At 44.3% G+C, this 144,179-nt stretch overlaps 1 protein-coding gene and 1 long non-coding RNA gene across 3 annotated transcripts; both read right to left on the reverse strand.

Moving 5' to 3' along the window:
- Nucleotides 1-16,642: 16,642 nt before the first annotated feature.
- Nucleotides 16,643-24,303, reverse strand: BMP2 (bone morphogenetic protein 2). Its single transcript, XM_048842539.2, has 3 exons — nucleotides 23,249-24,303; nucleotides 21,996-22,336; nucleotides 16,643-18,669 (listed from the first exon to the last, which is right to left on the reverse strand). Exons 2-3 carry the CDS (start codon nucleotides 22,327-22,329, stop codon nucleotides 17,825-17,827), a joined length of 1,179 nt encoding a protein of 392 aa, XP_048698496.1. The 5' UTR covers nucleotides 22,330-22,336; nucleotides 23,249-24,303; the 3' UTR covers nucleotides 16,643-17,824.
- Nucleotides 24,304-28,870: 4,567 nt separating this feature from the next.
- LOC125633941 (uncharacterized) lies at nucleotides 28,871-114,348 on the reverse strand. 2 transcript variants are annotated; one of them, XR_007355735.2, is made up of 4 exons: nucleotides 114,038-114,348; nucleotides 35,147-35,239; nucleotides 30,972-31,069; nucleotides 28,871-30,106 (listed from the first exon to the last, which is right to left on the reverse strand). It is a non-coding gene; the product is annotated as an uncharacterized LOC125633941 (long non-coding RNA). The 2 variants fall into 2 exon arrangements; XR_012667500.1 differs by lacking the exon at nucleotides 114,038-114,348 and adding an exon at nucleotides 86,623-86,735.
- Nucleotides 114,349-144,179: the final 29,831 nt, after the last annotated feature.

Genomic DNA, 144,179 nt, shown 5'->3' on the forward strand with positions numbered 1-144,179 from the left:
CCCCAATAGAATTAGTCATAATATTTAGAGTTAAGCACACATGTAAGCCTTTGCAGGATCAGGGCCCCAGGCAAAAATTGTAATGTCATTTTGATGGTGCTTGTTTGTTTTTCCAGTGAAAGAAGAAATAAATAAAATCTTTTCTGGAAGATTAGGAGGCAAATATTTGTCTAGGGTCATTCTAACCCTCTTTTGTAAATAAGTGTTTAGACAGGATCCTTTCATATTGTATGTTTGCATAGATTTTTAAACCACATATTTACCAGGCACAGGCAAATGAGCAAATTTAGAGGTGTGAAAGTACATGAAAATACTTACATGGCCATTTAATAGAAATCCTTCTGAAATGTCTCTAGGAAAAATAGTTTTATGTACACATTACGGAATAACCATGTGTCAACGTTTAATATCTTGGCTTTTTTGGGAATAAAGTTTAACCAAAGTAATCAGAAAAATCTTATAAAATAAGTCACTGTCCCAATTTCATTTTAAAACACCAAGCGGTTTCAGTTTTCACAGATAATATTTGAGTCGAGTGGAATGCAGAGAGAGAGAGAAAGGCTCAGGGATTCGAACATGATGCTGTAAAACTTTAGAGGAAAAAGATAGTATCGATGAAGTTCAACATACCTTTCCAAATTCAGAATGTACAAGGGACATTGAAGAATCTGAGACACAAATCTTTGGTCCCTGGAAACAAATGTGTCAACAAATTAGGAATGGACTTAGTTCATGTAAAACCTAGAATGGCATCATAAAAGATTAATTTGGGGCCATATTTGATACCCTTGCTCATGTTAAAAGTTGCCATTCATCATCAGTAAAGGTGTCAGAATCTGGTCCTCTGGCCACAAAGTGGTCATGTGATAAACCGGTACATGCATTGGTGACAACAGGCCTGATTTTGTTTCCTCTGAAGTTAAAGACACCATGACTGCAATGGAAGCTCTTTAGCGCTGGGGCTATGTCCTAGATCCTCAGAGGTACTTAGGCTCCAAACTGCTTTTGATTTCAATAGAAGCTGGGACCCGAAATACTTTTGAGGATCTGAACCTATCCTCTTACTCTGTGTTTGTACAGTGAGGCCCCGTGTGGGCCTTCTAGGTATTATTGTCAAACAATAAGGGTGATATGCAGCATCAGACCCATCAATAGCAGGCAACTGAAATGATATTGCCACCAGCCTCATATCATCGATAGATCTCGGAGCACTGTACAAAATTGGTCAGTATCATTATCCCCATTGTACAAATGGGGAAACTGAGGCACCGAGCAGGAAAGTGACTTGCCTAAAGTCACCCCAGTCTCTTGAGTTCTAGTCCCGCGCTGTAGCCAATAGGTTACACTGCCTCCAAAACACTTTTCTGACCAAAGTCCTATCAAGAGTAGCAGCCCTGTGTTGAACATGTTCAATGTTGAACAGACCTCTGATGACCAGTTTTGGCAATAAGATTGGTGACATGTAAAAATTGGTTATTGATAACTGCTCCCCTTTCCTTCCCAGCTGATACATGACTGACGAGAGTAACAAAAATGTCAGTTCTGAAGGAGCCTTTAATCTCTGAAGTGAAATAGGAAAAAAAACAAACCACTTACAAACCACTTTAATGGAATGTTAAAATTGTGAATTAAGCTCACAAAAGTCAGGGAACTCAGGAATTAAGGGCTCCCTTGGTTCCTCTAACCCTTCCCTTTGCCCATGTGCATTATGGGGCTTTCATTGCATGATCACATAATGCTGGGCAACGGGACATACCATAAGTTATGTTGAACAGGGTGTATGGCTTGTTATGAAGTCAGGCTGAATAAATGGAAATGTTAATAAGTAGTCATTTTGTCTTGTAAAAGTTTAATGTTCACTGTAAAAAAAAAATGGCAGAACATTATGGAACTTAAATGAAATCTAAATGAGCTTTTCCCGCTAATAAATATTTTGTTGACAGTGTTTTTGCAATGGTGTTTGTTTCCCTGTGGGCCCAATTGTGTATTTTGAGTAACTATCCAGGCTTATGCCTATGTGTAAACAAAATCTCTCTTTAAGAAGTCCTGACCAAACTCTGTGGTGTATTGAGGACAGTGTTGAAAGTGCAAACTATCACTTTTAAGGGGTTTTCTGGCTCTGTTTGCAGGGCAGCGGGCTCCGTAGGGAAGCTTCTTGGAGTAGCAGCCAATCTACAGCCAGCCTAACTGTAAGGTGGGCTCAATTGTACCTCAGTTTTAGGGAGCAACCTGCTTCGTCTCTCTGTTTTGGGGTTCTTGTGCTCCACACTACAGTGAAGATAGTGGCTATATCAGCGTAACCCCATAGTGTAAACAAAGCCTACAGTAGAAAGGGATTTTCTATCGCGTTAGGCCCCACCACCTCCCCAAGCAACAGTACCTGGGCGAGACAAGCATTCTTCTATTGACCTAGCTGTGTCTACACTGGGGTTTATGCCAGCATATCTGTGGAGCTCAGAATATGAATTTTTCATGCCCTATAGTACCATAGCTATATCATAAGAACTGCCATATTGGGTCAGACCATGGTTCATTTTGCCCACTATCTGGTCTCTGACAGAGGCCCACGCCAGAGCTTCAGGAGGAATGCACAGAACAAAACAATTATGGAGTGATCCACCCCTATCTCCTGGTAGTCAGAGGTTTAGGGTCACCCCATGCATGGGGTTGCATCATAAGAACATAAGAATGGCCATACTGGGTCAGACTAAAGGTCCATCCAGCCCAGTATCCTGTCTACCAACAGTGACTAATGCCAGGTGCCCCAGAGGGAGTGAACCTAACAGGTAATGATCAAGTGATCTCTCTCCTGCCATCCATCTCCACTCTCTGACAAACAGAGGCTAGGGACATCATTCCTTATCCATCCTGGCTAGTAGCCATTAATGGACTTAACCTCCATGAATTTATCCAGTTCTCTTTTAAACCCTGTTATAGTCCTAGCTTTCACAACCTCCTCAGGCAAGGAGTTCCACAGGTTGACTGTGTGCTGTGTGAAGAACTGCCTTTTATTTGTTTTAAACCTGCTGACCATTAATTTCATTTGGTGGCCCCTAGTTCTTATATTAAGGGAACAAGTAAATAACTTTTCCTTATTCACTTTCTCCACACCACTCATGATTTTATAGACCTCTATCATATCCCCCCTTAGTCTCCTCTTTCCCAAGCTGAAAAGTCCTAGTCTCTTTAATCTCTCCTCATATGGGACCCATCCCAAACCCCTAATAATTTTAGTTGCCCTTTTCTGAACCTTTTCTAATGCCAGTATAACTTTTTTGAGATGAGGGGACCACATCTGTATGCAGTATTCAAGATGTGGGCATACCATGGATTTATATAAGGGCACTACGATATTCTTCCTGACCATCTGGCTAATAGCCGTTGATGGACCTATCCTCCAGGAATGTATCCAATTCTTTTTTGAACTCAGTTATCCTGTTGGCCTTCACAGCATACCATGGCAATGAGTTCCACAGGTTAGTTGCATGTTGTGTAAAAATACTACTTCCTCTTGTTTGTGTTAAACCTGGTGCCTATTAACTTCATTGGTTTTTGTATTATATGAAAGGGTAAATAACACTCCTCTATTCACTTTTTCCACCCCATTTATGATTTATAGACCTCTTTCATATCCCCCCTTAGTAGTCTCTTTTCTAAGCTAAACAGCCCTAATCTTTTTAGTCTCTCCTTGTACAGAAGCTATTCCATACCCTTGATTGTCTTTGTTGCCCTTCTCTTTTCAAGTTCATATCCTTTTTGAGATGGGACAACCAGCAATGGACACAGTATTCCAGGTGTGGCGCGCCATAGATTTATATAGTGGCATTATGATATGTTCTTGTCTTATTTTCTATCCCTTTCCTAATAGTTGCTAACACACTGTTAGCCTTTTTGACTGCTATTGTGCGCCAAGTGGAAGTTTTCAGAGAACAATCCACGGTGCCTCCAACATCTCTTTCTTGAGTGGTAACAGATAATTTAGACACGTCATTGTACATGTATAGCTGAGATTATTTTTTCCCAATATGTAGTACTTTGTACTTAACATTGAATTTCATCTGCCATTTTGTTGCCCAGTCACCAAGTTTTGTGAGATCCTTTTGTAACTCCTCACAGTCTGTTTGGGACTGAACTATCTTGAATTATTTTGTATCATCTGCAGACTTTGCCAATTCACTGTTCACAGGGCCGTCTTACCCATACGCAAAGTATGCAGCTGCGTAGGGCACCAGGAAATTTGGCACCAAATTCCCTGGTGCCCTGTGTAGCTGCGTGCTGCTCCAGCCCCTGCTCTGGCTCTTCCCCAGGGCCCCCACCCTGCTCTGCTCCCGCCCCCCCCCCCGCGGAGGCCTGGGGCCAGCCCCCCCGTTCCCCGCCGCCGAGGCCTGCTTCCCCCCCCCGTGAGGGGGGGCCGTGTAGGGCCCCAGAATTGCTAGGAACGGCCCTGACTGTTCACCCCCTTTTCCAGATCACTAATGAATATGTTAAACAGAACACTACCAGGGCAGATCCTTAGACCCAGCTGTTCATCTCCCTCCATTGTGAAAATTGACCACTTATTCCTACCCTTTGTCTCCTACCTTTCAAGCAGTTACTGATCAATGAGAGGGTCTTCCCTTTTATCCCATGGGATATCTTCCCTAAGACCCTTTGATGAAGGACCTCGTCAAAGACTTTCTGAAGATCCAAGTACACTCTATTGATTTATCCCCAGACTTGCTAACTCCCCCAAAGCATTCTCATAGATGGGAAGTCACACCTCACCATTTACAAAAGCCATGTTGAATCCTCCCCAACAAATCATGTTTACCTATGTGTTTGATAATTCTGTTCTTTGCTATAGTTTCTACCAATTTGGCCAATACTGATGTTAGGCTCACTGGCCTGTTATTGTCAGGATCTCCTCTGAAGCCCTTTGTAATAACTGGTGTTGTTTTAACTACCTTCCAGTCACTGGGTACAGAAGCTGATTTAATTGATAGATATGAAATTGTAGAACTAATAACTTTAGTATGTAATGTGATCTGAGTTCCTTCAGAAATCTTGGATGAATCCCATCTGGTCCTAGTGACTTATTACAGTTTAGTTTATCGGTTTGTTCTAAAACCTCTTCTATTGACACATCAATGTGGGACAGCACTTCAGATTTGTCACCACAAAAGAATAGCTCGGATGTGGGTATCTCCCACACATTCTCTGCAGTGAAGACCGATGCAGAGAATTCACCCTCTGTTTCTTTAACACCTTTGTTGTCTAGTAGCCCCACTGCCTAGCTGGAAGGCTTCCTGCTTCTGAAGTACTTTTATAAAAAAATTAGTTTTAGCATCTTTAGCATCCGATGAAGTGAGCTGTAACTCATGAAAGCTTATGCTCAAATAAATTGGTTAGTCTCTAAGGTGCCACAAGTACTCCTCATCTTTAGCAAGTTGCTTCTCACATTCTTCCTTGGCGTGCCTTATATTTTTACATTTTACTTGCCAGAATCTGTGCTCCTTCCTATTTTCCTCATTAGGATTTGATTTCCACATTTTAAAAGGATGGCTTTTTGCCTCTATCAGCCTCCATTACTCAGCTAGTTAGCCATGGTGGCATTCTGTTGGTCCTCCTACAGTCTTTTTTTATTTGGGGGAATACATTTAATCTGAGCCACTATTATGGCGTTTTCAAGTCGTCTCCATGCTGCTTGCAGGCATTTTACCTTTGTGACTGGCTCAAGTTAACCAGAATCTTCATTCTTGTATAGTTTCCCGTTTAAAAATTAAACCCTACAAGGATGCTAAATTTAATTACATTATGGTCACTATGGCAGAGTGATTCAGCTTGGACCAGATCCCGTGTCCATTTAGGACTAAATCAAGTTGCTCCCCCTTTGTGGGTTCCAGGACTAGCGGCTCCAGGAAGCGGTCATTTATGGTGTCCAGAAACTTTCTGCATCATGCTCTGAGGTGACATGTACCCAGTCAATATGAGGATAGTTGAAATCCCCCATTATGATGTTTTCTGGTTGTGTAGCCTCTCTAACTCCCCTTAGCATTTCACCATCACTGTCACCACCCTGGTCAGTAGTATATTCCTACTGCTATACTCTTGTTATTCAAGCACTGAATTTCTGTCCAGAGAGACTCTATGGTACAGTTTGATTCATGTTAGATTTTCACCTTATTTGACTCTATGCTTTTGTTTAACATATAGTGCCACTCCCCCACCAGTACGACCTACTCTATCATTCCATTATATTTTGTACCCTTGTATTACCATGTCCCACTGATTATCCCCATTCCACCAAGTTTTTGCAATGCCTATTGCAATGCCATATCCTCATTTAATGCCAGGAACTCTAGTGCATTCATTTTAGTATTTAGACTTCTAGCATTTGTACATAAGTACTCATAACTTTTGTCAATATTTAGTTGCTTGCCTTCATGTGTATTGTTTACGAGACTCTTACATTTGACTATTCCTCACTAGCTCCTACCTCTACTTCACTAATTTCTGTCCTATCCTCTATACTAAGATACAGAGTTCCCCCCTCTTCTAATAAATTCATCCCTCAGGGATGTCTCTGCCCAAAACGTGTGCTCCTCCACACCAGTCGGCTTTCCCCCAACCCTTATATTAAAAAATCCTCTACACCCTTTCTCATTTCATGTGCCAGCTGTCTGGTTCGACCTCAGTTTTAGGTGTAGACCAGGCCTCAGAAAGAAAGTAGCGTTATTGCAACTTTTCAGCAAGCGTATTTGTTTTTCTTTAACATTATATGCTGTGAACGTAATCTCTGTATCCCATGCCTAAAATGTGGCTAGATATATCTTTGGGGGCAAAGCCTACAAGGTGCTGATACAGTGTACTCTCATCACCCTGTGTGCAAGTCATTAGCACCTGTGTCTATGTATATCTAGCGAGATACTTCTTTGGCCCCTCACAATCATTAATGTATCCTCTTAATGTCCCTTTTGAGGTAGGGAAATATCCCCCCAGTTTTACAGACTGGGAACTGAGGCACAGGGAAACTAAAGCTGTAATTTTTCAAAGCTTCCCAGTTAATTAAAATGGCTGGGAACCAGGTGTCCAAATTGTTTTGACAGCTTTGAAATCTCAGCCTAATTATCTTGCCAAGGTCACACAGGGAGTCTATGGCTGACCCCACATTCCCAGGCCAGTGGCTTAATCACTGGAACCATCTTTCCTTTCCAACCTAATACTGACCAGACCTTATTCACATCTAAACTACTTACCAAAACTGTGAGTATTGCCGCCTTGCAGAGCCAAGCCCTTATGTATCTGGCTCTGGGAAGGCTTCCCCAGCAGGAGTAGAAGCATTTTGCACAGATCACCAGTCCCAGGCACTTCCTATCCTTATGTACAATTGGGTCACATTTCACAGTCACAATGAAGCTCTCTCTAAGCTGCATGGAGCTGAAGCAAATTGGCTAGTGCACAGTTCCCTAGAAATGCCTTGTGGGTATCCAGGGTAACTACAGCACCTCCTAGAAAGAGAAATCCATGGCCAAGAGTTTTGAGCACAATTAGCTATTTCAGGTGCATCAATTCTTGGGGACACAACTTGAGAGGCCTGATTTGCAGAAAGTGCTGAGCACCCACCCCCTGAATATCAGGCACTGTAAAGGCTCTTACTTTGGGCACTCGAGAAGTGAGGCACCCAAAATCACTAGTTGGTTCTGAAACTCTTGGCTGACTTGCCTATGGGATTCCTCCCACCTTATCTGGTAGTAGCAGGAACTGTGTAGCAATCGCCCTCTGGTGTCAGAGCATGGCACTGTGGGTGTCTTCACCTCAAACACCCTTATACAGCTCTTTGGTGCTGCAATGGCCTGTTTCTGTCCACAACTTAGCCCTCTAGCTAAGTCACATCTAGTCTGGATCCTTTCCAGGGTAAAACTAGAAGTCCAAACTTCCCAACAAGACATCCTTTCACCCCTCTCAGGCTCTCTCTCAACACATCTTCTGGGCTGTCCTCAGCAGCACCCGACTGGATAGTACTTGGGTTGGGCTTCTCTGCTCCTTCCTAGGGACTACTAGGGATACCCAGACCCACCCTCTGCTCTGGGTTCTGCTAGGGACCCTGCGTTAAGCAGCTAAGCCTTGCTCCTGCTTTCCTGGGCCACTTCCCACCTCCAAGTCCCTTGTGTGGTTTCCCAGTAACCTAGGATTAAGACATGCTCTTCTCTGGTTCACAGGCTTCTTTCTAGGGGTATGTCTACACTACGAAATTAGGTCGAATTTATAGAAGTCGGTTTTTTAGAAATCGCTTTTATATATTAGAGTGTGCGTGTCCCCACAGAAAATGCTCTAAGTGCATTAAGTGCATTAACTCGGCGGAGTGCTTCCACAGTACCGAGGCAAGCGTCGACTTCTGGAGTGTTGCACTGTGGGTAGCTATCCCACAGTTCCCGCAGTCTCCGGAAATGAGATTCAAAAGTTCGCGGTTCTTTTCGTGTCTACCTGGCCAGTGTATCTGAGTTGAGAGTGCTGTCCAGAGCGGTCACAATGGAGCACTCTGGGATAGCTCCTGGAGGCCAATACCGTTGAATTGTGTCGACAGTACCCCAAATTCGACCCGGCAAGGCCGATTTAAGCGCTAATCCACTTGTCAGGGGTGGAGTAAGGAAATCGATTTTAAGAGCCCTTTAAGTCGAAAAAAAGGGCTTCATCGTGTGGACGGGTGCAGGGTTAAATCAATTTAACGCTGCTAAATTCGACCTAAAGTCCTAGTGTAGACCAGGGCTTAGACCCCCACCTGCTTCTTATTCCTCCCCTAGAATGCTACCCCACAGGATTACCACGCTGGGCCTTGCCCCTTTTCCAGGGCCCACTCCAGGGACTAACTCCATCCCTATGGCCCTTTTCAAACTACCTTCTCCAGACCCTTTCTAGGGAGAGAGGCGCCTTACCTCCACTCTCCTGGATCTCCTTCGTGACTGAGTTCTCCTCTTTCATCCAAGATACCTCTTGGGTGGTCAGAGGCTAAAGCCTAGGAAGGAAGAGGCTTTAGGAAGGGCCTGGTTTATCTGCTTTATGTTGAACTCTTTCTGTTTAGAAAAATAAACCCATCTCTGAAGAAAGGGATAGAAATTCTAGTGCTTTGAGGAGCTTTATTAATGCACAGGCCAAAGTGTGGGCCCTGGCTTATGGAGGGACATTCAAGACATGTGTATTATGCTTCTGTAGAGTTTCCCCTAACAAGACAACTGTCTTACAGAAACAGATACAAAAGTTTGTCCAATCAACAGTCAGGAAAATAACCCATTGTCAAAGACAGAAGGCTCTATGGGCACAAACAGTTTCTCATCCCTTTGTGCCACTAGCCAAGTAACTATTGGGCGTGAGTCAATAATTTAACAGGTGCAGAAGTGATCTTTATAACACTCTGCCCTATTTTCAAAGCTGAAATTTTTCATTTCCGTCAGCCTTGAAAAATTGTTTGCTCCTAAACATTGAAACTTAGGAGTTAACACATTAACACTTGCAAGAAATATCCACAGAATAGCTGAGGAAAAATATATTCATCTTTTATCCTGTTTTTATATTTAAAGCACCTACCATATACCCGATTGCCAAATCTGAACATTCAAAAGTTGTGAGATGATTTTTAAGTCTAGGGAAGGTGGTGGTGTTCTTTTTAAGTTGTCAGTTTTTTCTTTATCATCTGCTTTCTGTGCCTATAGGGTGCACTTGGGTCACCTTTTCAAGCTTTCCTCTTCAATCAGGAGGGCTAAAAAGTTCCTTTGTAAAAAAAAACAAAAAAAAACTGAAAGCTGAGATTCTTATGTTATCATTTGACTCCAGGAGCTGGGGCTTTAAGATAATCACCAGTTATTGCAAGACTCATGATACTATTGTGAGAGTTGCCCATGCTTCATATTTTGAATATGGTATCAAAAAATCTACACAGGCATGATCTGTGTGATCATGTGTGAGCTGTGTGATGAACAAGACCAGGATCAATAAAGGTAGCTCCATTTTATCATAGAAGCCTTTGTGCCCTCTTATTCTTCATCTAAAGTTATTGGGCCTAATTATCATTAACTGTAAGATCCTTTTACCCTGCCAGCGCTGCAATAAGGGCTTCTGTATAAATTAGGGTCTGGCCCAATAGCAGCAGTTTGTGACATCAAACTAGCTTACTGTGGATATCATAATGTCAGATGGAGGATCAGAATTTGTCATGATGAAGAAAAGAGCAAGACGGGATGAGTTCTTAAAGGGAGATCCTGCTTTTAAGCAATGGGTCTTTTCATGCAACTGAAGGAAGAAGGGAAAAAAATAAGAGCAGGAAAATTATATCTGAATTGTCCTTAAATAGAATGGGTTGTTTTTAAATGTTTCCATCAGTGGGGCTGATGTTTATAAGAAATAGAATGTACCCTGTCTCACTTCCTAATTCCTAAAGAGTCCTTTGGTCTATTAAGTCTCGTATGAAATTATCAATAAGTCATGAGAAAAAATGCAAAAGTCAAGGTTATAATGAAATGAAGCATTGTTTCTGGCTGTAAAGAGCAGAAGCTTTTTGCTCAGCATGCATGCCGTAGTGAGATATTCTCCCCATCCCCCCTTGGTCTTGCAGTTAAGCTTCAATATGCCTGTATGTATATTATTGATGTGGAAACAGCATCTTACCACAGACATTCTATGCTTTTGAAGCCTGTGGTTGCACGGTCATTATATCCTAGAACACTTGCCCATCACTTGGATGTACAGAGTGCCATCAAAATGGTTTTGTGCAAGTTCCAAGCTCCTAGAGTTATGGCCATAGCTACTTTAAATACAGATGGTCTCTTGCTGGCTTCCAAAGCTTTGTTTTAATAGGATGGGCCAGATCTTAAACTGGTGATGTCAATGGAGCTGTACTGATTTCCCCCACCAACGATCCAGCCAAATATTTCAAAGTTCTGATTTACATGTTACTTCCAGAATAATAATTTTTAAAAATCCTGTACTTTTATTTCAATGCTGCTGACATTAAACCAGAAAGCATTCAATGAAAGACATTGAATGAAACAGTACCCTGCAGTTCAAGAAAGGCCTGTCAACCCTCTCCGGCCTTAGAATTACTATTCAAACTGCAGTACAATCTTCAGAGGTTTCTTGGTGATCTCCCACAAAGACCTTCTTAATTTAATCTCTAATGGGATTAACAGCCTCATTAAATGGTAAATCTGCCATCCTCCAGCTGTTGTGGGAAACTGAATTTTTGGAATCTTATCAGTTTACTGCTGTGATCTTTCTACCTGAAGTAGTTTAGCAGCTTTAAGCACTTCCAACTTCAGCTCTCTTCCTTGTTCCCTCCCAACCCCCACCCCCCCAAAAAAAGGAAAAAAAAAACAAAACCTCAGCATGCACCTGTTGAAAACTACAAACAGGGGGGCAAGATCCACCAACTTGGGACCTGACCCTGTACATCAGCACTACATACAAGAGAAAAGGAGACTCTAAGGTGCCACAAGTTCTAACAGATTTATTTGAGCATAAGCTTTCGTGAGCTACAGCTCACTTCATCAGATGCATCACGAAAGCTTATGCTCAAATAAATGTGTTAATCTCCAAGGTGCCACAAGTCCTCCTTTTCTTTTTGTGAATACAGACTAACACGGCTGTTACTCTGAAACATACAACAGTGTAGTAACTCTAGACTGCTAAGGATGTATTGGAGGGTTACCTAATATAGGATCTGTGGAGTCATAAAACATACAGCCCAGGGCCACCTCTCCATGCAGGTTGAGGACCAAGCTGATCCACTGCAGGTTTTCTGTCTCTGTACATTGTGGGGAGTTCTCTAATCTCTATTCACCAAGGGCAATACAAATCCAGACAAGTATCACAGTTGAGTGCATTCAGAACCGTATGTAAATATATATGCAAAAGAGCTTTGGCCCTCAGACTTCTAGCACAAAGATGGCCCTTGGTCTTACAAAGCCTGTATCCTTTGACACAGGATGTACAATGGGCCCATTCACAGTCCTTAATCAGGCAACATTCCTATTGAAGTGAGGGGCAAGTTGGCTACAGTAAAGACTGCAGAATATTCCTTGATATTCTGGGATCCAGGTGACCAGCGTAGAAGAGTCACAGACAGCATTACATGTTAGACTCAATTTCAGCATAGATGAAAACCCAGTGCTTGCTGTAGGTAAGGTCGAGGTACAGGTAGCGAAGGGTTAACACTGCAAGGGAAGCAAAGATCCAATCTACAATATTTCTCTCATCAACTTTGTCCCCAGATGCACTTGGGACACAGTCAAATGTGACATATGTGTGAGAACCATTAAATTCTATTAAACCTCTGGAATTTCTTAGAGAAACAGACGAGTGCTTTAAAGTATAGTCAAGTCAAATTAGGTTCTTAAAGTATGTTAAGCAAAGACCACGGTCTTTCTTTAAAAATAACAGTAGTTTTGTTTTTTTGTAAAAAAAACAGCCACAGTTCTGATCTACTGTGAAACTATGAAGGTCTTGCATCCTTCTTCATCTACCCCCTTTTTGCCCCCTGTGTAACTGAAAAACAAACAAAGTGGTTTGTGCCTGTAAGAACCATTTATTACTTCTTTAAAAATACATCTTTAATACTTTTTGGCTTTTATTGGTATTTCAAGCAGCTTAAGTCGATGGGGAACAAGACTTATGGTTCTCATGCACTCCTGTATTGTAAGAGCACAACAAATTTAGGTCTCATAGCAGCTGTCTGCCCTACCGCAAGGGAAAAAGTAGCCTTTATATTTAAAAAAAGGCATATTCCATATACATAATGAGATAAAGTAATACTTCGGGCAAGATACGGCATCTTTACAAATGCCTTTTCAGGCTTGAGTTTTTCCTCTGCTTGTTACTACAGAAACCATCTAGCAACCAAAATCTAAGACAGACTCCACCCAAAACAGAGAAAAACAATATAGACACAGAGTAGGCTTTTTTGTTGTTGTTGAGGGGTGGGTGGGTGCTAAGGAAAAGTATCTTACTGTGCAAAGGATAGAAGTATTTTGCATGTAGCTGAAACAGCAAAGCTCTGCTTACAGATGGCAGAAAGGAAAGCCGTGAATGAGTAATGAGCAACGAGAAATGCGTAATGCAGGATGAGAATATAATTTCCACACATCGGCTGAAGAAAGGTTTACACTCTTAAGCAATAAAAACAAACCATTAAGCCAGACCTGCACTGTCAGGAAGTATAAAACAGTTCTTGAAACTCTGCAGTTACTATACAAAAGCTTTTCATAAACTTTGTTTCCTGATCTTCATTAAACATTAACATCAAGCTGCCATATGGCAATTAGCTGCCTCCTGAAATCAAATAAAAAAAATCAACAATTTAGGAATACTTGTATGGTAAAATAGTTCAATAATTATTCACTCCTAGTGGTGTGGCAAAGTGGGTCTCATGTAAATCCAGTCCAGATGAGCTCCTACTTCAGAGTCAAGAATACAATAAGCAAGTAGCTTTCATATGCAGGCCTCATAAAAACTGATTGCATAAAAGTGAAAGTCCACTAGAAGCTTAAGAGGGGTGAAAGCAAATAGTACTAGGTGTAGGCATGAGCCTAACATACCAGCAATGAGGACCTCGCTGTATAAATAAGGTCATTTACATCAACTGAGGATCTCCCGTATATGTTTTTATATGTTGCTAACCTCAGAACCAGACTGAATTTTATGTAAAATGTTTAGGTTCACTGGGGCAGTGGTTCTCAACCAGAAGAATGTGTACCCCTGGGGGTACACAGAGGTCTTCCAGGGGGGTATATCAACTTATCTAGATATTTGCTAGTTTTCCAAACACGCTACATAAAAAGCACTAGCAAAGTCAGTACAAACTAAAATTTCATAAAGACAATGACTTGTTTATACTGCTCTATACAGTATACGCTGACATGTAAGTACGATATTTATTTTCAAATTGATTTATTTTATAATTGTATGGTAAACGTGAGACAGTCAGCAATTTTTCAGTAACAGATCTGAGACACTTTTTTGTCTTTTTATATCCGATTTTTGTAAGCAAGTAGTTTTTAAAGTGAGGTGAAACTTGGGGGTACTCAAGACAAATCAGACTCCTGGAAGTGGTACGGTAACCTGGAAAGGCTGAGAGCCACTAGGGTGTCATGTGAAAGGGTCAGGGATCCTAGGCAGAGATGCTGATCACTTCATAGTTGGAGAGATGCCGATTTGAAACTTACAAACAACAACAACAACATGCCTGTCTACCAGGTTCACCACGCATATAGATCAGAGGCACGTCAATGAGTAATATGCTTGCTAATGGAAATGTAAGATTGTGTGTCAAATACAGGCTGATTAGAAAGGGCAATGGTATAGCTTCTGTATCTTCCTCTTATGAGGAAAAAGACAACTTCTGTTTCTTCTTGTAGAGAAAGAATACTCTAAGGACTGTGGTAACAACACAGTTTTAGTACTGAGGAGGCTGATTTAGCAGTTGTCAGTGGACCCAAAACTCCAATAGGACTGTCAGAGACCATTTTCCAAAGTTTAGTAGTGGGTCCCAATTAACCTTCAAGACCAAATTCACTACAAATATCTATACTCTATGCTATTCTTTTAAAGTCCCCAACCACCCTCTTCAACTCAGCTCTGACATTTTCAGTCTCGAGAGATGGTTGGGGGAGGGGGTGTTACACTTTTCCCCAAAAATATTGTAAACCCAGCTCTGTAGACATGCCTAACTTGACGCACACGAGCAGCCTCTTTGAAATCAACAGAATGATTCACGTGCAAAGTTACACAGCTACAACAGCGTTCCCAGGATCTGGGCCCTATAAGGGCTTAAAGCTACTCAGGGGCCTCACCATGTATTTTACTAAGAGTGCAGTCCTTAGTCAAGCCAAGCCAATTGGTTTCCATGTGAGTTTTACCTTTATGAGGAATGCAGTGTCAGGCCCTGAGCCAGGTACAGCTCATGCATGGACAAGTGCTGTAGCATCAGTGTGTTCTCATGCCTTAGAGGAGGAGTGAAACAGTCGTTATTCTCTAAGTCTCTTAGACTAGTGTTCTGTACAACGAGTTAGGAGCTGTGAACTTTAGTCAGGAGACATAAGAATTTAGGATCTGATTCAGGGTCCAATTCAAAGCGTAAATAGAAGACAATGGATGTTTTCCTATTGATTTCAGGGGGGTTTAAATCAGACCCTTCAGGCTAATAGAAGTGGTATAATCCAAGGCATGACGCTTGAATTTCTGTGCCGTTCAGGAGTGGCTTCTGCAGCATGGGGTGGAGAAGGCTCTATTATTGCTAGGACTAGAAAGACTATGCATTGCAACTATTCACGGTTGAATGCCCAGAGAATCTGTTAACTGACACATGGGACTGACAGCGTTCCTGAGCCAGTGGCCATGAATGCGTTCAACAAGCCAGAGTGCAGACCAAAACACTGTGCATATTTTTTAAGGGGGCAAGGAACTGAAAGTTAAAATAGGCAATTGTTAAAATGGCCAAAGCAGATCTTCACAAAACCACAGAAGGTCAGGGTTGGAAAGGACCTCAGGAGGTCATCTAATCCAACCCCCTGCTCAAAGCAGGACCGATCCCCAATTTTTGGCCCAGATCCCTAAATGGCGCCCTCAAGGATTGAACTCACAACCCTGGGTTTAGCAGGCCAATGCTTTCAAACCACTGAGCTATGCCTCTCCCCAAATGCCACTAGAACTTTAGAAACCAAGAGGACTGACCATCCAGCAGAAGCCTAGGCCATGATCTTGAATCAGCATTACAAATAAACATTAGTTGTTCCAAAGTACACAAAACTAGAGAATGGGAAAAAAAATCTCTTTATAGATGTTTTTAAATGATATTGCTAGAATAAGTGTATATATTAAACTTATCCTGACACAGAAATTGACAGAGGAGCCTAATAAATATCTTCAGCTCAAAAAGAAAAATGGCATTATTAAGAAAGGAATTATTCTTTAACAGGCCTTAAAGATATAGTCTATTTAGAAGGCTTTTGACCCATGCGCCCAGTGAGTACATCCATTGTAGTATACTGGTTTTTATTAATAGTTAAAAAAACCCACAACCCAGCAACCACATGTTAAGCAAGTTAGTGACATTGCTTGCATCTGATACTATTTCAGAAGCTGGCCTAAAAGGTCCACGGATGGAGAATTGCCCTCTTGGCTTTGAAATGCCACCTTCTGGCAAAGGTTTTGGTTGATTAGATTTAAAAACAAAAAAGCAACTTTCAAAGTTCCTGGAGGATATAATCACAGAATCATTATTCTATGGCCAATTCTACAGCTTTTAAGAGTTAAGAGTTCTGAATGTAAGAACAAACTTACCACCCATAGGCTAATTTGACTTCATTCTGCACTTGGCTTCAGTCCAATTTACAGTACATCAGCAAGAAGCCAATCTCAGGTACTTTTTAGTCTAATATTTGGCAGGGCTTCCAATGCAACAAGGAACCCAGCCTCTGTATCCTCTTCCCATCTTCTACAAATTACTTGCAAACTACCACACCAACAGTCTTGTAAATGTTCAGTAAGTATGAACTGCGATTAACGCCTTGCTTGCCAACTGCAAATCATGTTTTTGCCCTTTTTAAAATATTTTTTATTTATATATATATATATATATATATATATATATAAAATGAAGACTTTAAGAAGCAAGAAAACCCAGAAAACACAGTTTATCTTTGTGAATGAACCATTTGCTCTTACAGATGGGACTTTGCAGAATGAAATGTCAGAGCTCTATTATTTATTATCTGAAATCGGTTTAACATTTGGCAGGAAAATTCTTTCCAAACACAAGACCCCGGAAAGAAAGACAAAACTACTCCAAGAGTCAGCAAAACCAGCAGCTGAAAGTAGATAGCGCCCACAGCTAACAATAGTTTTCTGTACTTAGGGTAAAGTTTGAAGATTCGTTCTCTAGAGCATTCCGCATAAAATGAGCTCTCATTTGAGGTAAGAAAAAAAAATAATTGTATTCCCAACTGTTAGAGACAAGGGCCAGTAGAAATAAAATTGTTCCTTTTTTAGCATATATCACCACACAAAAAAAAGAAAAGAAATCATCATATTTTATTATTTAATATTTGGCCAGGATAAGGATTTAAATGAGAGGAGAAGGATGACAAACATTCAACTTTTCTGTAGGTCCAAGATTTCTATTGGCCCTGCTTATATTCACTCTGCAAATTAGTTGGGAATAGCAGTATTTATACTAGATCAGTAATGTCTGGTTCTTATCCAAATGTTCCACCTAAGGAGGATGCCAGTTCTCATGGATTGGACAGCCCACCCTGCAGCATTCCTGAGAATTGTACAATAGAATAATCTTGAAAGTCAGCAGAGTGGATTATCCACTTTTTTCTGGACTTGAACTTGTGACCTTAACAGTAGCACAGCAGAAAGCAAATGTGCTACGCACTTTGCCATAGTAACCTTCCATGTATTCTTTTCAATTTAAATACACACAATTAAAACAGCTACAATTTTGGAAAATTATGTACAAACCCTATATTTTCTCCTTTTGATTACATATAAATACAAATTAGCTATTCTTCTAAAAAGTGGTTATAATAGTAAATAAATACAAAATAAGATTCTGACCATTATACTTCATGTGCTGGGATTAAACCCATATAAAATGTACAACTAAAATACATTTAAAATCTTTAAAAGGAATAATTCTCTGATTAAAATATTTGTTTTCCCAACTTTTTTTGTGGACATAAATATATTTTCAAAATAGTTGTATTTTTTTTTCCATTTCATTACATAAATAAAGTCTTCATTGGGAAATATTAAAGTGTCAGCTTTTTTTGTATTTCTAATATATTTTGCTGTGTTAGCGGCACCCACAACCCTCCACAACCATATCTTGATAGTTCTTTAATACAACTTTTTCGTTCTCGTCAAGGTAGAGCATGGAAATAGCACTCAGTTCTGTCGGAACACAGCAAGCCTTAGGGATTTTGGAATTCACGGAATTGACCAAAGTCTGAACAATGGCATGGTTTGTTGTGTTTAGATGATCTGCCAATGGAAAAGGGCATTCCCCATGGCAGTAAAAGGCACCATATCCTGGTGGGGCAACAATCCAGTCATTCCACCCCACATCATTGAAGTCCACGTACAAAGGATGTCTTTTGCAACTGGATTTGTGGCGTTTGCGCTGTTTGTGTTTTGCTTGGCGTTTCTCTCTTTTATGGAGAGGGTGTCCCTTGCCATCATGGCCGAAAGTTACTAACAACGGCCGGATTTGAGACCAGCTATCTTCATCCTGATGCAAAGACCTGCTAATCCTAACGTGCCTCTTGGAAACACTGCTCTCATTGTCCAAGTGAACCACCTCTACTATAAACCCATTATTAGGCTGTCTATGTGCAATCCACCTCATTACAGCTGGTGTTACATCAAAGCTTTCCCATTTACTTGCATTCTGATGCACCAACCTGGTGTCCAAAAGTCTCGCGGCAGGGTCCTTAGAAGTGGCTGTGGCTGGCTTTATAATTTCATAAATATTAATACGGTGATGGTAGCTGCTATTGTTCTCAAAGGTTTCCTGCACCTGCTCCCGAAAAATCTGAAGTTCAGCCGAGGTGAGAAACTCCTCGTTAGGGATGGAAGTTAAATTAAAGAAGAAACGCCGTGCTGTTTTCCCACTTGCTTCTGGCAGCTCTTCCCAAGCTTCTAAGTTCATCAAAGAGGGAAAACAAAAACACCATCAGTAACCGAACAAGCAGCAAAAACGTGAATTACTCTTCGGCTGGAAACTTTAAACAGTGTAACGCCACATGTGAGATTTGAAACTTTTACAAAAAAAATACTGCTTCCCTTGTCTCTGTTTATTTATGCAAGCATGTATAGCATGAAGTTAAGAATACTTCATTCATTGTCAAGCCTTTTGATCCAATTCTGGTAAACTCTGCATTCCAGGTGGTTATAATAACGGGTAAGAAATGTGAAGCATTACTTTGGAATTCAAGGACATTAGCAAGAAAACTTTAGCACTGTAGTTAGTGGAGGTCTAATCAGAATAATTAAAACTGATTGAGGATTTAAGGTAATTACTGCATTTCTGTTTTTTTCAAAAATATGGCTTTATGTCAATCCCTTAAACTCCATTCCAAAAATATTACTCCACTATTTAGATTTACAAATCTTAATATACAGATTTTGGGTCCTAATTGGAGACTAGGAACTCCACATCTGTGATGGTATTTTATGAAGCATACCCTACTATTTTACTCTGAATATCCATAAAAGGTGGCATTTGTATTGATTTTTTTTTTCTGCTGAAACTCAGGAGTGGTACTATGACAATGAAACGAGTTCATTCTAAACAATACAAATGAGAAATGGTTTCCTAAAGTTTATCCTGTTCTCTCCCCCACCCCCAAATACTAAACATTTTGGGATATTTGAGGGGGGAAATGCACGGGTTTGCATGTGGCTCAGACCATGTGTGTAGCCCTATAAATTATAAACAAGAGTATTAACAAATAAGCCTTTCCAAAAGTGTTTTTTAACTTTGGTGATAAATATGCTGGACAACAATTCATTCATCTTATTAGCTGAAATCATTACTCTGGTGAGTAATTCTTACTCAAGTGATTAATCCCATTGACTTTAATTTCAATTTCTTATATGAGTAAGCATTATTCATCAAAGTTTCTGGATCCAGCCCAAAATTTATAAATATATACAGCTGTATTGTAATTGTCTACCTCAAAACATGGACTCTTGTTTTTTTCATCAGTCAACAGGATTTCCAGGTAGCTAGATCTGACCAATGGTTTTAAGGCAAGTGCTTTGAGTTTGTTTTTTTTTTAATTTGTTGCATGATTACTTAAATTGCAGATTTAAGCTATAAAATGTGCTTTTGTAGAGTTCCAACTTTTGTAGACTCTTCCCCCCTCCCCCCCCACAATCATGTATAGTTTTACATTCAGAAATGTTTTAGCATGAATGAACCACGCACTGGATTTTCCCCCATTCATTATGAAGAATTTACTTTCACACACAAGCACAAACCACAGTGCAAGGTTAGATTTCACCATTAATCTTCTTCCTCATTATAAGGCTTCCCATCAGACAATATAACGACTGATCTTAGGCCACTTCCTTTGTATACCAACTTAATTAAATCCTAATAAAATTTCTTTCGTCACAGCTCCATGTTATAACATGTGGAGTCTGTATTTTCATTAAGTTTACAGTGAGACTACAGCATGCCACCACTGAAGACTAATAGCTAGAAGTTATTTACAAGTTCTGGAAACTTTTTTTTTTGCGAAGAGCAGATGGGCAACATACAAACCACTAACTGTACAAGTCTATCTGTGTCAGATTAGATACCCCAGTTCAGCTATGTTATGCAAGTTTATTTGTCCATCCATGGGCATACAACTGGTAAGCCAATTAACTACAAAATGGACAAATTTAAAAAGGAAGAAACTCATCCAGGAAGTCAAGATCATCATCTTTGTATGCATTTAGTAAGCATCAAAGATAGGAGTGTTAGCCGTATGTAACAGCTAAATGTAACTAGTTTTTGGAACTTCTACATATAGGACTCCAGTTATACAGGAGTGATCTAATTAATTGGATTCAAACTCTCAGAAGCTGGAAAGCTTTCAACAAATAGATTTATGTGCAAACGTTTAACAAAGCGGAGAGATGATGGGTACTAAAAGTTTGTTGAACAACTGAATAGCTTTACTTTACTATATTTACTTTAAGCCACAGACACTCCAGTTCTTGTAAGTACCCATTTTACCTACTTTTTAAAATGCATTCAGCATCTTAATTAAGAGATGACCACGTTACCTGAAGGCTCAGGTGCACATGAAGTCCAATGACCAGCTGTGGCAATGCTTTTATCAACCTGTTTTTTTTTTTTTGAAGGCTTACCTTAGATCTACACTAAATCTATCCTAGATTCAAACCCAAAACAAGAAAGTCATTGTGCAAACAATACAATTGATTGTTGCATTGATCTCTCCCAGGGATTAGAAACCTTCCAAAAACCTAACCCAGATCAACTGGGCGACTTTTCTGGTGTTTAGCTTTTATTTTTGAAGGCTATTTGTGGGAATTCTTAATTTGAACCCAAGCTGTAAAAATAAAATGAAAACTACACATGGGATGAAGGGGGCTCGGGGGAGACAAGCGGGAGGAAATTTTTGGAATAAATGCCTCAGAACATTAATTACATTGAAAGGACTGCTTTGATGAGGGTGTTTAAAACAACCACCACCAAACAAACAAAAAACGTGACTACACCGTTCTTGTGAGTTTAACAAAACTTATTAGCAGCCAAACATTCACTATTCGCAAAAGGAAAAGGAGGACTTGTGGCGTCTTAGAGACTAACCAATTTATTTGAGCATAAGCTTCCGTGAGCTACAGCTCACTTCATCGGATGCATAAAGTGAGCTGTAGCTCACGAAAGCTCATGCTCAAATAAATGGGTTAGTCTCTAAGGTGCCACAAGTCCTCCTTTTCCTTTTGCGAATACAGACTAACACGGCTGCTACTCTGAAACCTATTTGGAAAGATTTCCACACACATACACACACACCCCTCTCCCCACCCCCTTTTTTTGGGGGGGGTCCAATGCTGATGGCACACACACACACACACACACACACCCCAACCACACAAGACCTGCTCACACTCACTCATCTACACAATACTCCTGACAACTGAACACATGCTTAGGACCCATAGCTTAGGACCTACCAACCCCGCCCCAGTCCACACACACACACACTCTCCCCCAAACCATATCCTCCCACCTCTCCCCGCTCCTGTAGGAGAAGGGGCAGCAGAACCCGCACCCAGAGCTCCCAAGAACCGCTGGGGCGGGGAGGGCGATCCCCAGGGGGCAGCGCGGAGAGACCCCCCCTCCCCTCCCCACCCCACCCCAGCCCGGCAGAGAGACCCCCCCCTCCCCACCCCAGCCCAGCAGAGAGACCCCCCCCCTCCCCAGCCCAGCCCGCCCCGGCCCCTACCTTCGTGGTGGAAGCTCCTGACCGTGTTGGCGCGGCTGGCGGCTCTCTCCAGCTGGCGGCCCAGGGCGGGGTGGCCCAGCTGCTGGCCCGCCTGCAGGCGGTAGAGGTCCAGCATGTAGGGCGGGATCACGGCGCTCTTGCTGGGGCTCGGCCGCCGCTTCAGCCCCAGCATGTTGAGCAGGCGCAGCTCGAACTCGCTCAGCAGCTGCTGCGGGGCGGCGCGGCCCGAGTCGCTGAAGCGGCGCCGGCCCACCTCCGGGATGAGCCCGGCCGAGCCGCCCAGCAGCACCTGGTACAGCAGCAGCGCCAGCAGGGAGCGGACGGCGGCCACCATGGTCAACCTGCGCGGAGAGGGGCGGGATGGGGGGGGCAAGTCAGGGCGGCCGGCGAGGGGCGCCCACTCCCGTCCCACCACCCCGGCATGACCCACGCGGCTCCGGGGCCCGAGCCAGAGCTGGCTTCCCGGGGACACACACACACACACACCCCCGTGGGCCCGGTCCTGCACACCAGCTATTGCTCCCCCTGCAGAGGGAGGACGAGGGCACGGCTCGGGGCCGTGGAAACGGATCTGCCCTGTCCACACCGGGTCACACGTCCTGCTCTCGGTTACACCTGCAGCAGCTCCACCGCCTCCCGAAGGGACTCCCTGATCCCAGGCCGGATCCAAAGCCCCCCCCCCCCCCCCGCCCCCATGGGCCAGGCCCTTGCACAGCAGAACCTGGCCCACAGCAGAGCGGAGCCCCGTAGATGGAGAGAGACAGGGCACCTCTGCGCACAGCGACTGGCTGCGGACAGGAACCGCTCCGGCCACCTCCATGTCGAGGTGGGATCCCACTAGGGCCACGGCCAGCTGGTTCCAGAGAGGGGTGTTAGCTGGGTTAGGTTGGTGGTTGCGGGGTGCTATAGAAAGATGGGGGGGCATGCAAGACAAAGAAGATCGGGGGGCGGCTCAAGGGCTGGGCCAGCCTGGACCTGGATGGCCAGGCTAGTGTCACCCCTAGAAAAAGCCCTCCCCCCCCCGCACATCATCAGTGGGGTGTGAACAGCCACCCTAAAGTAGCTTCCATGAGGGCTGCACGGAGGCGGAGTGGGAAGGCTGCACGTGGGGACTGCAATGTGCCGATCCGCCGTGGGGAGAAGGGGGAGTAGCCGCGTCCGGTCGGAGCCCCGGCGGGACAGGTGTGCAAAAGCCCGAGGCTCGCGCGGGGCTCGCCCAGGTGCCCGGCCGCCGGCCCAGCCGCCTCGCTTACCTTTAGGAGCCCGCCGATCGCCTAAGCAGCGGCGGCAGCGCACCGGGGCCCGTCCATTGACACGGGCTCCACATAGAAAGCGTCTGGCCCGGGAAGAGCGAGGGGGGGCTCCCCGCCGGGTAGCGGGTTTGTATCCGTTGCAAGCACCTCCCCAGCGGCGTGCGGGGGTTGCGATGCGGCACCCCCGTGGGGAGGGAAGGGGGGGGGACGAGAGTTATTTTCTCCGGGCACGGTTCAGAAGCTCCGGGGAGTTTGGGGGGGGAAGCTCTCAGAAGCAAGAGGGAAATAGTCCCGCTACGTCCTTAGCCAAAGCCACCGGCGTCCCTGCCCTGGGAGACACTGGGCGGCTGCTGGGCTCGTCGCCCGCTTCCTTTCAGCGCTCTAACGCCCCCGCGGCAGCCCATCGCGCCTCCTGGGAGTCATCTCCGGGCAGCGGGCTCGGCGACGGCCCGGGCGCTACCTGCGAGCCGCAGCGGCGGGGAAGGGGGGTCGCGTCCGCGGCGGGGACTCCGGGGCGTTCCTGCAGCATCCCTGGCTGTCGCTCCCCTGACAGCGGCGGGGCAGGACGCAGAAGCGCCGTCCGCCTCGGACGGACAGCGGGAGGCGGCGGGTTGAGAAGGCGGCGGCGGGAGGCGAGTCTCAGCCAGGGGACTGGGGTGGGGTGGGGGGGGGGTGGGGAGACGGGGACGCGGAGGAGGGGGGGGGCTCTCCCTTTGCAAAGCAGCGATCCACAAGCGTGGTGGCTTCGTGTGCGCGCGCCGGGGGGGGGGGGGGGGAGATCGATATGCAAATCAGTTAGCCGCCGCCTCCTTGGAAAAAATACGCCCTTAGCATCAGCAGCGAGACGAGTCCAGCCGCCGCCGCCGCGGCCAGCTGAAGTTTTGACTTTTCCTTCCCTCCGCTCCCGTTTCCGCGAGGCGCCTGGCGGCAGCAGGAGCAGGAGGCGGCGGCGGCGCTAGGGGGACCCCCGCTCTCCTCGCACGCGCTGCTCCCGCGGCGCGCGGGGGGTGCCCAGGCCCTTCCCTTTCGCTGGCAAATTGGCCGAGGGGGCCGGCTGCCTGCTTGGCTTTTTGTGGCGCTGCTGATGTCACGACCCCGGGGGCTGGAGGCTCCCCGCCAATCACGAGGCCGGGGAGCGAGCGGTGGCCGCGCCGCGCTCGCGGCTTTTAAAGGGGACGCCGCCTCCTCGGGCCGGTCCCAGCTACTCTTTGCAACCACCCTAAAGGGGAGCGGGGTTGGGGCGCCTCGCTCCTTCTCTCTCTCTCTCTCACACACACACACACACACACCCCGCTGCTTTCCCAGCCTTTCCGGGTTGGGAAGGAGGAGAAGGCTGTGGGGGGAAGCGAGGACGAGGCGCGGCTGCCAGAGCCAAACCCAAACCCGCAGCACTAGGATTGTAAAACTTCTGGGAGGAAGGCGCAGGGGTAGTTTCAGGAGTCACGCGTCGCACCAGCCCGGGCCCATTAGCCTGCAGCATTACCTGCCTCCAGCTGGCTTAGTTCGGAGGCGGGTGAGTTTTATTTATTTTGTAAAAGATCCTCCAATAATCTGGTGGCTAAAGTTAAACCGAGATCAAGGATCCGGACATGTCATTTTCGGTAGGGGGGTTTACCTTTCCTGCGTTGCAAATCAAATCTTGAGCATTGTCTCTCCTTCCACCCACCCCTTTACCCACCACCACCACCACCACCCTGGTCGCGGTTTGATTTCTGCAGACATCAGGGCCTGTTCATGCAATAAATAAATAAATGCAGCGCCCGGTGCCCTGCCAGCCTGTATCGGAGCTAGTCATCCCGATGAGAGACAGCGAACGTGCAGCGTGATTTTTGCAAAATAAGGCGCCTCCGATGGGAAGCGGATAATTCTGCTCCAATAGGAGTTGGATCAGGCTGTCAGCCGGTAGCTGTTAGTTTAGCGTCAAGTTTAATAAGTCTAGTCCTAGGGATCTCCCGTGCCACAAGATCTAGCCCTGTAGGGAATAGTTTCTTCTCCCCTAGTCCTTGGGCAAACGAGAATCGGGATCAATCCATGCATTGGCTAAAACGTCCGGCAGAGCACAGCCTTGGAGTTAGGGAATGACAATCGCATTAGCTGGAGCCTGCGCGCCTACAAGTGGAAAAGCAGAGGAAAATCAGAGATGTGTATTGAACAATGATCCATTCATTATACGTTTCCTCTGCAAGAGAAGAGAGAAATAAGTCTCGGGCTCTGCTTATACAAATCGGATTAGTTTCGTGTCGTGGGATTTAGGTGTTTGCTGACTTCTAAGGTGTGAAGGTCAGCTAAGGTTTTGGGAGAATCGGAGTGTTTTAAAATAAACTAGGCCGATAGAAAAAGTAAAAATAATCCACACACTAGATTTTCAGTGGGTGAACATAAAGCATAATGACATAAACAACAGACCCCGGGTCCTCAGTTGGTGTAAATGGCCTCGCCCCATTGTTGTGGATGTGGTTCAAAGACTTCAAGGTCTTATAAACAGCATCCGAATGGTTACTCTAAAGGCACTTTTTTCAGAGTAGCAGCCATGTTAGTCTGTATTCGCAAAGAGAAAAGGAGGACTTGTGGCACCTTAGAGACTAACCCATTTATTTGAGCATAAGCTTTCCTGAGCTACAGCTCACTTCATCGGATGCACTGTGTCTAATGCATCTACATGTACTCTGTCTAATGTTAAAATGTCTAACACAATATAGCAGTCCCGGTCAAATCTAGAGCAAACCTCAGCCATCTTTTGAACCTTGCACAGATAACAGAAAGCTCATTTCTCACTTTTTAAAAACCTGTTTAGATTGCAGTGGATGTGTTTGGCTCTTGGAGAGGAAAACTAACTGCTGCTGTCATGCCAGCAAGGAAAAACTAGGTCGAGTTCCCATATGCACCCCTGAAATGAAGGGGGGTTCATATCTCCTGCTTGTAGAATCTCCCGGGTGTAAGACCTTTCATATTCAAAAGATTTCAGAGGGATGACTCCACAACCAAGAATATGTGGGGCTTTTTAAGTAGGTATCAAGCTCATTGTGCTGCTTTCTTGTCGTGGAGCACCTCCAGAAATGTTCCCCTGGACTCAGATCAGTTCCTTTTCCCAGAGGCACCTTGACTTCTTCATTCCTTCAAAGCACACTGCCTGAAATGTACCCATCTTACAGGCCAACCTTGGCCACGCCTATGACTCTGTGTCCCCAGGCTTGAGCAGAGATATGAGACTCAGAGTGACATAGCCCCCTCTTTGTTAAACTCTAGCATCTAGCTGGATCAGTAGTAACAGAAGGGGAGTGGAGCTTCCTGCTAAAACGTTTGCCACTCGCACCTTGCGTGTCACACAGATAAGTAGCCTGGGGAGCTGGAAATCATGTGCTGGCCCGACTGAAAGAAAAGCATCAGATTCCCGAGAAAGCTCCTTTTATCCTTTGGGAAGCACCATTTTATATGCATTTGACTTTCTAGGTTCAGCCCCTAGTTCTTGGGAATTCAGGGCTGCTTTGCTGACAGCCCTGAACGTTTTTAAGATATGCCTGCCCTCCAGTGGTGGACATGTGTCAGAACTCTCTGGATATGCAACTCCTCCTTAGAAAACCTTTTTGGATTGGCTTTACCACTGAGCCTCTCTCTGTGTCCTACTCAGCAGTTGCACGGTGCCGGTCTATAGGCTTCGCGGCCTGATTGCCCATTTCCACGACTAGTCCCCGTCCATCCTAGAGCTGGTGCTGGCGTGTGATGCTGCGAAACCCTTTGATGTGGCAGTTGATAATGTATGGCCACGGCTACTCCAGTTTGCTGAAGCTGTTTTCAGAGACGAGTTCAGAACATGACATGGAAGAAGGGGCTGGCTCTACTGTGCCTGATCTAGTTCATGTCAAGGTGAATAGATTCAGTAAGGGTGATATATCTTGGACTCACTGAGACTCAAGGGACCTGGCTTCAGGTCCCAGCTCTTCCACACACTCCTTGTGTGACAGTAGGTAAGTCTTCAGGCTCCTAACTTCTGGGCCTTAATCTCTTTGTGACGTGGCTCCCTGTAGAATAGGGATACTAACATTTCCTTTTCTCTACCCTTTGTCCTACTTGGATCATGAGCTCTTCCTAGCAGAGACTGTCCCTTATTATATGCATATACAGTGCCTAGCACACTGGGGCCCTGGTCAAAGTTGATGCCTGTAGGTACAAATGCAACAGAAATGACGATACAAAGGATCAACTGTCCAGGTCCTACCATAGGCTCTCACTTGAACTAGCCAGAATCCCTTGCCATGTTGTGCCTCTTCCTCGGAGCACCGCCCAGGAGGGGTGGGTGAGGGGCCTTGCAAAAGACTGATGGGATTTCACAGATCAAATCAATGTGTGGAGAATTTAAAGCCCCAGGAGACAGTTCCATGGTCATTTCCACATTCTGAGCGGCCCATTTTGCACAGTTTAGGGCTTGTCTATATAGGAAAGTTACACCCGTATGAGCTAAGGTGTGGATTTAAATGGCTCTAGTTACACTGGTATCATTCCCCATGGAGACACTCTTCCTCTGGTAAAACAGCAGCCTTCTTTGGTTTAGTTTTCGTTGCTTTGGAAAGGCTTTAAGCCAACCCCGAAAAAGCCACTCTTATTCCGGAGCAAGAGTGTCCAAATGCGGAGTTATGCCAGTATAACTATAGCACTTTAATTACACTGAGATAATGAGAAAAGGAGGACTTGTGGCACCTTAGAGACTAACCAATTAATTGGTTAGTCTCTAAGGTGCCACAAGTCCTCCTTTTCTTTTTGCGAATACAGACTAACACGGCTGCTACTCTGAAACCTGAGATAATGAGGTAACTGATAAAAGTTTCCTATGAAGACCACAAGTCCCGAGACTTGCCAAGCTCTGATTTCTACTTTGATTCCTCTTCATTGCATGGGCAGGAGTGGTGGCCCAGGCTGACATTCAAGCCCTAGAAAGGGTGACAGCTTAGGGACTTTTCCTTCAACACTCCATCCCAGATCATGTTTAATTTTATGACTTCCTGGAGCTCTTTAGCTTGAATTTAAGGTGCATGCAGTGTGACTTCAGGGCACTCCAATTATGTAAATCTGCACTAAAATAACAATAGCAATGTAGTTTACACATCACTGACATTAAATGAGCACTTCAACGTCTAATTGCCATTCCAGTTCAATCTGCAGTGGGCCACGCCAGGAAAAAGTCATTTCTTGCCTTAACACTTAGTCCCTGCGCCTGGAGCATGGGTTGTACTGAATGCCCAGCTTTACTTTATCTACATATGGTTGCTATATTAGGATAATGAGCCATAGTAGAGAGAAATGTGTCTACAGTTGTTCAAAAGGCCTGGATAAACTCTGACCTGATTTAACATGTCAAGAGGTTCCTATAGGTTTGTTGCCTATTTCTGATTTTAAATATAAATAGGTCCATGGATCCTTCTGATGTTAAGGCCATAAAAGCCTTGGACTTAATGGAGAGATGTTTCCCTTCCCATCCTTTGTCTCTTATCTGTTCAGAATGGAAAGCCCAGATCCTCAAAGCTATTGATTTCAATGGGCGTGAGGTACCTAAATACCTTTGGGTATCTGGGCCAAAGCTCTTGGGGGCAGGGACTCTCTCCTACTATTTGTTTGTTCAAGTGCCTAGCTGTGAAAGGGGAGTTCATTATACCCTCCCCCCAATTGCTCCCCCAGGAAATCGAGCTCTGAATGCCTAGTCCCCCTCTTCCTTCTAACTTCTACATCGGACGTGGGAATCTGAACAGACTGGCATATCAGAACTGAAGCAGAGATACTTGTATCAGTTCAGATTTCTCATATGAAACAGGTAAGGCATACAGGACGGTGCATATTTTCTTGCCCCATAGCAGATCCTCTGCTGATCAATGGTAAAGTGGCAGCTAGCTGTTTAATAGATGTAGGAAGGTGTTCTCATCTGAAATACACTGATTTGAAGCTCGTGAAGAGTTTGTTCAGAGAGGTGTCTGTATCCCTGCAGCTGACTTTGTCAAAGGAGGACTCAGCTATCGAAGTTCTGGCTATATCCTTCAGCCCCAAATAGAGCTGTGTGTAGGGCATTGCTTCTGCAATCATTTCTGCTTCATGCCTCATCAACATAACTATTAACGCAGTCTGACTTGCAAGGACACCTGTGCAACCCAACGATCCTCAAGTTACGCCTTCACAGTTGTCAGTGGAGAGAAAGAGTTGCACAGGTGTAAGTGAGGGCATAATTTAATGCAAAAGGGGTTGCACAGGTGTAAATGAGGACAGCGTTTGGCCTGGCGAATCTTTATACTGGTGATGATGCACAAGCCAGAAAGAAGCCATCTGGATTTTAAGTTCCCAGACTGAGCTGTCACAACCGTGCTCCCCCAAACCCCTCAGTTTAAAATGTAGGGGGGGGGGGGAAATCTATGATAAAATATGGAAAATGTAAGTAATATCACATAGGGGAGGGGGCTGTTTCAGAAAATGATTTAAAGGTGTGAATGCTGTTTTGGCTTCATAATTAGTCAAGACCATCCTGAACTTTCTCTCTTTCTAAACTCTTCTTCCTGTTTGCATCGGTGTGGATTTGATGTGCGGACATTTCCTACAAATCTCACTTAATAATGAGCCTTAAAGACATGTTTGCTCTTGATGGTTTGTTTAAGTTCTACCAGTTGTATGTTATGGCCCACCTGTCTTCTGTTCCCTTAAAGAAAGAGGGTGGATTCCCACTCAGGAGGCTACTTATGAGGTGAGTTGTTTTCAATGACAGTAATTCCATGTAATTCTTTTCCACCTTGGCTGATGTCTGGCATCTCTTCAAAGTTGTTGCTTTCTTTAATATCATCTTTCACTTTCATGAATGAAATCTTGACTTCCTTTCCATCATAGCTGTAAGGAAATCAGAATTGTATTAAGAAACGTCATGCAGACGACAGTGTTTTGTACATTTCCATAATGTCTACATTGCTAGTGACAGACAACAGAACGGTGACAATATTATCACATGAACCTTTCCCTCTCTCTTTGCACTACAAAACTTACGAGCATCAAAGAAAGAGCAAAATGACATGTAAAATTGTATTCAGTGTTTTATAAACCATAGTACTTTAATTTCTGTATTCCTGGGGTAGAATGGAGATTTCAAGGTCCATTTACCGTCAAAGTTTTTCCGTGTAGGTATTGCCTTAGACCAAATGATTTTGAAAATGATCTTGAAATCACCAGTCTGTTTACATTTGCAGCATTTATTGAGTCTGTGGGTTCAAGAAGAGCCCCTTTCTACGCTTAGTGAAGCTACAGGTGGAATGCAGAGCAATGACTTCGACCCAATTCATCAAAGCATTTAAGCATGTGCTTAAATCTGTCCCTTTTCATCAAGGCAGTTAAATCAATGGGACTTTAGCACGTGCCTAAAATTAGTCACATGCTTAAGTGTTTCCATGAGCAGGGATGGATCACTGGGTGTGATTCCATTCGGTGTTCTTTGTCTTTTTCCACGTTGATATCTCTGCTCTTTATGTTGTTTTCAACTGATCATTTCAACAAGGAAGTAACAAAAAGGAGCCCATGCTGCACACAAGAACAAATCTGTAACTAGAATAGGCCTTATGTATGGAGCAAACAAACCTTTCAGCTGAAAATGACATTGTTAGAGAAACTGATTCGGTGATTGTGCAGTACTGCAAAATTGCAAACTGAATAAAGTAGACTGCAACTCAGGGACTGAGAAATGCATTGGTATAAAACTCCAGACCTTGACTGTCTTCCGTCCTAATCTTATGTTTCCAGGAATTCTCACACATATGGCTTTGAAATTTGTTTTCTGACACCATTCAACGGGCACAAGTGTTTCTGGAAAGCAAACACAATTGGAATGAACATTTGCAGCATTCCCCCCCAATCCCAAGATTCATTCAGATCCAGATCACACTAAAGGCCATATTTGTTTTATGGATTTATTACTTCACTGTCTCCAGAGCCATCTGTTGCTCTCAATCCAAGGGAAGCACCATTAATATCAATTGATTTACATCTGCAAAGGATCTAGAATATGGTGATCAGTTCACATGTTTGTGCAGCATTAACGCTAAGAGACAGATTGATTGTCTGTGATTATCATTTATAGGGCTGCTCAGAAAACAAAAAAAAAACAACTCTCTCTCTCACACACACACACACGCCAAAAAGGCCAGAGGGGGAAATGAACATTTTCACATAAACTTCACCCCCTCCTCTATACTTTCCCCCTGAAATTTCAAAATTGTAAATTTCAGCAAAATTTTGAAATTTGCAACAACAAAAACGCATTTCCAGCTGTTTCATATATTTTTACAGCCCTTAGCACAATGGAGTCATGTCTGATTTTTAGGCATAACAATGTGTTAAATAAATAACGAATATCATTTATTGTGGGAGGCTATATGGCTCATTGGATAGTGCGCTGGCTTGGAGACCAGAGTTCCACTCTCAGGTGCACCACTGGCCTGTTGGAAGATATGGGGCAAATCAGTTCCCTTCTCTGTTCTTTGGATTCCCCATCTATCAAATGGGGATAATCATACTGACCTCTTTCGTAAAGTGGATGGAGATCTACTGATAAAAAGTAGTGTACCAGAGGTAGGCATTATTTGGGGCCAAATACTTGCTTTATCCCAATACTATTCAGCTTTATCCTGTTGTCGTTTAAGTCAATGGCAAAACTTCCACCGACTTCAGTGGTGTAAAATCGGACATTTGAACAATACTGTTATGGAGAGGTAGAGGATTCAAACAGGAAGGTCAAGAACAAGCAGGGTTTTTCAATTATATAAATCTTAATGGTTAAAAAGCTAGGTGTGGGTGTTATCCTGCATAAAAGAGATGACTGCATCACAGTTATGTCACTTCAGTAGCTTATAACTTCGTCACTGCAGAGATACTGACGTCAAATAAAATGGAGGCTAATACAGAGCTGTGCATATTGCCTTAAAAGCTGCATATTTGAGCAGTGAAACTGGATAGCGTTTTGCAATTAAATTAAAATAAAAGGCAAGTATGACGTTCAGTTTAAGCAGATTGTCTCTATGAAGGCTTTATTGTAGCTGCAGATTTAGAGCATATGAAAAGGTTTTCTGTGCTCAGTGTCAGATGAAAAACATTGCATCATCAGGCATTCTTGTTCTCTAACACTTATTTGCCAATATTCCCTTGATAATGAACACTTGCCATTTTATTTTCTGGTCTAGAGTCATGTTTTCTCAGCTCATTATCATTCCAGCTTTTTAAATATCCTATTAGAATAGAAATATCCTATTAGAACTAGACAGGACTGCGGGAAAAAACAATACAGTTTTGTGGCTTCTGTATGGTATGTACTCTGCACAAGCACTCACTCATGACATTTGTTTTACGTTGAAAGTAAAGCTGTTTTCAGGGTTGGTTTTGATCGCTGTTTCAATTACTTGCCTTGTTCCCAGCTCTGTCTAGTTTTCAGAGGAGCGTTAGCTATAATTTGTCTTAGTTCAGACATAGTCTATCATCTTTAATGTTGCTCTTAATGTAGCTTTTGGTGGATTAATTTTTTTTACATCTACTGTAAGATGAGAACAGGGTGGGGGTGTTCAAAATAGTCTAAGTGGGTTAGGAGCATGGGTCCCATCCTAAGTCCCTCTGGGGCTTTTGGAAAGTTCCACCTACAACATATTGGGGAGCACTCCTATAATACAGAGACCAGACATTAGTAGCAATACCCTGCCCTGCTCCCCCAACTTATCGTGGCTTTCTATCTATCTACAGTACTTATATGGCCTCCTTTACCCTAATAGCTGAGAACCTAACAATCTTGACATGTATTTACCCTCACACTACTCCTGTGAAGTAGAGCAGTATTATTATGCTTATTGGGGGTGTGTCTACACTTGAAACACTAAAGTGGTGCAGCTGTAGTGTAGACACTTACTACACCACCGGAAGGGGTTCTCCCCTCACTGTAGTAAATCCACCTAAGAGGCAGCTGGTAGGTTGAGGGAAATATTCTAGCGGCATCTAATGCTACAAATTAGGTCGTCTTAACTACATCGCACAGGGTTTTTCACAGCCTTGAGCGATGTAGTTAAGCCAACCTAATTTGTAGGGTAGACCATCCCTAAGGAACAGATCCACAAAGGGAGTTAGATATTTCAACCCCTAACTTTTAGGCCCCCTGCTGCCCAGTGAAATTCACGGTTAGGTGACCAGATTCTCTATCCTATGCAGAAGGAGTTTGGCACCTAAGGATGGGATTCACAGAGGCCAGCAACCTCAGTGGGGAGCCCCTAAGCTAGTCAGTAAGAAATGTCAAGGAGAGGCCCCACCACTGATATGTAGTTAGGCATCTACGCCAATCAGTTTTCTCAGCTGTGAGCCTTCTGCTGGAGTTAGGTGACTAAGCCAGGTCAGCCAGTTCTAGCCAGAGGCCCAGTGGTTAGGGCCCTCACCTGGGATGTGAGAGACTCATTTTCAAATCCCTGCTCTGGCTGGTTTGGAGCAGAGATTCGAACGTTGGTCTCTCCTGTTCCACATCAGAGCCCCAATCCCCAGGCTCTTGGCTATCATGGAATGAGGCTCTCAATATCTCCTGGTGAAGCTATACCACTTTGTATAAATAAAACATTCCTCAGCAAAGACTTGAACTGAGGTCTCCTACCTGAGGGCCCTAACCACTGAGCTATCCAGTCAGTCTCACCCAGGAATATGTAGTCCATACAAAGTAAAACAGCTTCAGCATGAGACACTGAGACCCCACTCCAGAATAGCCAATAGCTCCAAGGTGAGGGCACTCCTGAGATGTAGGAGACCCAAGTGTAAGTCCTTGCTGTGAATCAGGTGAGTGGTGGGGATCTGAAAGCAGGTTTCTCACTCCGAGGTAAGGGCCCTGGCTATTAGGTATGCTGGGGTGGGTACATCCCCTGACTCCCATCCCAGTCAGCCTCACTTGTCTTTTGTGGAAGGCCTAAGAACATCTACCAGACCAAGCCCCTCAAGTGAGATAGGCAGGGGGATGCCCAGTTGAAGAATCCTGCCAGAATTTAGGCATGAGCATCAACATCAGGACTTAGGTGATTTTGCACATGCCCAACAGCAGAAACATAGGCACCTAGGGCAGTTGCTCTCAACCTTCCCAAACTACTGTTCCTCTTTCAGGAGTCTGATTTGTCTTTTAGTTTTTAAGTTTCACGTCACTTAAAAACTACTTGCTTACAAAATCAGGACATACAAATACGAAAGTGTCACAGCTCACTATTAGTGAAAAAATGCTGACTTTCTCCTTTTTACCCTATAATTATAACATAAATCAACTGGAATATAAATACTGTACTTACATTTCAGTGTACAGTATATAGAGCAGTATAAACAAGTCATTGTCTGTATGAACTTTTAGTCTGTACTGACTTTGTTAGGGCTTTTTATGTAGCCTGTTGTAAAACTAGGCAGATATCTAGATGAGTTGATGTAACCCCTGGAAGACCTCTGCGTACACCCAGGGATGCGTGTACCCCTGGTTGAGAACCATTGACCTATGGGACTTTCCTAGCAGAAACCTAGGTACCCATAGAGCAAGACAGCAGCCGAGCAGAGGTTTTGAGACTCTCAATAGCACATAAGTGTTGGATTTAAGCAATTAAGTCCCTTTGTAGATTTAGCCCTAACCGACTTGCCTAAAGTCACACAGGAAGCCTATGCCTCTAACCCCTGGAACATCCCTCCTCTGCCACCTGCTTTGTCAACTCACATCACATTAGCTGAAAAAACTAATAGTTAACAAGGCTCTTATAAGTGATAGTCTTAGAGGCCTTGCTGCTGAAATCAGATCGGCGTGAGATCTTGGGCCTGGGCAGAGCCCTGTTGACTACAGTAGGGACTGCAACAGAGTCAGCCCATGAAGATCCAGTTATAGGAGTGGAACCTTACAGTGTCTGCTGTTTGGAGTAGGGACTATGTCTTGGTATGGTGCCTAGCATGATGGGGACCTGATCTTGATTGGGCTTCCCGGGTGCTCCTCCCCTGGAAATAGAATAGAAAGAAGTAAAATCAGACAAGGGTAACACGGTGTCCATTGCTGTAGTATTAGAGCCCCTCATGATCTTGTACCGTTTATCCTCACAACTCTCCTGGGACGTAGGGAAGTGCTATTATCCCATGTCACAGATGGGGAACTGAGGCACAGAGAGACGAAGTCAATGGGAGTTAGGCACCTACATAAATACTTTTGAGGATCTGGGCTTACATAGCTTGCCCATGGTCCCATAGGAAGACTGTGCAAGGCAGGGAATTGAACACCATCCTCCCAAATACCAGGCCAACACCCTAACCCCCGGATCATCCCTCCTGCATCAGAACTCAGTGGGGTAGTAGGGTCCAGTATATAGGGCACTGATTTGTGACTTAGGGGACCCGGACCGTATTCCTGACACTAGTCTGTTGGGTAATCCCAAGCAAATCACTTCACCATTCTGTTCCTGTTTACCCTCCTACCACGTGTCTGTCCTGATTTAGTTTGCGAGCTCTTTGGAATAGAGACTGTCCTCTGTGTTTGTAAAGTGTTTAGCATGCTATCGCTTTGAGTCTGGCTGGGCCTCCAGCCCTGACTCTAATACATATAGCTTACATTAAATCACTGCAATTCTGAACATAGATCAGAAGTTTGTTTTTACTCAACCCGACTGTGGCTAATTGCATAGAAGTCAACAGAAGATAATGTAGCCGGTGGGTGGGATGGTCCACAGGAGACTGAGATAGACAACTCCAACTAACAGTGTTTGCCCTTCTCCCCTTCCCTCCCCCCCCCCCCAAAAAAAAGCCCCCAGAAGTTTGTATTTGACCTGAGTGCAGAACTGAAGAAATAAGAGAGCTGTAAAATAAAGCCCTGCAAAGCATGCCCCGTCAAAGAAAAACACCCTACCCTCAACAATCTGTATCAAATTGGAGAAAGCATCTACAATTATACCACAAAAAAGAGTGTATGTAAAACACCCCGCTGAACCATTTTTTCCTATTGTAACCGGGCTGCCCTTTTGTCATGCTGAATAGGAACAAGCGGAAATACATTTAAGATCAAAGGTACCTAACAATGCAAATGGACACTATTGGAAAATCCCAGTAGGTGCCTTTCTGCATCTTTAGGTTCCTAAATACCTTTGAAAGTCTGGCCCTAATCCTTGGGGGGTGGCTGATGACAGTTCCTATTGTAGCCTTCAAGGCCCAGCAGGAATACAAGCCTCTTGCATTAAAGGTCATCTCTGAGTCTACAACGTATCAACCTCACTGTCGATGGAACCTCGTTTAGTATAAATGGGCTCCAATACAGCGGTCTGACCTGTGTTACAACAAACACCATTCAGGATATCTACACAGCAGATTTGTGGCCACTACAGCAGCCAGCCAAGCCTGGGAGTGTCTGTCCACATCTTAGTGTCAGTGTACTCTGAAAGAATCCAGGCAGCTATCCTACACATAGTCTCCTACAGTGCTGCCGGCCTAGAGGATTGTGGGAGATTTTCAAGAAGGTCCACCTGGCTTTTTTTGAACATTGAGAGCTGTTTGATGGCTCCATGTCCTGCATCCTCTGGCTGTCCTATTTCTATGCCTGATTGTTTGGAAGGTGAGCAGTGAAGAAATGCTCCTAGAAGATGAGGCAGTATAAGAAGAAGCCATATCCAGGTTCAAGTCTTTACAGTGCTTGGTTCAGCTTGGCCAGGTAGGACACTGGACCAAGTCCAGCCCTTCCCCTTGGAAGAATACTGCTGTGGTACATGAGAGTGACAATATATGTCTGATCAGGCCTGTGTTTGATTTTCTCTGCATAGGTCTTGCCCCATATTGGAGCACCAGTCTAATACATTCAAGCAGCAACAGGACATCCTTGGGGGCTGTGGAGGGATGTTGATGCATCAGGTCTTTGTCAGCTAAACCAGAGGTGTTGCTGCTAAATCTCAATCATAGCAGCAAATATGCATGACTGTTCTCCCCTCTGCACCTCTCTCCTCCATCCTTCCTCAGCGTCCTTCTGCTTTTCCTGTCTTCCCTACATCTTTCCTCAGCAATTGTGCCCCACGCTCCCTGGAAGACTGCAATCTGCCATCCTTCAAGTTCAGCACTTCAGGTGGATTGCCCATGAGAACCTCCTCCTGATTTCTCTCTCTTCTTCCAGCAACTGTTAAGAGCAGTCAGCTGCCAGGGTTTTCATTTTCCTGGAATTTGTATGGCACACACTGCTCCAAAATTAGCAACCAGGCTGTCACTGGAATCTTCCTCTTGTAAAGATTGTAGATCCAAGAGCATAAGAAGAGGGAGATGCGACATATTCATAAAAGGAATTATAACTTTCCAAAGTTCATCAGCATCACCCAGTTAGTAGGTGGGCATTGGTATCTGTTGGCTGTGCAAGGGAGCATTTATGTCCCAGACCCTTCCCTCCTCACCCCCTGAAAATAGGAAACCCCTAGAAAATTAAAAGCAAACGACTGTGGAATTTTAGGGTTCAAGTGTCAGGAAATATAAAAATTACATCTCCTACAACAACTTTAACCAGCCCATGATGCACAGAAGGATAGAAATGTTACCTGCATTTCTTCTTAAATGTGTATTTGAGCAGATTACTATATTTAACAACTTGAGTTTACACTCTTGCATACAGTGACTTATCCATTTAATTTTACACATTTATTCGTTTCAAAACATGCTGCAAATAGTCCTAAAGTCAGGCATGTCCTTAAGTTTTGTCAGGAATCAGGATCTTAAGACACCATACAGCATAAAACATACAGGATGCGCAGTGTATTTTGGTTAACATTCCTGTTGGTGCCTTAAACTTTGCATTTTCTAATTTGAATGGTGCAGTTAGAATAGCATTACTATGGGGGTGTTTGATTTTTGCCGTTTATATTGTTTTGAATCATATTTCTATATGATATATATTTTTACACACATACACTCCGTACACACTCACATGTGGTGGGTGAGTATGACAAACATTGAATAAATTCCTTTACTCAGCCATGGGATAAACTCATTTTAAATAAATCAAAACACTAAATAAACAAACAAGCTGTGGAACCATGGAATAAATTTCATTTATTTTGCATCTTTGACCTTCTCACCTACTCTCTGCTCCCTGATCAGTCTCCGTGGGGACTGGGGCTAACATTCCAAACCTCTGAGTAGATTTCCAACAGTCACTTTTTAAAACCAAACCAAAACAAAACAGCCCACCAAATATTATTCTTCACCCTCCTTCCCGCCCCACAAAAGATGTCAGGAGCCTGGATCAGGTGAGACCATGGATTACTGGTCTGATACCCAACAACTGCTAGTCAAATTCATCTTATACAAGCCAGCCATCCAGAATACAACCCACGGATTCTGATCCTGCAAACACTTACTGACATGCTTACCGTTACCGACAAGAACAGTCCCATAGAAGTCATAACTGTTAAGCTCATGCATAAGTGTTTGGGGAATCAAGGCCACAGTCTTTATATTAGTGGAAAGCTGAAATTCCACATTGCCCAGTGAAATGAAATGTTCATCGCTACGGCTGGTGGGGAATTCCTCCCCCCCCCCCGAAGAGATTAAAAAATAGTGATGCAAATAAATGTTGTTCTGGTGGGGGTCTTTTTTGTCTTGTCATTTTTGCTGAAAGTTTTCTATGACATTTTTCATGTTTTTGTCTTAACCCCTTAGTGACTGTGGCAGGATGGGGTTGATACACCCCATCACAATGTGGTAATATGAAGGTTTCATTATCACTAGGTCAGGATGAACTGTATCATTCACAGTAATGCAGCCATCCTAAATGAATGCCAGTAAAACCAGCTTCGTTAGCACAAGGTACCACACCCCATCATGCCCCAGAAACACACAGACATGCATGCATTTTAGTTCTCAGCGGAAAACTGCAAAGCACACAATTCCTCTGCACCAGATGGTGGTGAAGATTTCTAGGTAAAATGTATATCCCGCTTTTAACAAGCCTGTAAATTCACTCCTGGGCAAAGGGCCAGTGCAATTCATATGCACCATGTATGTTGCATAAAAACCCTCAAAATATGACTTAAGTTGTACATAGGCCTTATGTTGGTCCACTGCGTGGGTATGAATTTCACCCACAGCGCACCCCAGACACATTGTGGTCAACCTCTGAAGCTGCGCAGAGCGTGTGGAGAAGTCCAGCTACAAAAGGTTGTTGCTTAATGTCCCCATAGCAAGAACAAAAGGCAAGAGCTGAAAGGTTTATTTAAGTGCTCAGACTTATGGCTTAGGTGGGAAATTGTACTAGTGTATTAAGCTGTCCAGCCCATCCACCCTGCTGGTGAATTGTGCATACAAATTGCCATAGTAACTTAAAGAGTTGCAGAAAATACCATTCTGTGTTTTCAGGCCCAACCACATGGGTTTCAGTTACTGAAATATTTTGATTTGGGGCCTGATTCAAAGTCCATTGAAGCCAAGGAAAGACCTTTCAGCTTCTCTAAAGAATCCTTTGAATGTAGAGGTTGCTGGATTGCCAGGTGTAAACTGTCCAAATGAAGCTCTTTAATGTCAGCAGTAAATTAGCAAAGAGAATATCCCGGTTGTGTTAGGAGATGTAAATAGATTTTGATGCCCCTCAAGATTGCCAGCTAGTACTTTACAACAATCTCCTAATCAGCCCTGCTAGTGACAAAGGAATTTTTAATATTGCTATTTTTAAACAAACAATGGGGTAATAGCAAGAAAGGATAAATAACCCATTAGAATCAGGCAGCTTTATGGTGCAGTAGGTTATAGGCCAGGCAATTTGCTGTCAGTCAAGGCCAGCTGGCAAACAGTGGCATGTGCTATATGTATAAAAAACACATTTTTAAATGGCTTTGAGCCATTAAAATGCTCTTTTACCCAACTTAAACAGCTGGAAGCATCATGCCACAGAACTCCAACAGCTATAGATGCTTTAATCAGTGTGTTACTTTTTCAGGTTGTTTCCTTGCAGCTGATTATGATCTTTTAGGGATAATTAAAAATGTTCCAAAGGACCAATAAAAAAGCTGAATCCAGTGATTGTATAAAAATCAGAGGGCAACATTTGGGAGAACACCAGGTTGGAGAGAAAAGTGTAAAGGGCCTTTCAAAAAGCAATGGATTTAAGGCTGAAGACATATCCTAACGGCTCAATCCTGTGCTTCTTTTCCCCAAAATACCTGGGCTTTATTTACCCAGCACAGGAAAAATCTCAAGCATGATGGAAAAAATCAGATCGGGGTGTGAATATTCCATTCCTGAGCGACATAAATTGCACCAGCATAAGCGCGAGTGGGCACAGTGCTGCCCGCGGGAGAAGATCTCCCACCGACATAGCTTGTGCCCCTCGCGGGGGTGGTTTTTTTATGCCAATGGGAGAGCTCTCTCCCCTCGGCATAGAGCATCTTCACCACATGCCCTAAGATTCTGGGACTGACACAGTGACAACAACACTGCATACAACACAGGGCCTGAAGGTTGCATGGGTCACAGTTGGTTTTAGATAGTGGAATATTCAGAAGTACCCAACATTGACCCAACTCTGCTCCCCCTGCTGTCAATGGGAGTTTTACCGTTGACGCGAATGGAGGCAGAACTAGGCCAACGCTGAGCGCTTTTGAAAATCCCGTCTGTGCTGGAAAGTGAGTTAGCCGCCTTAGCTATGGACCTGCTACCATGGCTTGATTTTACATTCAAACTACCTCACTCACTGCAGTGGGAGCTGTGGAGCACACAGCACTTTTGAAAGTCTGACCAATTATTCAGGCTCCTAAATAAGGATTTAAGGGCCAATTTTTTAAAGATATTTGAAAAATACCTACATACCTGCAACCTAAAGATGTAGACACCTAGTGGGATTTTCAAAAACACTTAAGTGAGTTAGGTGCCCAACTTCCCTTGACTAAGAAGGTTAGACATCTACTTTTTTAGATGCCCAAATACCTTTGTAAATCTGGCCCTCAGAGTCTAACTTTAGGCACCCATTTTTCAAAATTCTGGCTTCCGTCTTTCAGAGCAGGGCACAATGTCCATAGGCTTCAAAGCTCCAGATGCTGGTGCTCTGGGCACTGGGGCTAGGAAGGGGAGTAAGCACTGTAACAGGTAACAGTTCTGCTCTCCTTGCGTAGGCTGAAAAGTTTAGATTTAGATTTCCTAGTCCCACAAAGAGAATGGTTTTCAGACCCAGGGCTTTGGCTTTGGACGTGCTCCAGTGCAGAAAAATCATGGCTCAATCTTTCCCTCATTTGTGCCCGACACATTGTTTATAACACTGCTAGTTCATCAAAACAGAAATCCGGGGTCAACTGCTTTCCAGTGTCCTGTCACACCACACCACACCACATCCCCAGCTACCATTCAGAAGTTCTTGGAGAAATTCGAGGCACTCCATACCCCTCAGTATTAACTATCACCATCATGATGCTACTGCTGCCTAGGGCCTTTCCACCCTTTCTGCGGTAAATTACTCGGGGCTCTTTCTGGGCTCCATTTTAAAGGGCCAATCCTGCTCCTATCAAAGTCAATGGCAAAATTCCATTAGGAGCAGAGTGGACGCCTAGTTAGGAACATTGCCACTTCCTAAATACAAGTGATCTTTACAGATTAAGTGGCCCTTTCACTACTAAGGAACCTTCCTTCGGCTCCAGTTTCTTGGCTAACCCCTTTCTGCTACTCAGCATTAGGTCTGATAAGGTTAGATTATTTTAACACATGAATAGCTGTTCCCTTATAGTTCCACTGCATTCAAGGGGAAAAACTTCCATTGACTTCAGTAGAACCAGGATTTTAACCTTTATCCCTGGGTCAGACTAGTCTTTTAATCATAATTCCCTGGCCATTTGATGTAGCAGCTTCCAAAATCCCTGTGTTTACCTCCTCCCCTGAGGGTGTTGTCTGGCTTCCCTTTCCTAAGCCTCACCTGGGGACATGCTTACCTCCCAGGACCCAGTCAGGATCTCATCAGTTAAGCAAACTGAGAGCAGGTTTGGAAAGTTTTCTAATCATGATTGCAAGCACTTTGTTAGAGCAAACCTTTAAAGAAAACCAGGTTCTTGATACAAGAGCTTTTAAGGCAGCCTGAAAGCGAAAACATCTTAAAAAGGAGACTGCCTTTCAGTGGTGCAGACAGTACCCTGTCATGCAAGACTGATTATAAAATGGCATGAAATTCTTAGAATAACGCCAAGTCGGAGAAAGGCAGCAATGTCCGTGGTGACTCCAGGAGGGCATGGCGACACATCCTCAGCCGGTACAAACAGAGCTCCTTCGGGGAGCTGGACAACTGCAGCCAAACTTGCCCATAATGGCAACACTCCCCCGCAGCTTGAATGGGAACTGGCAAAACTGCTGACAGCAGCCAATCAGGATTCCATATGGGTTTGAGACAATACCATAAATTGGGTCACTGGCATTGTGGCTGACCTAGTCCGAGTTTTGGGTTTGTCACTTTGGGTTTCACTTTGGTTCAGATTTCACTTCCAACATTTCACACAGTTTCGATTAATACATTTTTATCCAGTATGCCAGCAAAAATACCTGTGCATTGGAGACAAAGGGTTAAGTTGATCCCCAGTTAGCATTTTATTCTACTGCAGTCAAGCAGGAAGGCTGGGATTGGAGTTAAGCACTGGAATAGGACTCGGGCAATCTGAGCTCAATTCCTACCTCTGCCAGAGGCTTCACGTGCAACACCGAGGCTATAGGTGGGGTTCCACGGCAGTCAATGGGGTTGTGTGTGGGTGCAGGGCTCTGATCACATTGTATGATCAGGACCTTCATTTTTTTTGCCCCATCTGTAAAAATGGAGAAAATAACCCTTCCCTTCTCCACTCTTATCCATGTTGCCTATTTAGTAGATAAACTCTCTGAGACAGGCATTACCTTTGAGGCCTGGTCCACACCTAAAAACTTAGGTCAACCTAGCTACATTGCTCAGGACTGTGGAAATTTCATGCCCTGTGTGGCATTAGTTAGGTCAATCTAACCCCCCACTATCGACACAGCTAGGTCAATGGAAGAATTCTTCTGTCAACCGAGCTACCAGGATTTACTAAAGTAAAGAAAGACCTTCCGCACTGTAGTAAGGCCATGTCCACACTACAAAATTAAGTTGACCTACCTTACGTCAGTGCACTGCCGCGGCAGCACTTAAATCGCTTTTGCATGTCCGCTCTCATGTCGGCGGCGGGCCTCCTCCCCAGGGTCGCTTGCACTGATTTACCTGCCATTGTGAGGGACTGTGAGACGGCTTCTGACAGGCAGCCACTGTTGATGTAAGCAACGCAGCGTCTACGTTGACACTGTGTCGACCTAACTACGTTGACCTAACGGTTACGCCTCTCACGGAGGTGGAGTTATTAAGTCGGCGTAGTGGGCGAGTTACATAAACGGGAGCAACAATACAGTGTAGACGCTTATAGAGTTAGATCAACGTTACATCGATCTGGCTTTGTAGCATAGACCAGGGCTATGTGTCTACACTAGTGTAGTGTACCTGCAGCTGTGACACTTATAGTGTAGACATACCCTTACTATGTGTATATTTAGAGGACCAATCTCCGTGCAGGCCTCCAAATGCTACCGCAATACCAACAAACAATAACACACTGACAAATGTTAGGTAAACTCTTCAGTCCGTGTACCTGATTTCAAATGTAGACGGCTCCATTCATGCTCTTATCACGGCTCAAATCTACAGGAGCTCGCTCAGAACTGAATAAGGTATGAATTATGTAGGAAAGGGAAAGCCTAACTCAGCCGAGCGGGCTTACAGGACTACAGAGCCCTGAGTAATAAAAATATGTTGTAAGTTCATTTACTATTGAGATCAAGCACTGAGTCTGGAGAGACACAAAATGGTTTCAATTAAACTCGAGTAATTGCCATTTTGAGTGAACATAAGCTTTTTGGGATAGAAAAGGCAGTAAAAGCTCAAGGAAGCCCCCATCTGAGATTTAAGCCTTCAAAGCTTTCAAAGAGAGTGCGAGCGAGAGAGAGAGGCAGACAGACAAGGGGAGGAGGGAAGGGGAGGCCTGGCAAAGGAGGAGTGGTTTCCCCAAGCTGCTTTTTCTTACTGGGTGACCCATTCTCTGTCGGAATATTACCCATGTGATCTGCCCAGACTGTTTCAGCAGCACAGCAACTGTGCAAGCATGAGGAGCGCCTGCAGCATCATTAAAATAATTGGCAAAAAGAGCTAAGCTCTACAAGTAAATCACAAGCTTAGTAAGCGTGTTGAAACCTTGCACTTTTGTAACATTTCCCTGCCCCTTCCTCCTCCTTGGCCCCCGTGCAGTTGAGAGGTAGCGTGGCTGTTGGTAAAGAAGGAATCAAATAGGGAGATGGAATAAAGCTTTTGTTCTGAGCAGTGCGCGTCGCACCATTAGCAGTTGCCTGCTGCCATCAGAGTGTCAGTCCAAATGAGGGAACCTGTTTCTGCTTTTTGACATGGCAGTTAGCTGCCCACAGTAATGTAACGTGCTGCGGTCCAGGAAAGCAGTAAAAAAACACATGGGAAAGGAGGACAAGACATCTGTTACTAGGCCTTCAGCCATCGTAAGTTGGGTGAGCAAGAGGCATCTTCCCCTACTGCAGCAGCCACTTTCAGAGAAAGTGTTTGAGCATGTAGTAAATTCCAGACCAGTGCCAGCTGGATCACTACGGCAGCTGGATTAAAGTCAGGAAGAAAGAGCTGCAGCAAGCTGCTTCAGATGCCTATAAAGGCCACCTTTGAACTCTCTTCTGACACTCAACCAGGAGGTTCTCCGAGAAAAGAAAGAGTGCTTCTCCTTACCCTAGACCACCCTACTGGCTTGGTCCCACCATGCCTACACTCTGCTGAGCATGGTACAAAGCTACAGGGCCAAATCTAGAGCCCACTGAAGTCAATCAGATCGAGGGACATGATCGTTCCCCTCTATTCGACATTGGTGAGGCCTCATCTGGAGTACTGTGTCCAGTTTTGGGCCCCACACTACAAGAAGGATGTGGAGAAATTGGAGAGAGTCCAGCGAAGGGCAACAAAAATGATTAGGGGTCTGGAACACATGACTTATGAGGAGAGGCTGAGGGAACTGGGATTGTTTAGTCTATGGAAGAGAAGAATGAGGGGGGATTTGATAGCTGCTTTTAACTACCTGAAAGATGGATCCAAAGAGGATGGATCTAGACTATTCTCAGTGATAGCAGATGACAGAACAAGGAGTAATGGTCTCAAGTTGCAGTGGGGGAGGTTTAGGTTGGATATTAGGAAAAACTTTTTCACTAGGAGGGTGGTGAAACACTGGAATGCGTTACCTAGGGAGGTGGTGGAATCCCCTTCCTTAGAAGTTTTTAAGGTCAGGCTTGACAAAGCCCTGGCTGGGATGATTTAGCTGGGATTGGTCCTGCTCTGGGCAGGGGGTTGGACTAGATGGCCTCCAGAGGTCCCTTCCAACTCTGTTATTCTATGATTCTATGGGAAAGACTCCCATACTTGGTGGTGTTTCTGGATCATACCCATAGTCACTGGTTTTCTGTGTGGGAGTCCATTCTTTGCTCAGTGGATGAGAGTAGCTCCCGTTAGCCCCATGGGATTAATGCATAGAGAGAATGGGGAAAGCCCCATCCACAGTAGCATGCAGAGCTCCTTCACACTCCCCTCCTGGGTGGGTCAGGCTCTGGCAACCCCGCTAGTGCAAGATTCTGTGAGGATTCAAGACAGACCCAGTTAGTCAACCTCAAAAGTAGGGAGGGACCTCTCTGAGATCTGAGTCCCATGGTGGAGAGAGGAGGGAAGCATCCTCCAGTGGTGCGTGTTGATAGCATGCTCCTCAAAGGTACAGCAACTCAAAGCGTGGGATCAGGGCAAGACATGTCAGTTATCCTTTCCTAGGGGTGGGCTTGGCTAAACAGCAGTGTACTGGGGAAAGAAGGATCTGGTTAAAGTTAACTGAGCAAGAGACTAAATCTGCAGTTGAGGAAGAAAGTCATCAGTGTTTGTACATGGAAGGGTTTGGGCTTCTTTTTCAAGCTGCAGGCCATGTGAGAAGAAGGATGGTCCAGTGGTTAGGTTGCTGTTTTGGACTCAGGAGACCTGGTTTCAATTCCCTACTCTACCACAAACTTCATGCATGACCCTGTGCTTCTCTCTCTGCCTCAATCCTGCAGCTGCCAACTGGTTAAAATAGCCCTTCCCTAACTCCTAGGGGTGATGTGACGCAGAATGCACTACAGATCAGAAGGTGCTCAGCTGCTGTGGGAACAGAGGCCATCTAAGTTAGATTTTGCCAGTTAAAATGTAGAGGAAAATTTGAAAACTCTAGGCAATGTTGAGCATTGAAATGACCAAATAAATGTTTTTGGGCTCTCCCAATCATGTGAGGGTATAGCAAAGAATGGACTTAAATTTGTATCCTGCATGCAAAAAAACAAACCACAACCTAGTTTAATATTGTCAGAAATGACAGCATGAGGAAGATTTACATGCAGGGTACAACTGAAAGACAAACATGCCCAAGTTCAAATGCAGAGACAGAAATTTTCCTAGTGGATCCCATATATCATTTAACTATCTTCCACTACAGACATTCTCCTCAAGCCGATATTTGCCCAGGAGGAACAGAAAGTTAGTGCCCAGCAGAACGTACCAAAGGGGCAGAGAGAGGGTGTTGATTCTGGTTCTTCTGTGCACTTCCCTTTCTTCCATTTCTTGTCCTGATGAGTCTACTCAGTTTCTAACTCTCACTTTCCTGTCAAGATCCTGTAACATGCGTTTCCCAGCACATGTATGGTGCCTAGAGGGCTTCAGCTCTCTGGGAAACACCGGTGGCGGTGGGGTAATAGGACACAACTGAGACTTCCATGCTCCATCTTGAGGCTTTGATGCTACTGCTCTGTCTTTCTCTATGCATACCTTGGTATATCATGTGCACATCAATGGAACTTGAGTCAAAATGCCCCACTTACCTTCCATTCAATTTACCCTACCCAGCCCATGTTGCAGATTTACAGGTTCAACAAGGGATGGCTATCCTTGCCAGTAATGTCCATATGGATGTGTCACAGGGAGACTCATCAGCTCACTCCAACTGGGCTTAGAAGAGGCACCTAGGCCCTAGAGGGCGAGAGACCTGATGAGTCAGGCTTGCCAGGGTTCAGTCAGGAAGGGCGGGTGAGAGCTGTCAGAGATGGGAGAGTCAGGAGATTGGCAGGTGAGAGCTGCCAGAAACCAGGAGAAAGAAGGAGGTCCCTGAAGGAAGCTGTAGGTGGTTCTTGGGGTAGGCTGGAGGCAGGAGAGCAGCAAGACCTCCCTAAAGCCAGAGAGCCAGGGTTGGAGAGGACAGAAGGTTAGAGAGGGGCAAAGGGAGTTACCTGCTGACCTCTAAACCAGACAGCTGAAGCCAGGGGGAATGGTGGATGCTTCTCTGGTGAGAATGATCTCCCAGCAGAGAAGCTGTGGGTGTTCCCACTGGGAAGCGTGTGGTTGCCTTTCAGGTTTAAGTGCTGGGGTGGCTGTTCTGACTGAGGGACAGATGATGACTGACAAAGAGTCCAGGTAGAGAAGATACCAGAATGTGGTCTGTGTCAAGTTAATGGGTGAAAAGAGGTGTGATTTTAAGGACTATATGCACCGAAGGTGAAGCATGGACTGTTTGGGGAGTTTTGTTATGGATTAGCTGAAATATGTTTTTGTAATAAACCAAGTCAGGAGGGGTATTACTGAGGCAAGTGAGTCTGGTGTAGAGTTAGTGGGGACTCAGAAGGGAAACCGAGGCAGGCCTGTGGTCAGGCTTTTTCATGCTATTTCTAGTAGTCCTGTTTCCACTCCTGACCAGAAATACTAAGTCAGATCTCCAGCTGGTATAAATGGGCATCGTTCCATAGTTCAGGTGCCAATGCACTTGAAACTGAGGATCTGGCCTGTTTATAAGGCCATTTGGCATAGTACGTTGGCACTTCTGGTTCTAGTCCCCCATAAAAATTGGAAATTAAAAAAAAAAAAAACCTTCTAAAATTTTGGGGAAAGTTCAGAGATTTTCATTTTACACAAACTGATTCACCCATAGCTCGTGCTGCTACCAGCCTCCCACATAGGATAAAGTGCAAAAAGTCGACTTTCTATTCATTTTGGTTGTAGCACTGGGTGGTACAAAATGCAAAAGAAATGATCAGGGATTAGAGAGAGCAGAAAGAGGAAGAGTATGAAACCAGAGGGAATAGAGGACATCAGGTAGAAAGGGAAATAATTAAATATGTAAATATTGCCTCTTATCCAACAAGTAGTGATGGTTGGAAAATGCCAGTTTTTCAGCATGAAACTCCAAAGCTTTCTTTTTAAAAAAATATTATCATGATTCCCCCCCATCCCCATGTTTCCAATGAAAGCCAATCTCCCCCTGCCCCCACCCCCAATTTTTTGGGGGGAAAACCATTTCCTTTTTTAAAGGGAAATGTTTAGTAGCTCTACTGACAAGCCAGGGAATGTAACTGCTACTACACAATCTGGTGTTTCTAGCCCAAGCACTGTGTTCCAGAAGGCCAAGGGAACTGAACTCAAAACGAGCAGCAGGTTTTTGCCCTCTGTCAGGAATTACAAAGGTACAGGCACTTGTGAGTACATTCATCCATTGTTTTAGATGTGTTGGTGCGTATACATGGGCACGAATACTCAGCTCCGGAGCCAGAATGACGTTTGGTCCAGCTATTGGAACCCAGGAACAAAAGTTTACAATTTCTGTCCCTTGATTTCCTCTGCACTGGCAGTGTGGTGCTCTTTCTTACGTTCCTGCCATCAATCGCCTCTCTGTATCCTGGAAACTCCCTCTGTACCCACTAGGTCCTATAGGCCGATGAGCAGCAAGTCATGAACCACGAGCTCAAAACCAGTGAAAGATCCCTCGGAATGAACAGTGAGGTACTTCTCTCTGCCTCCCCTCCCAAGGGCTGAGCATGCAGCTTCCACCACACTCTTAAGCCTTGTGACCCAGAAACGGAGGACGCACAAGAGACAGCATGTGTCAGGGCTGGTCAGTTACCAAGTTGCAGTCAGAAGACATGCAGTGGAGTCAGGGTCAAGCCAGGTCAGGATACCAGGAAGTCAGGGTCAGGCATCAGGTTACAGACAGAAGGCAAGTAACCGAGTCAGGGAAAAACTGGGATCAAGAGCCAGAGTCTAAAGTTCACAGGAAGGGACAGTCTGAAACAGAAGCAAGCAGGCATACTACATCACAGCTCACATAGCTCCCTGCAGTGGCTTCCTGGTTTATATACCGACATGGGCCAATCAGTGGGCTGCGGGGAGCCACCATTTAGGTCCTGCTGGGCGGGAGTCTTGGGGTGCCTAGCTTCACAGGGACCCCAGTAGAAACCTGCCCTGAGTTCCTGCTCGTGGTGCAGAAGTGTCAGTAGCCTAGTGTTTTAACAGTCCCAAGGCTAGTCCTGTTGGTGCTTACAGCATAAGGCAGTAATAAACCAGCCTATGTTATCTTCTATCAAAGCACGTTGTGTTATTATCCTATCAATTTAGTCCTTTACCCAACATAATTCATGCTACCCTGCAAAAAACTAGGAGACTCTGGATTCCATAAAATTAAGTTCCATCCTTGCTTAAAGAGAGGCTGAACTGAAAGTATCCGTAAGTTGTGACCATCTCTCCAATAGCTCTATGGTAATACAGATAAATAAATAAAATAATAGTCTGCCTGAGTAATGTTTAGTGGATCAAGCCAGGTGTGTGCACACAGAAAGAAATCAATGGGTGTTTTTTATTACTGTCTTGTATATAACTATCAAACTCTGAACACTGATTGGTAAGTCTCTCCACAATCTTGCATCAAGGATAATGAGTTAGAGAAGACTACAGGACAGGACCTGGGCAGGATAAAATGTATTGTACTGAAAACAAGGGAAAAGTACAAATCATTATTGGCATTGCTGTAGCCGTAAGAGGGCCCCATTGTTGTCCTCAGCTGTGTTGAAACACAGAGTCAGAGCCAGCCTCTGCCGCAAAGAGGCAAGACAGACTAAGGATGAACTGGAGGATGGAATTGAGGCACAGAGAGATTAAGTGACTTACCCAAGGTCACACAGGAAGGTAGTTGCTCTGCTGAGAATTAAAGCAACTCTCCTGAATCCAACTCCCTTGTCTTAACCACAAGCTCAAAAGTCCTGATTATTTGTTGGTTACAGTGTAACATAGTATATAATCAGCCCCTACTTTACCCAAGATAGTACCTCGCATTCTTTTAGTTTAGTCTATCTCAAGTGTTGCCGGTCCTCTTATATTATCTCCCAGTTTAGTTATGTACACAGAACCTGTAGGAGAGACTCATTGTTTTGCGGTTGGTTGTAAAGATTTGAATCTCAACTAACAAGACCAGCTATTGCGAGAGGGCATATGTACCTTTTTCAGGTTTATAAGCAGGTGCCATCATTCCACAAATAATCCAACATTGCTGCATTAGCTTTTTCTGTTGCTATATATAAACTTTTCCAGATGTTTTGGTGTATTTAGTGGAGATGATCCAGCCTCATCAACGCCTGTATCATTGGTCTCATGGAACTGTGGTTCCTTGTAGTATAAATGTGGGGGCTAGATCATCAGCGGGTGTAAATCAGCATAGCATTGACTTCAATGGAGGTATACACCAGTTGAGGATCTGGCCCATGAACTTCAACGCCAGAAAAACAGTATCAGTGATGCTGCCCAGGAATAGGAGAGCTGTGAACTATCAGAGATATGCTGCACCCCAAACAGTTCTCTTTATAGCCCTTTAAAACCCAGAAACTTAGATACTAGCCATCCTATGGTTTCCATAGGGCCAGCTTACAATTGTCCCATAACGCCATATCTTGTATGTCTCTTGGATTTGCAACACTGCTCTCCACTGAAACAGTAAGTCTACCCATGGAACATATGAGTTCTCTATTGAAGTCAATGTGAAGCTTGCAAGTTGCTATCCTGGACTGTTACACTTTTAACAGGAAAACCTTGATACATAGCTCGAACGCCATGTGTTAAGCCAATCTCTGGGCCATAAGGCAGCTAAAGAGAGGTATGCAGGTGTGCAGTGAACAAAGCAGTATAGAGGCATGCCCTAGCGCTCCCAGCTCCCAGCTCAAATTCCTGCATTTCAGAAGACAGATCGGATGCAAAATCTATTATGTATTTGAATGTCTCCTTTCCTCTCTCCACCACTATGGCCTTCCCCCATGACACAGCAGCACAAAGGAGTCAGAACAGAATCAAGTCCAGAAACTCCAGATTAGCCAGGTCATGCCTTTTGGTTGTAACACTCTAGGGCTCTTAGTGGACAGTTCCTTCTGGCTGGGTTAGATGTGATTGCTAATGAGGATGTCCTTGGTTTCCTGGTCTACCACCACCTGCAGTTCCAGTACCGACCATCCTGGCTTCTTAAAGCTAGTGGGACACAATGTGGTTAATAGCAGACTTTAACAATAGACTGATGAGTGAGGGGAGGGTGCCAACTGCTCTAAAACATACAGAGATCTTCTCTCTCCTCCTCCTCAAGACATCATCCATTGATGTTGGAGCACTTGCCATTCACCACTATGTCACAAACCTCTTTCTTAAGGAATATGAATGAATGGCGTTTCTTCTTTGGGTGCACCTCAACACCACTCATGTCCTGGTTTGGTTCCAATCCGGGTTCAACTCTTGTTTTGAGTTTGCAGCTACACTTGAATGATTCTTGGTGGCTCCAAATTGGATTCAAAGTTGTCCATTTTGGACAGGTCTCTTGCCAGCTAAAACTGAGCATGCTTTGGTGCTTTGGCAACTAACAGACCAGTTTGTGAGAGGCAGTGCGCTCTAGTGAGTAGGGCACTGAACTGTGATTCAGGTTACCTGAGTTCTGCCACTGATCTGCTGTATTATGATCTGAGGCAAGTTGCTTCATCTCCCTGTGCTTTTGTTTCCCCTCCCACATGTTGTCTTTTTAGATTTTAAGCAACTTGGGGCAAGGACTGTCTCAATATGTGTTTTTACAGTGCCGAGCACAATGAGGCCTTGACCTCAGTTGGAGCCTTTAGGTGCTGCTAAAATACCAGTAATAAGTGATGATGGATGCAGTATTTGGCATTATCCTCCTACGGTTCTATTCATATCCAGAAGATAGTAGTCAGGTGTTGATGGAGAAATTATATGTCTTCACTGGGTGATTTGAAATGCTATGTCCTTCGAGGTTCCAGCCTATATTCCATGGTTTCTTGGCAAAACTGTTTGAATGTAAAATTCAAAGCAGAACATGGTGGGGGCAGAGGGAAGGGGAGAGTTAGGAAGAAGAGTATAGATGCCAACCCACGTTAATGGCAAATGAAGAAGACATTCGTATGAAACCTTTATGAAACAAAACAGCCACACTTCATGCAACTTGAGAGGGAACCATTTTCAAGGCTAGCATCCTCATCAGCCAGATTCAAACATGGTTCTGTAAAATGGTTTAGAAATGACTATTATGGATGCAAACAATGCCACTTGCCTTCAGACAGAGTTAAGCTGCTTAACGTGACATAACATCGAGAGTGCAGACAGGGCTAACTCATTGACACTATGTTTATTTCATTGTTGGAGCTGAATGAGTATTAAAATTCAGAACTGGGCAGAGCTGCTTAAGGAATATTTTACTGCTTGCACAAGTGTAGCGTAGTGAGAAGTCCTGCATAGGCACCAGGCTGGGACAGCGGTGTATATTTAACTAACATCACGTATCAGTATCCCAGGAGCCAGTTCACACTTGATGAAAGAGCCATTCTAAATCATTTACTGTACATCATACGTCAGGTTTTAATTTCAATATACATATCATGCATAATTTAGAAGCAGGACAAATTACAATGCAGGTTCTGGCATTTTCCCCCTTTTCAGCTGTAATTTCCACTCTGTGATTTAGAGGCTAATTCCCCTCGATGATTTGCTGTTAATTTTTTTCTGTAATGCTTTTCTCTCTCTCTCTCTCTCTCTTTCACTCACACACACACTTCACTTTCCAGCACTGCAAATCTCCTCTGGCTTGAATCATTTAACAGCCCATGCTCCTTCTGATGTGTTACTGAAACACAGCTTGGCTAAGAGGCTCAAATGCGCTTGCCGGAGGTTAGCCCAAGAGGCTTTGCTTTCTTTGTCTCTTTTATCCTGGGATCTGCAGCAGGGTGGTAGCTTATTCCACTCCATTAAACGAGTTTCTGTGAGTCAAAATTCCCCTTGATGGAATTACATTTTATTTTACCTTTTAATGCCTCCTTTTCCCTTTCTCATTTCCGTTAGTCTCTGAGGATCCTAGAAGCTTAACTTGTGTTTTAGCATGTTAACTAACACGTCTGAACTAATGTGACTGTAAATTCCTGCACAAAATGCTGTTCTGAGTCACATTTAAGCCTCCCCTACAGTCTAGGGTTAAATGAGACTAGCAACCAAAGTTTGTGTCCTGCCTATGCTACAATCACATTTTACAGCTGCATTGATGAACACGTGTGAAAACACAGCTACAAACTCAAGTGTAGTCATACACGGAGGGGCAGCTCTGGGGTCTCCTCATAAATGCTGCTCTGCTTGGAGCCAGATTGTGAACCCCCGGCAAGCAGCTACTTGCACTAGTAATTCCAATGACTTCATAATAGTAGTTCCACTGATTTCTTCCCATATGTGCTCATGCAAGTAATTGCTCACCTGTATGAGGTTCGCCATCTGGCCTTTCAGCATTCAGAATAGTTAGTGATTTTTAAAAGTCCATTACAATGCAGATTTGGCTCTGTGTGCTGCAATGTCTATGCAGTTATTGGCCCACTGGCATTTTCTCCTAATATGTCAGTCTTTGTTTAACGTCGTATGGTGTTCCTCTTTCCTACCTCTCCTAAACGGCATAGTGATGTTATGTTCTGATACATGTTGCTGCTGTCATGTTCCACCCCAGAGTTTGTTGCATCTCAGTGAAAGGTGAAAGGCTCCTTCCCTGCAAATACTTTGGGATGAAAGGCATTGGGTCTGGGTATATGATTTTTGGAGCCCCAATTTACCAGGGCAAATTTATCAGTGGGAAATCAAGTGGTGAACACTCTCCCTATTCTGTCCCATTGCTGGAAGAGGGCAACCTCCTCTTTCAGTGCAAACCTACACAAACCCCACTGTAGAACATGGAGACTCAAGGATTCACTTCTGTTGCTTGTATTTCAAGGCTGACTTTGAAGGCTTCTGTAGACATGTGACATATTTAATTGTGCAAAAGATTAATTTGACCTTGGTACTGGGGCAGTTTCCAATCCCACTGAAACAGGCCATGTATAACCCATGTGATATTTGTATTTTATAGAGCACCTTTCTTCCTGCAGGATTGGCAAAGCGTTTTACAAATCACGCAGGAGACTGCTTCTGTTCTGTCTGCGTGTACCCCAATAAAGCTCAGACACTGCTCTTTTTAATGCCCGGCTCTCGCAGATATTGCCACAAGTGTTTCAGGGGATTGGACAGAACGTGCAAGTAAATACCCATCTCGGGACGTCTTGAATTGAATCTGAGGTTTGTAACTTGAGCTCATCTCTAACGGGAACTCAGTCCAATGCCGTGACCCACTCATCCCCCCCGTGCATGACACACACTCTGGAACGTGGCCTACCTCTAGGCACCTCACCTGGCTTCCTTCTACGATGCTGTTGCTAATGAAGGCAACCCGGAGAAGGTTCCAATCACTGCGCTAACCCACCAGTAACAGCTGGCTTGTCTCTCCGATCAGGCATTAACTTGGGTTTCATTTTCTGGATCTCAGCAACGCCAGTTTAGTTTTCAGTCTTACCTAACCTTGTTCCTGCTAATTAGGCATCACCCAGTGTTTTGTTTTGGTCTCACGCTCTTTAGTACTGGCCTCTATAGGCATCCGTTCTATTTTTAGCCACTACTGAAAACATTTTCATTCTGATGCTCACGAGACTCAGTGATGTACTTTCCTCTGAGGCTCTTTATTGAATCGGGCTCTTGCTCTAGGATGCCTGCATTCTAGTCCCAGCCCTGCCACTGGCCTTCTGCATGACCTTGGGCATGTCATTTTGTAACCTGCCAGTGAGTGTCTGTGACAGGTCCCCCTCTGCGCCTGATCTGAAGAGACTATGTATGTGTCTCAGCTCCATCTACACAGCATGGGCCCCTTAGTTCCAGTTGTAGCAGCTCTAGAGTTACCTAGGTCATTCCCCAGGGCATTGGCCAATCACCCTTTCACCTCTCTTTGTTTCCTTGTACGTAAAATGGGGATAATGGTACTTAGCTTTGTGATCTCCAGCGGCTGTATAAGTGGGGGGGGGTATTATTATTATACTATATGCATTCTGCATAGTCCCCGTGTTCAGCTGGAGAGCAAAGATCAGTATCAAACGCCTGTAAAACCTGTTCTAATAATAAAAATGTTGAAAATGGACGACTCTGCCTGACTAAAAATTTGCCTCTGACTTGAAAGGGTTTCTGTTTTGAAGTAATCAGATGACTATTTGGCAGTTATTCTACTCAGTGTTATCACTTGAAGCTCCCATTCATCACACTGGTTATTTCACCATTGTGCCATCCAAGAAATATTTTTTTCCAGGCACTCGAATTCCATAATGCAGTATGATAAGAGTCATGTGATTTCCACCCTGGACTACTGTAGTTTTCTGTTCTCTCGCCTCCCTAATAAACATCTGGTTATCTTGACATTTCACTCCCACTTAGTATTCAGTCACTCCCAGCAAAATTCTGCCTTCAGCTGTAGGCACATAGCTCCCATTGAAAGCAAGGGGAATTCTTTGTATCTGAAAGGGAGAATGTGTTTCTCCCTTTCTTGGTGTTTTGAGAAGTAATGTGGATTAGAGAAATGCTAGTTCTCTTGTGATTCATTTTTGTAAAAAATTCTGCTTGTTCATTAATCATTATATTTTAAACCTCATGCTGGCAAAGGGGTGGGCAAGTAGATTTTTAAGACTCCATCCATCCATGGAGATCTCTTTGGACATGACCTCAACTGATGGTGTTTCAAGCTTTCCCCCCCGTAAATGGGGAACTTCTCTCCAATGCCCTGAGCTGCATAATGGGTAATATTCAGTCCTGCAAAAATGACAGGTTTAAGGTCCAATATTTCATGATTCAGGAGGATTCAAAGTGGAAGCTTCGGACCATTTGAAAAGGGGGAAATTCAAGCTTTCCATTGGGACATAAAACACTTGCTTCTGTCTGGAAGGCCATGCAATAATAGACCTTTACAAATGAGGACATGGTTATGAACAGAAAAACTATTTTAGGACATTTAAAGAAGTTTCTAAAAAAGACAGATCAGTATTCTCACCTGCACAGCTGGACTGGTGGTTTGAGTTCATTGAGGGAAACTAAATATTGTAACAAGAACATTAGATCTGCCATACTGATCAGAACATGGTTCATCTTGTTCAGTGTCCTCTCTCCAACAGTGGCCCATACCTGAGATTCAGGGGCAGTCTATAGAACAGGGCAATTATGGACTGATGCACCCTGCCTTCCATGCCTGGCTTCTGGTAGTCAGAGGTTTAGGATTGCCTCAAACATGGAGTTGTATCCCTGACCATCTTGGCTAATAATCATTGATGGACCTAACCTCCAGGAATTTATCCAGTTCTTTTTTTAACCAAGTAATACTTTTGGCCACCACAACATCCTATTGCAATGAGTTCCACAGGTTAATTGTGTGTTGTCTGAAAAAGTACTACCTTTTTGTTTGTATTAAACTTGGTGCCTACTAACTTTATTGGATGACCCCTGGTTGTTGAGTTTGAACATTTTTCAAACTCCCTAATACATATCTAAAATTGTTTTCCTATAGAAAACACATGGCACATACAGAATACATGATAAGGTGGCTTGGTATAAAGGGTTTGTGGTGTTAGTTATTTGCGATGTCCTTCCTATTTCACTCATGACTTCACCATTCTGGAGTAATAGGACCACTCCAAACAATGAACACCCATACCCCATATCGTCATGTACTCTCTATGGATACATTAAGAAAATAATATGCCTCCAAAGATCTGGAACTCTTGAGGTGCAATGTCCATTTCATATTTCTCCATAAATGTAAGCTATAAGCCATTTGAATTTTGCCTGGAAAGTAGGAAGATGGTCTTCCAGTTCAGGCCCTGGACTGGGATCCAGGAGATACAGGTTTCATTCCTGACTCTGCCACAGGCTCTGTGTATGACCTTGGGCAAATCACTTACACACTCTACACCTCAGTTCCCTCATCTGAAAAATGGAGTTAAATAAGAATACATCCCAACCTCAAAGGGGTATTGTAGAGCTAAATCTATAAATACTTGGGAGGCATTCAGATACTACAGTCATAAGTACATAGATAGACAGAAAATATAAATAAATGCAAACCGAGATGAGCAGACTGCCATGCAATACTAGGAGAACCCAGAAGTTCTCTTTTTTTAAATTTCACATTTATTATCCCAAGATAATACCTCATTCTTGAGTGAGCTATAATGGCTGATGGTAATTGTGGCAGCCACACTCATTAAAGCTGTCAGTTCTATAATTTATCTAGGGCCTGGTCTACACTAGGAAATTAGGCTGGTATGGCTTCATTGCTTAGGGGTGTGAAAAATCCAACCCTGCATGGGGGTGGAGGGAGGGCTCAGGAGAGCAGCAACACCAGCCTCATGGAGGGGGGGGGGGGGCGGGAGGGCTTGGGCCAGCCCCATGTGGTGTCCCGTTTTCCCTTTGGGAAATATAGTCACCCTAAGCATAAACAGATCTAAGCCCAAACCTCGCTGTGGCCTCTTCATGTCTCAGCCCACCTTCGCCCCACATGATTATATGTGGCGTTCACCTCTAAGACAGAGGATTTCACCTATAACCCCAAATGGGCTGGTTCTGCTGTAGAACCGGTCTGAGGAATAAAAGTGGTGGGGAATGGAAATGAAACGCTGAAGCAGACCAAGTAACCATGTTAGAGAGGAAGATAGCAATTAGGAGTGGTCCTGGGATCTAAAAATTCCACCTTGAGCCCTCTGGTAGCTACAACCCTCTTCTGTTCTACTTGGCTATTTTGAGTTTGTGACTCACATTCTAAACATTGATTCTATTTTTTTCTATTAGCATTGGGATTTTTGCCTCCATATTGACCTACGGTTGATATTAAGCCTCTCAGGCCAAAACATTTTTATAGCCATTAGCTACCTAAACCACACCAAGCAGCGGCTAGCACGACAGAGCACAATATTATGGAGAATTATTCGTCTGCCTAAACCTTTGCCTTTTATTCACATTGATACATCCATGTGAACCATGCTGCAAATATGTTGCAAAGGGAGGACAATCGGGATTGTAGGTTTTGGGAGCAACAGCTCTGATGCAAATTAGGCTGGATTCTCCCCGCACGCACACTGGAGTTAAACAGGAGACAAGCCAGTGGAGTTACATCATTAAAAAACTATGATGTGAGAGGACAGTCAGGTCCAAAGTGTGTGCTAAGATGTTGCTTGGAAAGAGCTTTGCTACTTTTAACGTGCATGTTCACACACACACACACACTGCCTAGCCCTTTGTAAAGCAATATATACCCCGAATATTAATTGTCTTCTCTTTGTAATACATTTGCAGTATCTCTATCTTATACACACAAAACCTACTTTACAAGAACATTAAGATTGCAAAATCAAGCACACAAAAGTTAGGAAATGCCAGGATTAGGGTTGCCTGTGCAACCTTTATTCAGTCCCCACTGTGGATATACATTCTGATACAGTCCTTCACTATATGATCACACCCTATCTTTGCCCCCCACAACCAGTGAAAATCTTGGTGAGTTCATCTTGTTTTTACAGTATTTGGTGATGTTTTCCTACACGATCTAACTGAGCACTGGAAAATTAAATACAAGTTTACTGGTAAGCAGCAAGGAAGTCACTAGCACATTCGGCTGGCACCCTCGCTGAAGACAATGCCTTAACGTTTGGCACAAGGTCATCTTATTTAAGTTTTTGACACTTTTGTGGTGGCATCCGATGGAGCACAAGACAGTGTTTCTGAAGGTGTTGGGTGTACCTTGCTGCGTGTGGCATGGACAGGATTCTCAGTTGTTCTCCAGAGTCTCGGCTTTCATTTTAAACCAAAATTAAGTCTCCGGCTATTATGGTTGGGAAGAAAACCTTCAAAACATGACACCTGTGTAACTGGTGCAGAGACATCTGCCTGAGTTTGCAGAGAGCCTGGATCTGTAGCTCTGCGGTGTGAGCTGCCCCACAGAGAGGGGCCAAAGGTTCAGCTAACCCTGAACTGTGTCCGTGATACATACTTTACTAATATAGGGCTGGATTGTGACCTGTGTTGGAAGAGGCGCATTGTGACATTCAGGCAGAAGGGGAGGTGCGGACTGCTACATCCATTAATGGAGTGCAGCTTACTTTCCGCACGCAGTCAGCTCTGCCTCCGCTCCACTCTCCCTTTGGGGAACCAGGCACACTGGTGGAGTAGCTGAGAGCAGCCCTTATGTTCCCTTTAGAGTAGGGACTACAATTATGTCCAGTCTTTGCACAAGGGGATAATGGGATTCATTCACTCCTTGCCCTCCTCCCACTGTGCATCCACATAAAAGCCAGGTAAAAACCGCCCCATGTTACCCTTCATTTTAATTCCATGACATATTCAGATGAATACTTAAATAAAGTGGCTCTCACTGACTAAATGATTAGGGGATTGATAAGCTCTGAATGATTTATTCATGCAGGACTTTCAGCCCCTCTCCAGATCATTGGATCTTGTGCTCAGGCGCAGACCCAGTTCTGCGTGCGCAGATTAATCTCCCAGCCGGCCTGTCTCAAACAAAGACTGCTGCATGAATGCAACATTGCCGGGTAGCTGTCTGCTCTTCACAGTCTTGCTTAACAGGAAGTTTAAATGCCTGCCTGCTGAAAAGAACACCTGTTGACCAGCATGTGTGTGATTTAACTAGCATTGATTATAACTGATAATTATAGAACCATAGAATAGAATATCAGGGTTCAAAGAGACCTCAGGAGCTCATCTAGTCCAACCCCCTGCTCAAAGCAGGGCCAATCCCCAACTAAATCATTATATTATGGAAGTACCTAGATGCCCCAGCTGAGATTCAGGCCCCACTGTGCTAGGTGCTATATAGAGAGGACTGGCAGGGACTGATGTAAATTGGTCAGTTTCCCTATGCTGAGATATACTGTACACGTTTCAGCTTCTTTCCCCAGTTATCTTAAGCAAAACGCTAGCCATCTGATTAGCGAGAGCTAGCATTTGCCCTGTCTTTAACAGACACACTCAGTTTTGGCTCTCCGTTGCCTTCCTGTTCTGTATTCACCGAGTCGGGGGAGTGTGTACAAAACGCCCTCGTGAGCTACCTGCTCCCACTGCACTTCCCCAGTGACCCAGCTCTGTTTAGAGCCGATGCCTCAGCAAATGCTGTATGCTCCACGTGTGTTTTCTGAACAGCCTGCCCCTTACCACCGACACGCCACACTTGGGAGACTATCCCCTAATTACCACCATCAAGAGCACGGGCCTCAATTATTAACCACGTTTAGCAGGGACATTATTTAACCTGACACTCTCCTCCCAGTTGAGCTATCCTGTGTCTCTCTTTAACTTAGCAAGAACCTTTTTCTCACCCCGTGCCCTTCCTTTTGCCCTTTATTATGGCCTGATGCCTCCCGAACAACCCCGTCTATGGACGGGGTTATCATTTCTCCAGAGGAATAGTGAAAGTGTACCCCAGTTCTGGTGATTTCTCTCAATCAGCTTCTAAACGTCTTTCCTAGGCTTGTCCCTAAACCGTCCTCTTCCTTCTGTATCATCAGCCTCTCATGAGACCTTCTGATCATTAACAGGCCTCTTGATTTATAGGAAATTGGTAGATAAATGCACCATCTGGTATTGTAGAAGGCATGGGTTCTCTTTACCTGTGGAAATGATTGCTATTGTTTAGGACAACTAAAAGGGAAGTAGATGATAATAACAAAATACTAATTAGCACCTTATATCCCAACACAAATAGGCGTGCCACTCATTCACTAAAACATAATGCAAAACATCTATCCTTCTGCACTTGGCAAATCCAGCATGTAGCATGTTAAAAAGCACTGAGCAATAAGCTGTGTTCCTCCCAAACTTTGCTCAGTACAGGAACAACTCCTTGTATTCTGGGCATGACCTCTATTGTACATTACAGCAGCCTCGGGGCAGCTCTGATTTACACTCTGCTGCAATGGCCCCATACAGTCCACTCCAGCAGCTGAGACTAGGCAGAGTGCAGCACCTTCCAACCATACTTGTCTACTCCCAGGAATATCTCCTAAACTGGAGGCTGATGTGCAAAGATGTTCTGGCTGTATTGAACTGCCTAGGGAACTCCCTTGTATACCACCCCAATATATTATGCCCTGGAAACTGCCTTACATTGGGGGATATGGAACAGAGGCGAGATTAAAAAGACTGGGATTGTTCATTTTAGAAAAAAGAGTTCGTTAAGGGGGGTTAAGATAGGGGTCTATAGAGTCATGAATGATGTGGAAAAAGTGACTAGGGAAATGTTATTTACCCCTCACATAACACAAGAACTAGGGGTCACCTGATGAAATTAATAGGCAGCACGTTTAAAACAAACAAGAGAAAGTACTTCACACAATGCACAGTCACCTGTGGAACTCATTGCCATGGGATGTTGTGAAGGCCAAAATTATAGTTCATGGAGGATAAGTCCATTGATAGATATTGTCCCAGATGGTCTGGGACACCATCCCATGCTCTGGATGTCCCTAAACCTTCAACTGCCAGAAGCTGGGACTGGGCAATAGGAGATAGATCATTTGAAATTGCCCTGTTCTGTTCATTCCCTCTCAAACATCTGGCACTGGCCACTGTCAGAAGACAGGATTCTGGACTAGATGAACCATTCGTCTGATCCAGTATGGCTGTTCTTATGTTTTTATGGTATATATTCCCTCTGGACTGGATTTGACAGATATACAGACAGCCTAAGCCCATGGAACTTGTGTAAAGGGGCAGCTGCAGAATTTGGTCTAGCATGTGGTCCCATCATCTGTAGAATTAAAATGTAATTTAATCTATATTCTGTGGTAGCTCATGCAGATGTGAGCCTTTGATCAAAGCTTTAAGAGGGACCTTCAGCCATTAGTTAAAACACCTTGTGCCCTTATTCATGTGAGTCAGCCTTACTCACATGAGTAGCCATGTTGAAGTCAATGAGGTTACATTCAGGAGTAAGGACTGTTTTTCACAGGAAATTTCCGAATATGTTTGATTATTTTTTTCAAAATTTCCCATGAAAATTTCATTTTTTTTTCAACTAACAAAAAATAAATTTTCAAAAACCATTTTAAATTAAATTTCGGCTTTCAAAAACTTTTTTTTAAAAACACTGAAAACCATTTTTTATTGCGGGGGGCGGGGGGAGTCAGTTTCTATTTCTTCCAGCAACAAGAAGTGGAATATTTCAATTGAAATGAAATTTTCCCAAGCATGTTTTCAGCTTGTTGAAAAAACACCCAAAAAAAGGTTGCAAAGTGTTTGCAGTTCTAGGGCCAAATCCCGTACAATACAGGAGGACGCTCTGTGTCTTCTGAGTCCATGGAGTAGCACTGAGCAGGCAGGGGAGCAATCCCAGGGGGAAGCTCGTGAGAGGGGCCCCAGATGTGACAGTCATTACTACATGATGCTAGCATGATGTTCTACTGCAACTCGCAAGGCTCAACAGCTTCTCTTACTGCCGGGGAAAGAGTCATTTATGCAGCAGTGCTCACTGATGCCAGGAAACCAGGAGATCTCTCCCATGTTCTCTGTTCCTAGTGCTAAATCTCAGGCCTCATCCCTGTATTCCTCACCACAGCCACTTGTACCATCTCCCAAACCAGTTCAGAACTGTCACCCCCTCTGCCTCTCACTCTGGCTACCCCTCCAAATCCTGACCCATGTGAGCGAAACGTACTTTTCCAATTCGTCCCCAGCGCTTACTATGTGCTCATACAGGGCCTAGCACAATGAGACGCGGATGGCACTTGCGGCCGCCTAGAGGCTGCTGTTCTGCCAATAATACATAGCAATAACTAGCTGGAGAGTTACGAAACCCACTCCTTGACTCGTGCAACTAAAAAGCTGGCTGATTTTAAAATTAAACTCCATGACTGACTATTGCAAGCATGCCAAATATTTAATGGATTGGAATGCTCCCTTCCCTTAAAATATTTGTCTGAAATACCCACAATATAGCATGATGTTGTTTAGCACAGAGAATTCTGGCAGTTTATGAAGAATCTGGCAGAGCTGCAAGTCCTGTCAGCGTTATGATATACACCCCCCAGCCCCCATGTTTTACAAATAGAGCATGGTTTTCAAACTCCTTTAGTATATTCTCATTTCCCCCACTTCTGCCCAAAAAAGCCGGAGTTATGAAAATAACGTTGCATGCTGAAATATTAAAGTAGAAATCTGAAGAAAGTTGTTTTATGAAAGCTCCCCCCCCCCGCCAAGTTATTCCTTCCGCCCGCCCCCCCACCCCCACTCGCACCCCCCCTTCTTCAAGTCAGGAATGTTTTTAGCAACTTAAACAGGTTGGGTTACCCACAAGGAATAGTAATTTTTCCACCTAGCAGATTGAGGTATTCATGGCCTCTTTAAACAGTTCTAAATTTATTCTCCTGTAGTATTCAAATAGAAATACATGTATTTGTATGTTCACCCTGGCAGGGCTAGAGCCCCTATGGTACTGACTGGTAGGCAGAGTCAGCACAAATGAACAAGTTGAACAAAATGCACATTCTGAGACTCTAAACATCCTTTTGAAGACATCTCTCCAAATACTGTCCTTTCTAGGTCTATTATTTATTTGTATTACTGTGGCATGTAGAGGCCTCAACCAAGATTAAGCCTCCACTGTGCAAGGTGCTGCACAGTTGCACAGGGAGACGCAATCCCTTTTCTGAAGAGCGTGCAATGTAAATAAAAAAGACAAGCCAGGGAAGGATTATTACCCCCATTTTACAGATGGGGGACTGAGGCACAAGGAGATCAAGTGGCTTAACCAAGGTCACACGAGAAATTTGTGGCAGAACCAAAACCTGAACCCAGCTCTCTTAAGCACTAGTCTGATGACCTAGCCACAAGTCCAACCTTACTCTCTATGGCTGCTAGAAACCTAGCTTCTGGGCGAGAGCAAGGAGCATGGTGAAGGGTGCGTACTCAGCTGCTAACAAACTGGAATGTTTCACCCAGCTCTGCAGAGAGACCCCTCTGGTTTGAGCAAGGAGATGCACTGATGTTTTACAAAGGTTGCCCCATCCAACCCTGCTCGGTTAGCCTGGAGGAAGGCCTGTCCCAAGGACCTCAGTGGGAGGGCATGTCCTCTGCTGGGGACACCAAATGCGATGCCCCGAGAGACTCCGACATCTCCATGAGCTGGGTGAAGCTTTTACAGTTTGTCCCGGGCGAAACGGTACCATTTGCTAAATGGAAACAGCTCTGGGAAGACTTTGCCCCAGAAAACAGACACCCACCCCACCCCGCCGTTCATTTTATGGGAATGGTGAGAGAGCAAAGGGCTTAATTCTGGCTTGCCCTTCCATGCACTGAGTTGGGGGGAGAAAGGAGAAAAGAGCCTCTTTCCCACAGCAGCCCCCGCAGAAGGGCATGCCACAATTGCGGTGCTCACTACTCTCTAAGTCCCTGATGGGGAGGAGCAGAGAGTAAGAAGGCAGTGGGAGGAGCCAGGCTCCAGCTCCACCCCACGGCTTGATGGCTGACAGTGCAGGGCATGCATGCTACACGCCTTAAAAAGCAATTTGTTCTGCCCGGGAGAATGTCAGGGAGCGATGCTAGGAGATCACGCAGAGCTCCAGCTGGGGCTTCACACCCCCTTCTCCTCAGCCAGCACAGGGCTGCGCCCATCAGGCAGCATCGTGGGCTTGACCGAAGCCTGTTTTGCAGCAGCGTTCCCATTTCCAAAGAGCCCTGCTGCTCTCCTAGTGCCACTCCTGCAGCAATGCAAGGCAGAAGCCAGGCGCAAGCCAGGTAAGGAAGCTCGGGGGAGCTCGAATCATATTTACTGCAAAATGAAGGCCCAGTTCCGCCACCCATTAGTCCCGCTCTCTTGCGAGTAGTTCCACCGAAACCAATGTTGGGGCCAATTTTCCACCCCTTCGTGCCGTCGGAGCAGCGGGGGGAGGGCGGAGCTGAGCTGAGCCTTGCCCAGGTGTGTACCTGCCTGAGATGCAAGGCAGTGGAGACTCCGCCTTGCCAGACTGCTACAGAAGGAGCATTGGGACATCATGGGGGCAGTCTATACCTCACCCTACCCACTCAGGCCCCTCTGTCTCCACCTCTTCCCACAGCTGCCTCTCTCTCCACACCACAGCTGCTGTCCCTCCCTCATATCCCTCTCTCCCTGCACAGTTAGGCCCGGATCCAGCAAAGCACTGAAGCCCGTGGTTAACTTTAAGCATGCAAGGTGTCCCTCGGGACTTAAGCGTGTGCTTAAGCGCTCCGCTTGATCAGGGGCCTTAAAGCCAGCCCGACTGTTTTGCTAGCCTCGCCGAGCCCTGTGGGCTACAAGAGGAAGCCGCAGCTTCCCTTTGAACTCCTTGCCATGGCTGTTTTCACGTAGGTGGGACTTCAAAGAGGAGCCCCGGCTTCCTCTCAGCAGTGCCGGAGAAGTGGAACAGCTAGTTTTAGTTGCACCAAGAGCTTTAGAAGCTTCCCACCGGCTGGGTGGTTGGGGAAGAGAGAGAGAGAGACGAGTGTCTGCAGAAGACAGGCCGATGGAAGGATTTCAGGATCCCAAACTATTCTTTCAAATTAAGGGCTGGGGGAATGAAGAGCCTTGTTATCTTCCTTCCCTCCTGACTGCTGTCCCTGGTGGTACTGGCAATTGTCCCATGTGCACAGGGGTTTCTTAGCTTATGCTGGGATTGAAGTCCTGGCAAGCTGGGAGCTGCTGCAGGGCAGTGACATCATCATCATCATCAATAAGGCCCACCTGGCCAATGAGAACTGAGCTTTGGACAGTAAACGTGAGGGGTTTTCACATGCACTCAGCGTTGGCCCAACAACTCATGTTACAGTCAATGGGAAAACTGAGCTGACCAGCACGGAGCACTTTTGAAAACGCCACTCTGTGCCCACCGCCGAGCTATTTGGTAGGCTCTGCCCCGACTCTGAGAGGTTCAGTGTCTTGCATAAAGTCACACAGGGTCACTCATTTTCTCCATCTCATGGGGAAACTGAGGGTGATGGGGGACAGTCACCTCTCATGAGCGCCTCCTGTCGGTCGTGTGCGAACCTGCACAGTCTCTCTCCCGGCACCCCCTGTGGGCCGTTAACCTCATCAGGTGGGTCTTCAGTGGCCCTGCCTTCTGGCCAGGTCTCACACAGTCTCTCTGCATGAACAAACCAACCCCTTCTGGGGTAACTAGAGTCCAACAGGGTTAATCACCATGCCCTGGTTGGTATCTGCAGCCCTGTCTCTGGGTTCAGTTCTCAGCCACTTCTGGGTTGGCTTTGAGTTTGTGTTGGCCTTGGTATAGAGCACTGCTCCCAGGGCTTTCTTCCCAGAGACTCTTTATGTTCTTCCCTTTACTTGGACCTCTAAACAAGCCTTATCCCCATCTAAGGGCTTAGGCCACCCTGCCAATGCTGGGTACATCCACTACTCTGGGTGTTGACCCAGGGACCCTTCAAATAGCAGCCACGTGCTGCTTCTTTTAATAATTGGTACGGCTATTCCCTGGGCCACTTCCCATGTAGCCCCTTTCTCTTCACCCTGACCTCAGGGCTGAAGTTCTTCCTCATGGAATGCCAATGTCACCAAAACCCACCTTCTGGTTCTCCCTTGAGCTCCAGCAAGGAGCACCTTCCTTGCTCCTCTGGTCCCCACCAGCAACTGGCCTGCTCAGGCCCTGCAGCTCCTTTTAACTGAGCCTGGTACACTCTGATTGGCTGCTTCCCTGTAGCCTTTCTGGGCAGGCCAGGTGGACCCACCTTCAGTGCTCCTTTTCTGGGGTGGGGTGTGGTAGGACCATGAGGCCTCCAGCGGGGGCCTCAAAGGTCCAAGTACACCCCGTCTCACTGAGGAACCAAGGGAGAGATCCTCAGTTGGTGTACGGCAGTTTAGCTCAACTGGCATCAATGGGGATTCAGGGGTTCTCAATCTCAGGGTCAAGGATTGCAAATACCCTGACCTTCTCATACTATTACATGGAAGTGGAGTCTCAGCTACAGGAGAGGGCGGACTCAGGTGGATCTCCTGGTATGGAAAAGTTTAAGACCCATTGGGCTCTGCTAACGTACCCCATCCCAGGATCTGTCCTGAGACCTTAGCACTGGAGACAGTAGCAGCGGCAGCAGGTAGAGAAATGGCTGGGAGTCAGAAACTTCCAGGGAGAGGTGAGCAAAGAGGCACTATTTATCTCTAATCACATTTTACAAGCATTAAAGTGTTCATTTTGCTTGTGTCTTTTTTCTTAACTAGATTTGATTTGCCCAAATTTCTATCAGGTCCAAATTCCAAATATATTCAGAGTGTAGGTGCTCAATGGACACACCTTTTGAAAGTAAAGGAATGAGTTTCTGGGTTTATTTTTGAGGTTTGTGAATTCTTATCTGTGAATAGGAATTCATTAAGTGAGCTTTACTGACCCTGAATTTTAACCCCATCGTTGCCAGTGACTTGCTCTGTGGCCTGGTCTTTTCACTTCTGGATTTCAGCTTCCCCATCACTAAAAATAAATAATAATAGTATTTGCTGACATGCTTTGTGAGGATTAGTGTTATATATAGTGCTTTGTAAAGTGCTATGAATTATTCCACTGACAAACACCAGGGTTCCATTACAGATTCTTCCTCCTGCACTGAATGAAGTGTTAAAAGTACGATGGAGTCAGCCAAAATGCCAAGAATACATTTTAAGATCCTACCACGTCCTAGACCCATCTGATTCCAGCCAAAGCAACTCCCTTTCTCCAGCTGTAAAGAAGAACTGACGCTGGCCGTAATTCGGAGTCAGCAGGAAAATGAGATGAGCAGGTTTATTAGCAGGCTCTTCTTCTGCACATCTGCATGCATGGCCCCCTGCTGACCTAGCTGAGGTGCAGAACATTCTGCCAACATGTGGCTGTCAATTTTCCATCCTTTATCTATTTATTTATTTATTTATTACAGAAAAGTTGCCTTTTCAACTAACTGAAAATGTCCACGGAAAACATGTCCTCAAACAAATTTGATGAATGTTCACTGGGAAACCAACAATGTTTGCCTCCCGTCCCCAATTTTCCAGTTTTCAGCTGAAAATTCTTGACTTTGGGGTTTTTTTGGAAGAAAAATTGAAAATTTCTGCTGAAAATTTCAACAACAGTGTTGGGGTTTTTTGGTCAAAGTTTTCCATGGGCGGGGATAAAGACATTATTGACTAGCTTCAAGTCTATTTGCAGGATTTGGATGGGCAGCTCTCTATATGGGGGATTTATGTTGTCCTACTTTTTCTTCCCAGCCACACAAACATTCTCTTATAACTCAAATTAAGTCAGCCCTAGGCTTGTGAGCTTGATAAATTTAGAGAACTTAAAATCAGTCAGTGAATAAAGAGAGCCTGACCACAATGGAAGTGTTGGTTAATCTTCTCAGGCTTCACCTTAGCTTCCCAGACAGCATGGATTGTATCATAGAATCATAAGAATCATAGAATATCAGGGTTGGAAGGGACCTCAGGAGGTCATCTAGTCCAACCCCCTGCTCAAAGCAGGACCAATCCCCAACTAAATCATCCCAGCCAGGGCTGTCAAGCCTGACCCTAAAAACTTCTAAGGAAGGAGATTCCACCACCTCCCTAGGTAACGCATTCCAGTGTTTCACCACCCTCCTAGTGAAAAAGTTTTTCCTAATATCCAACCTAACCTCCCCCCCCCCCCCCGCAACCTGAGACCATTACTCCTCGTTCTGTCATCTGCTACCACGGAGAACAGTCTAGAGCCATCCTCTTTGGAACCCCCTTTCAGGTAGTTGAAAGCAGCTATCAAATCCCCCCTCATTCTTCTCTTCCACAGACTAATCAATCCCAGTTCCCTCAGCCTCTCCTCATAAGTCATGTGTTCCAGTCCCCTAATCATTTTTTTGCCCTCTGCTGGACGTTTTCCAATTTTTCCACATCCTTCTTATAGCGTGGGGCCCAAAACTGGACACCAGTACTCCAGATGAGGCCTCACCAATGTCGAATAGAGGGGAACGATCACGTCCCTCAATCTGCTGGCAATGCCCCTACTTATGCATCCCAAAATACCATTGGCCTTCTTGGCAACGCTTTAAAACAAAATTAAAATAGAAAAGTCATATTCTTGTACAATGTCAGTAGTTATTTTTTTTCCAGCACTCAGATATTTTATAGGCCCAATTCTACCAGCCTTACTCATGTTGAGTAGCACCTGACTCTCCAAGCAGTCCCTCTCTGACACACTGTCAACCTGGGGAACTCATTGCCAAAAGATGTTGTGAAGGCCAAAATTATAACTGGGTTCAAAAAAGAGCTAGATCAGTTCATGGAGGATGGGTCCATCAACGGCTATTAGCCAGGATGGGCAAAGATGGAACACTATGCTCTGAGTGTCTGTAGTCTCTGTTCGCCAGAAGCTGGGAGTGGATGACGCTCGATGATTGCCTGTTCTGTTCATTCCCTCTGAAGCACGTGGCCTTGGCCAAGTCGGAAGACAGGATTCTGGGTTAGGTGGACCATTAGTCTAACCCAGGGTAGTTGTTCTTATGTTCCCATTGATTTTGATAGGTTAGGTTGTGCCCTGGTGTTGCTCACCTGAGCAGGGCTGTAAGATGCCTCCACCCCCTCAGTAACCCCTCTGCTCAGCCAAGTCGGATCTACCTAGAACTTAGGTTCAAGCCCATGATGTCCGGATATAATCCCCTCTATGAGTGAATGCGCAGGGAAGGGTGCAGAACGGGCAGAGTAGTGGCTTCTCTCTCTGGCCAGGTGTGAATGGAGAAGTAAGCCGCATCCTTTCAATGGCTGCAGTAATTTACTTCTCCCTCCTCCCCCTTCACCATCCCCTGGGGAAGAGGGATCAGGGCAGAGGGTGCCCACAGATGCACAAGCCTCCTGGAGTGGTGCCACTTGGCCCCACATTCAAGCTGTGCCTACAGGCACAAGGTAGCCCAGTAAGGCGGCTGGAGGAGTGAGCAAGGCTGGAAGGATGTGAGCTACGGATGTGAAAACAATCATCCTAAATTGGACCTGACCCCATTAAAATTCCCAGTAGAAGACAATGGGCCAGATGCTCACCTCAGTTACAGCAGCGTAAATCTGGACTGTTTATCACCTCTGTTGCTGAAGTCGGAATTTGGCCTCTTGCCTTCAAACTTAATTCAGAATGCACTTTCATCTCAAGGATAAACATCAAGACAAATCAAAAGCCCTGTTGACAGCACTGCTCTCACTTTCTGCTTTTAAGGAGTTGCCAAAACGTACAAAATTAAACTTTCCAAGTCACAGGAGGCTGTTCTGTCAGTTTACCCAATCGGTAATTAAATACTATCATAACTTCTATCGTTCTCACTTGCTTTCTTTAAAAAAAAAGGTAAGAATTTCCCCTGCAAGGGGACATAGTTCTTACAAAAATTTAGTTTGATCATCAAATTTCAAACCAAGCCCTAAAAACATAGATCAAATATTGTTCTTCTGACACTGAAAGAAGGATTGCCTGATGTGTCATGCTGGTCTTCAGAATTGCCCCAAATGCTGCAATTACAACACGAATATTTTAATGCTGCAGCGACTGATTTGGGAGTTGTCTTGGAAGCCTTCAGAAATTAAAAGGAGGGATTGTCGGCTGACTTTTGCCAGAGTTCGCAAAAGAGGAAATATTTGCACACTTGGGGCTTGATGCTATCTTTTCCTGGCACTCGTCAGGCGGCCACTGGTGTCAAAGGGAATTCTGGGGCTCTCTGGATGCAGAATGAGATCCCGGCTTATCTCTTCAAAAGATTCATTTTTTTTCAATGAGATTTGCAAGAAGAGATAAAAATGGGCAGCATAGTTTGCAATATTGCCATTTTTCTACACAAATATCCCCCCAGCAGAACCAGCTACAGATATTTCTCGAGGGCGTAGCTGGACTGATAGTAATTGTGAATGGCATTCATCAGTCTTGAAATCGAACAGTCCAACATGTATTAACTATTATTAGCCGTGTTGCAGTGGCACTGATAGACTCCATCCAAGGTGCTGTACTCACAGAAAACAAAAAGACCCTCTCTGTGACCAAGCGCCATCAAAAGAGGGGACAAAGGATGGTAATTGGACAAGCCTATTGGCCTTTTCCATAGGGTTTATATATTCCCTGTTATCATTTAGCTGAAGAATAGCTGGGATGGTTGTGTGTGTCACCATTAAGGACTGCTCCAAATCCACTGATTGACTGTCCTTCTGTTGACTTCACTGGATGCTGGATGAGACCCTAAAAGACTTTCCATACATCCTCAAATGTTTCTATGTTATTCTGAAATCGACCTGGGCCTGATCACACCACCTGTGAGAAAACCCCTTGGAATCTCTTAGAGGCGATTTCTGCTTGATGGTACCATCAAGAGATGGGGGACATTTTTGCACCCCCATTGAACAGTCTCCATGGTCAGAGGCCCATCCACCTGGATCTATGGGAACCAGTTAGGCTCCATGTCATTCCCACCCAAGCTTTTGTTTGCACTCCTGTTGTTATCCAAAGTCTGGTGAATTGCTTTAGAATATATTGTTTTGCTGGTCTTTAGACCAGTGTGTAGCCAGCATTCCTTCTCATTGCTGGGTCATTAGCAGTCTCATGCAGCATATGTAAAGCACAGCGGTTGCTTTGATCAGATTTTTAATGAAAAGTAAACAAAGCATAAATCTAAAAGGAAAAAATGTTTTATAATGCTCAACTTTGTGAGCCGGCATCCTTTCAGGGCTCCTTCAGGATCACTTATGGCTTTTCTAAAAGAAAAAGAGTACTTGTGGCACCTTAGAGACTAACAAATTTATTTGAGCATAAGCTTTCGTGAGCTACAGCTCACTTCATCGGATGCATTCAATGGAAAATACAGTGGGGAGATTTGTATACATAGAGAACATGAAACAATGGGTGTTACCATACACACTGTAATGAGAGTGATCACTTAAGGTGAGCTATTACCAGCAGGAGAGCTGGGGGGGGGGAGGAAACGTTTTGTAGTAATAATCAAGGTGGGCCATTTCCAGCAGTTGACAAGAACGTCTGAGGAACAGTGGGCAGGGGGGAATAAACAAGGGGAAATAGTTTTACTTTGTGTAATGACCCATCCACTCCCAGTCTCTATTCAAGCCTAAGTTAATTGTATCCAGTTTGCAAATTAATTCCAATTCAGCAGTCTCTTGTTGGAATCTGTTTTTGAAGTTTTTTTGTTGAAGAATTGCAACCTTTAGGTCTGTAATTGAGTGACCAAAAAGATTGAAGTGTTCTCCAACTGGTTTTTGAATGTTATAATTCTTGACATCTGATTTGTGTCCATTTATTCTTTTACGTAGAGACTGTCCAGTTTGACCAATGTACATGGCAGAGGGGCATTGCTGGCACATGATGGCATATATCACATTGGTAGATGTGCAGGTGAACGAGCCTCTGATGGTGTGGCTGATGTGATTAGGCCCTATGATGGTGTCCCCTGAATAGTATGTGGACACAGTTGGCAACAGGCTTTGTTGCAAGGATAGGTTCCTGGGTTAGTGGTTCTGTTGTGTGGTATGTGGTTGCTGGTGAGTGTTTGCTTCAGGTTGGGGGGCTGTCTGTAAGCAAGGACTGGCCTGTCTCCCAAGATCTGTGAGAGCGATGGGTCGTCCTTCAGGATAGGTTATAGATCCTTGATGATGTGTTGGAGAGGTTTTAGTTGGGGGCTGAAGTTGAGGGCTAGTGGCGTTCTGTTATTTTCTTTGTTGGGCCTGTCCTGTAGTAGGTGACTTCTGGGTACTCTTCTGGCTCTGTCAATCTGTTTCTTCACTTCAGCAGGTGGGTATTGTAATTGTAAGAATGCTTGATAGAGATCTTGTAGGTGTTTGTCTCTGTCTGAGGGGTTGGAGCAAATGTGGTTGTATCGTAGAGCTTGGCTGTAGACAATGGATCATGTGGTGTGGTCTGGATGAAAGCTGGAGGCATGTAGGTAAGAATAGCAGTCAGTTTCCGGTATAGGGTGGTGTTTATGTGACCATCGCTTATTAGCACCACAGTGTCCAGGAAGTGGATCTCTTGTGTGGACTGGTCCAGGCTGAGGTTGATGGTGGGATGGAAATTGTTGAAATCATGGTAGAATTCCTCAAGGGCTTCTTTTCCCTGGGTCCAGATGATGAAGATGTCATCAATGTAGCGCAAGTAGAGTAGGGGCATTAGGGGACGAGAGCTGAGGAAGTGTTTTTTAAGTCAGCCATAAAAATGTTGGCATACTGTGGGGCCATGAGGGTACCCTTAGCAGTGCTGCCGATTTGAAGGTATACATTGTCCCCAAATGTGAAATAGTTATGGGTGAGGACAAAGGCACAAAGTTCAGCCACCAGGTTTGCCGTGACATTATCGGGGATACTGTTCTTGATGGCCTGTAGTCCATCTTTGTGTGGAATGTTGGTGTAGAGGGCTTCTACATCCATAGTGGCCAGGATAGTGTTTTCAGGAAGATCACCGATGGATTGTAGTTTCCTCAGGAAGTCAGTGGTGTCTCGAAGATAGCTGATAGATAACTTAGAACAATCATAGGCCTTCCCTAGGAAATTGGCCCTTCAGATCATAGGAAGTTATAGCGTTCAAGGAGCTGCCCATTCATGCATCATCTGTGTGGTCCTGCAGCATCCAAGCTGTTTTTGTTTTGATCATGTGTGAAGACAAGAACTACTCAGCAGTTCCTTGCCTCCTCGTTCAGCTTAAAGAAGAGAAGAGTCACACAATCTCTGTGCATTTCAGTCCCAGGGAACTAACATCAGGGACATTTGCTGGCTGTTTTCAGTAGCTGGAAGATCTGACACAGGCATTTTACGTGGGCTGGATGGGAGCTCCTGTCTCTTTGATTCACCATGAGGAGGACAACAAAGTCACTTCAAGCGACTTACGACAAGCGACAAGAGGTTATAACGAGCTGCTCGGGAGGAAAGCAAATGGTGGTGGCTTTCAACATGTCACTGGAGGAGAGCAGTAATGGCAGCATTTGCAAAGCTCATTTGTTTTAACTGCAGATGGGCCCAAGTCAGAGACTCTGGAGATGGGCTTTACAAACACAGGCATTTGTGAAATGTGGCTCCAAAGCCGGGCTCAGCTTTCAAACATCCTCAAAGTTCAGGAGCATTCAGAGCTGGAGTTTGGTTTCCCACCCTCCTCTAGTTCACATACACTGATTATAAACAGAGACCCAGTCTGTTCCCTTGGCTTCATGCACAGAAGGAAACTTGCATATGAGGATCTCTCTCTGTCCCGTAGGACAGTGAGGAAATCAGCCACTTCTGTGGCATTGTCCCACCAGTTCCTGGATCCCAAAGATGGAGTTTTGCAGGAACAGAGTAGGCCATAAGTATGGTCAGGCTGAGGAAGGGAATACTGACAGAACTACTCTCAGTCAACAAAACGTGGGGTTATATTTATCTTCCTGCCGAGCCCCACTGTGCTGGGGAGCCCACTTCAGATTTCTGGGGGCAGCTCTTAGACGCATTGCCTCCTCTTGTAATTTTTAATCACAAGTCTCACGATATTTGGTGTTTTTCCTAAAGCCCCAGCTCCTGGAATCATGTGATTATGTGGGACTCTCAGCTTTCATTTCAAAACCAAGTTTCTAAGCCCTGGTGGCTGTGAAGAAAAGCTTGAAAATGTGAACCTTAATGGTTCAAACCCTAGGAAACAAATAAAACCCCCAAATTCATTATTTGTTTTTTTAAAAATCCCATCATTTTGAAGCCTCCCTTGTGATTTTTGGGGGGTCAGACTCGCAGTTTTGAATGCGTGGGTTTGTCAGTTCTGAAGTCCCTTGCCACTTGGGTCCAATGGACCACTATAGCCACTCTTGAGCCACGCTGACTCAAGAGTGGCTATAGAGGCTTCAAAGGCCTCTCCAGAGATGGCCGTATCTCTGGGAACTGTCTGCTCTGCAAGGCGAGAGCCTCCAGTGTCATCTCAGTTTAACTCTATAAGGGGGACCTCACACCAATGTCTGGGCACAATTTTGCTGTGGGACGGAGATGAGCTGGCTCAAAAATATTGTTATGATTCATTTTTTTTAATTTCATGTGTCCCTGTAAGCCGGTAGGCAGCTGGGGACAGGGGGGGAAAGTTCCAGCTACAGGCCTTTCTTCAGGCCTCGCTTGATTTCTGAAAACACAGCCTCAAACCCAGAACAAATCAACTCAGACAACTGGGGAACAAAACCACTGGAAGCCTTGCCAGCGTAAGCCAGCTTGGAGAAGAAAGACACCCTGCTCCTGGCTTGCCTTCTGCTTGCCTCTTTTGCACCAGCTTCCTTTTCCTTTTATAACCCTGCCCAGATCACCTATGTGACAGGCAGGAACCTGATAACACTTTACATGCCAAAGTGCCTTTGCACCTTGTCACAGACTCTCAGCATCGCCTATGAAGCAGAAACAGTGGTCTGCAGTCACCAGTAGGGAAAAGCTGGAATAACCTTTGATTCATTTGTTGCTGAAAAAGAAAAGTCTCTGGGCCTTCTCCCCAGCTCTAGATTCTTTCTTGAAATTCCCCCCAGCACAAAGACCATATAAAGGTATCACTTAAGCCCTTAGGGTGAAATTGAGCTCTGTGCAGACAGTCTGCATGTACCTTCTTTGAGAGCTTAGGTGGGCTTCTAGTGGTGAATAGGACTTCTGCATAGGGATGAATTACTGTAGGACTTAATGACAGGTTTCTGAATGCATCCGATGAAGTGAGCTGTAGCTCACGAAAGCTTATGCTCAAATAAATTTGTTAGTCTCTAAGGTGCCACAAGTCCTCCTTTTCTTTTTGTAGGACTTAAATCATGCATAAGGGACTTTGGCAGGCCTTCTGCACTATGGTGAATTTTTATGCATGGTGCCTTCATGAGGTTAATATAGCTCTGCGGCTGTCCCTGCTCTCCCCTTTGTTTCTGTCCCTTCCTGTGCATAGGTGGGGACGGTTCCACTGACACTCATTCATAATAACAGTTTGTTTCATTTTCAAACAGTTTTTACTGGGGCTCAGGTGAGAACTGCTCTCTAGCAGAAGCCATCCTGGGTAGCTTGAATCCCCAGTGACTCTTTACAACAACAATCACTCCTCACAAGTAATAGGAACTGGAGAGCGCTACCATTCCGAGAGATCCGCAGGGTGGTGATACCCACCAACTACACTTTGCTGGGAGGAAACAGGCAAACACCTGATCCTGACAACCTGCCCAATCCCCAGCAGGGCTCGGTGATGTTTATTCAGCCTGAAATACTTTTTTGGTGGGTGCCAAACTCTTTTAACAACTTCTTTTAATTGTTACCAAAAAAAAAAAAAAGTCTTTTCTCTGTTTTAAAAGGAGAAGTTGTTGGAACGTGCTCACTGTCTCATTCGCCTCTGATAACCCTCTTGGTTCTTCCCTTTTCTAGTTATTCATGTGTCATCTTTGCAATGTGATCTCCAGTCTGAGCAATTCTCCCATCGGCCCCTCCAACGTAACTGTTAGTTTTAATCTTTCTGCTCTTTCTTGATCCTAGTTTTGCTGGGGTGTGGGGGGGGATTGTTTTGGTTTTTTTGCCATGGGTTTATATGTTATCCACTTTTAAAGCGCCCCACAGTCACTTGGGCTTGAATCTTCACTCTCCTGGTATCCTCATTTATACCAGTGCAGAGTGAGAGAGAAACTCTACCATTCTGAACTGCCATCCGACTTTGCTCTGGTGGAAATAACTACACAAGGTGCTGGCTGACAGAGAATGGGGACGCTTAACTCTATTAAACATGCCCCCCTCCCTGAATATTCTTCATATGGCTGGAAATTTGCCAGAGAGCCAAATTTTCTATTGGCGCAAACTGATGCGGCTGCATTAAAGTCGATGGAGCTGCACTGATGGACACTGGCTGAAGATCTGGCTTTGGCTCTCCACTGTCTTTCCCCTTGAATGGTCATTTACACCTGTGCAAAGTGGGTGTAGAAGGCTGCTATACCTGCACAGGTGTAAAAGATTACACATGGCAATAAAACAGTGGCAAATCCAGTCCTAGGTCTCAAGCCCTTCTGTATCAAGCAGTGATCAAGGGCATGCTTGTCAGTTTCCTTTTTAACTGAGGTTGGCTTTTTGACCATCTACTCTGCAGGGAGTATGAAATCAGCTTTGCTTCCGGTAATTCTGAGATCACTGCCATAAAACAAAGCATTGTGACCAAAGACCGGGGCAGTGACATATCTCCCAGAGCACTTTTGCTCTCGAGAGCAATCCTGGGCCTCTGAAAGAATGAGCCAAATCAGTCCTGATGCAACTATTGAGTCTGATCTTTCCAGTCCTAGCACACCCCAAGCCCCCACTGACTTTAGTACCCTCCCATTGATTTTAATAGCCTCCCATTGATTTCCTCTAGACTTGTGGTCATGCAAGAAAAGCAAGGTTTGGCTTGTTTTCGGAGTCGCCTGTATAGTGCAGGTTCGTAGAGATAAGACCAGCTTTTCAGCACAGATCAACATTACATTTTTGTAAATTGGGCTAGTTCACAGAAGCCAGGTTCCGTGGCCCAGACCTTCGGCTGGAGCTTCATCGACTTCCATGGAGCTGTGCAGATTTTCCCCAGCTGAGGATCTGACCTATTATTTGCTAAGCACTTACCAATATTGAGGTTTAGTATTTCTCCATCATTTCCCTGATTTCAGTCGTGCGTTGTGTAGAAAGAGCAATGTCCAGTAATATCAGATTAGACTGTCCAAGCCATTAGGAAAGCGAGTCACCAGAAGGATTAGACAGGCGCTGGTGCCCGGTCCTCACAAGGGCACTGTTCTTGGAAAAGTTTGGGTGGTAGATTTGCCATGGGTTTCTCCTTTACTGGTCAAAGTCCAATGAAATTAATAGGATGCTTCCAACACTCAGTTTCAATCAGACCGGAGCATGCATCGAATGTTCAAACCTAGACCCAGATTTCTAACATCCCAAAGGTCAGCTCTCAGGCTTTGATTTGGTCTTCTCATTTCAATGGGAATTTCATCAGATTTTACTGTAAATACACTGATCTAGTTGATTGGGAGCCAGGAGCCAAGGAGTTCTTAATCCAGACTGCCACTGATTTACCATGTGACTTGGGACAACTCATTCGACCTTTCTGCTCCTCCTTTTCCCCAGCTGTGAAAGGTGGATACTACTACTTGTCTCACTGGGGTGTGGTGAGGATTAATTAATTACTGTGTGTACATCACTTTAAACCTGTTAAGAGCTACACAAATATAACTACATGAGGATTATTATCAGTCCTGTATATCACTGCTGGGACAATGCAGCTGTCAATGCATTTTATAAGATAAGTAAAGTGGTCTGTTCATGGAAGTACCCTTCATAAATTAGACTCTCATCAAAACATTATAATAAATGAGCTTTAGGAATATAAGTGCAAAAGGGGAATGGGGCAGGGGCTAAGATGTTCAAAAATACAGCTTTGAAAAGATTAAAAGATAAAAATGGTCTGGGTAGGCAATGCAATTTAGCTAGTCGTTTTCAGGCAACATGCAATGACAAGTACATGGGTCTTATCATCCGCAGCTATGTGAAGAATTACAATAAATGCTTGAAATGCAAGCAGATTTCCTGCTTAGGTATGTGAATAATGGAAGTCACTATTTCTATTTGAGCTGAAAGAAGTCATCCTCCCCTCCCCCATTCCACTAACATTTCCAATTCTGCTCCCCACTGTTTGGTGAAAGTGAGTTCCTTCGTGCATCATCAGGATTTTCAAGAGCTGCTTGCTTTGGTGGTGATAAGTGAGAGGTTCCAAAACGGTCCAGGATTTGGGGGCATTTATTCAGTTCACACATGTTTTCCATGCAATTGCCTACAGAATTAACAGAGACATGACATGTTCTGAGGAAGGAGGTTTGTGATCTGGGGGGGGAAATACCAAAACAAACACCAGGAGTGAAATCCTAGCCCTGCTGAAGTCAATGACAAAACTCCCTTTCATGTTAATGGCCACAGGATTTCACTCGAATGCTCCAGTCTGCATCTTGTAGAAAAGATTCTCAAACTGTTCAGTGATTTCTGCATAAGAATTTCTAGCAAGAAACGCTAGAGAGTTCATGTAATAAAGAAACAGGGCAAAATTCTGGTAACACAGTTGTAAGTATGGAATAAAGTCATTAAAATGACTGTTCCTAATTCTCATTTACACAAAGGTACCTTTGAGCTCTCCCCTGTCATTTATTCCTCCCATCCCATCTGCCTATTTGGCTCTTCCTCTGTTCACTTTTGGGGCCTATGAATCCTAGCCAGAAAAACACCAGGTTTGCAATACCACAGTGAAACCTGCATTGTGTCGATTTAGGGCCTGATCCAAAGCCTAGTGAAATCAATGGAAAGACTCCCATTGATTGTGGTGGGCTTTTGATCACACAGTTTAAGCCTAAACCTCTTGTCTCCATGAATGTGCAAAATTACCTCCAGCCTGCCCCAGGCTGCCTGTCCTGCCACCACAGACGTGCACCAGAGTGGGCCTCCGAAAGGGTTAAAGACTCATCAGGCTGGAGGAGCTTCTTGACTGTGGGCTTCATGCCTGCCACATTTCTTAGCAAAGCGAACATATGAACACTGGCATGCTCCCACACACGGCCTTGGCTCCCCTCCAGGAAATCACAGCCCAACTATTTGGCACACACAGCCTCAATTTTATTTACACAATCAACTTCTTGATAAACACAAAAAACTTACAAACATACCACACCCTTATCAAGAAAAGGGGGACGGCCGGGGTAGGATTGTAGTAATGTGAGCTACCCGGCAGGAAGAACTCCCCAGCCAGCAGTAACATTCCATTTCACCCCAGGGAATCACCTGTATGAGACATTAGGGCTTGCTGTGGCTTTAAGGCGCGGCCCTGTGTTGTGGGGGCACGGAGGGGTGGGAGCAGCTGGAGGAATTCTGGATCAGTCAGCCAGGATTCCTTCTGGGCACGGGGGGGAACACACACAGTCGCTCCAGCTCCGATGCCCTTTGGAAGGGTGCAACACACGTTCGCTGGAGCTCTGCTGGCTGCTGTGCGGGAGGGAATATGCCCCAAGATCACCCCATCACCTCTGAGTAGGCTAGCACCAGCCTCCGCTTTTGCTCAGATTTTAGCTGGCCCCTGTGCAGCAGAGGAAGAAGAGAGAAGGCACTTTGTTCCACTATCCCCAGTCCTCTGTGCACCCAGGCAGGGCCAGTCACAATCTGGGCCTCTGTAAATGACTTTTTCACAAGGGAATGAAGACAAATTTTTCAACTCCCTGGCCCGAAATACTCTGCCAAACTGTGGTGGAAGCACTGGGCTCTTCAAACTGGATGATCTCGGTGATTGGAGGTGGTCCCCAGCTTTCCTTTTCATTAATGAGGAGCATTGCATCTAGCCAATGCACGGGGCCAGTTCATCTCTGGAATGTGCAGGCCTTCCTAATAGCCTTGCCTTGACTAGGACACCCTGCCCAATACCAAAAAAAAAAAAAAAAAAAAAAAAAGATGAGCCTTCCGTGGCCTTGGTGAAGCTCAGTCTTGAAGATCTGATCAAGTTAGATCATTCCCCAAAAGAACATAGAGATGAGCAGGTGAGCACTGTTCACACATGGAAACACTAGATCTCAGCTTCACTGTCTTCTCATTCACCTTTTAATGTAACATTTCCTCCTCCCCCCCATCCTCCTTCACCCCAGTTGCCTTGTTTGTTGCAGCTATGCCCTGCCCCTTACACAGAGCAAAGTGATCAAACACAGCTCAGCCCTTCGCTTTTTAAAAATGGATAGTTCTGTTTATATGAGGGGAATATATATATTTATTCCACAAATGAGTTGTAACCTCACCCTGCAAATCAGACACGAGTAGATCAGATCAGCCTTTGATGCAGCAGAATTTGCAAGTACCCCTATAAACTGGCAGTAGCATGCATTTCTCTCTGCTTCAGTCTTCACGCATCAAGACAATGAGACATCTGTGCACAACTTTAACCCCTCTTAAAACTATGTCAGAGATCTTCTGACTAATCTGATTGAATTCAAACCAGTGGGGCTGGATGTTATAGAATCACAGAATATCAGGGTTGGAAGGGACCTCAGGAGGGCATCTAGTCCAACCCCCTGCTCAAAGCAGGACCAAACCCCAACTAAATCCCCAACTATTCACCTGAGGGTATTGAAGGAATTAGCTGAAGAAATCTCAGAGCCACTGGCAATAATATTTATAAACTCATAGACGACAGGAGAGGTCCCGGAAGACTGGAGAAGGGCTGGTGTAGGGCCCATCTTTAAAAAGAGGAACCAGGAAACTGTAGACCAGTCAGCCTGATTTTGACACCTGGGAAGGTACTGGAGTAATATATAAAACATTCAGTTTGTGAACACCTGGAGGATGACGGGGTGATCACTAGCAGCCAGCATGGATTTACCAAGAACAAATCATGCCAAACCAACTTAATTCCTTCTTTGACAGGGTAAATGATTTGGTGGATGGGGGAATGTAGTGCACAGAATATACTTGGACTTCAGCAAGGCTTTTGACACAGTCTCACATGACATTCTGATAAGTAAGCTGGAGAACTGCAGGCTCAACAGAACTACCATTGGTTGGATACATAATTGGTTAAACAACTGCAAACAAAGAGTAACTATTAATGGAATGATGTCAGATTTGAGGGAGGTCTCAAGTGGGGTTCCCTAGGAATCTATTCTGGGTCTGGTGTTGTTTAACGTCTTTATTAATGATGTGGGTGTAGGAATAGAGAGCATGCTGATCAAGTTTGCAGATGACACAAAGCTTGGGAGGTTGCCAATACTTTGGAGGATAGCACTAAAATTCAGAGGATCTTGATAAATTGGAGAACTGACTTATAGACAACAAAATGAAATTCAACAAAGACAAAATGTAAGGTGCTACACGTAGGGAAGAAAAACCAAATGCACAAATACAGAATGGGGGCGGTGGGGGGGTAACTGGCTTGGCAGCAGTACTGCTGAGAAGGATCTGGGAGTTGTGGTGGATCACAACCTCAACATGAGTCAATGTGATGCTGTTGCAAAAAAAAAGCAAAATGCAATTTTAGGTTGTATTACCAGAGGTATAGCATGCAAGTCACGGGAGGTACTTGGCACTGGGTAGGCCTCAGCTGGAGTTCTGTGTCCAGTTTTGGTCACCAATGTATAGAAAAAATGTAGAGACACTGGAAAGGGATGGAAAGCAAGCCATGAGAGCAAAGGCTGAAGGAACTGGGTATGTTTAGTTTGGATAAAAGGAGATTAAGGGAGGACACGAAAGCAGTCTTCAGATACTTGAAAGGCTGCCATAAATAAGAAGGAGAAGAGGGCAGGACAAGAGGCAATGGGTTCAAACTATAGCAGAGCAGATTTAGATTAAATCTCAGGAAAAAACTTCCTAACTGTAAGAACAGTAGGACAATGGAACAGATTGCGTAGGGAGCTTGTGGAAGCTTCTTCACAGGAGGTTTTCAAAAGGAGGCTGGATAGCCCTCTGTCTTGGATGGTTTAAACACTACAAATCCTGTATCTTGGCAGGGGATTAGACTAGACTAGATGACCCTTGCGGTCCCTTCTAACCCTATGATTTTAGAATAATGGGCCGGATGGAGCTATGCTGATTACACCAGGTGGGAATCTGGATGAATGTGTCTTTTTCCTCCTCCAGTAAACAGATTTGCCTCTTGTTAATGAGAAAAAGGATCTGCTTTTATACTCTGAAGAATGATTGATTATTTTTCACAAATAGGAAGAACCACCTTCAAATTCCAGAGACACAAACTCTGCAATCATTTAGGCAAATAAGATTCCGAGAGATAATGGGAACTGAGTGAGTGGCCTTAAAACCATTAGTGCAAATTCTTGGAGCAACACACAAGCCAAGTGAAATTAGACTATTTCTACAACAATATACCAGGGAATGCTAATGACATTCCCCACCCCCACCCCCAAGAGCTAAATGATTTATGCTAAACACACTCAGCATCTGAAAGAGTTTAGATGTGGGGGACATTTCAGTGGTCTGCTTCTCTGGAGGGTGTGCAGCTGGGCCTATGGCAGTGACTACCTTGGATGAAGAAATGACAGGCTTTAGCATGAAAGTCTGAGAAACCAAAGAGGGCCTCTTGCCAAGGAAGATGATGGCCCACAATGGAAACACTGGAAGGGCAGAGCCCTGCGTGGTCTAAGAAGGTCCTCAGACTTGATTGCCTCATGTCACTGAAGAAAATCCTTCCTAGAAAGGAGGGGACAGTGTGGATTACCTGCAGTAATTCTCAGTTTCCTGCCCCTGTCAGATGTGTCTCTCTCCTACTGCATTCTGCAGGCCAGAGAGGAAGAGCATTGGCCCAGGTGAGCAAACAGATTGCACCATGATGGTCTTGGTTTCTATATCCCTGAACTCCTCCATGCTGGAGTCACCACTCGTTCTCTTCCTTGCTCTCTAAATAGTGGGCAGGTGGGATACCCGAGCTAGAAATACAACAGCATACGCCATGCAAGAGAAGACTGTGTCCTTCATGTGTCTGACCTCAGGGCATCAAGGAACCATATCAGAGTGGAATCCCAGGTGGGAATACAGGGAGAATGAATAGCCACTGGAAGTCACAGAGCTCATGTGTCCCACTCTATTTCTGAGGCACACATACTGGAATCTCCCTGCACCCGCTTGACAGATTTAAAGGCTAAGGTAACAAATACCTTTGCAAAAAGGCATTTAGATCCATCTGCTGTGTGTTTGTATAATGCTTCCATTATTTTCTGACAGGTTTCAGAGTAACAGCCGTGTTAGTCTGTATTCGCAAAAAGAAAAGGAGGACTTGTGGCACCTTAGAGACTAACCCATTTATTTGAGCATGAGCTTTCGTGAGCTACAGCTCACTTCATCGGATGCATAAAGTGGAAAATACAGTGAGGATGTTTTTATACACACAGACCATGAAAAAATGGGTGTTTATCATTACAAAAGGTTTTCTCTCCCGCCACCCCACTCAGCTGCTGGTAATAGCTTATCTAAAGTGATCACTCTCCTTACAATGTGTTTGATAATCAAGGTGGGCCATTTCCAGCACAAATCCAGGGTTTAACAAGAACGTCTGAGGAACAGTGGGGGGGGGGGAGGAATAAACAAGGGGAAATAGGTTACTTTTTATAATGACTCAACCACTCTCAGTCTCTATTCAAGCCTAAGTTAATTGTATCCAATTTGCAAATTAATTCCAATTCAGCAGTCTCTCTGTTTCTGAAGTTTTTCTGTTGTAATATCGCAACATTCATGTCTGTAATCGCGTGAACAGAGAGCTTGAAGTGTTCTCTGACTGGTTTATGAATGTTATAATTCTTGACAGCTGATTTGTGTCCATTTATTCTTTTACGTAGAGACTGTCCAGTTTGACCAATGTACATGGCAAAGGGGCATTGCTGGCACATATCACATTGGTAGATGTGCAGGTGAACGAGCCTCTGATAGTGTGGCTGATGTTATTAGGCCCTGTGAAGGTGTCCCCTGAATAGATATGTGGACACAGTTGGCAATGGGCTTTGTTGCAAGGATAGGTTCCTGGGTTAGTGGTTCTGTTGTGTGGTATGTGGTTGCTGGTGAGTATTTGCTTCATGTTGGGGGGCTGTCTGTAGGCAAGGACTGGCCTGTCTCCCAAGATTTGTGAGAGTGATGGGTCGTCCTTCAGGATAGGTTGTAGATCCTTGATAATGTGTTGGAGGGGTTTGAGTTGGGGGTTGAAGTTGAGGGTTAGTGGCATTCTGAGGGCTAGTGGCATTCTGTTATTTTCTTTGTTATTTCTCCCCCACCCCCCACCCCCGCCCACTGTTCCTCAGACGTTCTTGTTAAACCCTGGATTTGTGCTGGAAATGGCCCACCTTGATTATCATACACATTGTAAGGAGAGTGATCACTTTAGATAAGCTATTACCAGCAGGAGAGTGGGGTGGCGGGAGAGAAAACCTTTTGTAGTGGTAAACACCCATTTTTTCATGCTTTGTGTGTATAAAAAGATCTTCTATACTTTCCACAGTATGCATCCGATGAAGTGAGCTGTAGCTCACGAAAGCTTATGCTCAAATAAATTGGTTAGTCTCTAAGGTGCCACAAGTACTCCTTTTATTATTTTCTGAATAACAAACTACCATATACTACCTGAGTGCTACAGAGCTTCCAGCTCTCATGGTTTTATGGTGACTCTCACAATATTTGGAGGGGTGAGGGGGTTCCTAGAAACCCCAGCTTCTAGAATCACATATATGAAACTTTCACCTTTGATTTTAAAAAAATAGTTTCTAGCCCCCCGGGTGCAGAGGAAAACTTGAAAACATGAGTGCATGCTAAAGGTTCAAAAACCAGAATTCAAATAAAAACTCATTTTTTAAAAAATATCTAATTGTTTTTAAGCCAGTATCATGATTTTTAGGGACGTACTTGGGATTTTTGAATGCTAGGGGTTGACAATGCTGCTGCTATATACAAGAGACATACCTGTAAGCAGAGGGTTAATATAAGAAGTGCCATCTACTGACACATACGAATACAAAGCATTGTTCATAAGTTAGTAGGTCTGGTAAAGTTATCGTGCACCGCAAAGAACTTCCCGAGTCCACTTCTATAACATTCGGTCCACACACACACACACACATTATCCATAAACCCTAAAGCCCTTCTGAGAATTACGCTTGAACCGAATCTTTCAGATCAAATTCTTAGTGGCATGTGACTGCTTTGCACCTCACTGCACGTGGAATCTGGCCCATAGAGCCCCACTGTAGAGGGCACCTCCAGTGACTCCAAGACCACATCTCTTCCTGTGGTCATCAAACTGGTGTAGCTGGAGAGGCATTTCCCAAGCTTCCCTAGCCAAAGCTTCCCTTCCCAAGCCCTGCCAAACCCTGGCTGCCATTTTGCAATGCCTGGGGACCACCTGAAGTTGGTATAAAATAGAGCAGCCTTTAGGATCCCCTAATTTATGCCAGGGGACAAGCACCACACGCAGAAACCCAAGAATCAGGGTAGAGTGTTACACCACTTTAGCTGGACACCCTGCAATCTGTGCTGCTCATGCCAAGCTGAGTTTCTAGCCCTTAAGATTAACATGAGGAAATGTGAGGCAGAGCCCAGACCTGGAAGTCCCAAAATGCTGCAAGTAAGGCCATTCATGCCGTTCACCTGGTATTTCCAACTGCCAGTGGAAGTCGATGTGCTGGGAATCTCTCAGGAACAGGCTCCGAGCTTTTCCAATCCAATTCCGCAGCTCAGGAGGGTCAGACAGATAGCTGACCGTTGGGATACTTTCCACCAAGCTGAAGCTGAATTCTGAGCTCTTCGAGGTTCTCCCAGCACTGTTCCACAGCAACTCCAGAATAAAGCGCACCGACTCTGGCAAGAAACCAAGAGACACGCTGGCAACCTTCACACGGAGGAGTCTCCAGGCCAGTTTCCTAGACCACGCCAACCAACTTAGTGCAACAGCATGCAGGAATGAAATTAGGTAGGTAATACAGTGACAGCCATATACCAAAAAGTACTAACATCCGTTTGTCAAGGCACGCATCAGAAAGAAATGACTCATCATAGCTACATCTTATATTGTGAATGTTTCATAGCCATCTGGCTCAGAGAGCTGCTTAAGATCTGTTAATGTTGTGTGTGTGCATTGGTACCTGTGTGATGTGGTGAAGAACTATCAGGGCAGAAGTTAAAATGTCTGTATTAGAAAGAGAAAGAGAGAGATTGGATGATTATAGTGTTGTATACTGTCTCTCTAAACAAATGCTCGCTGTTGTAATAATTATTGACATGGCTCTGATATGCACATGACAATGATTTGTAATGATCATCATTTCCACTGAATGCATCCGATGAAGTGAGCTGTAGCTCACGAAAGCTCATGCTTAAATAAATGTGTTACTCTCTTAGGTGCCACAAGTCCTCCTTTTCATTTTGTCTGAGAGTCACATGGCAACTATTTGTAAACCTGTGAAAACTCCTACATAAATAAATGCATAAAAAGAAAAAGAGAGAGAGAGAGAGAGAGAGAATGTCCCTGTTGGTTCAAACTCTCTTGAGCAACAATGAAGCAGTGAAGTGACGCAGTGGACCAGATCCTCTGCTGGTGTAAATCAGCACCGTTCTGTTGTAGCAATTGGTGCTCTGCTTATTTACACCGTTGTATATACCTTCTCTTGGTACAACTGTAGCTCTAATGTGCTTATCAGTAGTCTGAAGCAAACGCCCAGCTTCAAAAGTCCTTTCTGCCTTTCCCCGTATGGTTTGATTCGCATACAAAATGGGCTTGTGGACGTAAAAATTATAGGAGGGATTCAGAGTGGAGGAAAAGGAGAGACAAGAGCCCTTTTATTTTGCATCTTATTCACAATGAAAATTGGCACTGAAGCCAACCACATACATTAACATAATTTGCGCAAGTTTTAACTCTTATGAATACATTTCTGTGGAAAAACTATGCAACTATGGAAAAATCCCCTCTTTTTTGCCACTTGAAAAGGTAACAGGCTTCCGTGTACCCAGGACCTGCCCGATTCAGAAGCCTGGAAATATAAAGATGAATACGTCCGAGTCTACCATGGTGGGGGTCTGTGGAAACAGACTGGGGAAGAAGGGAGGAGGCCCCCTGACTCAGAAAAAGGACTTTCATCAAAAAGGGGAGAGAAGGATTCTTAAATCAGTGGCAGAATTGTAGGCCTGATCCAAAGACCATTTACATCAACGGAGAGCCTCTCATTGACTTCGTTGACTTTAAATCAGCATACAACATACATATGAGTGCCATAGGAACTCCCGGCAATCAGAGTGCCTCTGTGGAAGTTAATGAGTTACATAAAAATACTGATCATTCTCCTTACATCCCAGTTTCCAATCCACAAGCTTTTGCCATCCCCACAGGAAAATTCTTCCTGTTTTCTTGCAGACATTCTGCACATCCCTCTAGATTTCTATATGAATGGCATAGGATGGTAACTTGACAATTGCAATTTGGTTGTGAAGAAACCAGTTTGTTTTATTATTAGCCTATGTGATAACATAACCAGGCTTGCATTTCAACTCCTTCATCAGCTCCCGTTAGAAGCACACCACTGCATTAGGCCTTTAATATCTTGCTAACGAGTTTCACAAATTATTAAAAGAATGCTCTTAAATGACTTGTGGGTACAGTGTGTCTCACCCTATGCAGTGATCTCAGAAGAAGATGCATTATTTCTTGCTAGTTAATCTCGAAATTAAATATTCTTGAGGGAAGTCTCATCCCGGAATGGCAGTTCAGGTCTCTTCTTGCTGGGGTGCATCTAAGTGCTGATTATTCTGCACCTCCTGCATTTCCACCGATGTCACTGCTTTGGAAAAAACACATTGACGAGGAAGGATCTGCTTTGCTGATCAGGGAGGAAAACTCTCCCTCCTTTGGAGCAAATTCATACTCCATTGGCTCTGCCATTTAATGACGCAATGCTCAGCACCACTGACATTGTCTCTAAACTGGACCCCACTGAGAACAAGCTTCCTCACCACACTTCCAGCACTAGCTGTTTCCAGCTGGGCCAGAAATACCAAGAGAACAGGTTATCTCACGTTGTTTCAGCAGGGCTGCTTCCCGCTGGATCCTAGAAACGCAGAGGCAAGTGGCAAGGAATGGCTGTGGGAAAAGCTAACTGAGCATTTTGGAAACATCCACAAAAGGCTCAGCTTTGGTTTGGGTCTTGCAATGGGCAAGGCAGAAGAGGGATTGCTTATGTTTTCCAGCAGATTCCCCCACCCCATGAATTCTCCTTCACGCAGGGACCGGCTATGTCCTCTTTATAACCTGCCTGATCTCCAACAGCCTGGCCATAAGGAGGGTGACCTGAAGCTGCAAATCCTCTGACAAACTGAGACTACAGTTGCTGATTGTAGCCCATAGGGCTAGCTTGCCTTTACTATATTCACTGCCTTGCCTTCATTGTATTTAGCTGCTTCCATTATATTCAGCTGTAACGCAAGAAACCTACAGTATCCTGTAAGACATTAGCGGAAATATAAACTAGCATAAGTGTGATTAAGTAGGCTTGGCATAGATCAGCGGTTACCTTTAGATTTTAGGAACTCAGGAGAGCTTGATCTATGGTAGCAGTTAGAATGTTCCAGGCAGTGCTACCGCAAGGAACATGGAAGTAATAACTGCAAATCCGCTTATGCAAGGGGTGATGGGTATGATCATGAGCTGAAATGGTAGTTACACATATCAATATACTAACCTATAGAAGGACACCTCAGCTTTAGTTGGATGAGGAAGTACAAGGGGGAAAAACCCCTACTCAACATGCATTAGATATAGTGGTGACAGCGTAATGTATGATAAAAGTGGTATCCCAGACTGGGGGGGAGGAGAGAAAGACGTAGCCCTTGGAAGGGGCCAGAATGATGACCACTGGTGATGAGGAGGAAGGTGATGGTGATGAGGAAGATAATGGCTAACATTTCAGGTCGTCCTGCAAGGGATGGTGTGAGTATATGGATGTGCAGATGGACATTCTGTAGTCTCTGTCTACCTTACTGAGTTAGAGTGTTTGTGACTTTGCTGAATGTAGTAATACGCTATTTGGAAATATAGAAGAATTCCTGTTGTGTGAGTGTTGCAATTGTGCACATCGGGGTTCCCAGCTATACAGTGATTTTAATAATCCTGGGCCTGATCTTGGGACAAGAACCTGTCAACCCTCAAAGGGATAACTGGGAATTCTTAGGTAGTCAATACAATTAATACATAATCTATAGCTCAGGCTGCACAATCAGTTCATTTCTCTCCATTAACCCTCTCCAAAATAACCAACTACCTCTGTGTACCAATTGTGCGCCCACCTTGCCTATGTGCATACATCCCTCTTGCTTCATCCTCCCTCCATCCCCTGACAGAGTTCACCCCCCTGTTATGGCCAGTTTTAAATTAAGATTGCAAGATCTTTGGCTTAGGGTTTGTCTTATTACAGCACCTAGCCCACAGGGCCGATCAGTGCTACTGTAATACAGACAGACAATAATATTAATAAAACTCTCCATGACTCAGGAGAAACCACCACCATACAAAGCCTATCTTTCTGTAGAACCATTTAGCACAGTTCCCATATGTACAGTTTAAAACCAGAAGGGACTGTTATGATCATCTAGTTTCACCTCTGAGACACAGGTCAAAGAATTGATACCTGCACTTATTAGAACAGTCCCCTAGCACAAATGCAGGTACGTTCCTATAGGACTACGTTCCACTGCATAACTCAACATCATACATTAGATCCCAAGAGAAACCTTAAAAAAAAACAAAAAACACGTGTGTGAGGTTTAAGCCTTAGTAGTCATCAACTTTCCATGGAAAGGTTGTGCCCTAATGTGCATAAGTCATTAGAGGCAGTCTTCTAACCTTTAGTAGCTCCAAAGGACCAATAACTGTGACCCAGTCCATATTTTATGTTTGCAGGCAGAGGAATGAACTCATCGGAACCAGCAGGAAGTGTATGTTCAGCTGCTTGGAGCACTGTTCAAGCCTGCCAATTCCCAAGGAGCGTAGCTGACATCAGAAGTGATGCCCTGTGAAGGTCTCGTTCAGAGATTAGTTGTGGCCTGGAGTTTATGTATTAGACATAAAGAAAAGGAGGACTTGTGGCACCTTAGAGACGAACAAATTTATTTGAGCATAAGCTTTCGTGAGCTACAGCTCACTTCATCAGATGCATTCAGTGGAAAATACAGTGGGGAGTATTTTAACATGCAGATATTTTCTGCGTTAACTCAAGGGCAAGCTTTGTAAATCCTGTTCTTGTTTCTTTCCATTATTGCTGAGAGTCAGAGTGATGCCATATGACATAATGGAGCTACGCCGATTTACGCTGGCTGAGAATCTGCCCCATTGACTTAAATGGATCTAAGCAGATTTATACCAGCTGGGGACCTGGTCCTATAGTTTTCTACCTAGCTAAAGAACTTCCTATTTAAAAAAAATCACAATGCTTAGTAGATTCATATTTCATGATGGCCTTTTACAGGACATCTTCCTTTCTTTCCCCATCCCAAGTCAGTCTGCTCCCAACCCCCCCTTTACTCATCTCCCTTGTTCGGATCCCTAATCCTCTTCCCCTTTCCCTCTGCACAATCAATTTACCACCAGATCACCGCAGGGATTTATTTTCCCACTTCTGAGCTCGTTCTGCCAAACTCCCAGCCACCCTGTCCCAGTAACAGCATGGCTAAAACCCACCCCCTCATCTTTCATCCCAGAGTTTCTCCTCTCCCAGCCCTGTGTAGAACACCACTCAGTAACCTGGAAGTCAGCAGCTCTGTCATACAAGGTCTTCTGCAAAATATATTGGACTATGCGACCACTAGGTGCTATGTATCTCAGGTCCTGCTATAGTTCAAATACGGTAATGTTGACAGCCATGCAACATTACTAACTGATGAGAAGGCCACATTCAATGAACACTCCCCTCCTCTAACCTTATGGGAATAACCACCAACTTGCATTGGAGCACGCAAATCAATGAATAGAATGAAACTAATAGTATGGTAAGGCTGAGATCTTCAAAGGAGCCTAAGGGAGTCAGGCACCCAACTCCTATTGAATCTCAATATGAGCTAAGTATCTAACTTCCCTAGGCCCCTTTGATAATTCTAGCATTAAGCTTTTTGAACCAACCTACCTAGGATGTCATCGAGGTTTGAATTCTCGCATTAAAAGCATGAATTACTACTGCTTGAGCCAAGTGCTAAGCCCTCTAAATGGCCACTATAACCAACCCATTAACCTGTTGCACGCTCAGCCACTAGATAGCGACAAAGACGCAACATGCTCCTAGTCCTGGTTACTCTGTCCCAGCACGGATCTTGCCCTATTTCTCATAAGCAAAGCATCTAGCACACAATTAATACTTTTTTAAAAAAATAAGCATCACAATAAGTTGGAAGAAAAATGTTGCTTGCCTGCACCAGGGGCCATCACGGCACTCTAAAAGACCTACTCTAAGGCTATGTCTACACTACGAGCGAGGGCTGCAATTCCCCTGCTCCTATACACATGTTCACACTAGCGCTCCTCAAGCTAGCATGAGTATAAACGGCAATGTAGCCCAGCCTAGTTTGCAGTGTAAATGTAGCCTACGTATTATATCTATTCCAAGGGGTGATGCTACCCGATTGTTCAGCTGAGCCCTCCAGAGTTCTTCATCTTCTGTGGAAGACAGCTGATGACCGTCACTGGGGCCAGGTTATTCTGTGTATGCCTTCTGGCCAGCTGTTTAATTAAAGCCCTAGCAAGATACCATTACCCTTCCCAAGAGCTAGCTTCCCAGGCTGGTTTGTCTGCTGCTTTCTGTAAGATCACTTCCTCTGTGACCAACATTTCCATCCTTTTCCTGCTTCCCTGACATTTCTAATTTGAAAGTGTCTAAGGTGCCTTTCAAATGGCCCCTTCCTACTTAGCCTACAGCCCCAGATTTTCCTTCATGAAAAAAGCACTGTAAGGCTCTGGGCCATGGGCTATGATTTACACTTTTTCATCTCCTGTATAGAGCTAGTCTTGTATGTGATGATACCATTCAGTTCAGTTTACCTGAGAACTTACAAAAATACCGTCGGAGGTTGTTTTTTCCATATGTGTAAATATTAGGGATGGGAGTATTCCTTATGGGAAATTTGAAACAGTTTCACTTTTGTTGGCCTGACATTTCCTGCAGCAAATGAAACTTTTGATGTTAAAGATCCCATTTAACTTGTCTCTTTAAGCCTGGCAGGGAGAGGAGCAGGGGCTGGGGGCAGAGTTAGGACAGTATTTCCCTTCCTCCCCCACATCCGGTCAATCAAACTGTAGTAGGTGGAATGAGCGGCTGTATGGGAAGGGGTATGAGGAAGGAAATGCCAGCTGAGTTGAGTAATTTGGAGCAGAGGAATTCAGGCGAGGTTACAGAAGCAGGGCCACATTAAGGCAACTTACGTTGCTGGGGAGTTGGGGACATTGCTCCACCTTGGCTCCATGGCCTTCTCCTCCTCCTACAGGAACAATCTTCTGAGCTAATGGGGAACATATCACCAGCCTCTTTGGACAGGCTGGGCTTCCTCCAGCCCTGGACCACCACTCTTTCTGGGCGGGGGCGGGAGGAAGGCAGATGAAGCAGGAAAAACAAATCAGTGGAGGGTGTAACATACCCACCTGAACTTGCATCATAGGCACCAACTTCCTCTGTTCTCGGGGGGGTGCTTGAGTCCTGCTCTGCACTGGGCCCCAGGCCCCGCCCCCACTCCACCCCTTCCCTCAAGCCCCCACCCCTACCCCGCCTCTTTCCGCTCCCACTCTGCCCCAGGCCCCGCCCCCCACTCCACCCCTTCCCCCAAGCCCCTGCCCCTTCCCGCCCCCCCTCTGCCTTGCCTCTTCCCGCCCTCTCCCCAGCCTCTTCCTGCCCCTGCTCCTCCCCCTGGCCCCCCCAAACAGCTGATTGCGGTGGGCAGGAGGCGCTGGGAGGGAGGGGGAAGCGCTGATCCATGGGGCTGCCAGTGGGTGCTGAGCACCCACTATTTTTTTGGCCTATGACTCGCACCCCTCTATAGGGTGAATACCGGTCCTGACTTGGGCGAGGCAGTCCCGAAATGCACAGTTCAAGTCCCTGTCCTGGGCTGAATGGCTCCAAGACAACCTTTGTCCTGGATTCCCTGCAGCGCCTCTCTGCGCCTGCCTTAGGCTCAGGGAAGGCACCAGCCTTTTCTCAGTGGGGGGGGCAGGACCAAGGTGCGCCTTAGCCCCAACTCGCCGTGAGGCCCCACCCTCTGGCCCAGCGACAAGCTGGAGCCAGGCTGTGATAGGAGCCGCCCAGGGAGCCCTTGCTACTGCAGAGAGAAGCAGACCCTCCCCCTGCCCTGGGCAGCATGCCCCGGCGGGTGGGCACATGCGCCAGGGGCTACTCTTGGGCCCCCTGCCCAGGGCAGGGGGAGGGTCTAGGGCTCCCCACAGTGGCCACAACACTCGCCCTAGCTTTTCTCAGGTGTAATCAGAGAGGATGTTATTTAACTCATTATTATTTGCATTCTAGTTAACACCCGCAGGCCCCATTGTGCTAAGTGCTATCAAAACACAGTGAGAGACAGACCCCAAAGTGAAGAGCTTCCATTCAGTTTGGATAGAAAGATGGGGACACAGGGATGTAATGAGATTTGCTCAAGATTGGTGGGAATAGGATTTTGGGCTGATCAGTCTCTTTGGATGATGTATTCGGTTCTGTTTCAGAGCTTCCTTCTCCTGCTTCCGCTCAAGAGGACAGCTGTATCAACACAGGAATCTTGAGTGGAGTAGAGAGGTTATTTTACTTCTGTATTTGGCAGTGGTGTGATCACTGCCGGAATATGGTGTCTAGTGCCAGTCTCTAAAGTCCAAGAAGGATGTTGATAAATAGCAGAGAGGTCAGAGAAGAGCCACGAGAATGATTAAGGGATTAGAAAACATGCTTTATAGTGCCAGACTCAAGGAACTCTATCTATTTAGCTTAACAAAGAGAAGGTCAAGGGGTGACTTGATCACAGTCTATAGTCACTTACATGGGGAAGAGATATTTCATAATGGGCTCTTCAGTCTAGCGGAGAACGGTCTAACATGATCCAATGGCTGGAAGTTGAAGCTAGACAAATTCAGACTGGAAATGAGGTATACATTTTTAATAGTGAGGGTTACTAAAGGTTGTGGTAGATTCTCCAGCACTGACCATTTTTAAATCAAGATTTGACGTTTTTCTAAAAGATCTGCTGTAGTTAGACAGGAATTGTTGCAGGGATGCTCTATTATGCAGGAGATCAGACTAGGTGATCACAGTAGTCCCTTCTGGCCTCAGGATATACGAAGGTGGGGTGGGCCGAGAACCGTTAGCCAGCAGCTTCCTGCTGACTTCCTTCAGGGAGGCAGGAAACAACTTGGGATCAGAGATGGGAGGAGGCAGAAGGAGGAAGCATGATGTTCTCTATCGTGATTGGTTCCTACACTGACTGAAAGGAGGAAATTCCAGCATGTGCTCTGGCAAAAGCCACATCCTAGAACTTAACACATGTGAGTGTAAGCAAAAGTTATGGAAGAAGAAAAGGCATGAAAGAAAAATAGAATGAGAGAAATAAAGAGAATTGCTGCCTGGAACCTACAGCAATAATTAGTGAGGACAGGAGCTATGAAAAACCCTGAAATAGATAATACCGTGATGGGCAATAATCCATCTGAATGACAGCAGATGGTGGGGGATCACTTTAGATGGCCCAGAACTGGTACTATGGACTGGAGGACATGGATAAATGGGATCCAGCTCTCCATCACACTTGGTGTTTGGTTTTGCAACCTTTTGATCTTTGCACTCGTATGTTGTAAAGTGGTTTCTAAACCATTTGGAGCTAAATTTTTAACGCACTTGGCTGTGAAATTCAGACACCTCCTGAGTCATAAAATGAACAAACAAACTAGATCTTAGGTGAGAGATTAATATTTGACTGTTACTTAATTCTTGGGAAACACCTACAGGCTAGTTGTACTGGATTCAGGAGGCAGATGTAGTTTTAAACTTGGATCAAAGGGATTTTAGCTGCAAACAAATTACTTGGACTTAGCAGACTGCCTTATTAATCATATCTGTATCACCACTTTATGGTACTTCTAAAGGGCACCGTAGTGCAGACGTACTTTATCTTGTTATGTCTCATAACTATATTGCTTGATGTTTGTGAAATATGATTTCTGTCATGCCGTATACCAGAGCCACAGGCCTTCGGCAAATTTAAAAACTCTTAGCCTACTTTAGATATAACTAATAAATCAGGGCAGTTGCTCAAGCCACAGCTTAGGTGGTATCAATTAGACCAGTGGAAGCTATGATACAACCTAATTATCATTGCTACTCCACCTACACTTAATGTGAATGTTTCTTTCTATCTTTTTCCCAGAGGGTCAACATGAAAGCTTAAATATGTACTTCAACATTGTCAATTTCCAAAGACAGAACTGAAGACAAATGTTTAATACTTATAGTGGTGTAAGTAAGGAGAAGGTGGGGGGGACATCTATTATGGGATGTGAGTAAAGACATTTTAGAATGCAGACAGTGGAGAGAAGCCCTGTGGGTAAAATTCACCTCTATGCCACGTAAGCCCCATTTATGTCCTCAAATTAGGCCTTTTAAGTGGTACTTAAGTGGCGCAGAGATTTTGTGCTGGCTCTCTGCATAGTGGTGAATTTCACCCCACCAGACACAGGTCCCAGATTAGCAAGGTACTTAGGCATACACATAATTTTAAGCACGTGAGGACACCTCACAGGTTTCAATTTACTCATACGATAAAGTACCTTGGTGAACCGGGGGCATAGCGCTGGCTGTGGTGAGTAGACCTGCTGAAGGTAATGGAACTATCCAGAGTCATAAGTAAAGCGTAAGGATTGCCAGTGGTTAGGATGCTGGGACACAAGGTTCTAGTCCTTGCTCTGCTACACAATTCTTGTGTGACCTTGGACAAGTCACTTAGAGTATGTCTGCACTGCAAAGAGAAATGCCCAGGTCAGCTGACTTGGGCTTGCAGGGCTCAGGCAGTGGGGCAAAAATATCAGTGTAGGCGGGATCCCACTTGTGGGGGAGCCTGGGACCTAAAACTTGGTGAGGGGTGAGGATCTCGAAGCCCAGGCTCCAGCCCACGTGGGAACATCTACATGGATACCTTTTGCCCCATTGCCTGAACCCTGCAAGCCGAAGTCAGCTGACCCAGCTCTGAGACTCAGTGCTGTGGGTTTCTCTCTGCAGTGTAGACATACCCTGAGTCTCTCTGTACCTCAGTTCCTCATCTATGAATGAGGATGACAGAACTAGAGCTAGGGAAATTTTTTCAGACAAAAACGAATCTTAGGTTAAAAAAAATGCAGATTCAGCAACACCAAAACTTTTCAAGAATTCATGTCGGTTTAGCTGAATTGTTTGTTTAAAAAGAAAACAAATTCCAAAAAATTTGAAAGGTTTTATTTTGACATTTTCAAAATGAAACATTTTGATTTTTCTGTCAGAAACTACTTTGTTTCAAAATGTCCTTAAATTTTATTTTATTTTTTAAATTAAAAAGAACATTTAAATTGGGAGAAATTGAAACAAAATGTTTTGATTTTGTCAGAACTAAAAATATATTATTTGATCCAAAACAAAAATATTTTCAACTTTTCAATTCACTGAAAATTTTGAAAATGTACTAGGGTAATGGGGGTCATATGATGACTATATATGAGAAACTCATGGATCACCATGCTTACCCCCACCCCCAATGCACCAAGAAAGTGCTTATCTATAGCCAAGTACTCAGATACCATTTGCTCTGAAGAGAAAGTTAGGGATACACACCTAACCACACTTCACTAAACAAGGACACGCCACCAGAGAAGTACATCACATCATGGAATGGGCCACCCAAATACCCCAGAAGAACCAACTTCGATATAGGAAAATATAAACAACTGACTACACGATCCTACTTGTCACCAAATATACCCCCTGTGCGTTCTAGTGTGGGATCATCAAACAGTGACAACCCACACATGAGGGGGACCCCATCCTGAAAGAAATCTTTCCCAAGCCCCTTCTTCTGGCCTTCAAACAACCCCGCAACCTCACCAAGCTTGTCATCAGAAGAAAGCTCCTGACGGACCAGGACACATCAACTTACAACAGCACCAGACTCTTCCAGAACAGATTCAAAACCCACAGACATAGCTCTGCTGATCACTACTCCCTGAAACACCGTTCAAGATCCAGGGGTCCTACACATGCCTATCACAACATATCGCATAGCTCGTTCAGTGCTACAAATGCCCCAACAACTATGTGGTGAAAATAAACAATCACTACACTCTCAAATGAATTCTCACAGAAACGCGATAGAGAAACACACCCTATCACTGGTGGGTGAACACTTTTCATGGAACGATCACTCCAGACCTCTCAATCCTCATCCTCAAAGGAAACTGTGGTGTTTAGATGTTGCTTGTAATTATTAGAATTGGGAGCACTGGCTGTTGGGAGTCTGAAAGGACAGGAAACAGGAAGGAGGGGGGAGGAGTTGAGGCTGGGAGAAAGCTACAGAGGGTGCAGCAGCAGCTTGGTAAAGAGGTTTCCACTTTGAAAATAAAGTCCTGTTGAAGCTTGTTAGTACCTGGTTGATACAACAGAAACCTGCACAACGCCTTCAAAAAAAAACCAAACCTGGAAACGTAAATTCATAACTCTGCTGAACACTAAAAACCATGGATTTAACAGAGACCCTGATTTTACGGTTCATTACAACAATTTGTAACACACCCTACTGCCTACTAATGCGTAGTTGTCAAACGATTGCAGAGCCGTTAATTGCACATTTCATTTTAAGTGGTCTCCTACAGCATGTGTGAACCCTTATATTTAACCACCTTGTATTTCACTTGGACACTCTGGTTACATTCTCCAGACCTGAGGAAGAGCTCTATGAAGCTCAAAAGCTTGTCTATTCCACCGACAGAAGTTGATCCAATAAAAGATATTACCTCACCTACCTTGTCTCTAAGATAAGGAGATAAGTATTGTACCCATTAGTAAGTGTTTGCATAATTGAGCCCTAAGTCATATCTTGAGGTATTTCGTAATCCTAAAAATTATTATTATTAACGTACCACCGGGAGAACTAGTGACTTTGAATTGGTAACTGACAATATTTAAAACGACACCAAGGGTTTTTTTGTTTGGTTTGGCTTGGCTTTTGGATTAACAGCTGCATCACCACAGTGATCAGAAGGTAAAGAAGTTTTCTTTAAAGAAAAAAATTCCTCAAAATGATCTATTTCAGTGGGTTAATTACTGCTGTTCTTCTTTGACCTTTTTTTGTTTTTGTCTGCTTTTCACTGCATTTACAATCAAACATTTTCCTTTGACACTGTGCAGGGCTCTGGGTAAAATGAGTTTGGTGTAATCAGGTGTGTTGCTGGTGAACTGCAGCTCACAGTACAAAGGCAGCACTGTTTTTCACAAGCATATTCAGTAATATTCACTCAACAGAAAAGCTCAGCGACATGGCAATATCCATCAACCCTCGGCATTAGCTCATAATTAAAGAAAGGTCAGCGGCTTTACCTCTATGAGAACTACATTTATCTTCGTACAGTTAAAAAACAAACATACAAATTTCACAACAGAAACTTTTGTTGACATCCAGAAACATGAAACCCAAGACATGAAAAATGTTACACAGCCAGCTGAGTTAATCTAATAAGGCTCATGAGATTGATTTACCTCACCGGTTGCAGAGCTGTTGAGATAATTTTTTGTAGCTAACAGCACATGCTGATGTACTCCTTGTTTTCATGCCTTGCCAGTGAAGAGAGGCCCTGATTTACCCTGGTTAGTTACCTTTTCTCATTTTCATAGCCAGCCAGAGCTAGGATATATTCTTAATTTTGTTCTTGTGGATCCATTCATTAGCAAATTACGCACAGTGAGAAACAATGTTCACCTGGAAATTTCAGCTGGATACAGCTTTTATCTTCAAATACTGTGAGCTACTTAGAAAAAAAATAGAAATAAAACCATTCCCCATTTTTAGAACTCAGAGAGACGCTCTTTAAGGTACTGAAATGTTTTTTGTTTTTGCGTGCTTTACCAGTTCTGGAGGGTTGGACTAGACCTCCTAAGGTCTCTTCCAACCCTAATCTTCTATGATTCTATACAAATCCAGACACAGAATTGCCAGAAAACAGCCAGAACAGCTAGGGCTAGAAGAGACGTTCCAGAAGTCTCATGAGAAAGCATTATTAATATTAATTTGTTTTACACTAGGAACCAGGGCCCCTGAGATCAAGACCCCACTGTGCTTGGCAATGGTGCATATGCATAGAAGAGATAGTCCCTGCCCCCAACTTGTTTACAATTAGAGCCAGGTCAATAATGGATTTTTCAGATCACTGGTAATTCCAAAAACTCAAAAATAAAATAAAATTTATTTTGGGTTGAATGGAAAACATACATTTTCAGGGAATTGAAGAGTTAAAAAAAATATTTGGGAGGTCAAACAAAATGTTCTATTTGATCTGAAACAAGACATGTTTTGATTTTGAGCATTTATAATGTTTTTAAATTAAAAAATTTAAGAAAAAAGTTCTAAATTAATTCATTTTGTGCCATGTTTCATTTTGAAAATGTCTAAATTAAACATTTTGATTTTTTCAGATTTTTTTTTTCCGGACAGGAACAACCCAGTGAAACGAAATGCAAATTTGTAAAATGTTTCAGTTTTGCCAAATCTGCATTTTTTTTGCTGGAAAAAAGGTTTTGGTCTAACAATTTCACCCAGCTTTACTTACAGTAAAAATAGACATGACATATTACTATCCTCATTTTGCAGATGAAATGAACAGAGAAAATAAGTGACTTAACCAAGCTCAAAGTGTTTGGCAGAACTGGAAACTGAACCCAGATCTCTTGAGCTCAAGTTCAGTGTCTTGGCACAACAGGACTGAAAGCCACCTATAACTCCTCTGTTACAGATACCCCCAAGCAGAAGTTGCAAAGCCAAATTATTTGCCTCACTCCTGCAGGGAGTGGAAAAATGTAGGAAAGGGGCACACAGGGAGGATGAGAAGAGCCCAATGCACTCCAGCAATCACCATCTGATTAATGGTGACTTGGAGACTACAGCCTGCTGGTGCAGTTTAGACCAGCCCCCAGAATAACTTGTGCTAAGGGCCGGGGAGAGAAACACAGAGCCATAATGAGGTGGTTGACAACCCACCTGCTTTGCTCCATCCATCAAAAGCTGGACACAGTGGAGAACACGGCCCAGAGGTCTCTTAAAATAGCTTTAGAAGTGGGAAACCTGATAAGGTAAATAAAAGTAGAATATCTCCATTGACTTCAGTGGACTATGATGAGGCAAGTTTTTAGCTATGTAACTTTAAGAATAATGCTGTAACAGAAGGGTTCAGACTCCTGAATATGGAAACTTTACTACATCTACCCGTGCTACCTATGGATGTTCTCTTAACAAAGTGTGTTCTGTTTCAACTTGTCAGCCAATTGCAATAACTGAACTGTGGGAATGCTTGCAAAAACAATCACTTTCAGTGTATACAATGTAGCAAGCGAATTTACTGGCAAGAATATTCATTGATAAGGCAAATGTTATGAAAATATTGCACGCTATCTTTAGAAAGCAAATTTCAAATTCACAGATGTGAGTATTTGCAGCAAAACCTGGTTCTAAGATTTGAAAAACTCATTCAATCAGGGGACAGAAACCATGGAAGGGGCATGAATCTCCTCTTCCACTGGTAAAAGTCCATGGGGTCAGATCCTAAGCTGGTATAAGTCAGCATTGTTCCATTGAAGTCAATTGATGAAAACAGAGCCACACACATTTATGTCAGCTGAAGATCTGTACACTTGACTTCAAGACACTCCTGATTTACCCTGATGTGAGATCAGAATAAGGGCTGATGACTTATGCATTCAATCAAAGTAAGCTGAATATTGGATACATTCAATGAACTGCATACTCTACAGTGAGAAGAATTATTCATGGAGGTTATTCAGCAAATAATTATGAACAACAAATACAAGTATTTGAAAATAGTGATTTGTTCATGGACAATTCAAACACAGAATAAGAGGGGAAATTCATCAAATGAATTATCCATTATGAGTGACTGGACCAACTCTAGTTATAACCAGTAACTACTCACCTAGATAACCAGAGAAGAGTTTGACAATTTTCTCACTGTCACTCTAAGGACAATGGCTTCCTCTTCCAAAGAGATGTGGGGCTAAATATTCCTCTTATACACCAAAGAAACTTGCTGTCTTCAGTGGAGTTACACCAAAGAACCTGAGAGGAGAAGCTGGCCTAGGTTACTTTTTACTTGCATGGCTAAATTCCAAATACCCACCTTCAAACCCATCTAAATTCCTGCTGTACTTGCAATTACCTAAATTATTCTTCCCATCCTGTGCTAAATTTTTCTTAGTGTTGATGACAATAATTGGGAAAAGTGAATGAAAACAGCAACCAGATGTACAGAGGAACACAGTCCGGTGGCTAAAACACTAGCTTACAATTTGGAAGGCTCTGGCACAGGCTCTCTGTATGACCTTGCATAAGTCATCTTTGACTTTGGTGAAAGTTAGGAGCCTAAATACATTGGAGGATCTGGGCCTTTGTTCCCCATCTGTGAATAGGGATGACAGGTGTCTTGTGAGCATAAATACATTTTAAAAGCTCGTGAGGTGATCATATTCTCATACTGGTGGGGCATGTAAGTATCTTGGATAGATAGACCTGGTTTAGCTGAACAATTCTGAAAACTCCATTTTAATTCAGATTTCTAAAAATAAACTGCCAGGGGGATACACAAAGACATCATGGCCCGGATGACTTATTCCTGTTAAAATGTTTCAGATCCCCAAGCACTGACTTCATTTCCAAAGAGAATCAGAGCAAATGGTTAATAATAACGTGAAGTTATAGTACTTAAAAGAGAACTACACTTTGCTGATATTCTATTGTCAGCATTGGCAAGCAGCGGTAGGGAAGTAAAACACTGACACATTGCTGTATTGTTCATGTAGGTCCCCAACCTTAACATGCATCTGTATCTTCTGTCTCAAGAAGTTGCCATCTTTTCATCAAACACAGTCCAGGAGTCAGTGAAAGTACAGACAGAACCCAGCAGATTGATCCATTAACTCTCACTCATTGCTAACAGTTCCTTGGCTGAACCCTAACTCTGCATTCCAAGTGGGAAGATTTGGTAAATTCAAAATGTAAACATGCTCATGGGGTCTGGTTTACCGCAGCTGCTACTTTGACTTAGTTGTAGGCGCTGCAAACCTTTTCAGGTGCTACAACTTCTTCTTTTATATGTGTTGGTTAATTAAGTACGGGCACAAACCAAGCTAGTCTTTATATGCCTTGGGTTATCGTCTCAAAAATATAAGGCCAGATTCTCAGCTAGTGCAAATCCATGGAGCTCCATTGAAGCATGAGACTCTTAATCATATGTCTAAAATTAATTAATAACGTGTTCCCTCTTTGCCAGAAAAGATGCAATTACATGTACATTCGTTCCCCTTTGATGGACAGTCCCTTAAAGATCTTCAATTTAGCAATGGATAAAATTAAAAGTCCAACCTATGTCAGCTCTAAACTTGCTTTTCATGCCTAATCTTTTGCATTTGGATTGGGTTTACCCACTGACACACCTTTGATGTTACAATTTTCTTATTTTGGCTGATAACAACACAGTTGTATGTGCTTGGATAACCCACACAAGCAGAGTTTGGCTGTCTGTCCCTCTCTAGTGGTTAGTCCATGTACAGAGGTTTATGCATCACCTACAGCCAGTGAGCTGAGATGCCTGGGTCTTTAGCTCAGACAGAGAAGCTCTTTACTTTAGTTCCAGAAATGCAATAACCACAGATGACGACTCATCCAAGACGGAAGACAAAAGACTGAAAGATTGTGGTTCATCATAGGAAGAAATTGCCTTTTATTCAGGTAGCACACTGGCCAAGGGTGTCTTTGTCCCCCTCTAGCGAGAGGGCCATTTAAGAAGCTATCAGCTACTAGAGCTGGTCAGAAAATACTCCATCTCCCCCTACAGATGATGTTGCCTTGTTGGCAATGTATCAAACAATGAAATATTTCGGTCAAAAATATATATAAGTATTTATATTCAAAATAGCACCCTGGTGCCTCCCGGAGTCGTAGTTCAGATGCTGTATGTTCCCACTGCGGTCTCGCAGGACCTTCTCATAAACAAATGAGGGAAATGCAACCTAGATGGAGCTACTATAACGTGGGTTCATAACTGTTTGGAAAATTGTTCCCAGAGAGTAGTTATCAGTGGTTCATAGTCATGCTGGAAGGGCATAACAAGTGGGGTCCCACAGGGATCAGTTCTGGATCCGGTTTTGTTCAATCTCTTCATCCATGATATAGATAATGGCATAGAGAGTACACTTATAAAGTTTGCGGACAAGGGGAGGGGTTGCAAGTGCTTTGGAGGATAGGATTAAAATTCAAAATGATCTGGACAAACTGGAGAAATGGTCTGAAGTAAATAGGATGAAATTTAATAAGGACAAATGCAAAGTACTCCACTTAGGAAGGAACAATCAGCTGCACACATTCAAAATGGGAAATGACTGCCCAGGAAGGAGTACCGCGGAAAGGGCTCTGGGTCATAGTGGATCACAAGCTAAATATGAGCCAACAATGTAACACTGCTGCGAAAAAGGCAATCATTCTGGGATGTATGAGCAGGAGTTGTAAGCAAGACAAGTAGTAATTCTTCCACTCTACTCTGCGCTGATTAGGCCTCAACTGCAGTATTGTGTCCAGTTCTGGGTGCCACAGTTCAGGAAAGATGTGGACAAATCGGAGAAAGTCCAGAGAAGAGCAACAAAAATGATTAAAGGTCTAGAAAACATGAGCTATGAGGTAAGATTGAAAAAACTGGGTTTGTTTGACTGGAGAAGAGAAGACTGAGAGGGGACATGATAAGTTTTCAAGTACATAAAATATTATTACAAGGAGGAGGGAGAAAAATTGTTCTTCTTAACCTCTGAGAATAGGATAAGAAGCAATGGGCTTAAATTGCAGCAATGGAGGTTTAAGTTGCAGTGGAGAGGAGTGAGTGGGCAGGCAGATCGGGGTGTCTTGGGGGAAAAGATGGAGAGAAGCGAGCGATGGGTGAGGAGGGCTTCGGGGGAGGAGGTAAAGAGGAGCAAGCCAGGGGGGAGGGGGGAAGGGGGAACAGGGAAGGGAGCAGATTGGGGGTGGGAAGAGGCAGAGTGAGGGTGGGGCCTCAGAGGAAGAGGCCAAATGGGGGCAGACCCATGGTCCGAGCACTGGTGCCCCCCCCACACACACACTCCCCCTACAGCACTCATGTGTAAGCCTCCCCAAATGGAAGAGTCACACGCCGCCTATGTCTACTGTGCAAATGTCTGAGCTACTTCTCCTCCCAGGTGACAAACCCTTTGTCATAGGGAAATTCAGTAAGATGGAGGGGATAGAGGAGGGCCTCTGAGGAGAATTCAAGAAAACATTCAATGGGAGATAGAAAACAGTGGCTCTGGTGCATGACCTCGACGTGCTTTTCAGAGGCACCGTTTCCCACTGAAGCCCAAATCTGCTGAGTTTTGCCAACACCCAGACTCTCTTTTGGATGCATCCAGCCTCGGTACTGTAACTTTACTGGGATTCACAGTTTGTTCATCTCAGGATGCACTTATACAGAGGCTCTCACCTTCAGGAGAAAGTCCAAGTCTTTTGGCAGACACATTCGGCACTCCTTCCTCAGGCCACTGGCTTGGATATGAATTTTGATTGACTACAAAGTGATTAAGCTTTGCAGAAAATGGCTCTTAGATGGCATATAATAAGCTTGTAGTATCTGTTTAGGACTAAAAAACTGCTTGGTTAGAATTCTTCTCCTCCTACACGTTCTCTGATACGTAAGTGCACATTTACTGACAATGACGTTGGGCCCAATTTTGCACCCGTTGAAGATGAGAATTTTGCCATTGATTTCACTGGGAACAGCATGCAGCTGGTATCTGGCACACATTATATAGTCAAAAAGAAAAGGAGTACTTGTGGCACCTTAGAGACTAACCAATTTATTTGAGCATGAGCTTTCGTCATTATATAGTCAGATTTTACTGGCACGTATGATAACATTTACAAGAGTCTGGTGTCAGACCATATAATCTTCACAGGACTTTGTAATCTTCCAAGATTGTAATCTGTACATTGGCACCACCAATTAAAATAAGAAATTGCCAGTTTAATAACTTGTAAATTTTAACACAGATATATTCAAATATGTCCTAGACATTAGTCTTAATTTTTCAGAGTAAGCTGTTCTCAAGTTATGAAAGAGAAGAGCAAATCACAGGCTCAGAAAACAAAAATCGCTCCACCAATTTTCTTTAGATTTTCCTGAGAACACTTCAGCACAAATAGGGAGTGTGACTCTCTCTTGGTACGTCGTGTTTTTCTTAAGCACCAGCTCCTGGCATCATATGATTACTTGGGAATCATAGCTCTTATTTTAAAAAGAAGTCAAATTTCTAGCCCTCACAGTTGGGGAGAAAAGCTTGGGAATGTGATCAAAAATCAGAAGCCAAATAAAAAGAATCCATAATTTATTATTTGCAAATTCTCATTTTTTTTTAGGTCAATCTTATGAACACTTGGGGTTGGCAATGCTGGTTAACAATTCAGGTGTGTGAGATGAGCTGTATTTGTTGTAGAGATATCAGGGAGTTTTTGATGTGTTTGTGTATACTTGTCTATCTGGCAATCAGCCAGGAAACAGAGACAATTAAAGTATTTCATTACGAGCCAGATTGTGATAACCTTATTCGATCCCACTGAAATCTATAGAGGGAGTAAGGTACTACTTAGTAGAAGGAAGGGAATCAGAATCTGGCACCCTAAATAGTACAAGGGAGCCCAGTGATTTCCAGTGTGCGTAACGGTGTCAGAATCTGGCCCCAGTTAAGATAAAGGTTCCTGCTCCAAAAGAGGGTTTTTGTTTAGATTCACAACAGGGACTGTGAAATCCTTTGAAAATTCCCCAAGGTGCTAATTGGTTTTTATGCAAACCCATCTGATGTCCTCTCTGCTCTAAGGAATTTTTCTTCCGACTTCCTGCCACTGTTAACACTGGTTCAGCTTCACCAGAGTTAGCAATGTTGGGAGCGCTGGCATACATGCACTGTTGGTATTGTTAACACCGTATCAGTTTGGTCTGCTCACAGTAGGATCACATGACCCCAGCAGGTAGTGGTCTATGTACACTGGAGGGGGGGCAGAGCCGAAGTGTATTAAGCCTTTCCACTGACTTCAACAGCCTTTGGATTAGGTACCAGTAAAACTTCACTCCAATTAGCCAGGGTGGAACTTTTTCCATAGACTTTTTGTTGGTGGGTGGAGGGGTTGTTTTTCTTTCTTTCTTATGGAAAGTGGTTTCTTCAACTAAATGGACATTTTCATGGAGGGGAAAAAAGTTCCATCTTTGGTGGAAATCTTTGAGTTTTTGTTGAAAAACTGAAAACTCCAAGCTCCCAACTTATGCTTTTAAACCAAAAATTTTCAGTTTTCTATAAGCCAGTAGTTTTTCCAGCAGCTGAAAAACAGGGGTGCGGGGAGGAAAGAAAAAAGTCTGATGAAAACTTTAAAAAATTCAATAAAAAAATGCAGAAAATCATTTTTTCATTGGTGTGTGTCAAGGGAAAAAAAAGTCACGTTTAAACCATCTCTCTTGCTAATACCAATGGAGCTAAAACAGTGTTAGTAACTGTCAAACATCTGGGATTTCACAGAATCATAAATCTATTATGTACAGTAAAGAACTTCCTCTTTGCACCAGCTGCAGAATCCTTTGAAATGGGTAAAAGATCCCTGGAATGCACTTGGGCAAACAAGGTAGAGGGGCGGTATCAAATTAGAGAGGGGCGGTATCAAGAGAATATACGCTTGAAATGAAATACATTGAGAGCTAGATTTCGATCCGCTGAATACAGCTACTCTTGCTCACATGGGACAGCACCTTATGCTACAGTTAGCCCGTTTAGCTTCAGTGGGACTTTGTGAATGGCAGGTATTACTCAGTGTGAGCATGGGCATCACAATCTAGCCCATTGTAATTTAGAAATAAAATTCTATTTGTGTATTGAGTTCTTATCTAAAGGATGAGGGAATCTACAGTATGCTAATGAAGGCTTATCAGCTGTGCTGGCAAAGTCCCAGGGGATGATAAAGAGAAAGAGAGAATGGGAAAGAGACACTTTGGCTATGAAAACAAGTCTCCCTGGAACAAGAGATGATAGCTGAGAGAGAGAGAGAGAGACTTCCGTTCCTGGGACAAGATCCCTTCCTGAGGCATGTCACTGAAGGAGATACACAGATTTCCACTGACAGATTGGTGCACCAAACCCAGTATAAATCTTGCAGCTGAGGACAAAAGTCTTTCTACCATATACAGGAGAGAATTAAAAAAGCAACTAGAGCTACCCCAAAATGGCAATTTTTCAGTTCGCAGCCCGAGACACACAAAAAGAGCCTGATTTCAGAGGGCAGGTGCTCAGCACATTTGGGGGTGGGGGAAAATCAGATCGTTTTAAGGGGTCTCAAACTGGTCACCCAAAATTCTCTAGTTACTTAAGTCTTGGCCTGAGCTTTTCCCATCTGATTTAATGAGTACTTTTCTAGCAAGGATTTTTGGCCTACTAAAGTGGCTCAGTCCAGCTATGTTTATAGTCGCTCACATTTAATAGTTTCCCTTCGTTCTGAGGATGATCTCTTCCTCTGCCACAAGCTGACCTGGATTTCAGGCGTGGGGGCAGAGGCAAGCACTCCCAGGAAAAAAAGGGATAAGGAGAACAGATAAGGAGAGCTATACCCAACTGGAGGCATGTCTACACTATGACACTATCGCTGCAGCCCTGCAGCTATGCTACTGTAGCCCCACAGCGTAGACGCTTCCTACATCCATGGAAGGAATTTCCTCCCCCTCCCTTCTGTATAGGTAATCCACCTCCCCGAGGTGGCAGTAATTAGGCTGACAGAAGAATTCTTCTGTTGACCTCGCCGCATCTCAGACAGTAGGCTGGCTTCACTAAGGCACTCAGGGGTGTAAGGTCGATCTAAATTTTACACGCAGACCAGGTTGTAGTATACACTCAAGAGCAAAAGCTGTTGCCGTACCCTCCCCAAAAGGGATTGTGATGAAGATGGCCGCAGCAAGTGTGTGGGTGATAGGCTAAATACCTTGGGAACAGAAGGAGTTGCTGTGCTGAGCATAAGAAATTTCAGATGCAAATGATGTATTTGGGGGAAAAGTTATGATCAACCCTGGTTAGATCCTTCAGGAGGGAAACAGTTGTTGGAAACAGAACTGTGGTGGCACCTGGACACTAGGGGTGAGGGTTTCAAAGCCACCAATGAGATTTTCATTCCCAATTCCCATTAATTTTAAAGGGAAATTTGGTGTCCAAATCCCTTAGACAGCTTTGAAAATCTGAGCCTAGCATCCTGGTCTAAAGCCCACTGAAGTCAATGGGTGTCTTTCCATTGATTACAGATCAGGTCCCGGGCTGACGGGCAGTTTGGAAATGAGGGTGGATGGATGGAGGCCACAATGGAAGGATTAAAAAGCACTTGAGAACAAGGATGTGGAATGGAAGGCCTCCTGCATCAGTCACTATGGGGCTATTGCTGTGTCCCCTTATAGAGTTACTACTGTAGCCCCTTCAAAACATCAACCCTCAATCCAATTATCTGTGTCTTGTTTGGTGTAAAGCCTATAGAGTCATGTCACATTGTCCATGAAAAGCAGAGCTTCCTCCAGCACCATGCAGGGAAAAGAAAAATCCTCACCAGCCTCCTGCTTCAGATCCTGTCCGTAAGCAGGAGTTGGGCAATCTGATAATGTAGTCGCTGAGCAGCACTGAGATGGGTCCAGTTGGCATTTCCAAATGCCAGCCTGATGACAGTCAGGGCCTGCTCCCTCTCCCCCAGGTCTCACAGGCAGGGTGGACAGAGAAGAAATCCATCTGTCCATGGGGAAAAGGGATGAAGCGTCCCCATTCCCAGCTACTCTCCCAGCAAGTTCCCCTTCTCATCTGCCTTTCTGTGGGGGTCTGGTCAATACACCCCAGTGCTGTTCCGCCTCCTCAAACATCTCCGAGTGGATTGCAAGCCCAGATGGTGAGTCTCCATCTTGTGATAGGGACGGGAAGTCCTGGCCTTTTGTTCCGCTGCTATGGGCCCTTTAACCTACCCCACAGAGAGCTCTCTTAAATCGTAAGCCCCATACTTCCCTCTGGGCCATGCTCACTTTCAGTGCTTATCCAATAAGCGTGTCTCAGCTCTAGAGAGTTTTAAGGGCCAGTATCAGGAGCAGGAGCAGTGTTGGCCAGTCCCACAGCAAGACGGGATTGGTGGATCGGTCTCCCATTTCCCTGCAGACAGTTCTCAGATATTTAAGGAGGAGCCAGTGGACCTACTTGCCCTTTTCCATGTCCCAGAAACAGACTATGGGGAGAGGAGATGAGCTGTCTGTCTAATGGGAAGAGGTGACCAGCCAACCAGAGGTGAGAAGAGCATCCATCTACACAACTCCCAACAAAACTAATCAAAGGAAAATGGGGAGCATGGTCCTGTTCCTGGAAAGGGCCTTGGGGGATAAAGGGAGAGGCTGGTACCACTGACCATTCTGCAGATCCAGAAGGTACCAGTATTAAAGATCTCCCTGAATGCAAGGAGGGGACAAGATTTTTAAAACCAACTGGTTATTTGCAGTACCTCCATTCTCAGATGCCCAGCTTAAGACAGACTAAAGGGCCTTGATCCTCAGAACATTGGAAAGAGTCCAGCGGAGGGCAACAAAAATGATTAGGGGACTGGAACACATGACTTATGAGGAGAGGCTGAGGGAACTGGGATTGTTTAGTCTGAGGAAGAGAAGAGTGAGGGGGGATTTGATAGCTGCTTTCAACTACCTGAAAGGGGGTTCCAAAGAGGATGGATCTAGACTGTTCTCAGGGGTAGCTGATGACAGAACAAGGAGTAATGGTCTCAAGTTGCAGTGGGGGAGGTTTAGGTTAGATATTAGGAAAAACTTTTTCACTAGGAGGGTGGTGAAACACTGGAATGCGTTACTAGGGAGGTGGTAGAATCTCCTTCCTTAGAAGTTTTTAAGGTCACGCTTGACAAAACCCTGGCTGGGATGATTTAGCTTGGGATTGGTCCTGCTTTGAGCAGGGGGTTGGACTAGATGACCTCCTGAGGTCCCTTCCAACCCTGATATTCTATGATTCTATGATCAGGCTGAGCACCTGCCCTCTCACAAATCAGGTATCTCCAGTTGGGCACTAGCCACAGATCGCCCCTTCTCAGGGTGCCCTCTGGCATCAAATTGCAGCAGGACAGGTGTGTCTTCCTCAGCTCCCACTCTCAGACTCCAGCACACCTTCTCTCATGTCCAATTCTATCCCTAGCTGGGGCCAGTTCATTGTCCCACACAGGGCAAGATAGTCCTTGAAAGCCCAGCACAGTCCTTTTATCCACCTGCAGTACACACAGTCCAAAGACACCTCATGGCCTAACACTAGTGTCTTCTCCAAAGCAGGGCTTCCTCTGGTCTCCATCTGTTCTTGTATTCCATAGCCACTCCAGCCCTTCCATCTGGAGTCCTTTCCAGGCTTCTTTCTACCTTGCAAGCCTCTTTCCTAGGCCTCACTGGCTTTACAGGTTTCCTAGGTCTTTCCCAGAGGGCTCTCCCCGTCATGACATGACAGTTCTCCTTTAAGGTCTCTCATCCCTTGGGGACACGTACCCTTCCTCAGCTGCACCAGGTTAATGAAACAGGCTGCCTGGCACCAGCCCTCTGACCCTTAAACAGTCAGAAACATCCCATCACAGGCACCCATAATTGAGGCTCCCTGACTCACCAGGCCTTTGTCAAAATCATGGCCATTATTTATGGTCAAAAAATAGCCCATCCTCCCATTCCCCTCACTCTGCTTTTCAGACAGCAGTCTACAGAACCAGCAGCATCATCACAGTTCGGTACGTAATTATAATACCTAGCTCTGATATGGCACTCTTCATCAGCAGATCTCAAAGCACTTCACAAAAGGGGGAGTCGATTTCATTATCCCCATTTTACAGATGAGGAAATGGAGGCCCAGGGAGGTGACTTATCCAAGGCCACCCAGCAGGCCAGTGGCAGAGCTGAGAACAGAACCCAGGTCTGCAGAGTCCCAATCCAATGCCCTATCCTCTAGACACCGCAATGCAGAAATCCACATTTGTACAAGGTTTTCCCCAAACCTGGAGCTCCTTTCCACATCTGACTACTGTGATCTTTTTCAAGGTAGCATTTAATGTTATAACCCAGCCAGAGTCAGCCAATCCATGCAGCTTCTATGCAGACCTAACAGAGAAAACAAAGGGTAAATTCAATAGGATTCTCACTTCTTGTCAGCAGTCATCCATCCAGAAGCAAGCACCTGCACCCTGTGTCTTCTTCTCCTAATGCTGCTCCTTAGTGCCATCTAGTGATGGAAGGAGCTACATCTGCAGACAAAGAATGCTGGATTCCCCAATCTACCAGCAGAAAATAAGGAGAATGTGGAAGAATTGGAACCAGTGATAGACAAGAGCAGAGGAGGGAGAGTGAGACGAAAAACTGCAAGAGGAAAAGAGCACTGGCGGGGAAGGAGTGGAGAAAGAACCAAAGCAGGAATACCCATCACACAGACAGAGGTGAAAAAAAATCAATCCACAACTCAGCTGCAGTAAAAAGGCGACAAAAACAGCATTTAAGAGATGCCATCAAAAAAAAAAATGGAGAATCCACCACTTTCCTTGGCAGTTCGGCCCCAGGGGTCTCACTGTAAAAAAAACAAAAACAAAACGGTGCCGAATTTCTAGTTGAAAGTGACATCCTCAGCTGACGATACCCTCATTGATTTAACTGGAGCTAGATTGATTTACACCAGAGGAGGACCTGACCAAAGACCCCTCATACACTACAACCACCAGAGGTCTGTATGTTGTAAAATTTCTCACGGAACAGTCATCAGATTGTAAAATCCTTTATACCATTATTGGTCTGAGTTAGATTTGAATTAGTCTTTTGGGTAGGGAAGGCTCCAGGTTTCATTACCATTCTGCTCAAGTCATCCACCCACTTTGATCTGCTATGTTGTTACCATAATTATCTGCATTACCATCCATTATCCCCATCAGCACAGCTTCAAGGATCAACTTTACAGAGTCAGCTAATCACCTAGAGTCATAATTAGAGCAGGGAAGATATTGCAAAAGACATTTAATAAATAGACATTTGAATTTTTTTAATTAATTTGCTTCAGCTGTGCTCATGTGCCTCGTGTATTTGCTTTTGGCGAATATTCTGGCAACTTAAACTTACTGGCGGCAATGTTTGTGGAAACAGTAAGCTTGAAACTATGCTGAAGGATGCACCTGAGTAGAAAAAATTGGCATTCATAATGGTGAGTGTTCTCACCAGAAACCTGACAGGAAGGGTTGTACTTATTCAAACTGGTCTTGCGGTCCAGATGCTGGGCTGTAATTTAAAAGACCCGGGTTTGGTTCCTGGCAATACCATATACCATTTGTGTGACCCTGGGCAAGGTTGGTAATCTCTCCAATTCAAAATCCTGGGGCGGTGCAGTTACCTCTACTCAGGGCTGGTGGCAAAGTCTAGGCTTACACTGTATGGTGGAGCCACTGGACAACTAATGTGTGGATTGTGCCCTCTTAGGCCAGACTCATCCTACAGAAAAAGCTTTCCCCTCCTCCTGATTACTCTACAAGCTGTTCCATTCCCAGGCCATGATCAGGCCAAAGATTCTCTGCTAGCTTGACTCCAGCTGCCACGTCCCCCCGAAGATACTCTGAACAGAGAGAAATGGAGGCCCTAGTCTTACCAGCAACTGTGGGAGAGCACCCTGTACTGTTCACACAGAGCTCTATGACTTACGCGGGGCTCTGGGCGAGTGCAGGGTTTGTCTGCGCAGGGAAGTTTGTAGGACTGAAAGTTGCAGCTTTTCTTGTTTTCTTTCTGTCTCCCTTTGTTTCTTGATCCATTTCCTTGTTACATCCTTTTCCTTTTTTACCTTTGCCTCATCATGCTTTCTTTTCTTGTCACTCCCCGCATTGCTCCCCCTCCTCCTTGTTCAGGTCTGCCCGTGTTGCTCTTCACATTAAAGCAGTGGGAGCTTGTATTCAACAATTAAATGATTCCTTTATCCCAACATATAAGGCAGTAACCGGAGTGAGCGGCCTGCTGCAGTTCCCTGATCTATCCCTGCAGACCAGAGCCCTACCTTCCAATATGGAATATGAGCTTTGGCCTCTGTAGACACACCCTGTATTCCTACGCAGCAACAGCCTCCTCCACATACCTCAGCCAACTTTCATCTCTCTCTGATGTCTCTGATGTTCTCCCACTTCAGTTTCTCTCTCCTAATCTCTCTTACCTTTGTCCTGGGCTATGAGCCAAGTGCCTCAAGCCTGATAGTAAAAACTCCAAAGGGATGGTGTAGAATAGAGTACAACCCCCAATTTACCAGCGATGGTTTTGGAGACATCACAAAATACATGACATCAGTATTCAGATCCATGGAGGTATAGATAAGCTGAGGACTTTCTGGGTAAGTGATGCGTGCCTGGAGACATATGGGGTAATTTCACTCATGCAGACTTACACTACTTTATCAGTGTAAACTATTGCTGATTATTAGTGTTCAAGGTATTTTCAAAAGTGACTAAAGAGAACATTTTCAAAAATGCCTAAGTGACTTAGGAGCCTAAGTCCCCAAACATTGGGACTTAGAAGCTTAAGTCTTATTGAAAGTCAATGGGACTTAGATACCTAAGTGACTACGTTACTTTTGAAAATGGGATTCAGGAGCCTGTCAGGCACTTTTGAAAATTGTACCCCAAGTGACTTTCAGTGGCATTTGTGATCCCAAGGCATATAGATGCTTTTGAAAATCCTACCCTTGAAGAATATAGTTGTCAATATGTCCTAAAGGACTGATTTTGAAAAAACTCAAGCCACCCACATTTGGGCCCAAATTTTCAAAAGAGCTCAGCTCCCTTTTAGGTGCCTAAATGAAGTAACCAGACTTTCAGAAATGCTCAGCAGTTCCCATTGTTCTCACTGGGGAGGGGAGGATTCACCATGGTCAGCAATGGGTGGTGAGTTCTTTTGAAAACCTGGCCTTAAATATATTTTGACCACTCATCTGCATAATTTCAGTCTCTTTACATTGACACTGGGTCACAGTCTGAATCCCTTACTTACTACAGAAGTAGACCCACTGACTTTAATGGGAGCAGAGTTAGGTCAGCACGGACTATTTCAGAACAATCCCTCCTTACCTACTGTATGACAGCAACTCAGATTTCAGATACTGAATTTTTTTGACAAATTGCTAGTGAAGGATTGTATGACGAGAACATTTCTGAGCAATGAAGCCATGTGAGAAATTCATGATCCTTGCACAGACAACTTGCAAACAGAAAAGGGGCAAAATCAAATTACTCACACTTCTGGATACTGGTCAAAACCTGTCCATCAAAACTGTTTGACAGAACACAGGGCTTTTTGACTAAACCAATTTGTGTGTGTGTGAAAAGTGCCTACTTTCCATAGGAAACAATTGATTTTCATTGAAAAACCAAATGCCCCAAAACTAAAAAAGCCAAAACCTAAAATATTTGGATATGCAGTTTCAGTGCCCTCAGGGACATGTAGTTTTCTGTCCTCATGTCCCATTCTCATCTCTGGTGTGGGCTCCCCAGCTGAACTTCATCTCTCATGTTGTACTGTCTCCCTGCTCTAAGAGGGGAGATCCTTGTGCATCATGGGAGATGTAGTCCAACCAAGACCACCAATCTATAGTGTATGAGGTACATAAACTACAACTCTCATAAGGCACCACAGCAGCATTTCTGAATAGAAGTATTTTGGGTTTGGGCAGAAATTGTTTGGTTTTCACCTCAAAAATTGTTTGGTATTTGAATTTTCACCAAAAAAAATGATTTTTTTTCTCATCAGCTCTAACTATGAACTCTATAGCCTTCTCTAATGTGGCAGCAATACCCATGTGACAAGCAGAGACATTTGCTGATTTACATTTTAATGTGTATTTAATGTGTATTTGGACTCTGCCTAGATACCCACCTTCATTGGATACAAATCAATCATTCTAAACCTCAAAGCAGCTTCAAACAGCATCCACTAAAGATAAATACATACATGCACCCACAAATACAAAACACCTGCCACATCAATGTTTTCTTCTTTCTCCCCAAATGTGGAATTCCTCCACGCACTTCCCAGGAAAAAAAATTCACACAGGACTAAGGTGCAGGGAAAGCAAAATTTGTTCGGCACTAATGTCAGGTAAAAGGTCTACTATTTAGTGACTCATCAAGGGCAGGCAAGTTTTATGAGCTACAATTTCAAAAGTGACTAGTGATTTTGGATTTCCTCATTTTTGGCAGCCCAGCGTGAGACATGGCGGGGTGAAATCCTGGCTCCACTGAAATAAATGGCAAATCTCAACAGAGCCAGGATTCCCCCCACCCTCTGATTTTCAAAAAATGCTGAGTGTTCACCCCATCTCATTACATAAATAAAAGGAATTATTTCTTCACACAACACACAGTCAACCTTGCCAGAGGATGTTGTGAAGGCCAAGACAATAACAGAGTTCAAAAAAGAACTAGATACATTCATGGAGGCTAGGTCCATCAGTGGCTATTAGCCAGGATGGGCAGGGATGGTGTCCCTAGCCTCTGTTTACCAGAAGCTGGGAATGAGTGACAGGGGATGGACCACTTGATGATCACCTGTTCTGTTCATTCCCTCTGGGGCACCTGGCACTGGCCACCGTCAGAAGACAGGATACTTTGGTCTGACCCAGTAGGGCCATTCTTATGTACATGCTATGTGGTTACAGCTTGATTTATCCTGGTAGTCCTTAATCACTCAAGCTAAAAGCCACATACACAGTGAAGAATAAACAGAGCAGTATGATGCGCTCCCAGGAATTATTAAACGAAGTAAAATGGAATAATGGTCAACACAGAACTGAGCCAGGCTTAACGTATTTCAACAGGAAACAGTGCTTTCTTTGTTTTAATCTGTGCTGTTAGGGCTTGCCTTTAGGTACATAGGAAAAATGTTTACTAAATAACTCAAATACTTAGCAGTGAGCTACATTTTTATTTTAAGCTGAATTAGCTGCAAGCATGTACATGCAAAAAAGGTGAGCAAACGGCCAAACTGTTGAGGGTATCAAATCATTCGGCCTGGCTTTTGGGAAACAAAATCTTCCATTTTCAAAGAGTGGATCCTGTTTAAATAAAAAATAAAAAGCTTCCCTATTTCCAACAATTGTGTCTCAGTTCCCATCATTGGGGCATTGTTGGGATCTGACAGTAAGGCTAGGCAAGCCCCAGGCAGGGGTGAAAACGCAGAAGGGACAAAGGCAGCTTAAAGCGATCTTTTCCCACCTCTGTTCCTGGTCTGAGTACAGCTTAGCCAGGATGGAAATCAGGGCCCTGTGTGTTGTTGTTCCATTGTGCACCACGTCAAACTACATTCTCAGTAACTCAACCCAGCAAGCAGCTGGCTTATGGTCCCTTCTGGGCCTGTCTATCTCAGAAGGCTGGCCAGGCCTACAGGTGTTAAAAGATCAGCTTCTACTATGGAGCCAAATTCAACTCGGCACTTATCGCAGCGTTTTGCAGGGGTCAGCGTTTGCATTCTTTTCATGTCCTACTACCAATTATCTACAGGGCAGAAAACAGTGGTCAGCATGAAGGACAACATGCTGCTTAATCTCCCAACATTTATTACTTTATTCACTCTCCCTTTTATTAATTAATGTTATTAATTACATTAAGGGGCAAATAGTCCTTACCTACTCACAGACAGCTCCCATTGACTGCAACTCACAATTGGCCCATCAAGGGTACTTCTCGTCTGAAAAGTGACTATGTGATCTGAAAGGCGGCCGTGTTCTTGCTTATTCAAAAGAATCTGCCCTCTGTGGGTATTCAAAGACTTTTCTGCTCACTGTCGCATTTAAGATCAAGTTCTGCCACTATTAGTACTGCAGAACACACACATATGAAAGAGTGAGCTGGATTCTATCCTCTCTTGTGCTTCCTCATCAGAATTGTTGGCTAAATTCCTATCAGCTACACCTATTATCATCTGCATTCTGGTAGCACCTGAAGGCACCAACCAAGATCAGGAAACTCTTGCTAGGCACTGTATAAACATGCAGGAAGAGACAACCCCTGCCCCAAAGAGAGTTTACAATCTAATAGACCAGAGGTTCTCAAACCAGGGGAAGGCCCCCCCCTGCAGGGGGTCAGGGAATGTATGCTGGGCCGGGAACGTGAGAAGATTTAGGAAAAAATAAAAAACCTACTGCACAGATTTTACCCCCAGCAATGAATAATGAGCAACGCTGAATCCCCCAGACATCTCAGGTCCTCAGCGGGCGCTGTGCATCTGGAAGATTTCCGTGAAGCTTGCGTAGCATTCTACAAAGTCATTGCCATCTGTACGTTAATCCGTTTGTTACAACGCGGCGTGCACATTTAATTGTGAGCATGGCTCACAATCACAGTTTTGTTTTTGTTCTTATTACACTGGATTGTTGGCTCATTCGTGCAACAGAAAGAAAAAAAAACCAACTCAAGTGAAAAACAAAGAAGCCAAAACTGATTTAAGTGGCGCAATGGTGCCACGTATATCGGTGTATCTATTTGTGTGGAGGGGTATAAAGTACTACAGACACAAAGAAAGGGGATGTGATCAAATACGTTTCAGAACCACCATAATAGACAAAGAATAGCACTGGCTCAGAGAGATGTATTGACTCACTGAAGGCCATAGAGAACCAGGAAGAGAACCTAGATGTTCTAGGTCACAATCTAGTGGCCCATTACTGGATCATGCTATCCCTCTGCAGGTCCATTTTAGGAAATGGCAGACACTGCAAGCCACTGATCACAAAAGGAAAGGTTTGCAGGATAGAAGCCTAAATAAGAAAAGATTGGCAGTAGGTTCAAAACACCCCACTGGGTCCCAATTCCTCTGGGACTTTTCCCCACTGAGGAGGGAGAGTATGCTATGCCAGCCCTTTAGACGATACAGTGCAAAAGTACTGCTTTTACACGGCCACATTTCAGAGACAAGCCACCTTTTCCATACAGTTTCTTTGTATATGGGACATGATCCGAAGCCAAAGAGGGTTTTTTCCCCCATTTCCTTCAATGGGCTCTGAATCAGGGTCAGAATTTAGACGGAGTAGAAAAAAAAATTAAATCTTACCATTGTCCATTGATAAGAGTGCAGGTTTTTCTGGAGGCGGCGCATGGAAAAGAGAGGTTTCTCAAAAGACTGAGGGGAGATGGTCAAAGATGCCTTACTCCAAGTCAATGGGAGTCGGGTGCTTTGTGCGTTTTGCAAATCTCCCTGTCAGTCACAGAAAAAGACACTTGCAGCTGAACTTGGGGGATGCTGTTTGCCATTCTCAGTAGTCTGTTATTTGACGTGTGTTATAGAAAAAGAATAGTTCTACGTGTAAGTAAAAAAGCAGTTGAGTGTGCATTCTAGGCATAATTGTACAGATTTGTATAAGGCAATCCAAATACTAAGGAAAAGAGGAAGAGTACCTTAATGTACAGGAGGTAAAAAACAGTCAGTCTTTTTTGGTACAAAAGCACCTGTGGCACATTTGTCAGCTTTTCAACATTTACAGCATGCTCTGCACAATAATTGCTTAATACCCTGGCTTGCAGTCAAAACCACCATCTATCCTCAGTTCTTAAAAAAAAGAACTTCCTTTGCCCTCTGCTCAAAGATAATATAGTAAGGCTTTTACTACCTATTGCCATCGTCGAACAAAGCTGGCCTGTTTCCCTGGGGGAACTGCATTTCCGCGGGCGTCCGTTGAAATTTTTGGTGAAGGTGAGACCTTTTAGGGTATGTCTGTTAACTCAGGTGATTGGCAACCGGACCTGAACTCCAGGGCCTCGCTGGGGTGTCAGCAGCCCCACTGCAAAGCCCTACCTGATTTACTATGCCCTCACTGATGCTGTGCTAGGACTTCTGGGGGCATATCTTGTGGTTCTTTGCGGTGCAGTAAAGTGAGGCACTCTAGGATTCTTTGCAAGTTGTGAGAGCACCTGTCTGTCTTTCTGGACACACAGGGGAATTGTGGAAAAGCACAGGTGGATGATCAGCACTTGAGTGATTCAGTGTGCATCCTTGCTGCATGATGGGCAGGTTACCAGTGAAGGAGAACCCTCGCTGTAACCCATTGCTCCAGCAGTGCCAGCTAGCCTAGGGTTAAAGCTCCACCACACTAGTGTGAAAGGTTTGTGTGTGTGGATGGGAGAGGGGTTAGCAGCAACACCCGTATGAGAGCCCAGGCTATGCTCCAGTGAAGACATACCCTTAGGGTCAGAGTTCCAATGATAAAAAGAGAACTCAGGTGCTTCAAAGCTTGCAAAATGACATTTAATTTATGATGGGATTAAGTAAGAGGAAAGCAGATCATCTTTCTGGCCGCAAGGCTAGCTGATGAGCAAAGAGCTGTGAATGCCCAAGCAATCTGCAGACCTGAAGCAGAGCTCAGTGCAGCTTGTCTCTTTCACCAACAGAAGTTGGTCCAGTCAAAGAGGTTTCCTCACCCACATTGTCTCATGCAATCTGTAGCTGTCAAAGTGTCTGTTAAAAGATAACAGTCACCCGTGGTCCTGCGCAGAAAAGAAGCTTCAACTATCTCCTCAAATCCTTCTTTTAACTCTGTTCATTCAAATGATTCTCGTTCATTTCATTCCAATTCTGAATCAACAACAACCACCACCAAAATGACGGAAGTAGAATTTCTCACTGGTGCTTCACAGTCTTTAATATAAACCCTCCTTGGAATCTCCTCTATCCACGCCAAACGTTTCACAGTTCTATAATAATCCATACTTGTTTTCATCGAGATGTCAGTCTCAGCCTCTTTATGGAAAGCTCCTCCCTCTTGCAGGCCTAAAAACAAGTACACACCGATACCAACTGCTGAGGTTCACTAGCCCTTGGTTAATCTTATAACCCTTCTGGGTTGTCTGAATTGATGGGAGAGGAAAGATGGTGTTTTGCATAAGATCCATAGGTTCCAAGGCCAGAAGGAACCATTGTGATCATCTTGTGTAACCTCCTGTATAACACAGGCCTCAGAACTTCCCCAAACTAATTCCTAAAGCAAAACACCCAATCTTGATTTTAAAATTGTCAGCAATGGAGAATCCACCTTGGCAAGTTTTTCCAAAGGATAATTACGCTGACTGCTAAAAGTATGAATTTCAACTTCCAGCTCTTGGATCACGTTATACCTTTGTCTGCTAGACTGAAGAACCCATCATCAAATATTTGTTCCCCATGTAGGTACTTACAGGCTGTGATCAAGTCACCCCTTGACCTGGTCTTTGTTAAGCTAAGTAGACCGGGCTCCTTGAGTCTACCACTGTACGGCTGGACGAGGGCACAGCAAAACTAGGTTCAGTTCCCAGCTCTGCCACAGATGACTTGTTTGACCTCTCTCTGCCTCTGTTCACCATCTGTGAAACGGGCCTTGTTGCAGTGCCACCTTAAGAATGCTCATCCATAAAGGTAGCTGAAAATACAGGTACATTTCTGTCTTGCATTTTCTGTTCAAATTCCCTTGGTGTTTGACAGTCAGTGGGACGGGCAAAGACATAAAGTGCAGATATACAGAGAATAACCTTCAACAAAGTCTACAGCCCTCAATCTGTCTGCTAACTCCAGGAATGCCTCAACTCACCCTCCACTTTGCTAACACTTAAGGATCGGGTACATTAATATTTTTGCATATAGTTCCTCCTTGCTTCCACTAGAGCGTTGGAACTAAGGGTCTGATGTTGGTGCGATAACTAACGAGAGGCCAACAACACCTACAAAATCACCAGAGAGTCACAAAGCATAAATACGACATTCATGACAAATCCCATCAGGTAACACACCCTGAAAGGCATCACATCTGCCACTTCAAACACCTGGGGAGGAAATGGCAGCATGGCCTATTCCTAAAACAACCCAGATGTTCTGGGAAGCTGGTTGCAAATAGAAACTGTTTCTCACTTAATGACACATCTTCAGCAGGCATCAATTGGCATGGACTTCAGTGAGACGACACCATAGATTTGAAATTCCCAGAAGCAAGCCCCGATACTAATACTAAACAGGGAACAAATGCAGGCTAGTGTTCACCTTACTGCCCAAGCATGACTACCTTGGGGCAAAGTCTTTATTGCCGGCAACAGCAGTTGGACTGAGAAAAATGAAGCTGAAAGTATTTTACACAGCACTGTAACCTGAGAGAGCAGTAACACTGGCATCCATTTATCTGGAAAGATATGGTAGTGTCCTTTTTCCAGCTATGGCAAGCTGGCCTCCTGGGAGATTAAACGTCACCAGATAAAAGAATTCTTGTTGTTTTTTGAGGTGCTGCCAGTGTTATCAAAAACTAACTACAAGGTGAGCTAGAAAGCTCCTCACATCAACTGGGTTGAAGCTTTGGGAAGCGCAAATGTTTCCTTCTCAGCAAAAAAAAAAAAAAAAAAGCAGCTCCCAGGCAAGAAAGTGAGTCTGACGCTCGTTTTCATTCTGCTGGCAGTCAAAAGAGTACAATACCAGGCAACAACGCGAAGTACTGACAGCCTCCCAGCAGCCCAGTCACATCAGAGGCTGGCTACAGAAGGATAAATATTGGCTCAAATGCTCTCTCACCTTCACTCTGGCTGGGATTTTCAAAGCCACCTAAAAGGAGCTAGGCCTCCAGGTTTAATTGAATTTGACCTTTGAAAATCTCTGTCTCTGCTACTAGCTCTACAGGCACTTTGAAAACGAGGGCTTATCTACACTAGAAATACTGGAGTGGCACAGGTGCGGCGCAGACAGACACTTACTTCAGCAGCCGACGGGGTTTCTTCTGTCATTGTAGTAAATCCATCTCTTCTAGAGTTGGCAGCTACAGAATTCTTCGGTTCACCTAGCAGTTGCTGCACTGGGGTGTAGGTCCCATTAACTATGCCACATGGGGCAAGACATTTTTCACAGCTCTGAACAATGTAGTCAGGTCAACCTAATGTTAGAGTGTAGACCAGGCCTGACTGGATATTGAAGTTAGTTCCCGCAGAAAGAGAAGAGTTCAGGTGTTGCATGTAAGCATCAAAGCCACAGTTCATAGATGCCATGACCAGAAGGGACCACTGTGGTAATCTAGGCTGACCTTCTGTGTAGCACAGGCTCGAGAACGTCCCCAAAATAGAGCATTTCTCTTAGAAAAACATCCCATTTTGATTTGAAACTTGCCAGTAATGGAGAATTCACCATAACCCTTGGCAAGTTGTTCTCGTTTTCCCATCTCTTAATAATGTATTCCTTATCCCCCGTCTGAATTTGTCTCATTTCAACTTCCAGTCATCACCAGTACAAACTTGTGCCGTCACAGCCCAGTTTGGCGCCAGTGAAGATGTGTGTGAAACTGGGCCTAAAGTCAGGAGTGACCACAGATGAAGATGACACCGTGAAAGGCTTTAGGTTGTATAGTAGGACTGAGATTCACTTCCCGACTTGAAAGATGTTTGTGTCTGGTTGTTATAAGTAATAAGCCCAGGTTCTCATGCGATGGTGAAAGTCACCAGAATTAGGAAACTGCAAACGTTAAGGTTCCATCAGCAACACTGCACAAGCTGTGCATTTTACGCTACTATTACAACAAACAGCAAAACGTTGAGCTACATTTTTCACCAGGGAAAAACCAAACAGAAAAGAAGTGCAACATGGCTAAGCTAATGTATCACTGGAACCTTAAATTCTGAATTTCCTGACTTGAACCCCACTGTTTATATTTTCAGAAGCACTCATTGTCGGCTTAACTCTTCTCTCCTTTGAAGTCAATGGTGAAACTCTTATGGATGTCAGTGGGACCCGTTAGGCCAATGTTGAATGCTTTGGAAAATCCTACCCTGCAACCTGAATGTTTCTTTTCTTTGTTGATGGTTTTTAAGGATTAAAAGAACAGACACGGTCTTAAGAGCAGCATAACTCTTCAGCTGCCTCAAATTCTCGTGCTTGAGGTATCTCACATGATGAAGCAGACATCTTTTTAACTGCTCTACAAATTTAAGGTGGCACAAAAACACAGGTCTTAATTCACTTCTCATTGACGTCAATGGAAAGACTCTCTTCCTGTCAAAGGGCATGGGATTGAGCCCCTAAACCACTTCATAACATGAGAATTTTTAAATGGCTGAAGAGATTTTGCTCAAAGTTCCCAGAAATATTCCCTTTCATACAAAGACTAAGCATGTCCCTAAAAAGTGATGTTTCCCCTCAGAAAATTATGAGTATATAAAACACTGGGTTATAATGGAAACTGTTTGCACCTTGACTATAAAAGGAACTACCAAGTGCCCACTTTCATCATGCCAATTTGGCAGCATTTTTTGTTTGATTATTGCATTCTCTGTTAACCCCTTGATTACATAATAATATAAATCTGTATTCACTGCAAAATGTAGGGAGAATTTAGTGGGGAATAACATGGTTGATGGCTCTATAACAGTCTTTCGGTTAGAAAGTGCATCATACAACTTGCTAATTCATTTATGACAAAGTTAGCAGGTGCCCACATTAGTGGATAGGTAATATGTATGCTTTGGGTCTGATCCCACAAGTACCTCTTGCAAAATGATGATTGGCCCAAATATTGACCCACAGAACCTCACAGCCAGTCATTTATTATCAACATATACATAGGATTATAGGCTTTCTTGGGGGAAAAAAACCCCAGAGGCCAGGGTCATAGTACCCTGACATATGTCCCTGCACCGTTAGTAATGCATAGAAAGAACAACAAAGCAATCAGAAAAAGTTTTGAGTGTCCCAGGAAAAATTTCTGCAGCCAAGTTCGAGCATTTACAGATTATACACTTCTAGCAAATGGGAGTTCTTTATCCTGCTGCACTGTCGTACAATTGGCCGGGCTTATGGCAGTACAGTACGACAAGATCCATGCAACCTGACTGGCAGGCATTTAAAGGTAAATATTCATGAAAGCCTGTTGAACGGCTAAACCCTATTTTCTAAACTGTACATTTTAGATCTCAGGTTAAAAAGTCTATGAGCATAATGTATATTATTGGAGACATGTGCCATGACCGCTGCTTGACCCAATGCCACATGCACAGGGTTCCTCATTTTGGCATTACAGTCCCTAGTATAACATTTCAAACACAGAGTCACAATGTTTATTGCTTGTCAGATGGACTGTAAAATCTACAGTAGTGTTCATAATAGGATTATGCAAGTTGTTTATTGTTTGAAAAATAATATGAGCATTATCCTCTGTACCTTTCAAATGGGCTCTCACTTTCATAGGAATTAAGAAGTCCAATTTTTTATTACTTGAAGTAAATAGCAGCTTTCAGCTTTACAAATGACGGCTCATTTAGGGCACATATTTCAGTGGTATTAAAGGTGGAAAACAAGAATTTGCTAGGTAAACGGAAGCACAAAGAACATATTCTAGTATAGAACCCTGATCACATACCTATATTTCTGACTACCCTTGAATACAGAGACTTAATATTGAAGAATGTACAACGATGGGATTTTAAAGTGCTGCTGAGAGATACAGATACAGGACTGTATTGAGGAAAACATCCCCATTCAGGAAAGAATTTAAGCACATACTTAACTTTAGGCATGTGCCTACATCCTACTGAAGTCAATGGGATTTAAACACATGCCCAGATCTCTCTCTATTCAGAACATCACATAAGGCTTAGGTGCTTCCCTAAATCGGGACCATAGGTTGTATCTATTTTATAAACTTATTTATCAGATTGTAAATTTACCATAGTTATTGAAATATATTTAGTTTAACTCATTTTTAATGCTGGAGATGAGATGCTCTATTTTGGCAAAGTTTTCCCCAAAAACATATGTCTAGGGACCACCCGAGCAGGCCAGGTGGTCCCTCACGACTTGATGGACAATGCCCTATTGACTTTCATTTTTCTAAGAGGGCTTCTACCTCTGTCAAGCATCGTAGCTGCAGGGCTAACATTGCATGTCAGAAAGTACTGATAGACTGGCCTTCTGATGCCTTTCTTCGGCATCTTACCTGCTGGAGTTGATCCCATCTAAAAATAGAGTATACCAGATAGCAAGCTCATCTTTTATCCATTCCTTTGTCACCTCCTTGTGGAACTAGCACAGAAGGTAGTCTTGAAGGCCACTCAGAAACTTCAGATAGCACAGAATGTGGCAGAACAATCATTTAGTGATATATCCCAGGTGATAAATATTACACCTGGGACAGCAGTGGCTACTGGTTTGTTTATGGAAGCAATCCAAGGTGTTCATTTTAAATCTACAAAGTCCTGCACGATTTGCGTCTTGACTGATCAAAAGCCCATTGAAGTCAATGGAAAGATTCCCTCTGGGTTTGGATCAAGCCTTTACAGACCATCCCCCTCCTTAGACACTATCCCAAATTAGCTAATGATCTTGCTAAAAGTCTTTGGATTTGAACTCTAGGAGGGGATTGTTGACTCTAAGCATCACATCTCTTTGATCTGAGAAAGTCCTAAGTTTCCTGACGTTCAGGGCATGGCAAAAAGGGAAGATATTTGCTTTGGCTTTTACTTAGTAAATTCAGTGGTATTTTTTCAGGTGATCTTTGTATTACAGGAGCACCGAGAGGCTCCGACAAAGAGAAGGGTTGCATTGTGGTAGGTGCTGTATAAACAAGAGACAGTCTACCATGAAGAACTTCAACTTGAAATACCCAAAACAGAAAAAGGAAGTTGTTATCACCACCATCCTCCATTTTATAGATGAGAAACTAAGGCATTTAAGTAGCTTACCTAAGATTACACACAAACACACACACACACACAGAGTCTGTGACCGAGCTGGGAATGGAACCCGAATCTCTTGACTGTCTAATGCCTTACCCATCAAGCCTCTCTTAGGAACATAGGACTGGAATAATCCTCTTGGGCCATTGATTCCACTCCCCTTCTATCACAGATAATCCTGTTTTATGATAATAATCCCATTCAGAAACCTTTTCCAATTTGCCAGCTTTTCCTGTGAAATGCACTTAAACTGTAAAATGACACATTTTATAACTAAGTCAGAAACAAACCACCAAAATATGAATTCTTCATTTCCTGCCTAAATACAATTTTTTATGCAACATTGCTGGTGAAGAACCACTAGCCAGCTCCATCTACAGATGGCAGTATTTCAGTGGTAAATAAGCAATCCCTCTCTATAAAGCACAATGGATTCTGAGGATGAAAATTAGCTACAGAATACATAGGCTTGGCAGAATGTGGTTTTTTTAATATCTAACTTTGGCAGAAACATTGATATTTATTTTAAGCATTTTTTCTGTTTTTTTTTTTATCAATTTAAATGGTCATCATTGTATGCACTTGGGGTGGGGAGGTCAGACAATTATTAGGTAGTAGGTGTTGAGATTCAAAAAATTAAAGATTTATCACCATTAAAACTCAAAATGTCAACAGCACGTCAAAATATACTCCGTAAATATCCTGAACTCAAACTCTAACAAGTTCTCAAGCAGCGTTTTCCTTATTCCTAAATGTCGATCATCAGCAATGGACATGTTTTTTTGTCAGTGAGTGTGTGTACAGTGAAGTCAACAAACATTCATCAACAACAATCAAATCCTTTTAAGCCTAAGAATGTGTGTGTGTATTGGTGTTTCATTACTGTGCCTTATGTCAAACCAGCTGTGAATGAGGAAAGAGATTGGTTGAGTTTCCCTGGGCTGGAGATGTTACAGAAGAGAACAAGGATGAATCCTGGGCCAGTAGCCATTTACCAAGGTGAAATGTGGCCCCTCAACAGATTTAAGAGCATGAAATTGAAGAAAGTTAACTGATAACACTTTTCACTTCCCTTCTCCAAGTAGGAGGAACAAAAGTATCTGATAAGCCAGAGGCTCACTTACAAAAACCACAGCATTAATTCTTGTGAGAAGCTAGTGGTTAAATTTTTCTTGAAAGGGTCCATTGTTTAGAAGCAATTTAAGGACAAATTCCAATTCACAAAAACACATTTCCTCTCATTATCTGACGCACCAGCCAAGAGCGACAGGGAACTCCGGGCCGGCGGCTTTTTGGCAATCCAGTTTTCATATGGAGTCATAGGAAATAGAATGTTGCTTCACTCAGACATTTTGGAATCTATGATTTATTGGTGGTTTGGCTGTTTTCCGGGGGCTGGGGTATGAAAATATTCTTGGATTTGGCCAGATGGGGTCAAATGTAGAGAGTAATTTTTCGCCCTATTTGTTTGCTGTGGGCGCAAGTATGAGTGTATGATAGTAGTGCCTAGAGAGATCAAGACCCCATTGATCTAGGTGCTGCACGACCGTATTGCCAACTCCCAGCTGTCAAAAGTCAGGAGTCAGGCTCCCCAAAAACTCCTTGGATTTTAAAGATTTGGGGTCTTTTTATTTTCCTTCTGGTTTCTGAATTGTTAGGAGTCATGTTTTCCAGCTTCTCTCTCCAACCATCAGTCCTAGAAATATTTTTTTTAAATGAAAGCTAACATTCTAACATAATCACAGGACTCCAGGAGCTGGGGCTTTATTGCCAGACTTGTGATAAAAATCACAAATGTTAGCACCGCTGGTACAAACACATAATAAACACATCCTTTGTTGTTGTTGTTTTGTATTTGGACATTTGCATGCTTTTACTCTTTTAGGGACTGCTGAAGTTCTTGCTCAGTCTGGGAAGCACATCACTCATAATAAGGCAGGGACAAAACAGAGCTATGGTCCCCTCCAAACCTATCCACACAGCAGGGCTGGCATACCTAAAGGAGGAAGCGGCACCATCATCCTTGTTGGTGCAGAATGTACATCCCCCTGTGCACCAAGCACATGCAAGAGAGAGACTGCTTCTTGAGACCGAGACTCCTCATGGAGCACCTCAGTGTTGGACTCGGGTGCCCCAAGTGGCAGTTAGGCACCTAAATCCCTTTGTGAATCTAGCCCCAAACACTCTGTTTCTTTGCCAGCCCTCTGAACCATGGAGGCCTCTATTTCCTATTTTTGAAGTGGAAACTTTTTTCATATTTCTTCCTAGGCCTCTGAGTTCTCAGAGCGCAGCCCACCTAATACTCAATCACACCAGCTCCATTTTCCAGTGCTCTAGAGGGCAGATAGTCACCGCAGTCCCACTGCTATCGCCCCATTAACCTCCCTGGAGGGATGGCAATTTACACCAGCCAAAGATCAGCTCCCAGAGGTTTAAAGGGGCCTTAACCTACAAATAAGTTGCATTTATACCCATGTTAAGGCCTCTTTTCCCCACCAGAGATGTGGCAAGGGGCCTTAGCGGACATGAAAGACAGGCTCACATTTAATATTAGATAGCCTGCTTCACCCTTAACATGATACTTACACATCAGTTTCTGAAAAATCCCAGCCCTATCGTGAATTAGCCATGAATATCAGGTTTCAGAGTAACAGCCTTGTTAGTCTGTATTCGCAAAAAGAAAAGGAGTACTTGTGGCACCTTAGAGACTAACCAATTTATTTGAGCATAAGCTTTCGTGAGCTACAGCTCACTTCATCGGATGCATACTGTGGAAAATACAGAAGATGTTTGTTTTTAATCACTACAAAAGGTTTTCTCTCCCCCCACTCCACTCTCCTGCTGGTAATAGCTTATGTAAAGTGATCACTCTCCTTACAATGTGTATGATAATAACTGAATATCAGTTATTCTTTTCCATTCTCCACACACCTCTTTTCAAAACGAAGTGGATAGCAAAAGTTCAGACATGTTCGGGACCTTGTTTAAAAGGACAGGATCGGATCTATGTAGGGTTGTGGTAGCCATGTGGGTCCCAGGATATTAGAAAGACAAGATGGGTAAGGAACTACCTTTTATCGGACCCATCAACGATCTGATCTTGCCATCATGACCCCAGGTGCTTCTGTGCTGTGAGCATTACTGGAAATATAGTGAGCCAGGATCACATATGGCTGGTTTATTAGCCTGGTGCAGGCAGATGGGGCGGGGGGGGGGTCTTCAGAAGTGCATGAGGTCACTTTGAGTCTCTCAAGCAAAAGAAGCAAGCACGTAAATGACTCTTTCCCCCGCCCCTCCCCAACCTCCAAATAGAGCTGGCAGATGTGAGGTTGACATGATGTAATTGTGTACAGAGGTGATGTGAGATTTTTCTTGGTTCCTAGAAGCCAATGCTGCAGAGGTAATCAAAATAATGACAGTATTTGCTTCAAATTTTGGGACAAGAAAACAGACTAAGTTCCTTGCAAAAACAAAGAGTGACCATAAAGAGTGAGAGGTCAGCCAGTGGCTTTCAGAAATGGCAGCGAGTAGGGCATTGAAAATACAAAGTAGTGAGTAAAGCAAAGTGCTGACTGACTCTTTCTAGTCCTCTGGTATTAGACACATATCTCTTTATTCTGTAGCCCCTCTGGGTTTACTTCCCCCTCCCCAAGCCTCCTTTATTAGCAGCTGCTTATCTTATTAGTTTTGCCATAGGAAAAATGATGGTATGGAATAATTGACCACTCCTAGGCTCCCCTGGAGTAAATATGTGGCACTGTGTACATTGGCCAAACAGGATGGACACTTAATGGTGAATCAGTGGCTGATGAACGTTTTTTCTGGAGTTGATTTGTTTAACATCTGACTCAGAAAGTGTGATTTACAGCATTGTATTCTTTGGGGAATGGGCGTTTTGTTTTTATGGCTACTGGTAAATTTACTAAAATTAACTCTTTAAAAAGAAGAAGTTTCCATTCTCTATAGTATCAGAAGGTGGGCAGAAATGTATTTGGCATTTGTATTTGGCTAAGAATAAAGAGTGTTTGTCTCAAAAGCTCTGAGTTCTTCAGTAGTTTTACACAGTGCTTTTAGGAATGCCCAACCTTATTTATTACATGGGGTCTATATTTATGAAAAATTATGTACAGTGTAGCTCCTAAATCTGCTATTTACTTAAACAGGTAATGTTTGTAACAAAATTTTGGTTCATAGCTGTCGAGCCAAGCTACTTTCGCCATGTAGCCAATTCCATTACCATTCCTAATTACTGTTACACAGATGCTGCTATGTATCAACAGTACCAGCCGTCACTATGCAGCTCATTGACATACTCTAGTAGGATTGATTTTGGAAAGGAGTTAAAGATGGGTCAAGCAACTTGGCACATGAAAAAAGTAAACAGAGGGTTCCGTTGCTAAATTGTTTTTCTGGTTGGCACAGGCAAAACACCATACAGGTGTATATACAATGTGGGTGATTCTGAACTCTTTTTAGACTCTTAGGCACTGAAGGTTGTTCCATGTGTCATTCAAGAGGAAATAACCCTCTTTGAAATAAGTCTGGGATTTGGCTTGCCAGTCTAACATCACAGGGAATGAAAGATCACCGTACAGAGGAAAATTCAGACAAACTTTATTGAAATTTGCTAGAATGATGCTCATTTACAAATCATTAATTTTTAAAACTACATATTTAAAGGGGACCTGCAAAAAGGGCATAAGTCCAGTCGGTATTGTCCCCCCTTTGCTTCAATATTATTTATAAGAGGTTTTTTGTTTTGTTTTTACGTTTTCCGCTTCTTTTTTACATTAGAAACTCTGGCTTTCTAGGCTGGAACACTGATGACTGGAAAACTAGTGAAACGGTTATATCACAGCTATTAAGAGGGAAAGATTTTTAGATCCCCTGTTTTTGTTCATGATTACTTGACATGAGTGACTAATATTTTGAATAAAGGAAGCCTTTGTTAACAACTCACTCTTTCCCCTTCAGTAGTTGTCTTAAGAACTCACATTATATATCCCTTATAGCTCCTGCTGCTCCTCCAGCAAAGCCAGAAGAGACAAGACCTGGTTATTCCCAGTGTCTGTAGTGTAAAAAACAAGCAGCAAATTAGAACACTTTAAACTTTTCAATCTTTCTTTATACATCATATCAAGGCAAAGACAAGCCCAGTTTTGAAAAATCCTTTGCAGGTCACCTTTAAAATGACTGGTTGGGGGGTAGATTTTCATAGAATCACAGAATATCAGGGTTGGAAGGGACCTCAGGAGGTCATCTAGTCCAACCCCCTGCTCAAAAGCAGGACCAATCCCCAACTATATCATCCCAGCCAGAGCTTTGTCAAGCCTGACCTTAAAAAACTTTTAAGGAAGGAGATTCTCCCACCTCCCTAGGTAACTCATTCCAGTGTTTCACCACCCTCCTAGTGAAAAAGTTTTTCCTAATATCCAACCTAAACCTCCCCCACTGCAACTTGAGACCATTACTCCTCAGTGGTAGAAGATGACAGAACAAGAAGAGTCTAGAACCATCCTCTTTGGAACCACCTCTCAGGTAGTTGAAAGCAGCTATCAAATCCCCCCTCATTCTTCTCTTCTGCAGACTAAACAATTCCAGTTCCCTCAGCCTCTCCTCATAAGTCATGTGTTCCAGACCGCTAATCATTTGTTGCCCTTCGCTGTACTCTCTCCAATTTTTCCACATCCTTCTTGTAGTGTGGGGCCCAAAACTGGACACAGTACTCCAGATGAGGCCTCACCAATGTCAAATAGAGGGGAACAATCACGTCCCTCGATCTGCTGGCAATGCCCCTACTTATACATCCCAAAATGCCATTGGCCTTCTTGGCAACAAGAACACACTGTTGACTCATATCCAGCTTCTCGTCCACTGTCACCCCTAGGTCCTTTTCTGCAGAACTGCTGCCTAGCCATTCGGTCCCTAGTCTGTAGCGGTGCATTGGATTCTTCCGTCTTAAGTGCAGGACCCTGCACTTGTCCTTGTTGAACCTCAGATTTCTTTTGGCCCAATCCTCCAATTTGTCTAGGTCCCTCTGTATCCTAACCCTACCTGCCACCATATCTACCACTCCTCCTAGTTTAGTATCATCCGCAAATTTGCTGAGAGTGCAATCCACACCATCCTCCAGATCATTTATGAAGATATTGAACAAAACTGGCCCCAGGACCGACCCTTGGGGCACTCCACTTGATACTGGCTGCCATCTAGACATGGAGCCATTGATCACTACCTGTTGAGCCCAACAATCTAGCCAACTTTCTACCCACCTTATAGTGCATTCATCCAGCCCATACTTCTTTAAACTTGCTGACAAGAATACTGTGGGAGACAGTGTCAAAAGCTTTGCTAAAGTCAAGAAACAATACATCCACTGCTTTCCCTTCATCCACAGAACCAGTAATCTCATCATAGAAGGCAATTAGATTAGTCAGGCATGACCTTCCCTTGGTGCCATGCTGACTGTTCCTGATCACTTTCCTCTCGTGTAAGTGCTTCAGGACTGATTCCTTGAGGAACTGCTCCATGATTTTTCCAGGGACTGAGGTGAGGCTGACTGGCCTATAGTTCCCAGGATCCTCCTTCTTCCCTTTTTTAAAGATGGGCACTACATTAGCCTTTTTCCAGTCGTCCGGGACTTCCCCCGATCACCATGAGTTTTCAAAGTTAATGGCCAATGCCTCTGCAATCACAGCTGCCAACTCCATTAGCACTCTTGGATGCAATGCATCCGGCCCCATGGATTTGTGCACGTCCAGCTTTTCTAAATAGTCCCTAACCACTTCTTTCTCCACAGAGGGCTGGTCACCTCCTCCTCATGCTGTGTTGCCCAGTGCAGCAGTCTGGGAGCTGACCTTGTTCGTGAAGACAGAGGCAAAAAAAAGCATTGAGTACATTAGCTTTTTCCACATCCTCTGTCACTAGGTTGCCTCCCTCATTCAGTAAGGGGCCCACACTTTCCTTGGCTTTCTTCTTGTTGCCAACATACCTGAAAAAAGAAAAGGAGTACTTGTGGCACCTTAGAGACTAACCAATTTATTTGAGCATGAGCTTTCGTGAGCTACAGCTCACTTCATCGGATGCATACCGTGGAAACTGCAGCAGACTTTATATACACACAGAGATCATAAAACAATACCTCCTCCCACCCCACTGTCCTGCTGGTAATAGCTTATCTAAAGTGATCATCAAGTTGGGCCATTTCCAGCACAAATCCAGGTTCTCATCCTCCACCCCCCCACACAAACTCACTCTCCTGCTGGTAATAGCTCATCCAAAGTGACCACTCTCCCTACAATGTGCATGGTAATCAAGGTGGGCCATGTCCAGCACAAATCCAGGCTCTCACCCCCCCCCCTTTTTTTTTTTCCCCGGGGACACACACACAAACTCACTCTCCTGCTGGCAATAGCTCATCCAAACTGACCACTCTCCAAGTTTAACCAGAACGTCTCGGGGGGGGGGGGGGGGGGGTAGGAAAAAACAAGGGGAAATAGGCTACCTTGCATAATGACTTAGCCACTCCCAGTCTCTATTTAAGCCTAAATTAATAGTATCCAATTTGCAAATGAATTCCAATTCAGCAGTTTCTTGCTGGAGTCTGGATTTGAAGTTTTTTTGTTTTAAGATAGCGACCTTCATGTCTGTGATTGCGTGACCAGAGAGATTGAAGTGTTCTCAGACTGGTTTATGAATGTTATAATTCTTGACATCTGATTTGTGTCCATTTATTCTTTTACGTAGAGACTGTCCAGTTTGACCAATGTAAATGGCAGAGGGGCATTGCTGGCACATAATGGCATATATCACATTGGTGGATGTGCAGGTGAACGAGCCTCTGATAGTGTGGCTGATGTTATTAGGCCCTGTGATGGTGTCCCCTGAATAGATATGTGGGCACAGTTGGCAACGGGCTTTGTTGCAAGGATAAGTTCCTGGGTTAATGGTTCTGTTGTGTGGTATGTGGTTGTTGGTGAGTATTTGCTTCAGGTTGTGGGGCTGTCTGTAGGCAAGGACTTGCCTGTCTCCCAAGATTTGTGAGAGTGTTGGGTCATCCTTTAGGATAGGTTGTAGATCCTTAATAATGCGTTGGAGGGGTTTTAGTTGGGGGCCTAAGGTGACGGCTAGTGGCGTTCTGTTATTTACTTTGTTAGGCCTGTCCTGTAGTAGGTAACTTCTGGGAACTCTTCTGGCTCTATCAATCTGCAAATTTGCAAATTGGATACTATTAATTTAGGCTTAAATAGAGACTGGGAGTGGCTAAGTCATTATGCAAGGTAGCCTATTTCCCCTTGTTTTTTCCTACCCCCTCCGCCCCGAGATGTTTTGGTTAAACTTGGATTTAAACTTGGACAGTGGTCAGTTTGGATGAGCTATTGCCAGCAGGAGAGTGAGTTTGTGTGGGGGGGTGGAGGATGAGAAAACCTGGATTTGTGCTGGAAATGGCCCAACTTGATGATCACTTTAGATAAGCTATTACCAGCAGGACAGTGGGGTGGGAGGAGGTATTGTTTTATGATCTCTGTGTGTATATAAAGTCTGCTGCAGTTTCCACGGTATGCATCCGATGAAGTGAGCTGTAGCTCACGAAAGCTCATGCTCAAATAAATTGGTTAGTCTCTAAGGTGCCACAAGTACTCCTTTTCTTTTTGCGAATACAGACTAACATGGCTGTTACTCTGAAACATACCTGAAGAAACCCTTCTTGTTACTCTTAACATCTCTTGCTAGCTGCAGCTCCAGGTGTGATTTGGCCCTCCTGATTTCATTCCTACATGCCCGAGCAACATTTTTATACTCTTCCCTGGTCATTTGTCCATTCTTTTTTATGTTTAAGATCCGCAAGGATTTCACTGTTAAGCCAAGCTGGTCGCCTGCCATATTTACTATTCTTTTGACACATCGGGATGGTTTGTCCCTGTAACCTCAATAGGGATTCTTTGAAATACAGACAGCTCTCCTGAACTCCTTTCCCCCTCATGTTATTCCTCCAGGGGATCCTACCCATCAGTTCCCTGAGGGAGTCGAAGTCTGCTTTCCTGAAGTCCAGGGTCCGTATTCAGCTGCTTACCTTTCTTCCCTGTGTCAGGATCCTGAACTCGACCAACTCATGGTCACTTCCTCCCAGATTTCCATCCACTTTTGCTTCCCCTACTAATTCTTTCCAGTTTGTGAGCAGCAGGTCAAGAAAAGCTCTCCCCATAGTTGGCTCCTCCAGCCCTTGCACCAGGAAATTGTCCCCTACATTTTCCAGAAACTTCCTGGATTGTCTATGCACCGCTGTAGTGCTCTCCCAGCAGATATCAGGATGATTAAAGTCACCCATGAGAACCAGGGCATGTGATCTAGTAGCTTCTGCGAGTTGCCAGAAGAAAGCCTCATCCACCTCCGCTGGTCCGGTGGTCTATAGCAGACTCCCACCACTACATCACTCTTGTTGCTCACACTTCTAAACTTAATCCAGAGACACTCAGGTTTTTCTGCAGTTTCATACTGGAGCTCTGAGCAGTCATACTGCTCCCTTACATACAGTGCTACTCCCCCACCTTTTCTGCCCTGCCTGTCCTTCCTGAACAGTTTATATCCATCCATGACAGTACTCCAGTCATGTGAGTTATCCCACCAAGTCTCTGTTATTCCAATCATGACATAATTCCTTGACATCACCAGGACCTCCAGTTCTCCCTGCTTGTTTCCAAGGCTTTGTGCATTTGTATATAGGCACTTGAGATAACCTGCTGGTTGCCCCTCATTCTCAGTATGAGGCAGGAGCCCTCCCCTCACAGATGTTCCGCCTGTGCTTTCTCCCGGTATCCTGCTTGCCCACTTACCTCAGGGCTTTGGTCTCCTTCCCCCGGTGAACCTAGTTTAAAGCCCTCCTCACTAGGTTAGCCAGCCTGCTCGCAAAGATGCTCTTCCCTGTCTTTGTAAGGTGGAGCCCGTCTCTGCCCAGCACTCCTCCTTCATGAAACACCATCCCATGGTCAAAGAATCCAAAGCCTTCTCTCTGACACCACCTGCGTAGCCATTCGTTGACTTCCACGATTCGATGGTCCCTACCCCGGCCTTTTCCTTCCACGGGGAGGATGGACGAGAACACCACTTGCGACTCAAACTCCTTTATCCTTCTTCCCAGAGCCATGTAGTCTGCAGATTTTCAAAAGTTCTCAGCTTTTAAGGCACCAAAATAGTGTTCCTTGGACAGCATGTTCCACGATTAATTAGGGCTGGTTGAAAAGATTTTGTCAGCCCTGTCTTTCAACCAGTTTTGCAAAAATGAAATGAAATTATAGTTGGAAGAGTGGAACTTCCTGGAGAAATCTTAGATTTTCCAGAGACACATTTTGGCGGAAAACAAATATTTTGATTTGGAAAGGCTTCTGTGGTACCGTATGGGCATTGTAGTTTGGTTCTTTTGTTGCCCCATTCTCTGGATGGACTGGAATCCCCAGCTGGACCGGAGCCACCCTTAAAGAACTACCTCCCCTCTGCAGTGCGGGGAACAGCAGGACATCATGGGACATGTAGCCCAGCCAGGCAGCCCAGCCTGGAGGGGAGAATGGGAGCTTGAAGCATGTGAGCTATACCTCCCATGAGGCAAAGCTGCAGCATTCCCAAAGCAAACTATTTTGATATACAAATTGCCACTGAAAAATGTATTTTCTATTAAAAGAATTGACAGTTCTCCCATTGATACGTATCCCTAGAGTTACTGCCGAAGAAGGCCATGAGGTATAGAACCAGTGGCTAGGTAATCGCTATAAAAAAATCTTTTGGACTCAGAACTTTCACCAGACCCTCAGTGTCACACATTTTCCTCCCATCTCCAGTCTGCAATGCATATTTGCAGTTGGCAACATACAAGTAGTGGGAAAATCCAAGTAGTTTTGTAACATCTATTTGTTCCTTACTTAAAGTTAATCAAGTAAAGAAACACTTGGATAATCCAAGATGTACAGCATGGGAAAGCTTTGACAATATATATTAAATCAGCAGTTCTCAACCAGGGGTCTGGGGCCCCCTGGGGGGCCATGAGCAGGATTCAGGGGGTCTGCCAAGCATGGCTGGAATTAGACTCACTAGGGCCCAGGGCAGAAAGCCAAAGCCCCACCACACTGGACTGCAACATGGGGCCTGAAGCCCACCACCCAGCGCTGAAGGTGAAGCCTGAGCAACTTAGCTTCATGGTGCCCCCTGTGGTGTGGGGCCCCAGGCAATTGCCCAACTTGCCACCCCCTAACAGACCCTGGCTTTTATATGCAGAAAAACAGCTGTGGCACAGCTGGGCCATGGAGCTTTTATAGCATGTTGGGGAGCCTCAGAAAGAAAAATGTTGAGAACCCCTGTTTTAAATCATAACCCAGTGCCCTAATGCTACATCACTGTACCAGGGAAATAGAAGTGAGTTTCAGGGCTATTGACCACTGTGGATTTTCCCAGTGAATCATAATTATAGATTCTCTTTTTGCCGTCTCTGCTAAGTAATTCTGTGATAAATCTGATTCATTGTGCAAACACCACATTCAACAGACGGCAAAGTGTCTCATTTCTTAATGGACACACACACACTAGCTGGCAGTAACTGTGAGGCATTCAGGAGCACAGGTTCAAGACATGTGAAACTCCCTGCAAGGTCCACTTCTGTAGATGGAGGCTGCCCTAGAGATAACCTAGCTTGGTACCTGCAGGCAAAGTATCTACAACATTCCTTACATACCACTAAGGGCAAAGAGTGGTCACTGTGACCCCATGGTGATGAACTGAGTATGAACACCTAGACAGCCAGATTAGATCACAAAAACCTAGAGAGAGATGTCATGGGCCAGATCCTCAGTAGTGAGAATTAGGAAAGCTCCATTGACTACTTAGACTAGCTGAGGATCAGGGCCCCACATGTTTTCAATTGGTCTGGGTAAGAAAGGGTTCTCTTTCAGAAATAATGCTGGCCAATCAGCAGTGCACGAAGCTGGTCTATCACTCAGCACAGAAGAAGCTGCTGCAAACCCAAGACAGATGTATCTGTTTCTGGAGACCACCAGGGTGACATTTTGAAAAGTGCTTTTGTGACTTCAGTGCCTACGTCCCATTTTCAACAGGGACTTAGCCACTTCGGGTAGGTCTACATGGCAGTTAGACTCCTGTGGCTGGCCTCTGCCAGCTGACCTGGGTTCAGACTAAGTGGCTGTTTAATTGCAGTGTAGATGTTTGGGCTCAGGCTGAAGCCTGGGCAATAAGAACCTGAGAGGTGGGAGGATCCCAGCCCGAGCTGGAATGTCTACATTCCAATTAAATAGCCTGGCAGCCTCAGCCCTGCAAACCTGAGTCACAGGCCAGCTGCGGGTGTCTAACTGCAGTGTAGACATATCCTAAGGAGCCTAAGTCTCATTGGAAAAAAAAATCCACGGGAGTTAGATTCTTAAGTGCCTAATAACTAGATCCATAAAGGGACTTAGGCATTGACTTTTAGGCGTCTTGTTCCCCAGTGGAATTTACAGCCCTGAGTTAGGCATCCACGCTCCCTAGACAATGGATAAGGAGAGTTAAGAACTAGATCCACAAGGGGATTTAGGCACCTCACTTCCACTTTAGGTGGCAAAATCCAAAATTTGGATCCTGATACCCCTGCTTAGCTGCTGCCTAACCCTGTAATTCCCTAGGCAGCGAAGTGTCTGAAGGTGCACATTCTTGACAATGAGGAGCTGCTCAGTACCTACCTTACACCTAAACCCCGGTGGGATTCAAAAACTAGGTAGTCCCCTGCCTCTCTTGCCTGCAGAGCCCAATCAGCTAGGTGTATTCTGAGCATGCCATGCCCACACAACAGAAATCAAGGAGGTGTCCTCCTTACATCTAATAGCCCAAAGGTTAGGGCAGTGGTTCTCAACCTGGGGTATGTGTACCCCTGGGGGTACGCAGAGGTCTTCCAGAGGGTACAACAAACATCTAGATATTTGCCTAGTTTTACAACAGGCTACACAAAAAGCAGTAGCGAAGTCAGTACAAACTACAATTTCATGTAGACAAAATGAGGAATGAAGCATGAGGTATGCTGGGACATGGTAGTATTTGTAAGTGAGGTGACACTCAGGGTAGGCAAGGCAAATCTGACTCCTGGAAGGGGTACAATAGTCTGGAAAGGTTGAGCACCACTGGGTCAGGGCACTCACCCAGGATGTGGGAGGTCCACGTTCAAAATGGAACAGCTTCAGCAGCAGCAATTGGAAGACCCACCCTAGAGCCCAGTGGTTAGAACCCTTACCAGGGATGTGAGAGACCCAGGTTTGAATCCATGCTTTGGAGCAGGGACTTGAACCCAGGCCACCACAGGATACATGCATATCCCCAAAAAATCCCAGTCTGGTTGCCTGACTGCCTGTTGTGTGGGTTAGGTGTGTGAATGTGGCAGCTAGGTATCCAAGTCTGTGGATCTGGCTCTAAATCGCTTGTGAAAACAGGACTTAGGTTCCCAAGTCAGTTACATTCTGGAAGTTTTGCCCTTGCTCCATAAACCGAGTTACTGTATGACCCCACCTTGCAAGAGCACTTGCCTCCCCACCAAGAGGGCTTTGGAAGAGCTAGATCCTCGGCCAATGTTGCTCCGTGTCGTGCTGTTGACGTCAGAGGACTTCTGCCCATTGACAGCAGCTGAGGAGCGAAGCCATTAAACTGTCTGAGGCAGATTCCTTTTTCCACTGTGCACAAATCTAATGCCAGGTCTAGGTTCTTCCGTGGGAGAAACACCTGCGGCTGGTGTGCCCACACGCTCCCTCCAGTGCGGGTATGCCGGGGCGATAAGAAACAGTGGGAGTTTCAGAAAAACCTTCAGCATGGACAAGGCCCCTAAGGGGGAGAATACAACGAGTTCACATACCAAGTGTGAATGGACAGCAGCAAGCAACAACACAGCCAATGCAACTGAGTTTTGTTCACACACACCCCTCCCTCCTCTCCATCTTCTTTGTTCATGTAAAGAAGCACCAGAACCACTGCCAGGAAGATGTGGCGTGAGGAAGTTAGGAAGAGGGGTACCCAAGGGAACCTCTCTCATAAGGACAGATCCTTAGTGTGGAAGGCACGCAAATACCACTGACTTTGGGAAATCATCCAATGCTGTGACATGGGCCAGAAGAAAATTCCAGATTGACTCCTGCAGTGATCATCTTATGCCCTGAAGCATGAGATTTTTTATCTCCCTTATCTTAGCATGCAAAACTCCGGGTCATGGGGGGTAAGCAAATAGCTTTCCATCTTGTAAGCATCTGCCCCATACTTTGAGAGAAGAGGGAAAACCTCATGACTTCAAGCTTCAGGCCATCTAGTTTCAGCTGATATTTCAGAGGGCCAATATATACAACAACTAGGGACACACATGTCCAGAAATCTAACTCATCACGATCAGATTAGCCTCATTCAAGATAAACAGGTAAAAGCTCTAGTTATGAGGCCCAATAGAATATTGGATTCCCAGTAAATACCATTTCCATAGTACAGGACAAGGGGAATTTCATTTGTGTTTACTGCTGAATAGGTGAGGCTTTGGCCACATTAGAACATTAGTGACATAAAGTGGCCTGCCAGGTTAATCACAGGTGGGTCTCAGAAGTCTTTCCCAGCAGACCCATCAATAACTGTTTATACTATTCTGGCATGGCATTTCTGCAATGGAATGAGCTTCAGTCACTTACCAAGTGCAAGCAATAGGTAAATGTTGCATCCGCTAGGACATCTGTGTGCTGCTGGCCCCCCCTTCCACTTACCAAACTGAAAAATTGCAAATCCAGGAAAATCCTTCTTAAATTGAAAAATTTGTGACAGAAGGATATTCCATATTAGTGTTTTGACTCTTCAAAGAGAACTAGTTGACCCTGTCTTATTACATATACCATTTAATTTTTGCCACTAACTTTTATCATATTCAGGATATTTCCAGAATGACAGGAACAAAATTCCAACACCAGCAGTGAAATACAAGACACCATCAGGTCTTTTCATAGATTGTACATTCAGAGCATGCCACATGTTCCACACGAGATCAGATTAACTGTCTGCTTTTACCTGCAAAACTGAGCAATATTCACTATACTAATATATAGAACTGGGCAAAGTCCCACCCCCGCTGAGAAAAATGCAGATTCATTTGTGTTGGTTTTGCTGAATCATTTCCCTCATCCCCCACCCCCAGAAAAATAAATCCAAAAAATCCCCCAGAGGGTTTCATTTTTAAATTCTCAATGAAAATTTTCAATATTTTGGTTTAACACAACTTTTCATAGCGAAATTTCCTTTAAAAAGCCCAATAAAAAAGTTGAAATGACGTGTCTTAAGTGTGTTGAAATAAAAAGTGTTTAATTTGAGCCAGGATGAAATTTTTGACTCTTTAGCTGCCAAAAAAATTCCTTTTTTTGGTTCAGCCTGAAACTATTCTCCTCCGCCCCCATTCAGAGTTGCATTTGAACAGAAAGATCCATTATTCTCACAGCTCTGCGACGAGATGCTAGCAAGCCCTGCCAGTTCATCACCATACTCATTTGGTTATACATTGCATCCTCATCTGCTACCATTTAGGTTTGTCTTTCTGACTACAAATCCTCCAGGGATGGTCTATTTCCTATGTTTTGTATAGGGTCCAACACAACAGTACCCCGATCCCAACAGGGGACTTTGCGTGCTACTGTAATGTAAATATTTGACTACGACTAATACACAGATCAGATCTCATTACAGAGAATGGCTCTCACACTGTAAAACAATTTGAAGTTTGTCATTTAAATTAAAAGGGAATCAAAATTAATCAAAAATTAAAAGAATGAAAACCTCAGAAAAGCAATATCCACCACTGTAGTATGACGCTGCTAAAAGATTCAGGTCGAGATCATGGGACACGAATCTATAGCACTAGGAGGTGTCCGTGAGAGATGTAAATCTCACCTAACATCTGTGGCTTCAATTTTTACATCTGTACATGTATAATAATAATAATAATACCAGCCCCACAAGCATTGTTGCAAGGCTTAATTCTTTAGTGGATGTCAGGGGACCAAGATCTGGGTTGTGATGTTGTCATAATAGATAGTGACACAGAGAGTTAGCCCTTAAGCCCCCTTTACACCACTTTGGCAGTGTAAAGGGGCCTTAAAGTGGAGGTAAGTTACAGTTACTGCTCTTGAAGGCAGAACAGTGTAAAGGGGGCTTAGTGTTAATGCAAACCAGGACCCCGGATCCTGGTCCTGCAAATCTCATGCATTAAAAGTAACTTTATGCACGTGAATCATTCCACTGGGACAACTCACAACCTCCATAAGTGTCTGTAGGATCAGAGCCTGGGGCTTGTGTTTTAAGAAAACTAAGACCTAAATCCACAGGGGAAGTAATCTGCTGCAGCCACTTACTTGGTGCAGATCGCATCCCGCTCCTTGCCTGCTCAGGTGTACTGGCCTGCACACTGGAGGGGGGAGTCAGGTCACCACCATCTCCCAGCCTGCTCACCTGAACAGGAGGGGACTTACTGAGGCTGCTTGTACACTCAGGTGCTACCCAAGTCAGGGTATCCAAATCCAGCCTTAAATAAACAGGCTACCGAGCTGTTAAACTGCAATATGGAAGCAAAGCCCCCGTTGTGATACAAGACCAGCTGCATGGGTGGAGACTTTATGGAATTTGGACAAGGAAAGTGGTGACATCATAGAAAGAAGAAAAAAAATCTGCTGGGCATAACATCTCGCTAGTCCAAAACCACTCAGAGTCATTCCGCAGTCGAGCACACCCTACACCTTGCTCTACATCACAACAAGGCTGGCTCCAAGACATTTGGACAGAAGGAATAAAGCCATAGGTTTAAGGGGGCAAAAAAAAAAATCCTTCCTGCTCTTTGATTAACTTGGCTTCTTGATGGAGTTAAGTGCAAACAGCTGCCTGGACTCCAACTGCAAAGCCTAAATCTAAACACGCTGTGTTTGCATAACCCAAACTTCTAATCAGGCAGCTGTATAATCCACCCATTTAGAGTATCCCTAAGAGTTTCATGGAAATGTGATTTTCTTCCAGCTAAGCCAATCAACAACCCCTTTAAAAATAAAAAAACTCTAGCCGCTCTGATACTACTTGGAGCGGTGTATCTCAATGGGGTGGGGTCATGACCCCAAGGT

The sequence above is a fragment of the Caretta caretta genome, chromosome 3 (assembly GCF_965140235.1).
Source record: "Caretta caretta isolate rCarCar2 chromosome 3, rCarCar1.hap1, whole genome shotgun sequence".
NCBI classification, from domain to species: Eukaryota; Metazoa; Chordata; order Testudines; family Cheloniidae; genus Caretta; species Caretta caretta.

What these genes read in the sequence shown, in the direction of transcription:
- BMP2 (XM_048842539.2), bottom strand. Translation starts at nt 22,329, where the DNA reads ATGGTGGCCGCCGTCCGCTCCCTGCTGGCGCTGCTGCTGTACCAGGTG. An exon ending in CAGGAGCTTCCACCACGAAG is followed by an intron (nt 18,670 to 21,995) that starts GTAGGGGCCGGG and finishes TGATGAACTTAG; the next exon opens with AAGCTTGGGAAGAGCTGCCA.